This window comes from Triturus cristatus, chromosome 4_2 (assembly GCF_964204655.1).
Source record: "Triturus cristatus chromosome 4_2, aTriCri1.1, whole genome shotgun sequence".
In the NCBI taxonomy this organism is placed as follows: Eukaryota; Metazoa; Chordata; class Amphibia; order Caudata; family Salamandridae; genus Triturus; species Triturus cristatus.
The window spans coordinates 836200310-836344488 of NC_140586.1; the positions used below are offsets into that span (position 1 = coordinate 836200310).

Sequence of the window (144179 nt, forward strand, 5' to 3'; positions counted from 1 at the left end):
GGAGCAGAGGGTCACAGGGCAGATGAGCGGCACCCGCGAAGCGGGTGTCGCGAAAGGTAGCAGAGTTAGCAGAGCTGGAGGCAACGAAAGTCTGTCTCTCTCCTCACACGCGAAGGGAAAATCCAAAGGCACCCACTCAGCAGACACACCCAGGCGTTGATAAGGCTGAAGGCTGGGGGCGTGGCCGCCGGGGGAAGAGGCAGCAGCTGTGAAGAGCTGGGGCTGCTGGTCCTCGCAGTCCCCCGGTAGGCTCCACGCACTGTGCACTTTTAAGTTAACTCGACCTGGGAGCGCGTTGTCCCTCCACCGGCTGTGGAGCCGCTCACACCAGGGAGCAGAGGGTCACAGGGCAGATGAGCGGCACCCGCGAAGCGGGTGTCGTGAAAGGTAGCAGAGTTAGCAGAGCTGGAGGCAACAAAAGTCTGTCTCTCTCCTCACACGCGAAGGGAAAATCCAAAGGCACAGTTTCAGAGGATGGGTCATCTGTAGAGTTTTCACCACAGAATGAAGGCTCCAGGTCATATGACCTTTAGCGTCATGAGACCTTGGGTGTTTTTAGTGAATAGTGCCTCTTTCGAGAGGTTTTGCATAGAGGAAACATGGTTTTTAGCAGATAGTTTATAATACTCTGTGGAGTATATCTCATGAGAGTTTCACTGTCAGCAAACAGTGTGGTAAAGAGTAAACTCTCCTCCACTAAGCGTAAACACTTATTTCAGTACCCACTTTTCTACTCATGTCAGCTTCATACCACACAAGAGATTCGCTAACTGTGAAGGGATTGATATAGGCTAAAAGCTGTCCTTAGTAGGGCAATAGTTATATAACAGGGCTTATGTGCCTGGAGTTGGTTTTCTCTGAACAGTAGTGAACAGATTAAACTTCGTATGCATCAGAGGTTACCTATCTGTGTGTGTTTGAATGTCAACATCTGCTCAGCTGCACATGATGTGTATGATATAGGGACAATGTTGCACATGACAGAAGCTTGCTTCATCTAACGTGATTGTATATGGGATGGCATTAATGATGCTTCATGTTATTTTGAGCTATTTTGTACTTACCTTTTTAATGTAAAGAAATATATTATTTTCAAGGAACATATGGTCGGATGTGGAGAGGAACTATCCTGTCTGCAAACATCCCCTCCAAAGGGAATGACTTTGCATGGTAGTGTATGGGAAGAGACTGTACTGTGCGCGGAAACCTCTCTATTGACTGATAGGGTGTGATAAGACACTACTTTCTCTGCATATACTCTTCTCCAGAATGATAGGAGTATATAATAGGATGCGAGAAAGGGGTGTCCTCTTTTCTGAGATCTGTGTCTAAGAAAATAAGGGGCATAGTTACAACAAAGTGGTGGAGCGTGGCATTAGCCTCCTTAGCTCCGTCACTTCTGAAATGCAGGGCTGCACCATATTTACAAGAACATGGTGCAGCCCTGCGTTTCCCCCTGCACTGGCACTAAATGTAGCCGCCTAGCACCAACACAGGCACCCTTGCACCACAGTGTAAGGGTGCCTGCATTGAGGGGAAGATTGTTTATGTGTAGGAAGGTCTCCCTTCCTGCACATCAATAATCTTTTAATGGCAACTTAATGCAGCACGCATAGAAGTTACAAAATGTTGATTTTTTAAAAAGATTGTTTATCTGCACGAAGGTTCACCTTCCTGCACATAAACAATCAATGGCCTTTTGCTGTTTCTATGTGTGCTGCACAACATAGCACACATGGAAACAGCAAACACTAGTTGAAATAAAGCATTTCTCCTCGTTTCGCCTGTTTAAGAACAGGTTTTCCCTGATCTTAATTTTGGCGCTGTCTCCTATTTACGCCGCCCTTGCAAATAGGAGGCAGTGTCAAAATCAATGGGTGTTGCAGTGGATCGCCCACCGCAACACCCATTGCCCTTCCCTTTCACGACGCTAAGTATAGTGTGAATGGGTGCCTTATTTACAAAGCAGCGTTAAGATAAATTAAATGGCTTAACGCTGCCTTGTAAATAAGGCGAAGCACATATTGCCACAGAAGAGTCACTAAAAGGGACGCCACTGTGGCGATAAGGGCTTGTAAATATGCCCCCAAGTGTGCATATTAAAGTGTTGGAAGAAACTGCCTTTTCTACTCAGTGGTCACTCTAAGAAAACAGATGTGCAGAATAGGGTGTTGGGAGGGACTGGCATCTCCACTGAGACCTTTCTCTTAGATGATGGGTGTGTGTGGTAAGATGTGGGAAGAGACTCATTTATCTGCTCATAGCCTTATAGCCCAGTAGTGAGTGTGCGTAGTAGGGTGTGCAGAGGGACTGACCTCTCCACTCAGACCTCTCTCTGAGATGACTGGTGTGCATAATACAAGGTGGGGAGGGACTGGCCTCTCCCCTGAGATCTCTCTTGGTTGATGGGTGTGCTTACTAGTGTGTGGACACCTGAGGCTGCCCTCTTGCATAAAAAGTATGCCTAATAGGGTGTAGAAAACAACTGCCATCTTTGATAACACCTCTTTCTGGGATCAGAGGTGTGCATAGTAAGGTATGAAAAGGGACTGACCTCTCCATTGACTGCTATGCTCAGGGTGATGGGCGTACAAGGGCATGGAGAGAGACTGCCCTCCACTGAGACCTCTCTCTGTGATTAGGGAAGAGCATAGTAGGGTGGGGTGAGGGATTAACCTCTCTAGGATGGCAGGTGTGCGTAGCGGGGTGTAGGAAGGACTGGCCTCTCTGCTGCGTTCTCTCTCTTGGATAACAAGTGTGCACAGTATGGTGCGGGGAGGGAGGAGCCTCTCCGCTGAGGTCTGTCTCCAGAATGACCGATGTGCATAGTAGGGTGTTCGGAGGGGCTGGCCTCCCCACTGAGACCTCTCTCTTTGATGATTAGTATGTGTAGTGCAGTGTGGGGATGGGCTGGCCTCATAGGTGAGACCTCTCTCTTTGATGATTAGTATGTGTAGTGCAGTGTGAGCAGGGACTGGCCTTTAAGCTGACACTCCTTCCCAGGGAAACTGGTGTGTGTAGTAGGGTGCAGGGAAGAACTGACCTCTCTGCTGAGATTCTTCCCCAGGTTGACAGGTGTGCATAGTAGGGTGTGGTGAAGGACTTGCCTCTACACTGAGACTCTTCCCCAGAATGACGGATGTGCACAGCAGGGTGTGGAGAGGGATTAGCCTCTCGATGAGATGTCTATCTTGGGCGACGGGTGTGCGCAGTAAGATGTGGAGTTGGACTGGCCTCTCTGCAGGGACCCCCCATAGAATACGGATGTTCATAGTAGGGTATAGAGAGATTGGGCTCCCCGTTGAGACCTGTCTTGAGTGATGAGTGTGAGTAGAATGGTATGAGGAGGTAGTGCTCTCTCTGCTGACACAACTCCCTAAGTTGATGGGCATGTATAGTAGGTTATGGTGAGAGACTGGCCTCGCTGCTGAAACCTCTCCCCAGAGTGACATGCGTACGTAGTAGGTTGTTGAAAGATACTAGCCTCTCTGCTGAGACCTCTCCCCAGGATGACGGGCATGCGTAGTAGGGTGTGGGAAGGGACTGACCTCTCCACTGGCAACTTTTCCCCAAGCAACAAGTGTGCATAGGACAATGTGGGGAGGGACTGGGCTCTCACTGAGACCTCTTCAAATGGGGACGAGTGTGCGAAGTAGGGTGGGGGGAGGGACTGGCCTCTATACTGAACCCACTTCCCAAGGTGACAAGCGTGCGAACTAGGGTGTGAGGAGGGCGTGCCCTCTCAGCTGAGACATCTTCCCATGTTCTTCCCACAATGATGGGTGTGTGTAGTAAGGTGTGTGTACTGGCCTCTCCACTGAGACTCCTCCCCTAGGCGACAAATGTACATAGTAGGATGTAGGGAGAGACTGGCCTCTACACTGACGCTCCTTCCCAGGGTAACGGGTGTGTGTAGTAGGGTGCAGGGAAGAACTGGATTTTGCTGAGAATCCTCCCAAGGGTGACATGTGTGCATAGTAGGGTGTAGGGAGAGACTTGCCTTTCCATAAATATGCATAGTAGGGAGAGGGGAGGGACTTGCCTGTCCACCGAGACTCTTCCCCAGAGTGATGGGTGTGTGCAGCAAGGTGTGGAGAGGGATTGACCTCTCCACTGAGATCTCTATTTTGGGTGATGGGTGTGCGCAGTAGGATGTGGAGCTGGACTGGCCTCTCTGCTGAGACCCATCCCCAGAGGGACAGATGTTCATAGTAGGGTATAGAGTCAGACTGAATGTGGGCTCCCCATTGAGCCCTGTCTTGAGCAACGAGTGTGAGTAGTATGGATATCTCTCCCCGGGGTGATGGACATGTGTAGTAGGATGTGGGGTGGTAGTGCCCTCTCTTCTGACACATCTCCCTAAGGTGATGGACATGCATAGTAGGCTATGGGGACCGGCCTCTCTGCTGAGAGCTCATCCCTATGTGATAGGTGTGCATAGGAGAATGTGGGGAGAGACTGGCCTCTTGCTGGGACCACTTCCCATGGGGACATGCATGCGTAGTAGGGTGTGGGGATGGACTGGCCTCTCCAATGAGACCTCTTCCTAAAGTGATGGGCTTGCCTAGTAGGGTGTGGGGACGGAGTGCCCTCTTGCTGAGACATCTTCCCAAGGTGATGGGCATGTGTAGTAGGGTGTGTGTAGGGACTGGCCTTTCCGCTGAGACTTCTCCCCTAGGCAGCAAACATACAAAGTAGGATGTAGAGGGAGACCGACCTCTACGCTGACACTATTCCCCACTGTAACGGATGGGCATAGGAGGGGACAGAGAAGGACTGGCCCCTCTACTGAGACCTCTCCTCAGACTGACAGATGTGTGTAGTAGGGTGTGGCAGACACTAGCTTCACCACTGAGACTCCTCCCCTGGGTGACGGGTGTGCGTGTTAAGGTGTGGAGAGGGACTGGTCTTTCTGCTGAGAACTTTGTCTTGGGTGATGGAGTGCATAGTAGGATGTGCGTATGGACTGCCTCTCTGCTGAGATCCTAGCCGAGGGGTACTGGTGTGCATAGTAGGGTATTGAGAGAGACTGCACCCCCTGGACCTCTTTCTTTGGAAATGAGTGTAAGTAGTATGGTGTGGGGTGGTACTAGCCTGTCCACTGATACCTCTCCTCAGTCTATTGGGCGTGCGTAGTAGGGTGTGGGAGAGAGTGCCCTCTCCACTGAGACATCTCCCCAAGGTGACAGGGGTGCGCAGTGGCGTATGGCGAGGGACTAACCTCTCCACTGAGACCACTTTCATGATTGACGAGTGTGGGGAAGGGCTTGCCTCTACACTGATACCTCTCTCTTGGAGAACAGATGTGTTCTCCAACAGAGAGGTGTCGCTGTGGAGTTGTAAAGTGAACTTTATTAGCCACATAAGGTACTGCACCCTTAATGCAATTCTAAAAAACAAAATTGCATCTGAGCATACGTTTCCATTTTTTTTTCATTTGAAGTGAGATTTTTGTTAGATTGCGTTTAAAAAATACCTCACAACAATGGTGTATTTTTAAATCACACACTAACAAATGTCTCACATCCAATAAAAACAAATACAAATGTATGCTCTGCTGCAATATTTCACTTTAAAATTGCATTATGGGTGCAGTACCTTATGTGGCTAATAGAGGCCCCTTTACAACTCCACAGGGACACCTAGTAACAGCATATGGTAATGCACTCTTTCCTTGCTTCGTGAATTTTCTTTTATTACTTATGCTACTGCTGGGATATTTTCGAACAAAAAAAAACAACATGATTTGCAACGCATATAGCTCAATAATTCACTAATGCAAGACCTACTGCATTGCAAGTGCTTGTTGAATTTGCACTCCTACGGGCCTCTAGGGAGACTCTCGCAAACCCAACCATCCAGAAATACAAATCTTTTTTTACCTTAATTTCTCAAAAACTACTGAATGGATTTACAAAAAATCACAAAAAGCACACTCTGAGAAGCAAGAACTAACATTCTGCCAAATTTTGTGTATTTCTGTTCAGCATTTTTTGCAAACACACTTCTAACAAAGGTTTATGGAAAATGCATGGGAATTTGGGGCCTCATGTAGGTAACATACTATTTACCGATTCATAAATACCGAATTTTACCGATTCGGTATTTATGAATCGGTAAATAGTATGTAGGTAAATAATCGGTAATTATTACCGATTCGGTAAATATCGGTATTTATGAATCGGTATTTACCGAATCGGTAATAATGCATCCCTTCCCATTCATTCCTATGGGCCTGGAGGCCCATAGGAATGAATGGGAAGCCAGTTACTATTACTGATTCGGTAAATACCGAATCGGTAATAGGGGAGGCATTATCATGGGTGGCAGGGTGTCACATTGACACCCTGTTGCACCCCTGATTCGTGCATGTGTGCACATGTGGCGCACATACATGCCCTAAGGGCATGTATGTCTGCCACATGGCACTTTACAAATAGCACAAAAATGCTTTTTGTAAGGTATTCGTAATTTATCATCAACTTGTAGTTGGTGGTAAATAACGAATCCAGACACCAATAATGCACTCACTTGAGTGCCCCCTACATTGCATTTCTGGATTCGGTATTTTACCGATTTCTTAAAATTCTGATTCGGTAAATACCGAATCCAGAAATCAGCCACCTACATCTCAAGTGCCTCAATACCGGTCGGTAACGGGATATTTACCGATTTTCGGCCGTTACCGACCGGTATTGAGGTACCTACATGAGGCCCTTGGTGTATTAGGACCCCCTATTTTCTTGGCCGCAATCGACGTATTACCTTGAAACCTTCTATGCACAAACTAGGTGAAGAAGAGCAACTTTTTCGAACGTTTTGTGAAGATTCGTTAAACGGTGCCAAAGTTATAAGCAAAGCAAAAAAGGTATTTCCTATGGAAACACTGACCTAGCTATAATTACCCACTGTAGTTAGGTTCTGAATTTACTCACACAAAACCATAGAAATTCAGTAGTTATAGTTACATTTATGTTAAGAGACAATGACATGTTGCCATAAGCTACTTAATGGCATGAGTTATAGTTTCTTCAGATAAGTTTAACTATAAGTATAACTAGAACTGCAGAATTTCTATGGTTTTGTGTGAGTAAATTCCAAACCTAACTATAACTTCCCTGTAACCTTTGGTATTTTCTGTGAATTTCTATGGCTTTTTTAGCACGTACGTTAATATAAACAGCGCTGCGCACGGCCTTGGCCCTGCGACCAACCTTGTTGCATGCACCCATGCTTGGCCGCGCGCAGCATGCGGTTGGATGCAGTGGATTTTTTTTTCCGCTGATCTTTTTTCTGGATCTGAGAATTTACATAGGGGGCGGCATTGACTCGCGGGTGGATCCACAGATCAGACAAAAAAAAAAATTGGCTTTTTTTGCATACGTGGGGTCCCTCACTGACCCCTCTATGTGTCCTATGGGGGTCAGGATACCTATATTCTGACCCATTATGTGTTTTTGTGCTCTCGTTCCCCGCCCCCCCAGCCGATAGGACATAAAAAATAGTGGCCACCACGTTTCAGTGAGGTTGCAGCCAGCCAATCACAGTCTTTCTTTGGCACGCGGATCTGCGAGTCTACTGTAAGGATCCCCGTCCCTGTATATCTACATTTTATGCCCTTTAATATCTCTAAAACTACTGAACGAATTTACACCAAATCACAAAAAGCATGCTTTCTAGACCAACTCTAACTTTCTGCCAAATTTGTTGCAATTCCATTTAGCGGTTCGGTCTGTAGTCATATTCAAAATCACTATGGGAAAATGCATGGAGATAACGCATTTTGGGACCCCCCTTTTATCTCGGCCCTCGCTTGACAGATCACTCCGACACTTTCCACACAGCAGCTGAACCAACTAAAGTATATGTTTTGAAAGTTTTGTGAAGATTTGCCAAGTGGCGCCAAAGTTATTGGCAAAACAAAAACGGTCTTCCTATGGAAACTAGTGTCTAACTATAACTTCCTATAATATAGCTAGATAGTTAGGCATATAGACAGAAACAAATATATATATACGTAAATTTGGAGTGAATACTTTACAGTATAACACTCCTTTTAGTCCCACTCCAGTACGAATTAGGGGGCATTACACCTGCCGTACTGAGTTCGCAGTATATGTTTTAACATGCACCTGCGGTCTCAAATATGTAGGCAGCACCAAACTGCAGGTGCATGCGCGCATTTTACAGCACCTTAGGGCCATCGTAAACAATGATACAACTTATCCTGTGGCCCGTCACTTTAGAGCTGTTCATGACAATGACCTAACCTGCCTCTCATATTTTGTAATAGATGCAATCCCTAAACTTAAACATGGGGGAAACAGAGAGCGCATGCTTAGACAACTGGAGACTCGGCTAATTATTGAGCTTGATAGCAAGACACCACTCGGGCTCAACACAACGGAAGACTTGCACAACTTTTTATAAAGTTTCATGACAAACTAATTAATATCGAGTACTTTGGATCTTTTCACATCCATCCATGATGCTTTGTTTGTGCATAAACTGTGCTCCTTGTATTCACATATGCTTTAAATTTGATAATATGCCCATCTAGTTTTAAGCCTGGTGGGTTTTATAGGGAGATGTCTGCAACCTCACCATCTTGGTCATTATTCAGAATAGACAATCAATATGCATTTTAAAGAACACCCATATATCTAGACAATTAGATAACACTATTTTAAGTGACATTAGGATCCTATCGGTATGCATCATTTTAATGTTTGTACTCTATGAGCGTTTTACATTTGCACATTTATTGCGCATTTGCACATATGCTTGAATTGCACTCTTGCACTATTTGCACATTATTGAATTGCACTTATATGCACTTTTCGCACTTTAAATCAAATGAACTTATATAGCATAATATACAAAAATATTTATATAAAAATATACATAACAATCAAAAATATATTAAAAAAATATTATGCATACCGAGAGCAGGTCACATAATATTTCTTGATTGGACAGCTTTAGAATTGCATTAAATACATGAGGTACCTGCATGTTGGATTTTATCCAGGTGATAGTTTTTGTGGAAAACGTAATATGCTGATAGCAATATTTGCACATTCAGTTATAATTATTTTGTATTGGAGGATATGTTTGAGATTGCCTATTTACTCCATATGATCTAACTTATGCACTATTTTGGTCTCATGTGTTCAGAGTTTACAATTATGCACAGTATTCAGACTTGTTATTAAGTGCACAACTCGGGCAGGTTAGATCAGAAATAATGTATTTATTTTATGTACATACACAAACACAATCATGTATTTACATGTTGCAAATATTACGATGTTGCTCTTTGCAGGTTACTGACTTTTCAAATGATAGTATTTCTTCTATTTCTGTCCATCATGTGATATGGGTGTCAGCATTTTTAAAGACCGTCATACGCAAAGTTTGTCTCATGTGATCAAGGCCGTTCGTCGGCCGAAACGCGTCATGACATAAGGGAGACTTCAATACTTTTGAAAATAAACAATAGTATTTACCGACGAAGAGGAGTTCGTGCATTCTTTTTTCTCGGAGAAAACGACGAATGCTCTGTGTCTATATATATATATATATATATATATATATATATATATATATATATATATATATATATATATATATATATATATATATATATATATATATGTCTTCACAAATTTCCCCCAGATACGAGGCCGCACTCCATTACAGGTTGGAAACACTCCTTTATTTTACGAAGGCAGGCAGCTTCTCATCCCTTCTTTAAGTTCCACGGCCTGACGCGTTTCAGGGAATTCCTTTCCCTTTCCTCAGAGGCCAAAATGCAGCAGCTTCAGAAATGCGTGCACTGCACTGTCCCGTGCACGGTATTAAACTTGCCTCCGGTGTGCTGCTTCCGGTGTGCTCGTTATTTATCCCCTTATGAGGTGCATGCTGGGACCTGCAGTGATTTCATTCGTCCAATTGAACCCTCCAGTGGGTTTACCCTTCAATGGGTTAAGTGCTCATTTTTTATTTTCATGGATTAATTTAAAACGCTCTTCAGTGAGCCCACCGAATGAGATTTTGCCTGTCTAATTTGAAACCCTGTTCTGCCGATCACGAGAGAAGCTCATTCCTCTCGCGCAGACCCAAGTTCAATCCAGGGCGGTGCGTTGCCTCCACGGCCTGGAAGCGCCGTGATTTATGTCTTCACAAATTTCCCCCAGATACGAGGCCGCACTCCATTACAGGTTGGAAACACTCCTTTATTTTACGAAGGCAGGCAGCTTCTCATCCCTTCTTTAAGTTCCACGGCCTGACGCGTTTCAGGGAATTCCTTTCCCTTTCCTCAGAGGCCAAAATGCAGCAGCTTCAGAAATGCGTGCACTGCACTGTCCCGTGCACGGTATTAAACTCGCCTGCACTCTGGTCCTGTAAGACTAGGGGCGGACATATTGCGTATAATACTCGTCAGACACAACAGTCCAACCCACAATTACGTTACCGTACAGTGGTCGACACTATCTTGGTCCTAGTATTCTAGACAAATGCGGCTGCTATTATCATATTTATTTTCATTTGAATTTTTTTGTTGGGATTATTTTCCTAGAACATCGTGATTCTTATTTAGAAATGCTGTTGGTATTACACATGAGCAATGTACCATTCCAATATGTCCGCCGCTAGTCTTACAGGACCAGAGTGTTTACTTTCCATGTCCTATGTCTATGTTAACTGCTCAAAGCTTTATCAGTCATGGTTGTGTTGCACTGTTGTATCACGTGAACAAGGCTTCGTTGTAAACTGAAACGCGGTGTGATTAAACACCCTTGGATTTCTGGAGTGTTGTGTGGTCCGTCTTACTGAGAGCGCACGATTATCATTTTCACTGACTGGATATATATATATATATATATATATAGTCAGATTTAAACATTTTAAGGAAACATGCAGGCTCGTGTATCACCTCAAACAGAGACTGCTTTGCAGTTGATGGACAAATACATGTATGTGGCATGGCAGAGTGTGTGCTTCATTTTCCTGTGTTGCCTCTTGGCACATTCAACAGCTGCAGTGGCGGGGCCAAAGGGGAGGCAGGACAAAGACAGCTGGGGAATTGCCCCATCTGCCCCCTAAAGTAATGGCACTGAATAAAAGTGAGGGGTTGGGCAATAATTCAATAAACAAATGATCAAACATTTAACCATGCCCGAGAGCATTTTAACTTATCCCTTCCCTTGGCAGATTCTGGTTGTCTACTCTGCCTGGCCAAACACATGGCTTCTAAAGGCATGTGCACTGGAATTTAACATCAGTACCAGTGCCTTGAGGACACTGGGGTCAGACTCACTATTTTTTGTGCAGTGCACCCACAGTGGCTGTGCTGCATTATGCAAGAGGAAGAAGGCAGTGCAAAAGGCGTATATTTATTTACAAGCATTGCCAAAGCCGATAGCTTGTGCCTATGTGAGAGCTACTTTCTTTGCCTAGGTCTTTTAGCCATGTTGTTCCTGTGATACAGTTAACGACAAGGCTCCTCTGCCTATAGTAGGTAACGTCTGTCTCAGAACTTATACTCAGGTGCTTCAAAATGCTTCAAAAGTGCTTCAAAATGTGGCCACACGTTAACGACAAACAGTACCATGTGGGGAACTGTTCTCCTGTACCAGCCCTATTAAGGTGCCGATTACGATACGGCAAAAACCGGGTACGAACCGTCGGACGGAGGCTTTTTTCCGTCCGACTCGTACCCGGTCGTAAAACTTTACAAACATGCAAGTACGATTCGCACGGAAACACCATTTCTGTACGAGTCGTACAAAACACCGACCGACGAAAAGATACATACAAATGGGATCCGGGGAATGCGCCGACGTGACGTCGGGACGCTCTCAAGCCGCGTTTCACGACCCAGGAATTACGATTCGAACCGACAGCAGTCCGGACGGCAATATTTTTACGGCACCCAAAAAGTGCCGGAAAAGCGAAGTACGGCGCGAAACGACCAGAGTAGGTGGCACCGTAAGTGCCGTACCCCCCCTGCCCCCGCATGTACGTGCCGACCCCCCAGCCCCCACATGTATGCGCCGTCCCCCCCCCAGCCCCCTGCGCCGTCCCCCCCCCAGCCCCCGCATGTACGCGCCGTACCCCCCCCTGCCCCCGCATGTACGCGCCGTCCCCCCCAGCCCCCGCATGTATGCGCCGTCCCCCCCCCAGCCCCCTGCGCCGTCCCCCCCAGCCCCCGCATGTACGCGCCGTACCCCCCCCAGCCCCCGCATGTATGCGCCGTCCCCCCCCCAGCCCCCGGTGCCGTACCCCCCCTGCCCCCGCATGTACGCGCCATACCCCCCCAGCCCCCGCATGTACGCGCCGTCCCCCCCAGCCCCCGCATGTATGCGCCATCCCCCTCCAGCCCCCTGCGCCGTCCCCCCCAGCCCCCGCATGTACGCGCCGTACCTCCCCCAGCCCCCGCATGTACGCGCCGTACCCCCCGTGTATGTACACCCGAGTACGTGTCAAACCCCCCGTGTATGTACACCCGTGTACGTGTCGAACCCCCCGTGTATGTACACCCGTGTACGTATCGAACCCCCCATGTATGTACACCCGAGTACGTGTCGAACCCCCCATGTATGTACACCCGAGTACGTGTCGAACCCCCCCGTGTATGTACACCTGTGTACGTTCGAGTCGTACCCCCACCCGTGTATGTACGGTGCGTACCCCCAGCGCGTAGCTACGGCGCGTACATGCGGGGGCTGGGGAGTGTACGGCGCGTACATGCGGGGGCTGTGGGGGGGATGGCGCGTACATGCGGGGGCTGGAGGGGACGGCGCGTACATGCGGGGGCTGGGGGGGGGTATGGCGCGTACATGCGGGGGCTGGGGGGGGACGGCGCGTACATGCGGGGGCTGGGGGGGGACGGCGCGTACATGTGGGGGCTGGGGGGGGGACGGCGCGTACCGGGCACCTGTTTGGACGTCTCCATGGTTGCTATTGGAGTTCGGTGCGGACGGTCTTTTAACCATACGGTTGTACATTCGGACGCCCGGGACGGATCGTGATTCCCCGGTCGGACTTCGCTTTTCACGTTTGTACGGTAAATCGTCCGAGGACATGTCGGACACATTTTCCGACCCGAGGACGTGTGGGGAATAATTCCCAAGGCGGTTCGTATGGACTTTTACCATGGGAATCGTGATTGCCAGTTTGTACGGCACTTGTACGATTCGTACGGTAAAAAGACCGGATACGAGTCGTACGGGATTTTTTTTTACCGGATCGTAATTGGCACCTAAGTGTGATGTCTCTCAAGGCTCCAGTATAACTCCTCTTTAAAATTTATGTTAAATTCTTCAAGGACCTCCTCAGACCCTACCAACTCCACGTTCACCCCTATGCAGAAGACACACAGATATGCTATAAGTGCCGGGTTGAAACTGTATCTAAAAGCCTCAAAGCAATAGACCTGGACGGGTCAAAACGGCCAATGGGTCCAGTACTAGCCTTGCCTCATCATTCTTGGCCACCCCCCCTTCCCAGCCTGACATTCTTCGGAGAAACATTTTCTATAAAAGATAAGGTAAGGAACCTAGGAGTAATTTGGAATTCAGACCTCAACCTCACTATCCAAATAAGAGCACTAGTTTTATTTAAAACTTCAGTTTGTTTTGAAAATAGTTGTGTTGTACATCGCATACAAAAAAATAAATAAACCTAACTTACTTTAGATGGCTTGAGGAGTGGGTTGTATTATCGAGGGTCAACCTGGCATGAATTAGATCCTTTCTCTCTAACCATAACCAAAACATTTTAATTAAAGGCTTTGAAAAGTCATCTAGCTTGGTTTAGGTCAAAGTTCCTCAGGAATCACCTCATCTGCATACTTCAATATGTATTCATTACACACAACAAGGCCGAAAACATTCCTAATTTCAACGCATGCATTCAACATAACATTGCATCTCATATATTAACACATACAACTGAAGCAACAGCCCTCTCCGAACACTCTTGCAATACCAATCAATAGCCATAATCAATATCAATAGCATATGTATACTGGATCAAATATTTGAGTACACCACATACGCTTACGGACTCTGCTTCAAGAATTGAGTAGCAGTAATATGGCAAAAATGAGTAGGTAGCATACTCCAGCTCTTCAATCCAGTGGCATTACGCAACCGCAGCCAAATATAGTCAATTTCCACAAGGAGATAAGCAACTTAGGACTCTTGGAAGACCTTACAGTTCTATGAGGAGTCTGAATTCAGATACTGGGGTTGATGGATCCAGGCAGTGATTTCAAGATTTTGCAAAGGCCTTTAAACATAATTAGATCAGTAGCAGGGAGCCAATTTAGGGATGTTGTTCACTCTTACATTCACCCTCTGGCTTAGGTCCTACAGCAACATCAGATAAAACTTCAGATGTGTGCTAATGACATACAAACACAGTTCCACTTGTAAAAGTGGTCAGTGAACCCGGCTTGGACGCCAACATGTCTGAGGCATGTGTTCATTGGATAAAGCAGAAGCTTCCTGTGCATGAACAGAGCCAATACTGGGGTCATTGCATGGAAGGAGCAGGTGAGCAGTCTATATATCGACTTTTTAATATCGAGGGACAGAAATATCGAGTCAAAAATATCGAATGTACAAAATATCGAAATAGATAATATCGATGTGAAAAACATCGTTTTTTTTTTACTTATATGTCGATGTAAGTAATATCGTTAGTAATAATATCGACATGTGAAAATATCGTCATTGTGTGTTTAGTAAATATTTTGAAGTTGTTTGTATAAATAGTTAAAATGTATATAATATGATAAATATTTATATTGTTTTAGGGGCGGGATGTTGGGTTATAGGGGATAAGGGTGGGGAGTGTTTTAAAAAAGTTAATTAATTTTTTTAATATATTGTAAAATTTAATTAGTAAATTTTATTTAAAATGTGAAATGTATATTTAATTTTAGTAGCGGGATGTTGGTTTATAGGGGATAAGGGTGGGAAGTGTTTTAAAAATGTTTATATATTGTTTAATTTAAAAAAAAAAATAATTTAGAAATTGTAAATTAAATTTAGAATTTTACAAATAATTTTAGGAGCGGGATGTTGGTTTATAGGGGATAAGGGTGGGAAGTGTTTTAAAAATGTTTATATATTGTAAAAAAATTTTAAACATTTATTTAGAAATTGTAAATGAAATTTAGAATTTTACAAATAATTTTAGGAGCGGGATGTTGGTTTATAGGGGATAAGGGTGGGAAGTGTTTAAAAAATGTTTAGATATTTGTTAATTTTGTATTAAAATTATTTAGAAATTGTAAATTACATTTCGAATTTTACAAATATTTTTAGGAGCGGGATGTTGGTTTATAGGGGATAAGGGTGGGAAGTGTTTTAAAAATGTTTATATATTGTTTAATGTTTTTAAAAATTTATTTAGAAATTGTAAATTAAATTTCGAATTTTACAAATATTTTTAGGAGCGGGATGTTGGTTTATAGGGGATAAGGGTGGGAAGTGTTTTAAAAATGTTTATATATTGTTTAATTTTTGTAAAAATTTATTTAGAAATTGTAAATTAAAAATCGAAATTTACAAATAATTTTAGGAGCGGGATGTTGGTTGATAGGGGATAAGGGTGGGAAGTGTTTTAAAAATGTTTATATATTTGTTAATTTTTTATAAAAATTATTTAGAAATTGTAAATTAAATTTAGAATTTTACAAATAATTTTAGGAGCGGAATGTTGGGTTATAGGTGATAAGGGTGGGAAGTTAATTTAAAATGTTTATATATTTTTTAATTTAAAAAAATAATTATTTAGAAAATTTAAATATAATTTAGAATTTTACAAATCCCATAATTAAATATAGATTTCAGTCAGAATAGTAAATTAATTAAGTTCAGTGTCCAGCACTTATCTTAATTAAATATAGACTGGAGTGGGAATAGTAAATTAATTAAGTTCATTGTCCAGCACCTACTGTAATTTAATATAGTTTGGAGTGAGAATAGTAAATTAATTAAGTTCAGTGTCCAGCACTTATCTTAATTAAATATAGATTGGAGTGGGAATAGTAAATTAATTCAGTTCAGTGTCCAGCACATACTATAATTAAATATAGGTTGGAGTGAGAATAGGAAATTAAGTTCAGTGTCCAGCACTTATTTTAATTTAATATAGACTGGAGTGGGAATAGTAAATTAATTTAGTTCAGTGTCCAGCACCTACCCTAATTTAATATAGGTTGGAGTGAGAATAGTAAATTAATTAAGTTCAGTGTCCAGCAGTTATCTTAATTAAATATAGAGTGGAGTGGGAATAGTAAATTAATTAAGTTCAGTGTCCAGCACCTACTCTAATTTAATATAGGTTGGAGTGAGAATAGTACATTAATTATGTTCAGTGTCCAGCACTTATCTTAATTAAATATAGACTAGAGTGGGAATAGTAAATTAATTAAGTTCAGTGTCCAGCATCTACCCTAATTAAATATAGATTGGAGTGAGAATAGTAAATTAATTAAGTTCAGTCTGTAGTGGGAGTAGTATGTTAATTAAGTTTGGTAAATAGCAAATATTAGAATTAAATATAGAGTTGAATAGGAACAGTTAAATTAATTTGTTTTAATTTACAAAAAATCTGTAGATTTTAGTTTTGGTTGGATAAAAGATAGAAGTTATATCAGAATGCAAATTCCAATTTTTTTAATAAAATAGTAGAAAGGAAAATAAGATTTGTTTTATAGTTGTTGGAATGTATATTCATTAGAGAGAAAATATTGTTTATTATTACGCATATTCTAATAATTAAATCATTGAAATAAACATGTAATAAAATAATTAATATTTAACATTTGTATTATAGTCATAATCTTTTTTATAATGGATATATATTTGTTTAATGTATATTTTGGACATGAATATATGAACACACAAAATAATTAAAAATAAAAAAATCTGATTTTTATAGCTGTTTAATATTTATAAATTTATATTGTGTACTCTCAAAATTTTTAGACTTTATTTGAATTTATAAGAAATTGTATGTTTTGAAATATATGATTAATATATTTTAATTATTAATATTTATATTACATAATTAATATTGAAATTGTTTACATTTTAGAATATGTATTTTTTTATTTTTTTTGGTATGTTGCAGATACAATATATTAATTATATCATGTTCATCTATTTATTTTGGTAATATATACAGTTTTATTGATATATTAATAAAAATATTTTATTTATTATATTTATTTTAATACGTTAAATAATTTTCACATAGATAAAAAAAATAGGTATTCTTTTTGAGTATTTTATTCTAATGGTTTACTAATTTTTAAAGTAATGTGTAATGTTAAATAAATAGTTAGGGCATTTATTGGTATTTTTTTAGTTGTTATGTTTGTTTGGGTCTTTTATTTTGTAACCGCTCGCTGTTGTTTTGGGTTATTTTGGTCGAATCCAGGTCGCGGTCGGGAGCTGTTTCGCGTTTGAGAAGGTAAGAGTTATTTTCTTTATTATTAAATAGTTTTAAGTGTTTTGTGGAAGTAGTAATGTTGTAATAAGTGTGTATGGATTGATGTTTTAGAAGTTAGGGTGTTAGTAATAGTTTGTATACGGTTTTATAATTTACGTTGTGTTCCGTGTTTGTGGCTTTGTTAGTGTTTTGTTATTTTGGTGTGTTAAAGTTTTATAATGTTTGAATAACGTTTGTAGTGATGTTTTTAGGTGCCTTATGTGTGTTTGTATGTGGGTGGGAATGTTTGTTTCTCTTTTGTAGGTTTTACGGAGAAGATATTTTCGTCGGTTTCAAACACCTTATTATTTTTAAAGGAAGTGTGTATTAGTTGTGTTTACTAATCTTTATTTTACACTTCCTTTATTGTTCGGGTTTCCAGGAGCGGTTATTTACCTTTTTAATATTTTTCGGGATTTTTATGGTTAATGGATAGTCGTTTTTTTGCGTAGACGTTGTTTTCGATAAACAGTTGTATTTTTACATTTTATTTGGATTTTTGTTTGATACCTATGGATTTTGAACTACCTGGATTTATTTGGAAGGAATGTTATTATCCCATTGGAGCAACTACACAGGTAAGTTCATTTAAATATTTTAATTGTTGGTGGCCAAACCTTATATATTTAATATTGTTGTTGTGTACTTGGTTTGTTTAATTATGTTGTCTAAATATATGTCGATATAATTGATTTATATATTTTAGACCACATAATTAAATATGTGATATAATAAAGTGGTTTGTTTATGTTGTGATAGTTGTTTTAGTAGAATTGTGGGTTAATATTTAGGAAAGGGTTTAGAAGAGAGTTTGAGCTATTATATTTAAGTACTCAAGTCCTCTTGTGGATGGGTATAGCTGTACCTGTTGTTGTAGGTAATTATACATTTGAGTAGTTTGTCTAGATTGTTTTGGTTTTAATTGTAGGACAGATTGTTGCATTCTTAATTCTTGGAAACTTTGTTCCTTTTGTATGGCAATTAGTAGTTTTTGTAGTGTTGGAGTTGTTCTCCCAGTAGAAGTTAGGAATGCATTATGCCAGTCCTCGACGGCGTTGTTAGTTTTGGCTTGTTGGTTGAGTGTACTTACATATACATTCCACCAAGGTATTTGGAACTTGGGCTGACGTCTATGGCCTGATCTGTGTAGTCTCCCCACCCAGGTATCCTCAAAATAATCTAAGAGGGGAGATAACTTTACTTCATTTTGTTTGTAGAATGGACTTTCTAATAAAAGATTGTAATGTTCTGCAACATCTGTGGTTGGTACATAAGCTAGGGCTGTTAGAAGTTTTATTTGATGTGCAAAACTTATTTTAGTGGCATATTCTACACTTAGGTGCCGATTACGATCCTGTAAAAACCGGGTACGAACCGTCGGACGGAGCATATTCTCCGTCCGAAGCGTACCCGGTCGTACAAAAATACAAACATGGAATTACGATTCGCACGGGAACACCATTTCCGTACGAATCGTAAAAAACCCCGACCGAACAAAATAAACATACAAATGCGAACCGGGAAAGCGCCGACCTGACGTCGGGACTCACGCACCCTGCCATTCACGAACCAGGAATTACGATTCGCACCGACGTCATCCCGCACGGTGAATATTTTCCGGCAGCCAAAAACTGCCGGGAAATCAGGACGACGCGAACAAGGACTACCAGTACGCGACGGACAGACAGGACGACGCGAACAAGGAGGACCAGTACGCGACAGGACGACGCGAACAAGGAGTACCAGTACGCGACGGACAGACAGGACGACGCGAACAAGGAGGACCAGTATGCGACAGGACGACGCGAACAAGGAGGACCAGTACGCGACGGACAGACATGGACCCGAACCTACGAGTCATCCCGGCCCTCATTGCAGTCGACCTCCTCTACAGGTTCCGACGCAGACGCCGCAGAAGGTCAGAACAACTAAGGGAGGGGGGAAAGTGGGGTGGGGTGGGGGTGGCAGGACCAGGGCAGGCCACAAACCCCCCACCAAAGTCACACAGCACACATGCCCTGGACATACCTGACTCCCATGCCCTGGTCACTACGAGGGGGTGGGAGCGTGTCCAGATAAGCCAGCGACCGCCACAACGGAAGTCCGTCACGACGCGAACAGGCAACACAACCAGACAGGTAGGTCCCGTACCCACGCCTGAAGAGCGTGGGTACGAGTCGAACCACGCCCACACCCACGTCACTCCAACAATGGCGGGACGGCTCATACCCACGTGGCAAAGGCCTGGGTACGGCCCGCACAAGCATCACATAGCGTGGGGACGGATATGTACGGACCCTACCCCCACCCGTATGCATGGAGCGTACCCCCACCCCAACAGTGTAAGTACGACCCGTACCCACCCGCGTACGTATGGAGCGTACCCCCACCCCAACAGCGTAAGTACGACCCGTACCCACACCCGCGTACGTATGGAGCGTACCCCCACCCCAACAGCGTAAGTACGACCCGTACCCACACCCGCGTACGTATGGAGCGTACCCCCACCCCAACAGCGTAAGTACGACCCGTACCCACACCCGCGTACGTATGGAGCGTACCCCCACCCCAACAGCGTAAGTACGACCCGTACCCACCCGTGTACGTATGGAGCGTACCCCCACCCCAACAGCGTAAGTACGACCCGTACCCACACCCGCGTACGTATGGAGCGTACCCCCACCCCAACAGTGTAAGTACGACACGTACCCCCACCTCGAATGCATGGAGCGTAGCCCCACCCCAACAGTGTAAGTAAGACACGTACCCTCACCTCAAATGCATGGAGCGTACCCACATCCATGTATGTCATGAGCGTACATATTGTGAAATTGGAGAGGTGGGTGCAGAGTCCTCCCAGCAGTGCCCTGAGACAGGAGGGGTGTGTGCAGAGTCCTCCCAGCAGTGCCCTGAGACAGGAGGGGTGTGTGCAGAGTCCTCCCAGCAGTGCCCTGAGACAGGAGGGGTGTGTGCAGAGTCCTCCCAGCAGTGCCCAGACACAGGAGGGGTGGGGGCCTATCACTCCCAGCAGTGCCCTGAGACAGGAGGGGTGGGTGCCTATCACTCCCAGCAGTGCCCTGAGACAGGAGGGGTGGGTGCAAAGTCCTCCCAGCAGTGCCCTGAGACAGGAGGGGTGTGTGCAGAGTCATCCCAGCAGTGCCCAGACACAGGAGGGGTGGGTGCAGAGTCCTCCCAGCAGTGCCCTGAGACAGGAGGGGTGGGTGCCTATCACTCCCAGCAGTGCCCTGAGACAGGAGGGGTGTGTGCAGAGTCCTCCCAGCAGTGCTCTGAGACAGGAGGGGTGTGTGCAGAGCCCTCCCAGCAGTGCCCTGAGACAGGAGGGGTGTGTGCAGAGTCCTCCCAGCAGTGCCCAGACACAGGAGGGGTGGGTGCAGAGTCCTCCCAGCAGTGCCCTGAGACAGGAGGGGTGGGTGCCTATCACTCCCAGCAGTGCCCTGAGACAGGAGGGGTGGGTGCAGAGTCCTCCCAGCAGTGCCCTGTGACAGGAGGGGTGGGTGCCTATCACTCCCAGCAGTGCCCTGAGACAGGAGGGGTGGGTGCAAAGTCCTCCCAGCAGTGCCCTGAGACAGGAGGGGTGTGTGCAGAGTCCTCCCAGCAGTGCCCAGACACAGGAGGGGTGGGTGCAGAGTCCTCCCAGCAGTGCCCTGAGACAGGAGGGGTGGGTGCCTATCACTCCCAGCAGTGCCCTGAGACAGGAGGGGTGTGTGCAGAGTCCTCCCAGCAGTGCCCTGAGACAGGAGGGGTGTGTGCAGAGTCCTCCCAGCAGTGCCCTGAGACAGGAGGGGTGTGTGCAGAGTCCTCCCAGCAGTGCCCAGACACAGGAGGGGTGGGTGCAGAGTCCTCCCAGCAGTGCCCTGAGACAGGAGGGGTGGGTGCCTATCACTCCCAGCAGTGCCCTGAGACAGGAGGGGTGTGTGCAGAGTCCTCCCAGCAGTGCCCTGAGACAGGAGGGGTGTGTGCAGAGTCCTCCCAGCAGTGCCCTGAGACAGGAGGGGTGTGTGCAGAGTCCTCCCAGCAGTGCCCTGAGACAGGAGGGGTGTGTGCAGAGTCCTCCCAGCAGTGCCCAGACACAGGAGGGGTGGGTGCAGAGTCCTCCCAGCAGTGCCCTGAGACAGGAGGGGTGGGTGCCTATCACTCCCAGCAGTGCCCTGAGACAGGAGGGGTGTGTGCAGAGTCCTCCCAGCAGTGCCCAGACACAGGAGGGGTGGGTGCAGAGTCCTCCCAGCAGTGCCCTGAGACAGGAGGGGTGGGTGCCTATCACTCCCAGCAGTGCCCTGAGACAGGAGGGGTGGGTGCAAAGTCCTCCCAGCAGTGCCCTGAGACAGGAGGGGTGTGTGCAGAGTCCTCCCAGCAGTGCCCAGACACAGGAGGGGTGGGTGCAGAGTCCTCCCAGCAGTGCCCAGACACAGGAGGGGTGGGTGCAGAGTCCTCCCAGCAGTGCCCTGAGACAGGAGGGGTGGGTGCCTATCACTCCCAGCAGTGCCCATGGAACGCAAAGGGTGGAGTAGTCACAGATACCATGCCCACAAATGTCAGTCAGGTGCACAAAGACCCTGCAGTACATGTACCACATGTGTTCGAGGCTGGGAGTATACACATGCATAGCGCAGAAAAGAAAACATGTACACATGAAGTCATGTCAATAGGCCATATACACAAGTACAATGACTACCAAGGATGCCACGAATGACGCAGGTGGAGACATCGCTCAGCATGCATGTGCAAAGGTGAAGGACTACGTCACACACCCAGCTAATGGACACACAGCTCTGTGCCAAAGTCAGGGGACACCCTGCAGGGAAGAAGTCAGGGTACACAGAGGAAGGAATACACCTTGGGACAATTGCAACATGCAGCAACTGCATACATGAATGGAGAAAGGTAGCTAACACCGTGTGATGGCACACAGATCCCAGGGTCCCCCCTATGAGCAGCACACTACTACATTTCCCACACACCCAACACATGACCAACACCCACAACCATGTAGCAGCCCCACCAACAGCAAGGCCAGCAATGCAGGAGTGTTCCAAGGGCAAAAATAAATAGCTTTATTCAGCATGAGAAAAAAACTAGTATGACGTGAGTCCAATTTCAACAAAGGCCATAGGGCAGTCCAGGAGTCCCAACTGGATGGGGGACACAGTGGGATGCGTGTCCCCTAGCTTGCCTGCACAGTTACAATCCGTCGTCTTCCACAGGGGTCAGGGCATCATGTGGGGGGGAAGAAACAGGCACCGCAGGGACAGGAGGGTGAAGGGTAGGTGTCGTGGGTGCAGGGATGGAGGACTCCACCACAGGGGGTGGGGCAGGGCCAAAGGCGGAGGCCAGGATCTCGCTGCACACCTTAGCAAGGTCCTCCAGGGACTCCCCTGCACCCGAAGGAACCACAGGCCCCAAGGAGGGGGGGGGGGGTCAGAGGGATGGGTCGCAGCGCCACTGTGGGAGGGTGTGGACGGGGGGGGGAATCAAGCACCATGACCGGGGACCTCCTTGACCGCTTGCGGGGTGGTGTCACTGTGGGGCTCAGGGACAGAGCGGCCATGAAGGAGTCTTTGGGGGAGATGTGGCCAGGAGAGCTGAGGGGAGGGGATTTGGAGGGAGTGGATTGGGTGGAATGCGGACTCCCACTCTGGCTGCGTGTCACACGTTTGCCCCCCGACCCAGTGGGTGTGCCTACTGCACCCTGTGTGTGCGTGTCAGGAGGTGTGCGGCGGACCTTCCCTGCTGGTGTGGTGCCTGTGTCTGTTGTGGTGGTTGCATGCTTACGTCTGGGTGTATGTTGGACAGGCATGGGAGTGGGAAGTGTGGAAGGAGCAGGGGTAGGGGGTGGGACGTAGCGCTGCAGGAGACCCACTGCTGCAGTCAGTGTGGAGTCTATGGACCTCAGCAAGTTGCGTTGGTCAGCCTGCGATGAATGAATGCCCTCCAAGTATGCCTCCATGTTGTTGAGGACCTGGCTGTGGGCATGGAGGACATTAAGGATCGCAGTCTGACCAATCTGCAACTGCCGCTGGCTGTCCACAGACTCAGCATTGGCGGCAGCAGTGGAGACAGGGGCAGGGGGTGCGGTGCCTGGCAGGAAGGAGACATGTGGTGACCGGGCACGTTGGGAAGGGACACGAGCACGTGGGAGGCGGCTGATGCCAATGGAGGGGGCGGTGCCAGATGTAGGGCTGCTGTCAGATGGTGGTGCAGCCACCGCCCACTCGTGATCATCCTCGGACCCGTCCGCTTCATAGTCTGTTGTGCCAGTCGACAGGTCCCCGGGGTCACTCTCCACCGCCTCTGTCCCACTCGAAATGCCAGCCCCGATGTCACCGCTGGCACTGGTGCTCGGTCCCTCCGCGCCGTCTGTGTCCATGTCTCCCACCATGTCCCCCGACGATGCTGTGGGCAGGGTGAAGAGACAGAAAGTAATCATACACCTGTATACATATGTCACATGAGTACAATCTACGTGCATAGCCTGAAACAAAGGATGAGTTACAACTACAAAACAAGGTACATACGTAGGCCCTGCAAGACACAGTTGTGTGACCCACCATGGCATGGAAACACTATGGAGAGCATGACACAATAGCAAATGAGATGACATGGCATTCTGACTGAGGAGCAAGGCCCTGGGGACAATACAGCACTGCATCTGCACCACACAGCGTGGCAGGAAATTGGGATGAGCAGGGACCAAATCCAGGAACTAGAGGCACATGCAGCATAGGTAATACTGAGAACATGCCCACCCTGACTGGCACGCTGCACCTTGTGTGTATGTCCAGACAAACATCACACACTGGCCAGTCCGAGCAAGGAGATGACAGGTCTTGACATGTAGGCCATGGCCGCCCCACCCACCCCCTACATGAGACACATCTGTGGAGACACAGGAAGCACTTACATCTCTTAGTCTGGGTGAAATACACATGGGATGCAATAATTCAAGATTGCACACCAAATACCCAAGGTGCGGCTGTCCAAAGAATCATGTACAAATGGCCATCATCAGATGATTGCTACAAGACACACAGGCAATGGCCACCGTGAGTATGAACTTGGAAAATCATGTCAGGCTGGACAGTGGACACTTGTAATACATCTCACGTCAATAAACATGGTGCCAGGGGACAATGGCACAGAGCACAAGCGATGCTGTAGACACAGAGATTGTCGACATTCTCGGATTACACACATGATACCTAGGAAAAGATGCCCCTGGGGACAGTAGTGGCCACACAACTCCATGCTCCTGAATGGAAATGACTGCAACACACGCTAACATCCCTGCACTATGCGTAACACACACTCATACACATCATGTCACAGGCCACCACATGGGACATGCCTGCTGGAAGGCCTCCCACTCAAGAGATCAACTCCCATGTCTGAAATCAGCATTAGTGCCAACTGACATGGAACCCACAAGTCCAGAACTGGACAGGGCACAGGCAAGGTCACTAAACCTCTTACACACCACCCCCACACATGACGCTGCAGGCATTGTACACTTGGAGAAGGTGTCAGGCTACATTACTTTGTGATGGAGTGACTACACAGAGACCAGGGAACACATTGCAAGGTTGGGAAGGGAAGCAGGTGAGGCCTGCAACACTGTGGGTAACAGGATCTGCACAGCACCATAAACCCTGGAAGTGTATCCATGGAACAGTGCACTTACAAATGCTGGTGAAACACAACAAACACACACATGTACCTACCCCCTTCCGGCTGCTGCATGGCCTGTAGACGCCTGTCCAAGTCAGGAAAGACCACCGCCAGCACACGTTTCTGGATGTGGGAGAGACGGCGGCACCCGCGGTTCTTGTGGCTCTCAGGTGAGTCCCCCAGCAGGAGCCGTGCGATCCTCCGCGTCCAGCACCGAATATCCTGCCAGCGTTTCCTCACCTGGGACAGGTGCCGCCTCCGACCATCCGCACTCCTCACGGCGCTGACGGTGTCCAGCCATATCTGCTCCTTGGCAGAGGCGTCTACCTGTGAGGATGAACAAGTGACACTACATCAATACACCTTGCACATGTCACGGGGACACAGATTAGAACACATTTGCAGTTTACAACAAGGCATAGTATGCATCCAACGCATTGCAACTTTGTCATAGGGACATGATCCTGTGGGGGAAGGCCGAAAGCAGTACGTGCCATTGGAAGGACACAGGTGGAATGAGGGCAACTACACAATCAATGATCCTGGCTCACACTGTGCATCACACCCACCCCTCCTGTCTCAGGGCACTGCTGGGAGGACTCTGCACACACCCCTCCTGTCTCAGGGCACTGCTGGGAGTGATAGGCACCCACCCCTCCTGTGTCTGGGCACTGCTGGGAGGACTCTGCACCCACCCCTCCTGTCTCAGGGCACTGCTGGGAGTGATAGGCACCCACCCCTCCTGTCTCAGGGCACTGCTGGGAGACATCAGGCATTCCCCCCCCTGGGACACAATGGCAGAAGTCACAGTCACTAAAAAGGGACACAGTCTGTGCCAGTGGACACTGAACTCACCTGATAACCTGGTCGCCCATACAGCATGGGGTACCGTGGGAGGATCACATCCACCAAAGCCATGTTCTCCTCCAGGGTGAATGGCTGTGACCTCTCCACAGCCCTTGACATGGTTCCAGGGAATCAGTAGCAGCAGCTGGGTCGTGGAATACAGAGATGTGCAGGCAAGTGCTCCCTCATGGGACCTGGCTGCCTTATATCTGCCTTGCTGGCCCATCTCATGCACAGGAGTACAGAGTGATTGGTCACTCACATTTGCATCCTATGTTTCCTCCAATCCCTTCAAGCCTAGCAGTCTGTGGGTTCTCTATCGGTTTCATTCTCCTGCATGATGTCAGCCCCACAAACACATTGCAACAAAGTAGAAGAATTCCAAATGACTACTGCTGTGCACCTTCCAGAACACATTCAAATTTTGAACTTGGTCTCCATGACAACCAGCATGCATGTAGGCCTTAATACTTGTCCCTCATGTGTCCCCTATGTAATTTGGAGCTCCACACACAGGTACGGTGCGTTCCGGGGCCCTAGGGCACCCCAAATGCATTGCAACGGACCGTACTCACGTGCCTACGTTCACTATCACTATGGGTGTCCTCGCGTATGCGTAGTCGTAGTGGTACGGGCCGTACACACGCCTGCACGCTCCCTATCACTACGAGTACCCATACGCGAGGCCACCCATAGTGATAGGGAGCGTACAGGCGTGTGTACGGCCCGTACCATTATGTGTACGCATACGCAAGAACACCCATAGTGATAGGGAGCGTACAGGCGTGTGTACGGCCCGTACCACTACGTGTACGCATACGCAAGAACACCCATAGTGATAGGGAGCGTACAGGCGTGTGTACGGCCCGTACCACTACGTGTACGCATACGCAAGAACACCCATAGTGATAGGGAGCGTACAGGCGTGTGTACGGCCCGTACCACTACGTGTACGCATACGCAAGAACACCCATAGTGATAGGGAGCGTACATGTTCTTGCGTATGCGTACACGTAGTGGTACGGGCCGTACACACGCCTGTACGCTCCCTATCACTATGGGTGTTCTTGCGTATGCGTACACGTAGTGGTACGGGCCATACACACGCCTGTACGCTCCCTATCACTATGGGTGTTCTTGCGTATGCGTACACGTAGTGGTACGGGCCGTACACACGCCTGTACGCTGCCTATCACTATGGGTGTTCTTGCGTATGCGTACACGTAGTGGTACGGGCCGTACACACGCTTGTACGCTCCCTATCACTATGGGTGTTCTTGCGTATGCGTACACATAGTGGTACGGGCCGTACACACGCCTGTACGCTCCCTATCACTATGGGTGTTCTTGCGTATGCGTACACGTAGTGGTACGGGCCGTACACATGCCTGTACGCTCGCCATCACGATGGGTACACATACGGCAGCACTCCCATAGTGATATGGGAACGTACACAGGCCCTCTTCGCAGCAGTACAGCGGTTTTCACACATCACAGTGGTGACAGGCGGCACACAGGTAGGGATAGGGACATACTTGTTCATGGATGGACATACTTGTCCATGGATGGACATACTTGTCCATGAATGGACATACTTGTCCATTAATTGACATCAAGGCATCGTCTGTGCATTACTACATGTGTGGGGCACAGGTGTGACGGCCTGTGATGTGGAACATTACTCCTGAGTCGAGAAGGCACCAGATGTATGATGAGATGTGTACAGATGTACTGTGTGATGGTGCAATGTGTGCCAGGCATGCCCTTGACTCCTTTGACATGTGTGCATGTCGTACTGCACACTTGGGGTGAGCGTCACTGGCATGGCACGGACACCAACACACGGAAGTGTCCCCTGATGCCCGGTACAGGGGTTATCACACCTGACTTGTCACTACCCACGGTGCACAATGTGACTATGTCATGTATGTGTGGGGGCTTCCCATCAGGTTGATGTTGGAGCACCCTCAAAAGCTGCAGCCGTTGCAGCAACCAACATGTGTCTGTGTGTAGATTGTCATTGCACACTGTTCCGCACACCATGCCACATGTGGTATCGGATGTGAGCCGCACATGTATGCATGGGGCACGGAGTAGCGTGACAAGGACATGTCAGCATCCTCACAAGGAATGTGTGGTGAGTCATGACATGTGCACCTTCATGGCAAGGTGTGTGGGCTGTCCTAGTGTAATGTCATGTGACTTGTGGCTCCAGTGTTCCGCTACCAGTCTCTGCAATCGGCATCCTACTGCTGCTGATGTGTGGGCGTATGTCACTCCTGTCTTGCGTCTGGCTGTTCACTTGCACTGGGACACAGCTATTCCCATGGCGTGGCATGGGGAGGTTCTCAATCTCCGTGTGTAGCTGGGTCTTGGTAGGAGTGTCACCTTGCATCCATACGTGTCCTGGGCATGTAGCACATACCTGACTCCCTATGTAGCATATGTGTATTGACAGATTAACATGTGCTCAGTACACATGATTTGTTGTCGTAGTGCACTCACTCTTCCTTGTCACTTCCAAATTACTGCAGAGCGCCGCCTCTTGCCCGACCAATTCCGGACTTGGCTGCCATGCAGGAGAATGACAGCATCCGGCTCTACCGCTTCACCCAACCGTTGATTCTGGAGTTGACGGCTAGACTGGCACCACACCTGCAACCGCAGCACAGGTATCCTACGGCACTGACACCCCAGCTGAAGGTAATGGCTGCCCTACATTTTCTTGCCACGGGTACCTTTCAATATACCATAGCTCATGTTGGTGGCATGTCCCAGAGCATGTTCTGCCGTGTGCTGCATGATTTCTTAGAGGCCATGTTGATTTACCTGGATGACTTCATCAAGTTCCCAACCCCTGAACAGATGACTGCGGTCAAGCGTGGATTCTATGCCCTGGGAGGGATGCCCCATGTCATTGGGTCCATAGATGGGACACATGTAGCTTTGGTACCACCACACGCACGGGAGGTGGCGTACCGCAATCGAAAGCACTACCACTCCATCAATGCCCTTGTGGTGTGTCAGTCCAACATGGTGATTTCACATGTCTGTGCTCGTTTTCCAGGATCAGCACACGATGCCTACATCATGAGGCGTAGCGGGATGCCTGAAATGATGATGCAGCTACGCAACGAACGGGCATGTGTTGTTGGTGGGTACAGTCTGTCTGTCCTGTATTTTGCATAGCCTACCAGCACGACCGCTTCGCCACTTCTAACGATGTCCATGTGCTTCCCATGTAGGGGATGCTGGCTATCCCAACATGCCTTGGCTGCTCACACCTCTCCGCAACCCCATCACGCCAGCCCAGCTCCGCTACAACACCGCCCATGGCCGGACAAGGCGAGTGATAGAGAGGACGTTTGGCCTGCTGAAGAGCCGATTCAGGTGTCTACACAAGACCGGCGGCGCACTCCCATATGCCCCGGCGAAGGTCTGCAAGATCTTCATGGTCTGCTGCATGCTGCACAACATGGCAGTTGAAAGAGCTGTGCCACTCATCCTGGATCAACATGACGAGGACCATCCACCCGTGGAGGACGAAGGGCTTGGCAATGGGGCTAGTGATGTGGAGGATGTGGAGCAGCAAGAGGACATCCGGACTCGGCTCATACGCGACTTCTTTGCTTAGTGGTGAGTACCAGTGTCTGAGTGTGCACGCATTGGTCCCCGTGTGGCATGTGTTGTGATGTGTGTCTCCACCTGCATGTATGGCACGTGAGTCAGAGGTGTGTGTGGGTGTGTCACTGGAGTGATGGTGGCAGTGATGGTTGTATTTCCCCAGTCATAATTGTGACCTAGCATGTTGTCATCCATACATGTGTCGAGTAAATGCACATGCAAGTGGCTGTGCTTTTTGTGGCTGACTTCTTGTGTGTCTCTCTTCCCCAGGTACTTGCGCATGCCGTCTGCTGCTTGCATTGTTGTGGCACTGCTATTCCTCATGGACATGACATCGTGGGCTGACTCAGCATTACAGGCACGGACACGTTTGGAAGTCTCCATAGGGTAAGGGATGCATCTGGGGTGTATTGGGTGTGGCAGTTGTTCACGATGTATGCACACTGCCCCTGTCGATGTTTGGTTCCTCTGCAGCCATGTAGCATCACCATGGGACACGACATGCAGCTGTGTACACCTGAATAGATGGTCTGACTGGTTGACAGTCATCAGTGATGGGATAGGGGATTGTGATGATGGCATCAATGTGTGTGACACTGCCCTCGGACACATACGGTTAGCATTGGCTTGACATGGTGTGGGACTTCCACATCAGCGGATCTATGGTGTATGGCAGGCTCTCCGTGAGCAGCTGTGGGTGTTTAGCTGTTAGCCGACGCTTGTGTGCCAGTTCCATGGCGAACACGCATTTGTGCTGCAGAAGGGGGGTGCCAGTGTTGGACCCACATGTTACTCCACATGATGTGTTCATGTGTACTTCAAGTTGCCTCTGCAATCCCGAAAACATGACTAATAAAGGTGTCCCTATGCCTCCAAGGTGCCTCTTCTCAGTCAATGCTGGTGTGTTGCCACGGTGCATCCAGCATGTCTGGCATGGTATTCCCTGATTGTGGCTATGTGTCAATGTGTCGAGTAGCAAGATGCAAGCTGTGTGTGTGGGCTGAGACTGTGTATTGGGCATGATGTCCATGACTGTGTGGGTATTGTGACATGTGCCATCCCCATGCATCCAACGTTGTCCAGGACCCCATTCTCTGCATCCACCGGACTCAAGCTTGCAGGACATGGTTCTGCCACCTGTCTACACATACCTGGGTGCCCCCCAGGACACTGGACTGGATCCCTGACCTCTGCGCATGACTGTTGCTGTACTCAATGTGTCTGTCAGCACGGTTGTTCGGCCACCCCCTCAGCTGGTTGGGCCCATCACGGGTGTGTATGGTGCTCCATGTCTGTCTTGCCTAATACACTGTGACCCATGTGTCCTGTGCCAGACTCAGGCCCCAGGGTTTGAATGGTTGAAGACAAAAGATGACTCAGGCATGTTTAGACTTTACAAGACACATGTTAGGTAATAATGCAACCAGCAGGCATCTACTCTTCATAGTGTGATTTATTATGGGGGGGGGAGGGGACAAAGTGAGGGGCTTTCCGGGATTTTGGAATCCAAAGTTCAGTAGGGGAGTTGGTGTCCTTGCCATTTGAAATCCTCAGAGTCCATGCCACAGTCTTTGTCAACATTGGTCAGCCAGTGACCAGCAGGGCCATGTGGCAGAGAATGTCTCTTGATGCTGTGATGCTGTTGCTCCAGTGGGCCAGGTGCCAGGCCAGGTGTCCTGGGAGATGGTGATGTAGCGCCGACCCTCACGGTCCTTTCCGTGGACGACCCGGCCTCCTGCGGGGACCCTCAGCAGCAGGCCGTGACGACGTCTGGGATGCTCCATCGGATGTTTCCTCCTCCTCCTCCTGATCCCTCACTGTGGCTGGTGATGTTCTCCGCCTTCTGGCACAGGGAGGGTCGGCCATGTTGTCGGCCATCCGACGGAGTGTATCGTGAATCCCCTGGAACGCCGTCACTTGCTAAGCCTGTCTGTCCTCCATCCTCCGTTGGTGTCGCAGTAGACAGGCATGTAGCTCCGCATGTTGCTGGGCCTGCTGGGTCTTGATCCCCTCGAGGACGGACACAACCTGGGCCAGGCCTGTGGTGTCCTGCCGGTATGTGTCCAGGATGTTTCGGACATGGGAATATACCGGTTCCCCAGCCAACTGGTCAGGCTCGCGCCTCCGCCGTCCTCCACTCCCACCACCCCTGCCCACTTGCACCTGGCCTGCCCTTGTGGGTACATCGGGTCTCCGGGACCCCTGAGGGGTGGCATTGGCGTTGTCGCCTGCCTCCTCCTGGGTGCCCGGGACACCGTATCCCTCCTGGGCAGCCTGGCTGCATTGTGGTGTTGGGGCAGGGATCCTGGGTGTCTCCTGGGATGTGGCAGGAGTGGGGGTGGTGGTTGGCACAGTTGTACCTGACGCAGGTGCTCAGGTGGTTGGACACCAGAGGGGCCAGGTCGGTCGGGGTCGTCCACAGAGTGGTGAGAGTGGTCGCTGCCGGTGGGATCGGGCTCCCGCAGATCCGAGTCCTGTGAGTCTTCCCCCCCAGTGTTGGGGGGTGAACCACAACGTTGACCTGTGTGTGAGAGAGACAATGTTAATTTTGGTCCATGCAACATCCATGTTTCATCTGTTTCAAAGTTGGGACATTTCCTCTTGGAATTGGGATCTGTCTTGCATTCCACTCACAGTGCACTTGTGCATGGGTGTGTCCCTTGGGCACCACTTTGGCCCCTTTAACTATGTGTGGCACGGTCTTACTTGCTGCGTCAAGTGTGACTGCAGTCAGCAGTGGAGTGGGCAGGTGTGGCGAGCCATGCATTGGCGCCTTCCGTGTAGCACTGTACATGTGCACATGGAGTGGATCCACACACTTATATGATCCAGGTAGCTGTCGTTGTGCTCGTGAACAGGTTGTGACATGGCCCTGTGTTTTGCCATGGGGAAGAGGGGGGGTTCTGGGACTGGCCACCCTTGTCTACATGCACGCAGTCTACCTGCTGACGAGCAGACATTCGCACACGCCACACGGCTGATTTGCTCTCCCTGTGTCTCGCTCCCTCTCTGTCCCCCTCTCCCTCCCTCCGTGTGTCAGCCTCCTCCCTCTGTCCGTCTCCCTGTGTCTCCCTCCCTCTGTGTCCCCCTCTCCCTCCATCTGTGTGTCAGCCTCCTCCCTCTGTCCGTCTCCCTCCCTCTCTGTCCCCCTTTCCCTCCCTCCGTGTGTCAGCCTCCTCCCTCTGTCCGTCTCCCTGTGTCTCCCTCCCTCTGTGTCCCCCTCTCCCTCCATCTGTGTGTCAGCCTCCTCCCTCTGTCCGTCTCCCTCCCTCTCTGTCCCCCTTTCCCTCCCTCCGTGTGTCAGCCTCCTCCCTCTGTCCGTGTCCCTGTGTCTCCCTCCCTCTGTGTCCCCCTCTCCCTCCATCTGTGTGTCAGCCTCCTCCCTCTGTCCGTCTCCCTCCCTCTCTGTCCCCCTCTCCCTCCCTCCGTGTGTCAGCCTCCTCCCTCTGTCCGTGTCCATGTGTCTCCCTCCCTCTGTGTCCCCCTCTCCCTCCATCTGTGTGTCAGCCTCCTCCCTCTGTCCGTCTCCCTCCCTCTCTGTCCCCCTCTCCCTCCCTCCGTGTGTCAGCCTCCTCCCTCTGTCTGTGTCCCTGTGTCTCCCTCCCTCTGTGTCCCCCTCTCCCTCCATCTGTGTGTCAGCCTCCTCCCTCTGTCCGTGTCCCTGTGTCTCCCTCCCTCTCTGTCCCCCTCTCCCTCCCTTTCTGTCCCCCTCTCCCTCCCTCCGTGTGTCAGCCTCCTCCCTCTGTCCGTCTCCCTCCCTCTCTGTCCCCCTCTCCCTCCCTCTGTGTGTCACCCTCTGTCACCTCAGCCCAGCTTCCTGGGCACACACTGTTAGCAGATCTTTGAGTGGCCCTTGGCTTGTTGATGTGAGTTCGTTTCTGATCTCCAGGCACCCATTGGGTGTGATGTGTGTCTGTGCGCTGCTGCTGTGGTGGTGTGTGCTGCCACTCTTTCACAATGTTGGCTGTTCATTAGCTGCTGTCATGTGCAAAACAGTGCCTTCACCCCCATGTGTTGATGCAAGGCGTCCGCCATTTGCTGGCAAGTCATTCCTGTGTTGGGACACACTGTTTGTCTGGCTGTGACCTAGGCCATATGGGCAGAGGGCATTGTTGTCTGCTTCGGAGTTGCACTATGTGATTTTTGGGGCCCAGCCTCCTGCCATCCGGGTTACCGTGTCATGTGTTGGTGTCTTCTGTGGCCTGTGACTTGACATTGTCCAGCTGGGTGCATGGGGCATGGTGGCAGCAGTGGCATGTGCGTGCTCATGGAGTGTGGTTGAGTCATGCGATGGCTTGGGGTGGTTGCGTGCCTGTTAGTGATTTTGGTTGTAGATGCCGTTCCCCCCATGTGAGGTGCGTTGTTTGTGTACTCACCCGGGTCTCGGAGTCCTTCTAATCCTTCGACTGCCTCCACCGGCAGTATGGCCATCACCCTCTCCTCCCAGGGCTGGTAGTGTACGGGTCTGCGGGAGGGCCCTCCTCCTGTGGCGTTGGCCTGGTTGTGTTCCTCCTGCATCTTGGCTCGGACCCTCCTCCGCAGATCGTACCACCTGTTCTGGCATTCCTGCCTGGTCCTTCTGGTGTCCGCAACAGCATTCACAGCATCGACGATGGTCTGCCACATGGCTGTTTTTGCTGCAATGCTCGTCTGTCTGACCAATGTTCCAAAGAGCTGTGGCTCGACGAGGATTTCATCGACAAGAACCTCCAACTCTCGGTTACTGAACTTTGGATTCTTGGTAGTGGGCATGGTGAGGGGTGTGGGTGTGGATGGGGGGGGGTGTGGATGGTGGGGGGGGTGTGGATGGTTGTGGTGTGTGTGGGTGTGGTTGTGCAGGTGTGTGTGTGAATGTGATGAGGGTGTGTTTGTGAAGGTGGTTGTGTGGAGATGTGCAAGTGTAAGGTGTGGTGAAGCTTGTAGTAAGGTGCTGTGAGTTGTCTGTGGTGTCTGGCAGCAGTGAGTCTGTTGCAAAGGCTCATGGTTTGTGTGTGTGGGCCCTTTTTATTGGTCCATTGGTGGGTGTGGCTGTGTTTGAACTTTGGGTGGGTGTGTTATAAGGAGTGGTGGTGTTTAGGGCCTCTGTTTGTTTTTGGCAGTTGCAGGTCAGTGAATGTGTGTTTTTTGAGTGTTTGTTGGCCATGTTTAGTGGCTTTGTGCCATTCGAATAGTGTATTCTTGTGTTGTTTTGTTTTGTCCTGGTTGTGTACGTGCGTTTTGAGCGTGTGTACGGTGTGTAGATGGGCCATTTGGTTGTACGGTGCTGTCCTTGTGTGTGGCTTGGCACGACTCGTACATGCGGTTGTGATGTTGGGGCATGGGGTGTGCTCCGTACTTAGGAGGTTGTGGTGGGGGTGCGACTGGAACGTACTGGGGTGTGGGTACATGGGGGTACGACATGTACAGGGGTGGGGGTACGACTCGAACGTACTGGGGTGTGTGTACTTAGACGGTGGTACGACACGTACAGGGGTGGGGGTACGACTCGAACGTACTGGGGTGTACTTAGACGGTGGTACGACACGTACAGGGGTGCGGGTATGACTCGAACGTACTGGGGTGTACTTAGATGGTGGTACGACACGTACAGAGGTGGGGGTACGACTCGAACGTACTGGGGTGTAGGTACACGGGGGTGTGACACGTACAGGGGTGGGGGTACGACTCGAACGTACTGGGGTGTACTTAGACGTGGTACGACACGTACAGAGGTGGGGTTACGACTCGAACGTACTGGGGTGTACTTAGACGGTGGTACGACACATACAGGGGTGGGGGTACGACTCGAACATACTGGGGTGTGGGTACACGGTGGTACGACACGTACAGGGGTGGGGGTGCGACTCGAACGTACTGGGGTGTACTTAGACGGTGGTACGACACGTACAGAGGTGGGGGTACGACTCGAACGTACTGGGGTGTACTTAGACGGTGGTACGACACGTACAGAGGTGGGGGTACGACTCGAACGTACTGGGGTGTAGGTACACGGGGGTATGACACGTACAGGGGTGGGGGTACGACTCGAACGTACTGGGGTGTAGGTACACGGGGGTATGACACGTACAGGGGTGGGGGTACGACTCGAACGTACTGGGGTGTGGGTACACGGTGGTACGACACGTACAGGGGTGGGGGTGCGACTCGAACGTACTGGGGTGTACTTAGACGGTGGTACGACACGTACAGAGGTGGGGGTACGACTCAAACGTACTGGGGTGTACTTAGACGGTGGTACAACACGTACAGAGGTGGGGGTACGACTCGAACGTACTGGGGTGTAGGTACACGGGGGTATGACACGTACAGGGGTGGGGGTACGACTCGAACGTACTGGGGTGTAGGTACACGGGGGTATGACACGTACAGGGGTGGGGGTACAACTCGAATGTACTGGGGTGTGGGTACACGGTGGTACGACACGTACAGGGGTGGGGGTACGACTCGAACGTACTGGGGTGTGGGTACACGGTGGTACGACACGTACAGGGGTGGGGGTACGACTCAAACGTACTGGGGTGTAGGTACACGGGGGTATGACACGTACAGGGGTGGGGGTACGACTCGAACGTACTGGGGTGTAGGTACACGGGGGTATGACACGTACAGGGGTGGGGGTACGACTCGAACGTACTGGGTGTACATACACGGGTGGGGGTTCAACACGTACACGGGTGTACATACAGGGGGGTGTACATTAACGGGGAGTACGACTCGAACGTATGGGTGCTGGGGGGAGTGTTTGGCGCGTATGCGGGCACATATCTCCATGGTTGCAATGGGAGTTCGGTGCGGACGGTGTTTTTACCATACGGTTGTGAGTTCGGACGCACGGGTGGGATCGTGATTCCTCGGTCGGACTTGACTTTTTTCACGTTTGTACGGTAAATCGTCCGAGGACGTGTCGGACACATTTTCCGACCCGAGGACGTGTGGGGAATGATTCCAAATGCGGTTCGTATGGACTTTTTACCATGCGAATCGTGATTGCCAGTTCGTACGGAACTTGTACGATTCGTACGGTAAAAAGACCGGATACGAGTCGCACGGGGATTTTTTCTACCGGATCGTAATCGGCACCCTAGTGAAGATTTTTGTAAATGTCTCCATATACATTGGTTTAGATGGAAGTAACATCCTTGGATAGCTGTATGGGGGTACAGTTTTAGAATGCAATTTATCATGGCTTGCTCAAAGTCTATGATAATTCTTTGAGGGTAAAAATCATTTGATTCTTGTTTTAGTTTTCCTAGCATTTCATTATATGTTGTGTTTTGTTTGTTAGATAATAGTGCATAAATTAAAGGTATGGAAGTGTTGTGATATTGACCGTGTATTGTGTAAAGCTGGTAGAATGGTTTTGGGCATATTGTAAAGGTGCCATCCATCATCCATGTTTGGCATTGTTGCAGTTTAGTTATATTGTTTGCAGTAGCAAACATTATGATTCTTTTTTCTGTGCTTTTGTTATCAAAAAAAATAAAAGGTTCATTATTGTGGGTGATAGTTAATTCTGGTGGAATGATGATCTCTTGAAAAGTTTTAGGGGATGGTATAGTTGTCGTGGTTGCTTTTTTGGTCCTAGCAATAGTTCTTTTTATAGAAGCAGTTGATGGTAATTGGCCTCTTGCTTCTTTGGGCACTCTAGGTAATAGTTCTTTTAGGATTACACTTGTAGCAGTTTGTGAACCAGTGCTTAATTCTTTGATATTTTCAAGGGTTGATCTGACTTCTATTTCAGAGAGATTGGGTGGATGGTTATGCTCTCTTGTATATAGTACAGTTGTTTCTCTTGTTGTTGCTCGTCCGTAGCATTTGTTAGAATAATATTTAGAACACTTCCAGTTCACTTTTCGGTCCGTCTGCTTTTCTTGGGTGTATGTGTAACCCATGTAACACAATAGGAGTTTTCCTTTCTGCGAAGTTATAAATTGGGCTTCTTCTGTCATCGTGATGTGTTAGAAATCTGGAAAAAATGTATATGAAAATATATGTAATAGTACTTTATATATTTAAATGAAAATAGCAAAAAAGCATTTTTTTATATAAACTTACCAAGTGTTTTTGGTTGTATTTGAATGAAGATGTTGTTTGTAGATAAAATGCTGTTTAGTTGATGTAGTCTCTGAAAGTTAAAGAACATATATTGTTTTGGTTGGTTTAGTTTTTTAAGTGGGGTGGTATTGCTGTTTGGTATAGACTATATTTTTTTTGTTGAAACGTATTTTATTGTTTTACAAATCAACAACTCAAAAAACATTCCCCCGCCTTCACCTGTCCCGGAAGTACCACACATTTATCATCAAGACCAATTATTCAGGAGAAGGAACAACCTTCCCACCCAGTTCTCTACCCCCCCCCCCTCCCCCACCACATGTCAATGTACCCCCGTCCCCTACCCCTCTTACTATGTGCCCCTCCTCCGTAATAAATAAGATGGAGTAGCCCAACCTCTCCCTAAGCAAACAGAGCCTTCCCACATGCCCAGTGGTATAGACTATAGGTGTTAATTTATACTGGTTTTTTAAAACTTAAAAAAGAGAACATGGATTTGTTTAGGGGTTTAGGATGTTTTGGGGTTTGAGTAGAATTTAATTAATATTTTATAAAGTATTTTGATAGTATACTTACTTTTTAGTGAGTCTTTTCTGGCAATCTTCAATATTTTCTTTAGCTGTTTGGAGTAATATCTGTAGTGGAAACATAAAGAGATGGAATATATAAGTTAGTTATTTATTTGAGTAAAGATAAATTAGTGTTTTAGTTTAATTTGGCAGTTTAGTTAGAAAAGAATATTTACTTACGTTTTTAGAATAGTAGTAGGATGTAGGTTTCTTCTGTTTAGCAGAGTTTCTTCTTCGTTCAATGCTTTGGTTTAAGGCACAGTAGAAGACTTGTTTTAATTGGTTTATATAGTGGTTTTAAATTGTTTCTTGAATGTTATTGGTTGTTTTCTGTATGTGGCCTTTCTATTGGATGGTTTGAATTTTTTTTAGTTAATTGGTTTCCTTTTATGGAAAATGCTCAGTAAGAGTATATTTAGTTTTAAAGGAGGAGAGTTGTAAATCATTATATATAAAAAGATTGTTTATAATGTGTAGTAATTTTTTTTAAATGTGTTCGAAATGCCAATGTGATAATTATTTTAGTGTTTTTTTATTATGTTGTTAAATATTGAGATCGCTATAAATGTTATGTTTATGTTTAAGTAGAATCTCATTTGAAAATGTATGTTTTGGGAAAATATTGTCTTTATGTTGTTTAAAGTATTGGTTTTATTAGTATTAGAATTGTCGATATATTTTAAAAAACCGATATTATTGATGTCTATATTTTGGTTATCGATATTTGTGACATGTGTCATATTTATTTACTCATGTCGATATTTAGTATTGCGATATTTATGTGTCCGATTTTTGTGTGATCGATATAATTGTATTACGATATTGTAGTGTCGATATTAGTGTCGTTTTTTAAATAAGTATACAATGTCGATATTTTTGATGTCGATATATTTGTTGCGATATTTGTGTAGTTCGATAATGTGTCTGTCGATAATATGTCAGAGATCCGGAGGAGCAAACTCTGACCCATTCCCCTTCGATGAGCCTTCCAGTCAGTGGACGCCTTTTTCTTCCAGGCAGAAAATGAGGAATTTACAAGTTCTATCTGCCAAAAATCGATGTTCTTCTTCATGTTTATATGGTCGTCAGAGCTCCAGAAATTCTCTCACCAGCATGCAAACCATTACAAGCTGCAACACCCAGCTCCTAGAATGTTCTTGAATCTGGGAGAAAAAACACATGAAACCTGCGATGACAATGCCCCACAGGCTCCACCCGGATGCAGGGACCGAGTTCAAGCCAACTATGGCAGTGAACTGAGATGAATTCACACACTAGCACCCTTATATGAAGCAAACAGGACCTCCCCTTACTGATTGCACACCTCCGACACTAGCACCCCACTATGAAGCAAAGAGACCTTCTCTCACTTCACTGCACCAAACCTCAGACACCAGCATCTTGTACTGGGTCAAAGTTGTTACAAGGCCCCAACAGCGAATACCACAAAAACAACCCACACATCAGATGGTCGCTGTGGATGCTGCATTGAGTGGTCAGCCGTCCCTTTATTCATTCTGAGGACCACGCTTAAGCCCTAGGTGTGTGCCATGTGAGACGCCTCTGAGGTTTACAGAGAACACTAGGCCTGCACATCCCTTCCCACCTTAGATGTCTTCTTCCTCTGCCTACTGCTACAGGACCCCATTTGCTTATGCAGCTGTAGCACACAATATAAGGTCTTTTAGCCTCTTTCCCAGGTGTGGATGTGGTCGCAGGAGATGACTTTGGCTCTGTCTATGCTGGTCCTCTATGCAGTTTGTTGTAGCTCCTCATTCCATGTGGGTACATTCTCAATGTCTTCATGGCTGTTCAGAGGCACAACCATTACTTCGGCTGTGGGAGCTGTTGGAGGGGCCACTCCAACATCCTCAGGACTTTCCTCCTGGGTTTCCGAGGAGCTCTTCTCTCCTTCCCTTTCTGGTGTTGTCACGATATGTATTTTCTTGAACCAGGATGTATTCCTTATGATCATTTTGGCACCTTTCACAGTTGTGATCATTGTTCCCTCTCGGGTGACCATGGTCTAGACTCCGCATTCGTATGGCTTCCAACAGAGGTGCCGATCTTTGAGGAAAGTGAGTCACCTTCCTTTATCCCACTGTCTATGGCTCGTCAGGCGAGCTTCCACCAGGCTGTTGTGGGAATGAGGTCTCTCAGCTCTCTGCCAAACATTAGGGATGCACGGTTGCACAGTGTGACTCAATGTGGGGTGTTGCAGTGAACTATTAGGAAAAAGTGTGGAGCCTATTCTGGCTCGTCATGCTGGCTTACGCTGATCCTATTATATGTGTAATTTCATGCCGTTTCTCCTCTGTTTTATGTTGATATGCTATGCTGTTGATATATTGTTTTTGCCTTGTTACTGTAATATTGCGTTTTAACCGTTATTATCTTCTCACCAATGTAAAGCGCTCTGATACCCCTGGGTCTAGCCAGCGCTATATAAAACCTATAAAATAAATAAATGAATAAAATCCTGGGCGTTTTATTCAGTGTGTGCATGAATCTCTCAACATCCCCGTTGGCTTGGGGTCATTGAGATGTGGTGTGCCTGTGTTTGTTGTTGAGGCTCTCCAGGTATTCCCAAAATTCATGTCCATGAAAAGGGGCTTGTTATCTGATCATATGGTTGTTGGTAGGCCAAAGATTGTGAATATCTTCTCTAGTTTGGGCTTGACATGTTCAAATCCTTTGTACTAAACTAACTCTATTACTGGGAACTTTGAGTATGCACCGATGTACACCAGGGCGAGGCGGTCATCTGGAAAGCACCCAAAGGCGATAGTAACCAGTGTCCAAGGTGCAGTTTTTGGCTCTTCAGTGATGTCGGGGCCTGTTCTGTCCTCTTCACTATTTAGTTTGTAGAGGAACACACTAAGCTTTCAGCACATCTACTTTTTATCCCTGCCGGGAACCCACAGCTTTTCCCAGAGCCAGGCTTGCTTCTTTGCTTGTGGTGACCTTGTCACTACAAGTTCTTGCATTGCTCTTGGCACCAGTATTCTCTAACCTAGAAGGACCAGGCCTTCCCTGGTAGTGATAAGTTCTACCATTACCTTCCAAATCTGTTCAATAGTGATCTTCGATGTGTGGTTGAGAGCGTGGAAGTTTGCTAGGAATGCGACCCACTTGTTTTTGTTGTATAGCCTCCCGGTTCCGTGCCAGGCAACTGTTGAGTCGCAAGATGTGGCTGAGTTCGTGCCAGGCAACTGTTGAGTCGCAAGACATGGCTGAGTTCGTCAAGCCCCGGGGCTTGCTGCTTGAGAAATCAGATTGACATACTGCTCTGTTGAGTGTGTCTGGGAGGCAGCATTGTTTGCCCTGCATTTAGGGTGTCTAGATTGGAAGTCTGCAGGGTTATCCGCACCCGGTCTGTAGTGGATGCTAAATTAATTTTGTTGTAACTGAACATCCCACTTTTCGATGAGGGGTTAAGGGTGGCTTGACGTGCCCTAAAAGATGCCGACTAGTAGTTTGTGGTCTGTGATGACCTTCAACTGGTTCCCTATGAGGTACAGATGGAAGCAAGTATAGGCTCGCTTGATGGCCAGGGCCTCATGCTTAATGTAGGTGTATTGTGTCTCGACGTCTGATAATGCTCGGCTGGCAAAGGCCATTTTTTGTTGCTGTTGACTAGGACTGCTCCTCGTCCCACTCCTAATCAACAATTAGTTCTGTGTCCGAAGTGGGGTTGTAATATGTCATTGTTACATCACAAAGTCGTGCATCTTTGATGTCTGGGAATGTTGTTTGCTGGGCTTTCCCTCATTCACACCAGGTGTGGGACTTTGTCAGTGCTCACAGTAGGTTAGTGAAGGTGGCTAGGTTGGGTATGAATCTGTCGCAATAGTTCACCATGCCCAAAAAACTCCTCACTTCATTGACTGTTGTCGGTGCCGAGGCATTCTATATGTCGTCAGACTTCCCTGGGTCTACAATTATGCCAGCCACAGAGAGGATGTATCCAAAAAATGTTGACTCGCTGCTCAAAATATGAGCATTTGGCTTTGCTTAATGTTCGGCCTCTGAAGGACAGCTCAGATGTGGAGGCAGTGTTTGTGAGAAGCTGGCCTGGTATATGATGTCCACTATTGTAAGTGGGCACCTCGCACCAGTTCAGACAACCCTTATGGTGATTTAAGAGGTCTCAGACAACCTTAGAAAGCTATCCAAGTGGTAGCTGTGGAGAGCAGCCTCCAGGCTTAGTCTTGAAGGAGTGTAAATCAGCTTACTTTACCAAAATGCAATCTTATAGTATAGATGTAATGAAAAGAAACCACACAAAGTATATATAAAAATGTATTATATAACACTATCTAGTATGTTACAGTACCTCCTACACGGAGATAGACACAAAGCACACAATACTTAAGCAAAAAAATCACAGTAAATAGCACTAATACACAGTGGGTCCATATACTGTCAAGAATTCCTGTCATACAAGGGAAACACGCCCTTATGTAAACAGGAGAGCTGTTACATAACTCAAGGGAAACACGCCCTTATGTAAACAGGAGAGCTGTTACATAACTCAAGGGAAACACGCCCTTATGTAAACAGGAGAGCTGTTACATAACTCAAGGGAAACACGCCCTTATGTAAACAGGAGAGCTGTTACATAACTCAAGGAAAACACGCCCTATAAAGGGAGGAACCGGGAGGTACAAGGCTGTCGGATATTGTGTTTACACCGACGTACCTGCTTCGTGAAGAGCAGTGTTCCGGAGTGGTGCTCCAGTAAGGCAAGAACGGAGGTAGGTCGAGTCGTTACTCCCTGGGCCGTGTCTTGCCCCATCGTCACCTGTGAAGGACCCGGAAGCTCTACCGGTCAACCATTGAGCTTCGCTTTTTGACTCGGCTGAGTCCAAGCGCAGTGGCGCTTTTGCTGGTTGGAGTCGTAACTCCCAGCCCGACCAGAGACACAGGGACTGCCAGCTGTAACGCACACCAGGAGGTGTTTGCCGCGTTACAGACTCGGAAGTCCACAGGATCGATCGAGCGGCTGCTCTCGGTTCAGTCTTCTTGCTTGTGATTGGGGTATCGGTGACGCATCACCAGGAGGTGACTCCGCGTCCCGGTGCAGTCTGAGGAAGAGGTTGAGCGGCTGCTCCCTTCAGGTAGAGACCCCGGCTGGGTGTTTCCCTGACTCCTCGATTCTCCCCAACACTCTTCGTGCCCCTCACAGCCTACCGATTGGCATTGTCGGCCATTTCATTTCTGCCCTCTGTTGGCATACGCCGGGATCGGCGTATATGCAGAGGACGGTTAGGACCATCCGTGCTGTGGGCTGGTAACGTACTTAGCCTGGAGGATTCCAGTGACTATAACTTTTGTTTGTTCTTTGTATTTTATTTGCCTTCATTAAAAGAACTAACCCTTCACAAGTGGTTGCGTCCTCATTGTCGTGTCTGTTAAACGATCCTGAGACGTTCAGGGCGTTACAAAATATCCGACCTTAATAACACTAACTGTCTCCCGGTCGATAACAGACATGGCAACACTTGATGATGTGCTGGCTGCTTTAGCGGCCATGCAAGTTGAAGTGGCTGCCTCTAGGCAAGAAACAGCCGATGTAAAAGCCAGACTGGATGCTATCCAATTGGACCCGCTCACGCCCAGCACCTCCCTCACGAACCAGACCCCTGCGGTAGTAGTGGAAATGCCGGTAGCCATCCCCTTGGCAACACCAGAGAGGTACAGTGGGGATCCTAACACAGTGCAGGTATTCCTCACACAAGTGGCGCTACATTTATCGTGCAAACCAAAGGCGTTCCCCATGAGTCAGGCTCGTGTGGCTTTCCTTATATCCTATTTGGCTGGAAACGCGGCACAATGGGCCGTACCTCTGGTGAGCAGGGACGACCCCCTCTTATGTGATTGGGGTGCTTTTCGCGAGGAATTCCTGAAGGTATTCGACAGAAGGGCTGACTCGTACACGGCAGACCGTGAAATGCTTGAGTTGAGACAGGGATCCAACGACCTGGTGCAGTATCTCAACGCGTTCCGAAGGCTGGTTGCGGAAACCAAGTGGCCTGTTGCTAAACAGACGGCGCTCTTCCATCAAGGGCTGTGCGATGAGCTCAAGGACGCCGTGGCTCATATTGACCCTCAACCCAAGACATGTGAGGGCCTTATCAACCTGGTATTACGGCTGGAACATAGGCTAAGTGAAAGAAAGGGGGATCATGGGAGAAAAGGAAAATCCCTTCCATCCTATGTGACGGTGGGAAGTCCTGAAACTTCCACCGCATCCAAGGGAGAACCCATGGACATCAGCGCAATACGAGCGAGCCTCACAGCCACGGAGAAAGAGTCACGCCGTAAACAAGGATTGTGCCTATATTGTGGCAAAAAAGGCCACTACGTACGTGAATGCCCTGCCAAACCGAAGACGTCACGTTATCGGGCCAACCGGTCGGTAACAGCCGTGGTGGACATACCGGCGGAAAACTAGAGGACTCCAAGACCAGAGAAGGGGCATCTCGGAGTCACTCATCCATCCCTTCACTTTCCAACTCGGTCACTAAGGGACAACGACACCTGTTTATCACGGTGCACGTGGGAGTGCATGACCAGTGGATACCCGTTGTGGCCATGGTGGATTCAGGGGCCACTGGCATGTTTATGGACCACAACGAGGCATGCAGGCTAGGGCTAGTGCTTCTTCCCAAAGCAGTACCCGAAGACGTCTATGCGGTAGACGGAAGGCGATTGGTGACGGGGCCCATCGGACAGCACACGGGGGTCCTTCCGATGAGATATGGGAGGAACCATTTGGAACAAATCGATTTTAACATCATCCGAGCGCCCCAATATGGCGTCATATTGGGATTGCCGTGGCTACAGAAACACAACCCCTTTGTGGATTGGCCAACACATCGCATCGAAATGACGTCACCGTATTGCATCCTGCATTGTGGAATAAGAACGGAATCCCTTGACGCAGATGAGAGCGGGAGTCAGACGGTGGCTACAGCGGCTGAAAAAGATGTGGCTCTCCCCCAGGCTTATCACAGTTTTGAGGATGTATTTGATGAGGTGAAGGCGGAAGTGCTACCACCACATAGACAGTTTGACTGCCAGATCGACCTGGTGCCAGGGGCCAGCGTTCCCAGCGGCAGGCTGTATGCCCTGACGGAGCCTGAAAACGTGCATCTCCGGGGGTACCTGGATAAACTCCTCAAGCTAGGATTCATCCGCCCGTCCAAGTCTCCGGCCGCCTCGCCACTCTTCTTCATCCCGAAGGCTAATGGGGAGCTGAGAGCCTGTGTGGACTTTAGGGCATTGAATGCGATAACCATAAAAAATCGGTACCCCTTGCCTCTCATCAGTGTACTTCTGGAACAGGTCAAGAAAGCTCGTATCTACACCAAGTTGGATTTGAAAGGGGCATACCATCTGGTGCGCATGAGGGACGGAGACGAGTGGAAGACCGCCTTTAAGACCAGGTTCGGCCTTTTTGAGTACCTCGTCATGCCGTTCGGTCTGTGCAACGCCCCGGCAGCCTTTCAGTACTTTTTGAATGAGGTATTCAGAGAGGAGTTGGATATCTACGTGGTCGTATATATCGACGACATCCTCATCTATTCGTCCAGTGTGGAGGAGCATGTACACCACGTCAAAGCTGTGCTCCAAAAGCTGAGGGAAAACATGCTGTTTTGTAAACTCAGCAAGTGTGACTTCCACGTCACATCCGTGGAATTCCTCGGAGTGATGCTGAGTCCAGAGGGACAGGAGATGGCAGAACGAAAGATCAAGGCGGTGAAAGAATGGCCGGTGCCCCAAAGCGTGAAGGACGTCCAAAGTTTCATTGGCTTCGCCAACTTTTACAGGCGGTTTATAGATGGATTTTCAGGAGTGGTGGCCCCAATCACACAGCTACTGAGGAAGTCCAAGGAGTTTGTCTGGTCCCCTGAAGCGAACAAAGCCTTTGAGGCCCTGAAAAGCGCCTTTGGTAAGGCGCCGGTGTTGGCTCACCCCGATCCGGATCTCCCCTACGTGGTGGAAGCGGACGCGTCGGATGTGGCGCTGGGGGCTATCTTGTCCCAACGCAACCACGACACAGGGGTGCTTCATCCCGTTGCGTACATGTCCCGCAAACTCAACGACGCCGAACGCAACTACCATATTGCGGAGAAGGAGCTTCTCGCAATCAAGGACGCCTTCACCGAATGGAGGCATTGGTTGATGGGGGCAAGACATGTGGTATCGGTGTACACGGACCATCGGAACCTACAGTTCATGACGGCCACTAGACACCTTTCTCCCAGGCAGCTGCGGTGGATGATCTTCTTTGCGGGGTTCAACTTCCGCATCACATATCGGCCGGGGACGGAAAACCGGAAGGCGGACGCCCTGTCCCGTCAATCTGCAGTTAAGGAACCATTGCCTGCAACCGAGCATTCCATCATTTCCCCGAGGATGGTATTGGGGGTTATCCAACCGGATACTTTCCTGAGGGGAATAAAGAGAGGGATCAGGTCATTCGCATGGCGGAGGTGGCTCCTCAGTCACAGAGAATGGCAGCTGAAGGACGGGATACCCCTGAAGGGCAGGTGCCTATTGATACCCACGCCTAGGCTAAGGAAACAAGCATTCATCTGGTGCCATGACTCTCCATGCGCAGGTCATTTGGGCTTTGAAAAAACGGTGGCTAGCATGGGACGGCATTTCTGGTGGCCAACCATGAGAGTGGATGTCAGGAGGTGGGGACAGGAGTGTCCTACGTGTGCTACCATGAAGGCCGACCATGGCCGAACCCAAGGGCTCTTACATCCACTTCCGACCCCGGATAGACCATGGGATAGCATATCACTGGACTTCGTGGTGGGCCTACCGGTAGACCAGGGGATGACGGCAATACTGGTGGTGGTGGATTACTTGACGAAAATGGGGCACTTCATCCCCTGCAAGAGAGTCCCTACGGCCGGGGAATTGGCGTCACTACTCCTAAAGAATGTGGTACGACTGCATGGATTACCTGGGGTGATCGTGTCGGACCGGGGGTCGCAGTTTACTGCGCAATTCTGGAAGACTTGGTGCACTGCGCTGCATGTTAAGACCGCCCTGTCCACCAGCTACCACCCTCAAACGGACGGCCAAACCGAGCGCCTGAACCAAACGCTCAAACAGTATCTGCGATGTTTTGTGGACCAGGGCAGGGAAGAATGGGTCGACTTGCTATGGGTTGCAGAGATAGCCTATAACAACGCCACTCACAGCTCCACACAGTCATCTCCGTTCTATAGCAACTATGGCCAACATCCCAGGTTCTTGCCATTTCTACATCCGTTCAGAGAGGACAGGATTCCCGCCACAGCGGACAGGGTGGCACACATAAAAGACACGTTGATGCGCTCAAGGGCTGTCCTAATAGAGGCCAAGAGAAGATACAAGGCTGCGGCAGATAGGAAGAGAAGGCCCGGGCCACTGTACCGCACTGGAGACTACGTCTGGATATCCACAAGAAACATGAGGTTTCGAAAGAACAGTGTGTTCCATCCCAAGTACATGGGCCCCTATCGAATTACCAAGTGTATGGGTCCCGTGAACGTGAAGGTGTGCTTGCCCCAGTCATTGCGGATACACCCTGTCTTTCATGTATCATTGCTCAAACCAGCACCCTCCAAGCCGTCTGGGACACCTAGGCCGGTATGCGTGGAGTCGGAGGTGGAGTATGAAGTGTCGGGCATACGGGCGTCCAAATGGCGCAGGGGGAAGCTGTGGTACCTGGTTGCGTGGAAAGGCTATGGCCCGGAGGAGCATTCATGGGAACCGGCTGAGGGGGTTCATGCTCCGCGCTTGGTCTCCTTGTTCCATCGGCGTTTTCCTGCCAGCGCTGGACCCGTGGGGAGCCGCTGAGAGGGAGGATGTACTGTCAAGAATTCCTGTCATACAAGGGAAACACGCCCTTATGTAAACAGGAGAGCTGTTACATAACTCAAGGGAAACACGCCCTTATGTAAACAGGAGAGCTGTTACATAACTCAAGGGAAACACGCCCTTATGTAAACAAGAGAGCTGTTACATAACTCAAGGGAAACACGCCCTTATGTAAACAGGAGAGCTGTTACATAACTCAAGGAAAACACGCCCTATAAAGGGAGGAACCGGGAGGTACAAGGCTGTCGGATATTGTGTTTACACCGACGTACCTGCTTCGTGAAGAGCAGTGTTCCGGAGTGGTGCTCCAGTAAGGCAAGAACGGAGGTAGGTCGAGTCGTTACTCCCTGGGCCGTGTCTTGCCCCATCGTCACCTGTGAAGGACCCGGAAGCTCTACCGGTCAACCATTGAGCTTCGCTTTTTGACTCGGCTGAGTCCAAGCGCAGTGGCGCTTTTGCTGGTTGGAGTCGTAACTCCCAGCCCGACCAGAGACACAGGGACTGCCAGCTGTAACGCACACCAGGAGGTGTTTGCCGCGTTACAGACTCGGAAGTCCACAGGATCGATCGAGCGGCTGCTCTCGGTTCAGTCTTCTTGCTTGTGATTGGGGTATCGGTGACGCATCACCAGGAGGTGACTCCGCGTCCCGGTGCAGTCTGAGGAAGAGGTTGAGCGGCTGCTCCCTTCAGGTAGAGACCCCGGCTGGGTGTTTCCCTGACTCCTCGATTCTCCCCAACACTCTTCGTGCCCCTCACAGCCTACCGATTGGCATTGTCGGCCATTTCATTTCTGCCCTCTGTTGGCATACGCCGGGATCGGCGTATATGCAGAGGACGGTTAGGACCATCCGTGCTGTGGGCTGGTAACGTACTTAGCCTGGAGGATTCCAGTGACTATAACTTTTGTTTGTTCTTTGTATTTTATTTGCCTTCATTAAAAGAACTAACCCTTCACAAGTGGTTGCGTCCTCATTGTCGTGTCTGTTAAACGATCCTGAGACGTTCAGGGCGTTACATATACTAAGAAAGTGGTATAAGAATCATGACTTGAGTCAGGACAATGTCAAGAGGACGCAGAATTGCTGGGGACCCACAGAACCACCCAAGGTAAGTAGATAGGGACCCCACGAAGAGCGCGTGCAGTGTATGAACACGACGGTGTACTCCGTACAAGTCTATCTGCAAGTCGCAGTTGTAATTTTAATGATTAGGGACCCTTCCCAGTGGACCCTGAGGAAACCCAGTGGAATACAGAAGATTGGAGAGCCACAACACCAGTGGATACCGTGGTACCCAAGTTACCTATCCCTGGGAAGCCGGGTGCATAGGTGTTAAGTGGCATCAGAAACCGCAGTCGAACTCAATGGAGGACTTCAGGAAAGTGTCGCTGCTGAAAGGGAAGAAAGTGTCCAGAGGAATCCAAACGTGGATTCTTGATGAGGAGTACCTGAAAGCCGAGGGGACAGAGTCTGTGTCACTCAGAGGTGACCAGGAAACTTGAAAGACGAATGCCCTCCGATGTCAGGTGCTTCAGGAAGGATGATGGTGACCTTGACTCTGCAGCTGCGAGGACCAAGCGACGCTGAGGACAACCAGGACCCGAATACAAGCTGTCCCACGAAGGATGTCGAGTGCTGAGGGGTCGGTGTCTGACGGAAGCACCAACAAGCCTTGGCAAATGCAACCCACTTAGGAAAGTAAGAAGGTGCACGGTTGGGACCAGCAAGGTCCAGGAGACTCACCACAAGCAGGGGAGTCAGGGCAGGCCCTGAGCACTCAGGGGAGCCCAAGGAAAACAAAGATGATCCTCAATTGGACCCACAGGCCGGAGGCACAGGGATCGCGGGAAAACCTTGAGCAGCTCACCAAAAGGAGCAGGGCACGGTGCCCACGAGGCAGTGTGGCTGAAGATCTTGGTAGAAGAAGTTGCTGGATGTTGGGGCTTCTTAGAGCCCAATGCACTTGTTGCAGAGTAGCCAACAAGCATATGCACTTGCAAAAGTACCCTGTGCACAGGAGTTCAGTTAATGCAGCCCCCACGAGGGATTCTGACCTCAGACTTGGTGAGACGGCAGCTCGGGCCTCCGGAGATGTAGCTAACCACCACCTGTGTTGTTGAACCCTTTGGTGTCCGCAGGAGCTCGAGATCAACAGACCGGTCAGAAATGTTGAGGTGCCTACGAATGTAGGGGAGTGACTCCTTCACTCCAAAGGAGATTACTTTGGTTGTCCTTACTGCTTCACAGGCCTTGGAAGGTTCCTGTATGATGCACAGGCACAGACGATGCAGCCGACTGGAAGGGAAATGAAGTCAGGCCCAAACGAAGTCCAGAGTGCCCAGACGGTAGAAGTGCAGTGGTTTCATTTCAGAATCTTATCCCACGTCGAATCTAGGGACCTACACCCAGGTAAGCCCTTAAGTGCCCTAGGGAAAGGGTTGGGAAGATTCAGGGGACCTTCCCAGGGGAGGGTCTGGACAGGGGGGAGGTTACTCCCATGTACTTTGTCCAGTTTCACGCCAGAGCAGGAGCCAATGGCTTCCAGGACTGGTTTGAACTAGACTATGCACAGGGACACCAAATGTGCCCCTCATGCAGACTTTCAGGCGCTGGCAAGCACACCCACCCAGCTCTAATACACTAAATCCTGTCTGGGAGGTGATCACACCTCCCTGTGACAGGATGCCTATTGTTATGCCTTCCCCTCATCGAGCTTGGCTCAGCAGCAGGAGGGCAGAAATGTGTCTCTGGTCGGCAGCAACCATTTTGAGCGGGCCGGGAAGGCTTGTACCGGGAACACTGAGGGCTCTCCCGGTGCTTGGAATCATACCTCCCACAATGTTTACGGTGTGGGGATAGGATTCCAACATGCTTGATACCAAACATGGTAGCATTCGTGGCAGCCGTTTTCGAGATGGTCATTGTGCAGTTACACGATGCCCCTCTATATAGTATATGGCTGCTTCACTGACAACCCAGGAGAATGTACTCTGTAGGCTGCAGGGCTGTCCTGCTCATGCAGGGGCTACCTCTCACTTAGAACCAAGCACCCTGCCCTCAGGATTGTGTAGGCCTGCTAGAGGGGTGACATAGGTTTTAAGTGCAGTGGCCCTTAGATATAGTAAACCTACATCCTTAGTAAGTGGTGCATGCACCAACTTACACAGCCTGCAATGCAGGCCTGTAGTTCCATTTTGAATGGTCTCTCATGGGTGGCATAATGCATGCTTCAGCCCATGGGAAACCTCTTGGGTACCTATCCATGGGTACCATATACTAGGGACTGAAAAGGGTACACCAGTATCCAATCTGGGATGTACCTAGGTACTGAACACAACCGTTTAGGGAGAAAGCAGATAGACTGGGGTCCTGATTAGCAGGATCCCAGTCAGACTAGTCAAAAACAGCATCACATCAAGCATAAAGTGGGGGTAACCATAAGAAGCAAATCCTACTTTCCTACAGTGTTCTTTATTTGTTTTGGAATATGTGAGTACATCATCACTGCTACTGATCACTCCTTGTAGCCCAGATAGAGTTTCATGTATTCCACTTTGGAAGACTTCTGTGGTAGATGAGACCCCAAAGTTTAGCCTCTTGTACTCTTGAAGCCCCGGATGAATAAACATGTTGTGATGTATCTGCCTTCTGGGTCTAGGAGTGGTTGGTGGTATCCTGAATTGAGGTTGCTTGCTGTGCACACTGCCTTGAGTGGTCAGCTATCCCTTTATCAATCCTGAGGGCCGAGCCTGACCACCAGGTGCATGCCACATCAGATGCCTTAGACGTTTACAGAGAACACTAGACCAGTACACACCCCATTGTGAAGCAAACTGGGCCTTCACTCACTTATGGCATACCTCAGAACAATAATACCCAACTATGAAGCAAACAGGACCTTCCCTCGCTGACTGTACACTGGATCACCCAAAGAATCTGTAGATGGATATAACAGAGATTTAGGCGCTTCATGGTGTGGAACGCCCTGAATCCCAGCATACAGGCAGAACATTAAACTGTCCAAACTCGTCTACAAGAGCAAGGGGTTTCCAACCCTACAGGTTGAGATTGAAGAATATAACTCTAAGTAACCTCCACAAAGTTAACTTTTTTAGGTCCAGTCTTAGTTCTCTGAAATAAAAAAAAGGTAATACACATCACCGTATACAAATCCTTAATACACAAAAAATGGGCTACGTTCTAGCCTGCCGTATTCAAAATGCATACAGTGCACATTTCCCACAGCTGTAGCATCTTTGTGCTGTTGTTTTTGTCAAACACTTTTGGGTAGCAGAATGTGTGTTGTCACACTGCTCTGGCTGTCTTAAATGTGATGTGGTGTTGCTCTGTGCAGTTGGTTGACAAGTTTTGGAGAACTGACAATAGCTGGCATTCAGTTGGTTGAGCGGTGTGCATTGTCGTGCTGTTTGCTTATATATTTTAGCCCTGGAATTCACTACGCATGTGTTTAGTCACGATGGGGCAAATTTACAAGCCCCTTGAGCCACTCTTGCATCATTTTTAACATGGGAAAAATGATGCAAAAGTGGGCAAGGGGCTCGTATATCTGCCCCTGTATTTTTAAGACTTGTCCCTTCAGAAGCCCGCAGACAGATAGCCGGTTGTGCATGCAGGGTTGATCGCCTAGCTCATAATGGTTATTAGTGTTGTATGTTTGGTTTTCTCATTACTGAATTTAGTGGTGGATGTTATTTGTTGTTCTGTGGAGACGTATGTGATGAGGTGTCATAGGAGGTGACCGGCACACAAGAGTAGCAGACTTAGAGTGGTGTGCGGTTTAAGTATTATGCTGAGAGTGACATATTACCATGCAACTAGCCTGTGAGATTCTGTTTTTTGTGGAATTTGTGCAGGATCAGTCAGGATGGCTGGAGGACCAGGACCGCATGTTTGATTTTACCATATTCAGTATGAGCAGTTTGAGTGTTGTGTTGAAAGAGGCACATTGACAGTGTGTTGGCTTTTGGTGGTGTATGTGGAAAAGGAGACGGGGCGTCCAGTTGATAGAAGGTAGCACATTGCACTACTTTCCTGAGTAGGTGCTTGTGTATGAGGTTAAGCTCTTTTTCTTTTTCACAGCATCAGGAGTAGAGGCGGGGTTATTGGTTGAGAGGTCTGTTAGAAAGGGACGGTAGCAGGTTTTAAACAGTGTGAGTAGAGTTATATGGAGATGGAAAGCAAGACTATAGTCATTTGCCTTTGGTGCTTTAGTAGTTCTGGTTGGTGGTGAGAGCATGCTGGGTGGCAGTAGGCATTATGGTGTTTACCATATGAAGTGTAGACTAACACTGGTGTTGCCCTGGACGCAACACATTTTTTGTGACTAGGCTTCTGGCATTACAGTGGTTGCGAATCTGCAGGTAGCATACTCTGTTCGTGAAAAGGTGAGCACTCAGAAGAGGCAAGGAGTATATATGTAGTTGTTGGTGTCGGCAGTGGGGCATGGGTGTTTGATCTGATATACACAAGATGTTAAGAGTGATACATTGCTGGTGGTTGGCATTTGCAACTCTTATACCTGAAATTTAGGTAGGGCTATGTAGTTTTTTGATGATGAATTGAATTGGGGAAGATGTAGGTGCTAGTCACATGCATGGATGCATGCTGTGAGATTTTGCAGAAACTGGCATGTTAGAAAAGGACTGATCATGTGTGCTGTGGCCATTATTGAGAAGGGGACATATGGCTCAGGGCTGGACCTTCTGAGTCCACAAGGGCTGCTTCCCAGATCATTCTGAATTGTAACAACAGTCACTCACAGACCAGAGTCTGCATCTAGCTCATGCTGTCCACCAAGGAGTAGTGAAGACCAACACAAGAAACAGATACTTTGGAGTTTGGCGGTGGGTACCATGGTGGAAGTCCTGATCACCTGGTGTCTTGCCTTCCTGGCACTAGCTCAAGTACACAATCCAGTACCTATTACCACAGAGGAGCATAGCTTGAAACCAAGTAAGAAAGTTAGTGGAGAATGTTGTAACACACAGGGTGGAAGACATCTACTGGTCAGGAGGGCAGAGTACTCCAGGTACTTTAGGTGAAGGTAGCTCAGTCAACTTTGGCTGCTTAAAACCTTCAGAGGATGGACACAAACAGGGTCCCTAACAAGATTAGGAGAGACAATGAACCATCCTTCAGGGGAAGGGAATTCCCGGGTCATCTAAAGACTGTGAGGTCTGTGGAAGTGATCCCACCATCGACCCATATTTATTTGTGTTTCCCGGGACAGTTTCTTGCACTATACACTGCTTTTTCAAAGTGACAACAATGTTCCATGCCACACAGCTATTTGTCCATCTGCGGGGCACTCTCTGACCGTCAATGGAGACCGATGTCCCTTTCAGCTAGAAGAAATCCCATCTCAACCAGTGTGCTAGTCCCTCACAAACCCCCAATGCTTCTGTTACCCTCCAAATTGCAGCCTTCAGGATGTGATGAAGGGGGCATCCTAGGTAACCCATTTGTGCATGTTGTTTGCCCTGCCAATATGTCTGTATCTAAGGCAATTCCCAGACTTCCTGTAAAAGTACCTGGCCACCACCAAGCACCTCAGGCAATTTTCCATAATTCCTCTAGGGTTTAATAGATTTTAATAGACCCTTGCAAATAATAAAACTTCATGATAAGCAGGGGCATATAAATTGCTAACTCTCATGACACCATAAGCACTTCCCTCTAGCAATTGCCCAGACATTAGGGGATCAAGGATGTTCACCACCAGAGATCAATACAGTCTAGAAACTCCCTTACTTCCCAGCCACTCCACTGTTAACTTGGCTTTAAAGTCGGACGCCCAGCAAGTTATGTTCTCTATGGTTCCAATGTATGTCACAATTGTAAGTAAAAATAAAAGTGAGAGTTTTGAAGACCAAATATTTCCTTCACTTCTTCAAGGGATTTCACACCATTGCTTCCCCAAACATTCCCAAGTTTGTAAATGCTGCTCATATGTGTGGGCCTGCCACATGTCCCTCCATAAAGAGTTTTCCCTTCTGAGCCTGCACTCCCATGCATCCACCGCAGGGTTCAGTGTGACCAGTGACAAGGACTGGAAAATAGCTAACTCATAAAGGAGTCTCAGGAGGTCAGAGCCTTATGTACTAGTCTGAAATAGCCAATCTGTGGCAGGAAAGAAGTGGCAGCCCAGGATATAAATATGTATGTATAAAGTGTTTATTTCAGATGCAAAGATCCATAAAACAAGTAACTAGATAAAAACAAATAAATAACATCAATATATTCAACATCTCATAAAACACCTATCTCGAAAAACCTCATCCCACAGTAAAATTAGATGAAAGAAGAAAGGGATGAAAAGGGTAAGAGAATATAAGAGGAGATTTCAAAGGAGAAAGAGCTGCATCTAGAGTGTAAATAATGTGGGAAGGTTTGCTTTTAGGCATCGTTGCTTGGGGACTTGACAATGCACATGTGAGTTATCCAGGCAGCGTGCAGATATTTTGTCACCCCAACAACGATTACCTCTCTCGTGTCTCATCGTAAAGTGTGTAGTGCGTGGGCATAGTGGCGAAAGCCCAAAAGGTTACACAGCAGCCTCGGCAATTGTTTTTGTGGTCTATCGTAGGCTGGGCAAAAAAAGGCAAAGTGATGCAGAGTTTCTTTCGCTGACTACCATACGGGGCACACACTAGAGCACACAATAAGTGTGCCCCAGTTTATGCAGAAGCTGTTGAGTGGCAAGACCCCGCACCTTCATTTTAAATAGAGTTACAGAGTAATGGAACCTGGGAGAATATCCCAAAAAGATTCATATGCAGGGGACAGCTTGATGTCTAGAAAACAGTCAGTGAGGCTACCCACTTTAACACCTTTCAGATTCCTAAACCACAAAAATCTTTCAGTCGTTCTTTGACTAGGTAGCGAGGGACTTGTTTTGCTGTGACAGGGGTTTCCCAGAGCAGAGGCAAGCCTATCTCGTACAATGTGGCTTTAATATAAGCGAACCAAGAAATCCTCTCACAACCAGGATATTTAAAGAGAGCCCTAATCACAGTTCTGCAGGAGTCTAGTTTGTCTATGGACCACTGTCTATGCCAGTACATAATAATATATAATTATAGTAACAGGTACCCCCCCAGCCGTCCTTTATAAACCGATTGGGCTGAGTGTTGAAAGGCATCCTAAAATGCATGCCTGCCCAGAGGTTAGTTACGAATGGATAGGCTTGAAGAAGGATCTTGTGATATCATATGGTTAGTTCTGTATATAAAGCACATTGGGGAGTGCTTTCATCTTGAATCATGATGTCCTCCGAGAATTAGGAGGATAAGTGATCCCCATGCCTGCTCATCTCCACGCAGATTGTTCATCACAGAGACCATGTTGAGTTCCCAGCTTGTTTGGGCATTCATCAAGATATGCACCCTGGGGTATCTGAAGTGATCGGTCTGGATCCGCAAATTAGATTTTCATCTCATAGCCAGGGTAACCCATTGGATCGGGACAATAATGGATTTTTCAACTTAACTATAAGGCCACACACCATCCTATATAGATCTAAAATCACTACTAAGCTCTGTCCGGAACACTAAGGGTATCAGAGGAGCATATCTTCCTCATAGAGCAAGACATGATCCTCCCACCTCATCTCAATCCATTCTGCTAGAGACTCCATGACCAGGGCAAATAGTAGGGACAGCAAGGGATGCCTTCTCCATATGGAACTGAGTGAGCTATGCACCCCATACTTGGGACCAGGTGGGCCCTGTGCATGGGCAAAGAAGAGAAAGAGTAGCCTGAAGTTCATTTTCTGGATACCTGATCTAAGAACCAACTGACCAAGTCAAAGGCCTTCTTGAAGCCCACCAGTATAAAGGTGCTGGGAACTGAGGACTCCTAGCTGCACACCAGAGCCAGCTGCAAACAGCTTAGATGATGGTGAGTGCTTCAACTTGGCATGATGCCACCTGGCTCGGATGTATCAAGGATGTGATAACATTGCCCAACCTAATGGCCAAAGTTTTGACCAGGACTTTAACCTCTACATAAATCAGAGAAATTGGGTGGTAAGAAGAACATTGATCCGGGTCCTTTCCAGATTTTAAAAGGACCGATATAGTTGCTCCCCGCAATTCCTGTCGGAGTGTACCGGTCTCTTCACATCCTCATTGAACAAATTCAGGAGATGGGCATCAGTGTGAATGTGTACTTCTTAAATAATTCAACTAATAACCCATTTGTGCCTGGAGTTTAACCAGATTTCATCCCAGATATTGCATTTGATATTTCTTCAGCGGCTAAGGCGCTATCAAGAATCCTGCTCTCTGGATCTGATAGGGACTGGACGGGGAGCTCCTCAAGCATGTAGTGTGGAGTGGGGTTCACTCAGCAGAGGTACTGCAAAGAAGTTCACAAATACTGCTGTTATGTGCATAATATAGCAACTCACTGACCTACCATATCATAAATCACTGGGATTGACGAGGCTCATAGAAATGCCATTGGAAGGTTATGTACGTGGAGCCTACCGTGGGCTGGAGTTCAACAGATTTGAGCTTCCTAATGGTTACAACCTCCTGCCTGGCCACAAATTCCTGCTCGAGGGCCAGAACATCCACTCTTAAGGCAGCAATGCTGAACTCCCTCTTTTGTGCCTTCTTTCTGAGGAATGCCATAGCCTTCACCCTGATCACTGCCTTAAGGGCTTCCCATACGGTAAAGGCAGATGAGACCAATCCCTGGTTAATTAGAAGTATGCTATCTCCACACATACAAAGTCCAAGAACTCACTGCCATGCTCCACGTGCTTAAGCGCCCTACCTCAAGACCAACCCCTAGAGTGGCAGAGGTGCACCTCCTCAGATTAGTGGTTCATGAATCCTTGCAGCAAGATCTGTGCCCCTGTCACCTCAGTCACAGGCAGGAAAAAGACAGTCTGTTCAGGAGAAGTATTTGTGAGCGGCCTAATAGTATATGTGATAATAATATTAACCCTTTTCCTAGTGTTCCAGATGCATCAAGCATTGCATAACCCAATAGATGTTGCCCAGGTTGATAGATGATCCACTCTATGAGTCTCAAGTGATCAGGGGCCACCTGTACCTATTCGTTAATTCAATTTGGTGTAAAATCTTCCACAAAGATCATTCTTCCCTGTGGTGACTCCATTAATAGAACAGTATGAACATGCAGGGTGAAACCTAAGAGAGCGAGAGGGATACACACTGAGAAATGTTCAGTGATATCCTTTCATGGAGCCAGTCACTCTGATTTATTGCCTCAAGCTGTTGGTCACCACTTGAGACATATCCAACGGGAAGGATCTGTGAAGGAGAATCGCCCACACAAAGAGACACATTGAGATGCTTGAATGAAGCCCCAGTTGAACGCATATCTACTCAAAAAGTCAGTTTGCCCGCATTGGTTGAGTCTCCTGCAACAACAGCTCCTTGGACATTTAGCGTTTGGTAGACTGGAGGATCATGCACCTCTTAATCCAATCACTGAGACCATTCACATTCCATGACATGGCCTTGTACTCCGTCAGGTTGATGCTTTGCACCTTTGTAACCATTATCAGGTGTCCTATCGAAGTAGATAAATGGACTTAATCTGCAGCGCTAAAACAAAAAACCTAACAAACTGTGAGTAACATGACCCGGCACCCCAGCTACCTGCCACTCTACACTTCCATCACAGACATATCTATTGACCAAATGTATAGTCATTTAAACTCAAAACAATTCTCAAGTAACTTGTATTATGGAGTCGCTCAGCCAACTGCACTCCAAACCATATCCCACTAGTTCAGGTAATTCAAAGGGCCCACCCACAGGACTTGGCCTATATACCAAGCCCCCATCACAATTGATGCCTCTGGTTTTTACGGATCAGCAAGTACACCGCCCATGTCCCACAGTCCCTGCTAAGGGTTAGGGTCTCTGTCAATTCCTGGGTCTATCCTCTAATCAAAAGACTCTAAATTGTAAATATAGAGGAAAACAAAAATGTTATAGGTAGATTGCTTGAATTATTCTCAGCCACTGGTAATTACTGTGGGCCACAATCCAGTCCATCATTTTTTGGGCCACAATGCCACCTCAGACGGGGAACAGCCATATGCAAATTAGCCTTGGTGCTGCTCCAACAGTCGAGCCTGAACTGCCAAACCAGGTCCCCTCCAAGCAGGTACACAAGCAACCTCAGACCTCTTTTAGCCTACTTGGGTTTCCTCAGTAGGGTGCAGTTGGAGCCCAATGGCACAGTGAACACGGGACCCAAGTCTAGGTATACCGATCGCTGTTAGGGTTTTGCACTGAGGAAAACAAAAACGTGGTTGGTGGCTTGGCTGAGTTAATCTCAGCTACTGGTAGTTACACCGGGCTGCAATCCAGCCCTTTGTGTGTTTTACCCACTCTAGCACCTCAGACAAGAGCCAGCCGTATGCAAATCAGCCCTGGTCCTGATCCAGTCGAACAGTCCAGCCTGAACTGCCAGACCAGGTCTCCTTGGTCCCACTCCAATAGTAACAGTCCAGTTCGAACTGCCAGATAAGGTCCCCTCCGAGTGGGAACGTAAGCAATTTTAGACCAGTTTGTCTATTTGGGCCTCTTTAGTAAGTTGTAATCTGAGTCTTATGACACAGTGAGCATGGGACCTACATCAAGAAATGATCATCACACTTGGGGAATCGCACTTAGGAAAACAAAACAATGATGAGTCAATTGCAAACATTCATCTGAGCCACTGGTTATTACTCTGGGCCACAATTTGTCAGTTTTCGAGATAAGACATCACAAAAGAGGCAGGAAATGTACCACATGGAGGAGATGGAAGACATGGCGTGGAGCCTACAGCCATGGAGGGCATTAGCTTCCCTCGTCAGGTCTCACACACATTGCCCCAGACACCAGAGGACTGACAGTTGACTTCCAGGTCAGAGAAGGTAGAGCTATATAACATGTTATTGGACACAAAGGCAGTGTGTGGCAACATCGGTTGTTTCACCTCTTCATCTTGACGCTCTAGTTCAAAGCCATTTCCCTCACTTTTGTTTTTCCCTATATTTGTTCTCTCCGTTTCCGTCCTGTCTATTCCTTGTGCTGTCCCTTGTTTTCTCTTGGAATTCCTTTGGTATTTGACTTGGCTGTAGTTATTGCACCAACCCTTGATTTCTCCTATGGGTTTGGCCACTATGAACCTACTTTTTGGACTTGGCTTCGGATTTCTCTTTTTTTGGTTGGTTTTGCGACTTCAATTATACCTGCTGGAAGAGAGGTGCGCAACTCATCTTCAGTTCTTTTGTGATCTTACTTATTACCAATTAGAGAACTTCTCTTACTTATCCATTAGAGAACTCCACTTTCGTAACACAATGCTCAGTGTCTTTTGTTTCCTCTCTAGGCAGTGAATCATAGTGTGCCTCTGCAATGCCATTTTGTACTTCAGAGTCTCCAGTCCAGGTCTTCTAATAAAATTCCTGCTGGAAACGGGTATCATGCGAATACCCTAAAAGCAGGAATCATGCCTCAAATGGGGTTCAGTCTCACTGTAATCAATGCAGGCGTGGCTGGTGGAAATTCCATACCAGGGTTTTCTTATTCTTCTTTGTTACAACCATGATTGCTGCACCTGTATGATTTTCAGTAGACACCAGCAATTTCAGTCCTTTTGAACCGAAAGCGATCTCTATTTTCAAACAAACCGCAATAATTCACTTCAGATGATACCAAAGTTATGCTTGTTCTTTCGTACTCGAGTAAAGATGCATCATTGTGGGCAACAGCCTTAATTTTGAACCAAAGTCCCTGGCCTTCAAATTGTACATTGTACAATAATTTACAGCAATTTTTGTCCAGAAGCATACCAGCCTAGCCGCTCATACTCGACTACTGACATGGTAAGGGACAAGAGATATCATTGTAAATATTAGTCAGTACCAAGAGTTAGTGGCCATGGCAGGCTGTACAGATTAATCTGTTGCTGCTTTTTACAAGGGCCTATGAGAAGAAATAAAGGAGGCTCTAGCTATCATGGTGAACCTGCCTGCCACGTCAGCGGCACTTTTAGACGCTACAGATTGACGCGCAGAAAAAATAAGGACACCCGGAAAGACTCTTTTATGCTAGAAGGGTATTCGTAAAGAACACTGTGGCGAAGATAAAAGATTCAGTGAAGTCCCTGAAGAGCCAGTACTAGTTGGAAATGCAAAATAGCCTCTCACTTCAGAAGAGAAAGAACAAAGACCTTTGTGTGGATTATGTCTATTTTGGGAGATATTGTGAAATCTCTGGATACTTTGTCGAACACCGTCCTCACTTGGCGGGAATCTTCAGAGCCCTACCGTAAGCGACGAGCCTTGTTCAGGGTCCCCTCATGAAAAGTGGCTCACCCTAAAGACAGAAGAAAAGGAGCCCATTTCAGGTCCCACTAAAGCTATTAGCATCCACAGGAGCCTAGAACCTGCTGCCATACATCAGCTGTGGGGCTGTGTTTCATGGACCAGTCGTTTCATATGCTGCACACAGATTCTCCAGACAAGAAAAGGATCAACCCGAACCTATTGTTGGGATTGAATGAAAGGTTTGCTAGAGGAAGTTGTCTGTTTGGAAACAACAGATTTGGTTATGACTTTAGAGAAGGAGCTCATCAAAAAGATATGTTTTGATCTCATAAATGCCCCTGCATTCACGTGATATTAAAAACTAACTGGCTTCACAAACGTAACCCTCAGATCAGCTGGAAAGAACAAGATAATGTTTTTTCTTTCTAGTGCCAAGAACTAAGGGCCTCATTTATGAGTTTTTGCCATAGGGAAGCGCTGCAGGCCTTCCTGCTGTGCTGCCCTACAGCAAAAGAAAAGGGCAGGAATGCGCTGTATCAATCGTGTTGGACCCGGCCTCGTAGAATGGCCCTCCGTGCCCCCGCACCACCGAAACCTGGTACCTGCAGCCCAAGCACACGGCCCAGCCGACCCTTCCCACCAGGACACCCGCACCAACCCCGGACATCCCCGTCCATGCCCTCTCTCCTTTCGGCCACCCCGGGCCCGCGTGCCCACTCCATGCAACAAGATGGCCGCCCGGCCCCAGCGCGACCCGGGCCTCGAGGCGCCACTCCGGCTGGAGGACATCACGCTTCCAGGGGATGAGAGAGGGAGGAGCAGTTTCTATCGCACCTCTAACTCTAAGGTCGACCTATAACAAGGGGTGCCCTGAGACTGTCCGGTAGATTCGACGCTGGAACAACGAGAGCCTGCCGACGCGGTCGCGGCTCCTGGAACTTGAACCTACCTGAGCCCTGCTGAGTGACTCGCGGCTCCCTGAAGATCGTAAGACCTCCGAACTTGTACCTGAGCCCTGCTGAGTGACTCGCGGCTCCCTGAAGATCGTAAGACCTCCGATTGTACCTGAGCCCTGCTGAGTGACTCGCGGCTCCTTGAAGATCGTAAGACCTCCGAACCTGTACCTGAGCCCGCTGAGTGACTCGCGGCTCCCCCAGACTCTCACGGTCCCGCCGGACCCCGACTCCGACCACGTATCCCCCAGCTCGAGGATTGTGAGCTGTGCGCCAGATACGTCCCTGCTTTGAACCGTTACCAGAGACAGTCCCGCTACCCCCTACCTTTCCGAGACTCTTGAGCCCGTGCTCACCTTGTACATATTTGCAGTGATACCTATTTGATAAAGCTTGTTTTCTGAGAATACCCAGTGTGGTCTCTCTGTGTCGTGTGGTGCCAGAAGTACGATCCTAGTTGCGAGATTCCTCCCCCTGGGGAATCTCCCGCCAGTGCCCGGCTACGATACTACACGGGTGGGACTCAGGGTAGTCAGGACCCCCCTTCCGGGCTCCTCTGAGGTCGCCGTCTAACAAATCAGATGTGTTAAAAGACGAACAAGGGGACCCAATTAAGTAGTCAAGGACCTTGGGTAACAGTTTTTAAAGAGGACAATGGTCCTAGTTGCAAGAAAGTTCGAGCAAAGCAATGAATATAGGACAGAATCAGCTCTATATGGTTTCTATCCAGCCGGATAGTACGATTTAATAAAGCTTAATAATAGGTGTCAAAACAAAACAAACAATGTACACCGGGTTAATCATTGAGCCACTGAGCTTATTGAAGAAGGTATTCCTCCGCCTCAGGACCCCTTGACACCCGGCACCGCAACCACAACGGACAATTAGGTAATATTCATTGCCGTTATCACCCCTTGCCACCCAGCACCGCAACCACAACGGACAACTAGGTAATATTCATTGCCGTTATCGCCCATCTCGTGAGCCACTGTGCTCAATTGTATAATTTCCCAACAAAGACCCCCACGCCACTGGCACCTTCTACTAACCATTCATTCGTTCAAGGTCCAGATCCTCGTGTTTCCGGTTCCTCCATGTACCCGGTTTTATCCCTGTACCTCGCGCACGCAACCATTAGTTGTTAAAATTTTCATGATGCTCAGGCAAACAGCATTTTTTGTCCCGATTATGATACCGGTAATCATGTAAATGGGATTGAAACTTCGTCGACCGCTCAAACACCGTGCACACAAACTATTTATATACCATGTGTAACGGTTGTGTCAGTTATCACGCTTGTTTCATTGCTCTTATCATACAACATGCGCTCTTATCATACAACAAGCACTCCTTTGTTTTTCCTGAATTTGTCTTTTGCTTTTTTGTACTCTGACACCTTGTCACTACTTGTTTTACTTTTATGTCATTGGATACAGGACTGTATCCCACTGTACATTGTTTGTTTTGTTTTGACACCTATTATTAAGCTTGATTAAATCATACTATCCGGCTGGGTAGAAACCATATAGAGCTGATTCTGTTCTATATTCATTGCTTTGCTCGAACTTTCTTGCAACAAGGACCATTGTCCTCTTTAAAAAAAAGTATTAAAAGTATTAATCAGATGTGGCACATTCCTGTCCCCTTTCATCTGCGCCGGTGCACAATGGGTTGTCGTGCGCAAACGTATGCACCTTTGCACCATGGTGCAATGGTGCCTGCATTGCGGGTATTAATATTTTTGTGTAGTAAGGTAAATCTTCCTGCACAAAACAATCACAAGAGGCCTTTTCCTCTTTCTAGGTGTGCTGCAGAATGCAGCACACATAGAAAAATGAAGAATTAGGAGAAATAAAGATATTTCTACTCATTATGCCTCCGAAGCTGAGAAGGGGAGAGACCCGACGAGGGGTGCTGTGGACGCAAGCATCGGCCGGCGGGGACTGCCGCCACTGTCGACCAACGCAGCTGGGAGGCGATCGGAGGGAGACCGGGACGTGGCCGGGCAGAAAGACACTGGAGGCTGTGGTGCAGGTGGGCCCGCGCAGTGGTGCACAGATCTGAAAGCGGCGCCGGGGGGGGGGTGACTCCCGCATGGGGAGGCCTCCGGTGGTGACTACGGAGACGTCTGCCTGACCTTAAGATGGCGGCCGAAGGCATCCCGGCATAGTGACTTGGGAGGTGGAGCGGCGAGACCGGGGAGTGTTGCACGCCAGTTCTTGAGACCCGAGGGTGCTGCCCGGATCCCGCACTAGCAGCAGCGACCCCCTGGGGGTCTGTCCGGAGTACAGGGGAGACGGCGGGAGATCCACGAGGTGCTGAAATCGACTCAGTCTCCCAGACAGAGCACTGCTGACCCGGCGGCGAAGTCTGGCCCGGGGACACGCGGAGGAGGGCTCTGGCCGCAGGTGAGCGGGGACAGGCGCCGGCACCGTGGGAGACCTCTACCGCTCGAGCGGCTGCCTTGCCCTCCACGGCCCTACCTACCCCACAAGCGATACGGCCCGGCAGCAACACCAGTTGAAGACGAGTAGCGGCGGAGCGCCAGAGGGCCCAGGGCCGGCCACGACCACACCTAGCCCGGATACTGCGCCCGTTTCGCGCCTGCGATAGCCCTCCTGGTGGACATCATGGGCAAGTCCAGGGCGGTGCTGTCGACCCCGGGGGCAGCGTCAGAGGTCCCGGCCGGCACGCGTGGAGGGGCCCCGGTGGCCGCAGGATCGAATGGGGAGCCCTCCTTGTCGACCAAGCTGGATCAGGTCCTGGAGGCGATTGAATAGTCGCGACTCTCCTTGGAGCAGCAGTTGGGCACCCTAACTACGGACGTCAGTCTCCTCCGTGATGACCACCGTAAACTAGTGGCTAGAGTCACGGACAACGCCAAAGCGGTCGCCGACATCCAACCTATGGTGGACACACACCGGGAATCGATGCACGCTTTGATGAGTCGCATGTCCACCATGGAAGAACGCGTTGATGACCTGGAGGGCCGGTCTCGACGCTGCAACATTCGCGTCCTCGGACTGCCGGAGGGAATTGAACGGGCAGATGCGGTGGAGTACGTTGAAACCTGGACTAAATCGTTCACCCCTGGTGGAGACCGCACGGCCTACTTCTCTGTTGAGCGGGCGGACTGTGTGCCGGCTCGCCGGCTGCAGCCGGGAGCCCCACCTCGCCCGATGCTGGCCAAATTCCTCCACTTCAGAGACCGGGACGCGGTACTACGGGCGGCCCGGCAGGCAGGCCCGCTACGCATCGAGAATAAGACTGTCATGATCTTTCCCGACTACTCACGTGCAGTCCAACGTCAACGGGCGTACTTCCTGGAGGTGAAACGGCACCTTCGAGCAGAAAACATACAGTACTCTCTCCTATTCCCGGCCCGTCTGAAGATCATCCACGGCGGTGTCACCCACTTCTTCGCGGCGCCGGAGGAGGCGCACGACTGGGCGGACCAGAATTGTACTGTGAGCCGGCGGACCGGGTGTCCTCAAGAACAACGAGCGAATGTGGGGGGACGCAGGAGGCAGCGCTCGCGGAGACGACACCGCCCAGATACCCCCGGGGGGCCGTCACACACTTTGGGGTCACCGGACTTAGAGCAGATCGTCCAGGAACGGCGCCAGGCCCTCAAAGCGGCGGCGGGCCTTTGCCCGGCCTCCCCGGCAACGGACTTGGAGCGTGCCCCCCATGTCTTCACGTCAGAGGAGGAAGAGGACAGTGAGGCGACACAGTCCGGAGTGGACTCGGGGGCTCTGCCTTCAGTCACCCCGCGAACAGCAGATGACCTGATATGACTGGCTCTGTATAGAGGGCCACACATCCGCAGCATAGGGTGATACTCCCCACCCCGTGCATTTGCCGGCCCGGCGCTCCTGGCGTTTCCCCCGTTGCCTCGGGCACTTTCATCCCCTGCAGCGCTCAAATTGCCCAAGTGGCTAGCCATAGATACTGCACACAGCCCGCTTGTAGAGCCTTCAGCAGATGCCAGCTGACCCCCTTCACTAATAGGTTCATGCTGTCATGCAATTCGGGAGTCAGTTTGGACGTATCGTGCTTGGCGATATGTCCCCCGTGTTGGGGCAAGTTACGTTCATCTCACCCTAGTTTCCCCTTTCCTTCCCACGCACACCTTCTGCACTATGGGGCAGATTTATGAGGCCCTTGCGCCTCATTTACGCCGCCGTTGCGTCACTTTTGTGACGCAGCGACGGCGCAAATCCTGCGCCATGCTGCGGGGTATTTCCAACGTGACGCATCTGGGAGATGCGTCACATTGTAAAGCCCTGCGCCAGCAGTAGGCGTACCTGTGCAGGGGGGGGCATTCTGTCGCAGGAACGCCTCCTAAAAGTGGCTGAGTGAAATCTACAAGATTTCACTCAGTCACTTTTGAGCCCATGCTGCGTCAAAACCCTGCGCCTGCTTGAAGCAGGCGTAAGGATTGAGGTAGCATTGTGAAGATAGGTTCCCCCAAAGCATTGCTGGAGCTGCGTCGCGCTTGCGACGCAACTCCAGCAATGCGCCACTTTTACGGCACAGATGCGTCACGCATCTGTGCCGTTTTTGCCCCATGGTGCGCTGCATTGTAAATGCGGCGCATCCATGGTGGCGGAGCTGTGGCGCATAATAACTGGCGCATCCCTGCTGATATGCAGGGATGCGCCAGTTATTATATATCTGCCCCTATGTCCCTACCCACGCGCCGCTGAGCTGCTGCATTGATGCGCTGGACCCACGGGGGTGGGACGCAGGGATTTGCGCCGGGGGCCCCTTGGGGCCCCGACTGACCCGTCCTGAGACGTGCACTAGACACATGTACTGATGGCACAAGCCGGTAAAACCACAATTCTTACACTGAATGTGCGAGGCATGCATACGGCGTGCAAGCGATACTCCATTTACGCATACATCAAGCGTCACCAGGCACAAATTGCATTCCTGCAGGAGACACACCTAACGGCGGGGGAGGTGACGAAACTGCGTAGACGCTGGCGGGGGGCCCTATATGCCACAACTTACTCCGCATTCGCCCGCGGTGCCCTCATATGGGTGCGCCCGGGAGTACCTTTTCAGGAATTGTCACACGTAATAGATCCGGAGGGTCGCTATGTACTATTACTCGGTCGGTTAGACGGCCAGACGGTATTACTAGGCAGCATCTATGGGCCGAACGTCGATCAATCCAAATTCTGGGACACGCTGTCCAACCCCTTAAGTACATACACGCAGGTGCCGTGGATCTTAGGGGGCGATTACAATTGCGTACAAGACATAATCTTAGACAGATCTCACCCGCCCCTCCCCACCTCCCCCATTGTCACGCAGGCAAGACGGATCACAACCTGGATGCGTCATTGGTCTCTGACGGATGCTTGGCGGACTCGGAACCCCACCACTAAACTTTACTCGTTCCACTCCAGACCGCATAACCTTAGAGTGCGCCTGGACTGTTTCCTTTGCTTCCCAGCCATCCTCTCTACCGTTCTGGACGCTGACTACCTGGGTAGAACTATATCAGACCATGACGCCCACACGATAACTCTGCAATGGCGCCCGCCGCATCCCCCCGTCCCCGCATGGCGCCTTCCACGGGACAGTCTTGAAGACCCGGTCTTCCGACAAACCTTGGCGGACCACATCAGTCAATATTTCAGGGAGAACGCCGGCACAACCAGTACGCGAGCGTCGGAATGGAATGCTTTTAAGGTTGTAATGCGTGGCAATTGCATTCGTCATATTGCGGGGGTCCGACGGGTTCTGGAGGGGGACATTCAGCGGACGGAAGGGGCACTGGCCGTGCTCACTAAGGAGACAGACCCCGCTAAAGCCACACCGGCAGCGTTAGCTAGTGCTGAGACTGCGTACGCCGCAGCATTGGCAAGCATGCGTCGGTTCAATTTCGCGGCATACGCTGCTAGGGCCCACACAGAAGGCGATCGCGCGGGCACCCTATTGGCGTGGCTCCTAAAGCAGGATTCGAGCCTTCCGACCATCACGGCCATCCGTGACGTCCAGGGTACCTTGGTGTATTCGCAGGGGCAGATACTCAAGGCCTTTCAAGAGCATTACATGCGCTTGTACACTAGGCCCCATCCCCCGGTATCGGATGACGCCCTGGCTGAGTTCCTGGACCGTATAGACCGTGATACGCGTCTGGACCTAGATCGCCCTCTCAAGGCGGCCGAGATTCGGCACGCCATGAAGGCGCTAGCCACTCACAAGGCCCCTGGCCTGGATGGCTTCCCCCTTGAATTTTACCAGACTTTTGCGTCCCAGTTGGTCCCTCAACTAGAATTGCAGCTCCAGGCAGCTCTAGACGCGGGAGTCCTACCTCACTCCATGCGCGAATCCGTTATAGTATCCCTCCTTAAACCAGATAGAGACCTGCATCAGCTAGGCTCCTACCGACCCATAACTCTATTGTCGGCGGATTACAAAATCTATGGGAAGGCCCTGGCGGACAGGTACACCGTGATCCTCCCACGACTCGTCCACCCAGATCAGAGTGGATTCGTGCCTGGCACACCTCTTCTAACATCCGGCGGTTGTTCCACGTGCAGGACCAGGTGCGAGAACGGTTCCCTCGGGCAGCGTGTCTGGTGCTGGATCTCGAAAAAGCGTTTGACACGCTCTCCTGGGCCTACCTGTTTCAGGTCCTGCTACGCATGGGCTTCGGACCCAAACTGCTGGCCTACACCCGGCTCAGCAACTCCTCGCCCAGTTCCAGAGTGCGCATAGGCCCTCTCATTTCGGACTCCTGCCCGATCCAGCGTGGTACCAGGCAGGGGTGTCCTCTCTCCCCCCTACTATTTGCATTGGCAATGGAGCTGCTGGCGACCCTGTTGCGCGGGGCGAGTGAGGAATGGGGCATCCCGATAGGCGATTCTACCCACGCAGTGTCACTGTACGCTGATGACGTACTCATATATGTCCGGGACATCACGATCGACTTGACTCCTATATCACGCATCCTGCATGATTTTGCGGAGGTGACAGGCCTTAGGGTGAATTGGGCCAAGTCCACAGTCTATCCCTTAACGCAAGTTGTGCCCCAGGGTCCGATACGAATAGGAGATGTTGACATCTCGTGGAGCCCCCAAGTGGTTCGATATCTCGGCGTTAAGCTATTTCATACGCCGCAAGATATCTATGAGGGGAATTACCGCACACTGATGGGTAACATCCGATCCCTGGTCCATTTCTGGAAGGGTCTCCACTTGGCTGTCCCGGGAAAGATAGCCGTCGCGAAGATGATCCTGGTCCCGCGCCTGCTTTACCTCTTCTCCAATCTTCCGGTGGTTCCCCCGAGATCCCTGTTCCGGGAGTTGGATACCCTGCTCGGGACCCTCATTTGGGGCAACGGTCACCGGCGTATTGCCCTGGCAAAACTGCAATTGCCCCTTGATCAGGGTGGGTTGGCGGCTCCCTCATTCGAGGCGTATTTCCTTGCCGCCCAATTACAGTGGGTGTCGCGTTGGACGGCAGGCCGGGCACAAGAGGAGCTGCTCACGGAGACGGGGCGGATTCCAATCCCCGCTGTCCACCGCATGCTGCTGCCGGGTGCAGCACCGCCGTTATCCCGGCCCCTCCAGGTCATGACGGCGCGCGCCTGCTTGGCGCGTATTCACCGACTTAGTCGGGGTACTCCCCTGTACTCTCCGCTGCTACCACTGGCGGGGCTCCCTAGGGGTCGGGCGTATTACACAGAGCAAATGATGCAGGTGTGGACGGATCATGCGGTGACGGAGGTGGGGATGCTGTTCTCCGGGGAGAGCCTGCAGACCTTCGATGCACTGATCGGGGACTTCGAGCTTCCCGGGGGGCAATATCTTCGGCACAGGCAGCTTCTCACGGACTGCCGCAGGCAGTGGGGGGGGGGGATCGATATGGAGCCCCCCACGCACCCGGTCATCCATGCGATACTGCAGATGGGGTCAGGTCGCCATCTTGTCACTTGGATCTACAAAGCGGTAAAGACCCTGCGGAGTCCTACGTTAGCGATCCTTAGAGAACACTGGGAGGATGACTTCCAACGGCCTCTACATGACAGGGAGTGGACCAGGGCTCTGGAATACACAAAAAAAGTGTCCCGCAACTATCGGTTTAAGAACATATTTATTTTATTTATTTATTTATTTGACGTGTATGGCGCGACAGCTACCCAAAAAGGGTTTCCCGGCGCCTGGACGAAGCTACTGAAAGGGAAAAGTTTATTGGTTGAAGAGCCAAGTTTTAAGGGCACAGCGAAAATAGGAATAAGACGGCTCTCTGCGCAAGGCGAGAGGAATCGAGTTCCAGAGAGAGGGACCCAAGACAGAGAAGGATTTACCACCCATTCTTGAGAGTTTGAACCGAGGCACGTCGAATTTTTCAAGTGAGGAGGAGCGGAGAGAGCGAGTTGGAACATACTGACTTACAAGAGTCTGGAGGTAGTCAGGTGCAAGGCCCCACTTGATTTGTGCATAAAAGAAAGAGCTTTAAATTCAACACGCTTGTCAATGCGGAGTCAGTGAAGAGCATGACGATGAGGGGAGATAGAGGTGCGTCTAGGAACACCGCATAAGAGTCGAGCAGCGGAGTTTTGCACAAGTTGCAGCCTGCGGGATACTGCCTTATTTGCACCTAGAAACAGAACGTTGCCATAGTCCAAGCGGGACGTAATAAGGGCATGGACTACGGTTTTTTGGGTATCTTTAGGCAGCATCCAGATGATTTTACGCAACCACTTCAGAATAGTCAAGCAGGTGGCCGACACTTTAATGGCGTGATGGTGCATTTTCAAGGAATCATCGATGAAAAATCCTAAATTACGGACATGGTCAACATATATTGCACAGTTGCACAAAATATTTCCCTAACGGTGTGTTTGGTTGCCCTAGATGCCCGGAGCCTGCTGCCTCGTTTAAGCACATGTTTTGGGATTGTCCGACGCTTTACAGTTACTGGCACACAATTCACACTGCCCTCAAAACGGTTACAGGGTTCCAGGACTTGGACACTTGGGAGGCGTGTGCGCTGGGTATTCATGGGCGACATAAACCTCAGAAAGTGGAGAGGAGATTTGCTTTCCTGGTGTTGCTTCTCGCCAAACGATGCATTGCTATGCATTGGAAGGCGCCGGGAGGGCCCCCTCTAGCGGCATGGGTGGGAGCAGTCAAGAAGTGGGGCAAGGCGGAGGAAGCCACACTCAGAACGGAGGAGGCCCGGGGGATGCGCAAACACCCGATCTCCATGCCCTGGGCCATGTTAATGCACGCTTTCGCGCAGGAAACAGCGGCTGTGGCGAGCTCAAGACCGATTGACCCCCCGGGGGCGCCCGCAACTCCGGAGCCCACCCTGGGAAATGCGCAGGCAGTCCAAGCACCCGGTGCCTCGCAGAGGCAGACACCACAGGTCCCACCGCCAGATTCCTCATAGGCAATGATCGATGCTCCCACCCCCCCTGCCCCCTCCCCTCCTCCGCGTCCGCGACCACCCCGACCTTCTCACACACGATGGTCCAGCTCTCGAGCGCATAGATACAAGTATTTCTGATAGGAGACATAGTGCACCCCCATTCCCTAGTTATCTGCCCCCAGTTAGTTCACGGTTATTCAATGGCTGCACTTCTATAACCTCTGCGACACCCCTCACAGGGGTTCACTCACATTGCACGGCATCCCTGCGGCGAGGCGATCACTGCGCGCTCCAGTAGGGCATACCCAGAGGCTGGTCCCGGACACACACCTGCAGCCCCACTCAGGGTAGAGGCGAACGGCCTGAGGGCCCACGAGACTGCGAGACCGAAAGGGCTGTGACCGGGCGCTCCTGATATGCAAGTCTCTGTGACAATGGCGATACCGCCTGTGCCTGCGTGTATTATTGTTTCTAAATGCCAATAAAAATGTTTTACAAAAAAAAAAAAATCTGGGGCAGTGTCAAAAAGCTATGGATGTTGCTGGGAACACCCCCAGCGACACCCATTGCACGCCCCTTTAACCCAGAACACTGTGTCAAAGGGAACAAAATTTACAAGGCAGCTTTAAGACAAAAAAGTGGCTTAGTGCTGACTGGTAAAGATTGAGAAGGCTCCTGCGCCACCGGAGCGTCACAAAAAGTGACGCACCGGCAGCGCAAGGTCTCGCCTCTGGCCTCTGAAATGTTTTCCATGACAAGGACTGAGACAAATACTGCACTTAAGGTGTGGTGCATTAAAGACAACCTCCTTCACTACTGATCCCAGAACCTTACCAAGTGGGCTAGTCCCAGTCAAAAATATCACCTTCTGATTCAATCTTTTTATAGAGCTCAAAATCCTCCAGCAGGGCAAGCCAGAAGCTATAGCCAAGGAAGGTGTATTTAAATGTATTTTTGGAAGAAGTCATTACATTAAATGTACATATCAAAGAAGTTCGTTTATGTTACTGTCAAGGAATTACCATGACTAATCAAAGCTAATTAAATAAAAAGATTTGTTAAAGTAACAGTGGGTTAGTTATGATTTAAAATTGATTCTTTGTAAATGAATAGGCCAATGAGCTCTTGAGTGTATATTTTGATGTGCTGTCCCCCGTACCCCAGCCTTAAAGAAATATTGGGGGCACCCTTCACAAAATAGTGATTGTTGTATCCCTGTAGCCATACAGGAGGTCAGCCAACTGACTCTTGCAGTCCATTTCTTTGTCCTTGGTACAAGAGGGAGCTGGTCTAGTGCTTCAGGGCTCCTCTCATGTCACCAACAGCTGGCACAGTCCTTTTCTGATCTTCCACAGGTCCGGTCCAAGAGGTGTTCTGAAGAGGGTTCCTTTGGGATGCCACATTTACGGTTGGCACTAGCCAGTAGATGGGGGTGTCTTCTGGCCACTCTCTAACCAATGGGAAAAAGTTCTGGGGGAACCTCACTTTGCCTGAAGTTTCAGTTTGCCCTACTGAAACCAATCCCACAGTGCCTTTCACTCCTAAAATACAAGATAGGGCAATCATTCATCCCTTGTGCTGAGCTCTTGTGTCCCTCAGGGAAATGAGCTGTCCCTTCTCCTCTGTTCACTCCAAACCACTTGTGGGATAGCTTTCACCCGACTGGATTCAGGGCCAGCCTGTCTAGTGTAGGCCTTGGGGACAAAGGTTTTCCCTTCTTCAGAGCATTTCTTACACTAGACTAAGAACCCCCACACCCAGTCCACCCTGCCAACAGGCCAAAGCCATTGTTCTGGTATGGGTGTAGTTCCCAAACCTCATTAAGGTCTAGAACCTGATGGGCAGTGGATGGATAGCTAATGCAAATTAGCCTCCAGGATCTCAGATAGGGAAAATGTAACTTCCTAATACTTCCTTTTCCTAAATATTCATTCACTATCTTACTTTTCCAATGAATTGGACTTTTAATAAATATGTATACTAGTCTTTGAATGACGTTAGAGATTAAAGTTTATAATTTACACTTAGAAATGTTTCTAGGATTCAGCTACAGCCCTGCCTTTCAAAAGATCTTTTGAAGGTCAGACACTGGAGGAACATGTGAACTTTCATTTGGCACATGTTGCACTTTTACATATTATTCATTCACCCTACCTTGTGGGCAACAAGGTATACTTAGGAGTGACTTATCAATTTTTAAAAGCAGGGCTTTTGCACCTGTTTAAAAGGGTTATTTTGACACATTTGACTGTAGGTTTGTAGGCTGCTACAGTCAAGCTACTCATGGTAGTCCTGAAGCCATATTTGACAGGTCAACCATGTGTATGGTGCGGTAGGAGCTACAGTACACAGGTGTTAACTTCCAGGGCCATGGGTATATTTCCTGTAGGGACTGTAGGGTGTAGGGACTTGTAGGCAAGTTAAATATGTCAATTAGAAGTAAGCCAATTCAACCATCTTTAAAGGGGAGGCACAGGCCCTTTCCTCCTGTTTAACAGGGATAACAATATACATAGTTTTATGTTCTGCAAAAATAGGATCCAGAAAAAGGTAAATAAAATCTCTGGCGACCATGCAGTAAAGGTGGATTTGCTACACCCTCATTGGTAATTCAATCCCTTAACCATATGAAAAGATGACGCATTGACTTTAGAGAAATTAATGCACTAACAATACACAATAGATATCTATTACCCTTCATAGCCATTCTCATAGGCTATATCAGATTGACAAAGATATTTTCAATTTGGATTTGAGAGGTGAATAACATTTGGTGAGACTCAGACTAGGAGACTAGTGGAAGTTGATCTTTAATACACAATACAGGCATTTAAAATATTTAGTCTTGCATTTGGTCTGTGTAACATCGGAGACATTTCAACACTTAATCAATTACATATTTAGAGATGTGTTGGATATAAATGTGGTCATTTACCTCAGTGACATCATAGTATTTTCAGAGTCCATTGAAGAGCATCAAAACATGTCAAAGAAGTATTAAAAAGGTTGCTGAACACTCATTGTTTGCAAAGAGTGAAAAGTTTCTCCTTGAAGTGACGAAGCTGGGTCTAGTTTTACCATATAGTGCCCGAGGAGAATTCTGTCCACATCTGAAGCATGAAAGTAATAAATGTCCCTGCCAGCCCACAGACAGGGTTGTGTTAAAGTTGTCCACACTGCCTTGAGCATCTACAGAGGGAGTAGGCCTCACAGCCCCCTGTAACCTAAGATGTATCTTGCCTATGAAGGCCAATAACCTCAGGTCACTGTGTTTCTGATGAACAAGTCTCCAAGCCCCTGTCTTCTGCGTGTACATCTTTCTGAACATCAAGAAGATGTAGCAATAACAGGATGCATCAGTCATCTAGAAGCACAAGATGGGCTAAGAGTAGGAGTGGGGGCCAACTGGGACGTCCTGCAGCTTTTGAAACTAAGATAGCGACAGGGCTTAAAATAAACAATAGCGTAATAAGGAGCTTCTGCCTTAAAGCTTCCGAGAAGTGACGCAAATTGTTTTTGATAAAATATTCAACTTTTTGTTATGTTCTGCAGTCAAACATCTGCTAAAGTTAGGTTCTTGCGGTCAATGGTTCCTCATGAAAAGTGTATGAAAGGGCCACTTACTGGCCCATACGTTGATCACTTCACACAGTGGTTTTCACGGTGAAGTGCTCCCGATTAACCGTTTTATTTAGCATCTTGATTGGGGTTCTAATGCTTCCTTGTACTTTGATATTCATTTTCTCTCTCTATCTCTCTTTTTCTTTGCATTGCTGTGATTTTAAACTTACAAGAGTGCATGTTTTTGCTCATGATCTGAGATGTGTCTTTGACACTTGTAACTTACTAGATTGCATAGTGTTATTTTTGATTAATAATGTGTTTAAATTGTGTGGATAAATACTCAATTCAGACGTGTGTCTTGTTATATCAGATAGCACATTTCCGTGCTCAATTATGTGGCAAAAACCACATTCCAACAGACTGAAGTGTTTTTTCTTTGATGTTAAGACTCTGATAAAGGAATCTATGTGGACCACATCAAAATGGAGGTGGTGCAAGATTGGCCATCTCCTAAATCAGTGAAAGAGATCAATGCTTTTTGGGATTTGGTCATTTCTAAGAGTCATTTTTTGCAAGAGTTCTCAGAGATTGGGAGGTCTTTATACTGATTAACTCAGAAAGGAGTCCTGTTTGATTTGTGGAACAAACAGGAACATGTGTTTTAAAGACTTGAATAGGCCTTCACTACTGCAACCATTTTGAAATATCTAAATAGTGAGTTACTCTTTATACTGAGAAAGATGCTTACTAGTATGCAGTTGGAGCCATTCTATCACAAAACGTTTCTGTGACTGGAAATGTACAGCCTTTAGCCTATTTTTTCGAACTCTCAATGTTGCAGTATTTAATTAGACAATCTATGACAGAGAACTTTTGCCTATCAATGATGTCCCATTTGCAACAATTTTAGGAGGGGGTCAACAACATAATACAATCAAATCGAAGCATAAGAATTTATGACATCTCAAATCAATGAGGTGCATGAACCCAAGAAATGTTAAGTGTTTGATGTTCTTTTCTCTCTTTAAATATGAGATCGCTTGTAGGCCAGGTACCTGGTATGGAAAAGCAGATGCTTTGCAAAGGCAAGAAGAGAAGAGACCATCCATCAGTCCTACATTGGTTCTGTCATTAACAGGAAGAACCGGTGCAGATGCTGAGACTTTGCTTCTTTCCCTAAAGTAAAGATATCAGACCCTCGATGTACCAGAGTCGATTGCATGAAGTCGCGTACACCTAAGGATGGAAAAAGTGCTTCTGCTGCACATGGGAAAGATCTTCTTCCCAGGTCCTAAACTACAAGGGATAATTAGCAGAAGGGGGCATGCCTCCACTATAGTAGGGCATTCAGGGATTCATAAGACACAGGACTTGATAATGAATCGATTTTGGTGGCCTCAAATAAGGGGAGAGATTGAGATCGAGATTTCTGTCAAACTATGCAGCATTAGTGGCCAAGTTAAGGTCCCCCAAACAGAACCAGTTGCATTGTTCCAACCCTTGGCAACCCCTCAACAACCATGGATTTTTTTTAAGAGATGTACTCTGGGAGGAGCCAAGATGGCGACCGGGATGGCAGCGTAGATTCCCGGCTCCGTGAACCTCCGCATCCCGCACGGATATCCTGCATGAGATCCTTATTCTGCGCTACGAGATCGTGTTCGTAAATGAAAGTGGCAACCGATCGTGTGACCCTGAGGTTTCTGACTGCCGTACCGCCGGAGAAATCAGCGGTTGAACTTTGCGGCCCGTGCGGTCCCGAAGCCGGGACCTCGAGTGGACGCCTTGGCCGGGCGGCAGTTTAACAACAGCGGCCTGTGGTGACTGGGTGGAGTCGGTCCGCCGGAGTGGTGCTCCCCTCGGCCTGCATTTTGCTGTGGTCGCTCCCCCCTGCTGAGCGCTGCGGACCGAGGACATGCCCGGGTGTGCAATTCTCGGATTCTGTGGTGTTTGCCCCTGCCTTTGACGGTGAGCTGCCCGGACGCCGTCCCTGGCTCGCCCTGATCCTTGCGGGCTGCTCCCGGCTTTTCGCGGGAGCTGGTCCGTGGCGGAGACGACTGTTGCCCGTGACCGCGCAACGGCTGAATCTGTGCCTGCCCCAGGATCCCTGTCTTCAGCGACGTGGACCTTGAGGCGTTGGTCCCGGGGTCCTGGCCCCTATACGAGTCGGGCCTTCCCAGCGGCCATTTTGTCACTATGCAGCCTACCATCCTGTCCGCTGGGACGCAGCGGGACTGGGGTGTGTGACGGTCGGGAGTGTGGCAGAGCGATCGGAGAGAGCTGCTCTGGGGTACGGCGACCTCCTGGAGGCCCTTGGTGCCCTTCACTACTCCTTGGCTCATGGCGCCGGGGTCCTGGGGAGGAAGCTAGATGGTGTGGTATCAGCGTTGGGACAGTGGCGGCAGGCTGGTCTACAAGTACACAGTGGCTTTCCACACTGCACACGGGAGGAAGATGTTGCGGCCCCCCCCGCGATTAGTGTACAGCCGGACACTCCGGACAGTATGCTACCGTGTGGTCGGCTAACTGTGGGCTTGATCTGCTCCGGAGGCATTGGAACTGCGCGGAAGATGGTGGCCTTGTCCCGTGCGCGGTCTCCGGCGGTCCGGGGACGATTCCAGCAACGTGTGTCTCATTTGACTGCTTCGGCCTGTCTGGACCTTGTGTGCAGTGCAGATCCTGGGGCAGCACTGGAAAAGACGCCCCCCCATGAAGCGGTCCGTACTGATGCTCAGAGACTTCCACCCCACCTGTGTGCGTCGCTTCCCGACTGTTTTTGGACACTCCTGTACCATGGGACATTGGACATGGTGCTGGGTCGAGGGGCAGGCATGGGCAGAATCGCAAAGAGCGGTCAAGGCTGAGGCTGATCCTTCGGGAGTGGTCACCTAGTAGACAGGCGGACTCATGGTTGCGTGCTCTCATGGTTATTCGCATAGTTGGTGCATAATGCTCCCCACTCCCCCCCCTCCTTTTTTTTTTTTTTTTTTTTTTTGATATGATCAACTTGGTGCTGCTAATTGTTTGCTGTGGGGAGACTTCACCGTGCGGGAGGGAGAAGCCGGGGGTATGTTTTGAAGGCCCTCCTCCAGTTTATTACATTCTCTCCGCCCCCCCGTCTGGGGGGGCTCTTTCTTACTCCTTTTTTCCCTGTCTCTTCTATATTTCGGGTCTAGTTCCAGGGCGACAGGCACACTGCTGGGGGGTGGGGCCATACTCATTCGCAGAGGTGCAGGGTGGGGGGATGGGGGAGGGGACTCTTTAGTCTTTATCTCTTTTTCCATGGCCTCCTTTTTCTTCTCTGTTTCTTTTTGTCCTTTTTTCTGGGATCAGCGCGGTACACCTCTCTTATTGTGCATCGTTTGCTCTTAATGTGTGCCACAGTTTCCGGGGGGTTCGCTGGGCTTTAGGTACGGGGACCTGTAGGCGCAACTATCTTTGATATTTCTCCCCATCCGTACTTTCCCGTGTCTGCGCCATTGATTCAATGTATTGCTGCTTGCTGCTTACGTCTCTTATCCTTGCCCCTTATCGCTGTTGGGAAATTGTTTGGCACCTGATCCTACTGTTTTGTTTTATTATAAAATGAAAAACCCTTTCTCTCCTGGTGTCCTACCTGTGCGGCTCATTGGCCGGACTATATTGTATTGTGGACTTTGCTCTCCGAGGTGCCGCCTGTGTTTACATTTGCCTTTATTGTTCTGATTGCTGGGCGGCCGGCCCCGGGGGGTTGTAGGCCCATACGTGTAAATGATGGAAACGTCAATAAAGGTTTTTCAAAAAAAAAAAAAAGAAAAAAAGAAAAAAAAAAAAAAGAGATGTACTCTCTGCAGTAGAAAAAAAGGAAAGACCGGGATATTGATAGTAGTTGATGATGTCACTGATACAGGATATTTCATTCCCTTAGAAAAGATTCCTTCTGCTTACACACTTGACTCAGTTTTTCTCAAAGAAATTGTCATGTTGCATGGACTTTTCCATATCATTATTAAAGCCAGAGGTTTTCAATTCATAGCTCGAATTTGGAGAAACCCGCTGAAACAACTTGGGATAGTACATTTATGTCAACTAATTATCATCCCTAAACAGATGGACACAATTAAACCCTTGAACAATATTTGTGGGATTTTTATGAGCCATTCAGAAACATGGGTGTAATGTATTTCAGTTGCGGAATATTCATATAATAACATTTTGCAAACCTCTTTGGGTATTCTCAGTTTTTCTGCTCCACAAGATTACAGCATCCCATTTGGCCACCTTCCTTTTCGTCCTCTATAGTTCTTCTGTTCAGACCCTACTCCAAGATGTACTTAATGTTCAAGATTCAGCATTAGTTCATATAAAAAGGGCTAAAGCTCAACACAAGAGGTTTGCTGATAGGAAACAAGTGCAGGTCCCAGAATTTAATATAAGTGAAAAGATCTGGTTGTCTAAATATTTCTTGTCCATTCATCTCAAGTTTGCACCGAGATTTGTAGGGCTCTTTCCCAAAGTCAGATTAATATGGAAGTCTGCACTAGAATTAAAGCTTCAGGATTACTGCAAGATACATCCTGTAGTTCATATCTCCTAAGTAAAGAAGGCTACCTCCTCTACTTCCGTGGCTCTTCCTCCTACTTTAGTGGATAGTACAAAGTAGAGGAATTACTCAATTTAAGGTATCATCGAGGGCCACTACAATATTTGGCAGCATGGAAGGGGGTAGGATGTATCTGATAACTCAGGAACCAGCAGCTTTTGTCAATGACCCTAGATTGGTAAGAGTATTTCATATTAAGCTTCCTCACAAGCCAGGGCCCAAGACAAGGGGGTCATTTGGGAGGTGGGGGTGCTGTCACATTTCTGGATAAGACACCACATAAGAGAGTCAGGAAACGTTCCACATTGCGGAGATGTAAGACTGGGCAGTGGAGACTACAGCCATGGAAGAATATAGTTTCCAGGTTCTGGTCTGAAACACACTGCCCCAGATACATTCAAAGAGGACATTAGCTTCTAGGGTAGGATCTGAAACATTCTGCCTCAGACACTTGAGGAATAGTTGACTAGCAGTTGACTGCAAAACCAGTATCCAGAAAAAGTTACAAAAAATCTCCGGTGACCATGCAGATCCCTATAACATGTTTGTGGAGACCAACGACTGTGACTGGCAACATCAGTTGTTTTGAATGTTCTGCTCGACGCTGTACTTCACACCCATAATTCTCTTCCCTCACCTTTGTTGTTTTGCCCTTTTTCTGCTCCCTCGGTTTCCCTTCACCATATTCCTTGGACTCTCCCTTGTTTTGTTTTGAACTGACTTTGGTATTTGACTTGGTTATAGTTTTTGATCCGACTCCCAATTTCATCTTTGACTAAGCGTTGACAAATGCAAACCTGCTTTTTGGACTTGGCTTTGGATTCAATTTTTTTGGTTCAGCGATTGCAATTCTACCTGGCAAGGAGGAGCAATTCAGTTCTCGGACAAGTTTCCAGGTTTGTCTGGTGGCTGGTTACAGCAGTGCCTCCCACGTTTGTCATCACACTTACTTATTAGAGAACTCCTCTTCCATTCCTCAATACTCACTGTATTCTGCTTCTTCTCTTGTCAGTGAATCAAGGTGTGCCTCTGCAACATTGTGACGTCCTTTAATTCAGATATTCTATTCTAGGTTTTCTAAAAACCATACTGTTGGAAGCGAATATCATGTTATCTCTCTCCAATCCCTCACTCCTATCTCTCTCTGGTCGAAACACGTACTATATTCTCACCTGGAGTGTGATACAGGGAGTGTGACTACCTATAAGGAGAGCAGATGGGTTTAACTTGCTTTCCTTGCTTTCCATTGCAAGAGTCATAGCACTATCTAGTCATTCTGTTTTTGTGCTCACCATGCCACCTCAAACAGGAGTGGAAGAGTTGTGTTGATATCAACACAGAAATTGTGAGACCCTCAACAGTGTTGTTCTGCCAAAGGCATGTCTCCCGTTAGTGTACTAAGCCACTGATTGTTACATCATTGGGTATTTTCCTCCACCACGAGGGATTGTCCCTTGGATCTGTGACCATATGGGATCCACCATGTGAGAAAAAAAGGTTTTAAAAACCTCCTACCTTTAGAAAGGACACATTTTATTAGGAAGATCAAAGGTAGTAGTATGATTAATAAAATGCAAGATGTGAAAAGAGAGGTATTAGTTTTCTCACACATTTATCTCTTGAAGAAGCAAGTCAACCTGTTTCAGCCAACTTGGCGCCCGATGGGTTGATGGTTTTCGTCAGGACTGAAAGGTTATTTTTTTTGTATCCCTTCATGAAGTCAAAATAAATCAAATGGGACACTTTCCCTCATAATTTATTCTTCCACTCCTTTTGATTTTACAAATGCAGTTGCATAAACATATGCAGTTGTCTGCTAGCCCGGCATCTCTAAACTTAAAAGAAAAGCAGAGCGAGAAATGCATAGCAGAAGCCCTAATACAATATCAAGCAAGCTTCAGCCTCTAGCTCAACTGTAGAAGGATGCTTCATCTCTGACTCTGTCTCCTCATGTGGACCCGCCACGGTCATGTACTGAATGCATTCATCAAATGGGGTGCCTCACCTGTACACTTCCGTGGTGATCCTATGCAGTGCAGGACATCTTCAGGATCACAAAGGTCTTCACTTTAATCCAATTAGCCCCAAGAGCCTTTGGGAATGTCGAACAAGAATGATTTTCCAAGGTAAAGCAACTCTAGTTCATGGTCAAAGTCACTGAGAAGACCGTCCACGCCCAACTAACAAAATTAATCGAAGAAAACTCCAACCTCGACCCCCCCAATCCGGATTCCACTGCAACCACAGCACCAAAATCACCCTACTCGCCACCACAGACGACATCCGCACCCTCCTCGACCAAGGACATACCACGGCTCTGATCCTACTCGACCTCTCTGCAGCATTCAACACCGTCTCCCACCGCACACTCACCGCCTGACACTGGCATACAAGGAACCGCCCTCAACTGGCGCCACTCCTTCCTCACCGGCTGAACCCAAAGAATCAGACTATCACCCTTCCTCTCCGAACCCACGGAAATCAACTGCAGAGTACCCCAAGGATCGTCACTCAGCCCCAAGCTCTTCAATATCTACATGGTCCCCCTCGCCGCCGTCGTCACACAGCACTGATTCAGATAAGTATCCTACGCCGATGACATCGAGCTCCTTATCTCCCTCACCAAGTACCCCATCACCACCAGACTCAACTTCCAGGAAGGAATGAAGGACGTCGCATCCTGGATGAGCAGCAGCTGCCTGAAGCCCAACTCAGAGAAGACAGAGGACCTCGTCCTCGAACCCTCCCCCTCAGCATGGGACAACACCTGGTGGCCCACCGCCCTCGGCAGTCACCCCACTCCACGGACCACACCCAAAACCTCGGCATCGTACTCAACTCCTCCCTCTCCTTGACCTGACAGGCCAATGTCGTTGCCTCCAGCTGCTTCAACACCCTCCGCATCCTCCAAAGGACCTTCAAATGGATCCCCTGAATCAAGGAAGACCATCACACACGCACTCGTAACCAGCAGACTGGACTACGGTAACGCCCTCTACGCCAGGATCAACAAGTCTCTGCTTCGCAAACTCCAGACCATACAGAACACTGCAGCCAGACTCGTCCTCGGCATCTCTCGACACGAACACATCACCCAACACCTACGGAACCTCCACTGGCTCCTCGTTGAGAAGAGAATAACTTTCAAGATACTCACCCATGCCTACAGATGCCTCCACAACACCACACCCCAATACCTCAATGAGAGAATCTCCTTTCACGTACCCAAGAGAAACCTCTAATTCGCCAACCTCGCCCTCGCCAACACCCCATGCATCCGCAGAGCCAGAACAGGTGGAAGAGCCTTCTCCTACATCCCAGCCAAGACCTGGAACGAGCTCCCGATCGACGTCAGACTCGCCCCCTCTCTTGTAATAACTAAACTTCTAAATGTTGCCATGTATAAACTCCATCCTGCTCACAAAACCCTTTCTTGACCTCGCACAAAATCGTCTTCTACATGACCCCGTGTCGGTGCCCTGGGCCGGTTTCTACTGCACCCACGCATTGGTCTCAGGAACCTGTATGGGCAGCAGAACAGGTCTGTCCCTAACCGGTCTGTCTCTGCCAACGGCCTGACACCTGGTCAGCTCACAAAACCCTTCTTATCCGCAACGCATGATAGCTGCCTCCAAACAGGAATATGTCCAGCGCCCTCCTGAACTTCTGCATACCCCGGACTTTCCGTTGCCTCCAACACCTGAATTTCCGCTTCAAACACCTGAATTCCTGCATACCAACGGACTTTCTGTCGTCCCCCTGCACACGAGGGGAGTGTCCACATTCTATAAAAGATGCGGCATGCCAATGACACATCGAACAGTCTCCTGACACCTACGCAAACAGTGGGTCTCGGACACTCTTCCAACTCTAGAGATTGTCAAACCTATGTATTAAATAAATCTTTTGTTTCCTTGCTTCCAGAACTGTGGTCTCCCATTTTTGGTATTGCAAATTGGCGCATCAACGTGGGACCCATCAGAGATCCGGTGGTCTAGGCTTGAGGACCCGGAGAGGAGGGGAATATCGGTCACTAAGGAGTGCACCTACGGAAAAGCAGATTCAAGTCCCCGTAGCCGACGTCGCCAATATCTCCTTCCCTCAACGGTGTCCTCTACAACAGTAGCCCGGTCCTGACTGGGATCCTTTTTTGGTCCACCTGATTTGTTTTGGAAAAAGAGGAGAACCCGCTGGGAGCAGGACACATCAGTATTCTGGTAGGGTCGCCTTGAGCGACATGTTTTTTCTGTTCTAAAAGTCATATTGAGCATGCCTTTGACTATTCTGATTTCGGATTAATTATTCGGTCTTTGCAAACACCGAAGGACAGGTAATGTGTTCTCAATTTTGAACAAACTGCAGTCATAAAATAATATCCTTGTCGATACCTATATCATAGACATGCCTGTCTCTAACAGATTAAGGAAATTATGTTGCTGTGGCCAGGATACACTCAAAGACAGTCTGTCAAGACTGCGGCACCAATATCTTCACGGAGGCAGAATGATGCTAGCTCCCCTTGCCCCTTCTCCGGAACACACTGCGTATGAGCAGCTGCTCCAGATGGGGGGAAAGGGGAATGGGACAGAGAAGAGACACTCGTGCTGGCCTGGACTCCCTCCTCAGTCAGGTGACGATTTCCGGAGGATTCCTAATGCACAGATGGGAACATCATTTCAACTTAATGCCTCAACTTACCCCCTAATCACTACGGTTCCAGTTTATTTCCTTCCCCCCCCTTTGCCTACCAGGTCTCTGCAGGAGTTTTGCTTCTCTTCTTATGATCAGAGGTCCACTTCTGATTAGGCTAAGTGGATGACCTAATGCACAGAGGGATAAATACAGGTTAAGTGATCCTATCCTAAATCTCTATGCTTTCTGCTTACAGTATCCTTCCTTCTCTTCCCTCTCTCTTACCTATTCTCTGATCTTCCTATTGTTACCTCCTTCTGATAATGCTTGGTGTAGTCCAAGAGATGAAAGTTTAGTTCAGGAGAACTTTAGCTTTTGAAAGTTTATGCCTGCTCCACTGTAGCTCTGCTTCACGGCTTGAAATCGCGCAAAAAGGGACAGGGAAGGAAAACAGTAAGGAAAGAATAGGGAAAGCGCAAGGGAGGCAAGGAATTCCGTGCTGCAGGCGTAAGTACTTTCAGTCAAGAACGAGGCATGCGCTGCAACAACAGTCTAGTGCTTACTTGCTTCTAGTGACAACTGGTTGGCTGACAAACTTCAGTCTCCTTCTCTCGACGGTAAGCCTACCGGAGTAAAGGAGACACGAGATATCTTGTTCTCAGTAGCTCAACGATAATCTGTGTATCTGGATTCTGCTACCCTTTCTGACTCAAGAAGGGCTAACGGATTTCTCTGACTGAAAACGCTCTTCTTTTGACGTGCTCATTCACGACCTCCCACTTCATGAGTGTAGGTCTGGGACTAGAGTTCCTTCCGCGTGGTTACACACGAAGGTAGAAGACAGACGCTCAGACTGAAAATTACTGAGAGCCTTCCGCAAACACAACCTCTCTCAGACTTAGGCGAATTGAAGTGCGCAGTGGAACGTTCTTCCACGGCGCGCGAAATCTCACTTCCCGCGAGACTTCCAACTCCCTTCAATACTGGGGTAAACTAGGTGGCCATCTTGTAACGGTCGACCTACAAGAAACTGCTGACCAACAGTTGCAAAGAGAAGGCTTAACGATGACTCGATGTCTTTTCAGAGAGTGATTACTTAGAGTCATGGCGTTCACAAAGTTCCTGACAGTACCCCCTCTCAAGGACCGATCCATCGGTCTCGGTTTTAGAGGATGCTGCATATGGAATCGTCTTATCAGTTTGGGAGCATGAACATTCTCAACTAGTTCCCAAGACCTTTCTTCGGGTCCATAACCTTTCCAGTCAATCAAGTACCATAACTTTCCCCTACTCCTCTTTGAATCCAGAACCCCTTTTACTTCATACTCTACATGTTCGCCCAACATCAGAGGGGGTGGAGGTTTCTGTAATCGGAGATTAGGAACTGTTTTCTTCAAAAGGGACACATGGAACACGGGATGGATCTTTAACTGATTAGGTAATTTCAGTTTGACAGTGACTGGACCCAGTATTTGTTCAATTGGAAATGGGCCTATGAAACGAGGCTGAAATTTTCTATTTCCCTTCAGTCTAAGATGTTGTGAGGACAACCATACGGAATCTCCTACTTGATACTGGGGTGCCTTTCGCCTGTGCTTATCTGCCTGTCTCTTGTATCCCTCCTTAGCCTTCAATAAATTGGACTCTGCTGACTTACGAGCTGAATTTAAATCTGACAATAAATTGTTGACTGCTGGAACCCCAAAATCTCCTTGACTACAGAAAGGATTTGGATGCTGCCCATAGTTTAGGAAGAAGGGAGAATATCCTGTGGAAACATTTTTTGCATTATTATGTGCAAACTCCGCCATCCATAACATTTCTGACCACTGGCCACCCCGATCCAGAAGGAACAGACGTAAATACTGTTCCAACTCTTGATTCACCCTCTCCGTCTGGCCATCTGTTTCGGGGTGATAACTGGTAGAATGTCTGACTTCCACTCCCAACCCTTTCAAAAATGCCTTCCAAAAGTGGGACACAAATTGGGGACCTCTGTCGGAAATAACAATCTTTGGGACACCATGAATCCTCACTATGTTTTCCCGAATGAGTCTGGCTAACTCGGCAGCTGAAGGAACCCCTTTTACAGGTATGAAATGACTCATCTTGGTAAAGGTGTCGACCACCACCAATACTGTGTTATACCCCTTACTCAAAGGAAGGTCGGTAATCAAATCCATTGTAATAGTATGCCAAGGTTTTTTTTTTTTTTTTTTTTTTTTTTTTTAAACCGTTTATTGCAATCTCAAATATATACAGGTATGGGCCTACAACCTTCCGGCCGGCCGCTAAAGTGACGATAACAAATGACATACGTACAATGAGGCACTTGGCTTTGCATAGACACTAAGGCAGGAGGTATCAACAACGCGGGCCATATGGCTCTGAGCCCACAATACGGTTTCATTTTATACAACACAACAACATAAATAAACACACACCCGCAAGGCAACCCACGATCGAAAGTGACAGCACGTGCTCCTCTAATGGGGGACCCCAAACCATCCACTGAAAACCCCCGAGAGGGGAAGGGAAACAGGTCCGGGACTGGGAGAACACTGTGCTCGGAGCTGAGGGAGGGAGTAAACTAGGGGGATGGAGCTGGTGAAGCGGGAGGCAACAACGGCGGCTCGCAGATATCCCCGCGGTAGGCGTTCCAGGGGCCCCATATCTTCACCCATGCCCCAGGCTTACCCCGCGCCACATACACCACCTTTTCTCGGAACATGCACCAATCCATGTGTTCTTTCCAGGCCGACACCGCCGGGGACCTCTGGGATCCCCACAGCTGTGCAACGTCCCGCTTAGCCACCATATAGCCCAGAGTCACCCATCGCGTCTGCGGAACCGAGTAATCGGTCGGTTCCCACACATTCAGCAGACATCTCCTCGCTTCAGGCACCAGCGCGACATGCGTAACCGCTCGCAGGACCTCATGCACACCACGCCAGAATCGCTCCACCCTCGGGCATTCCCACAAAATGTGCAAAAAGGTCGCTGAAGCACCACACCCACGCTTACACAATCCGTCCTCGGCATAGCCCATACGCAGAAGCCTTGGCCCCGTCATGTACACCCGGTGGAGTATCTTAAGCTGGACGAAACGAAGGCGAGCCGGGATGGCCACCTCCTTCGGAGAGGCCACCGCGGAAATCCAGTCCTCGTCGTCCAACTCCAGCCCATCGGCAACCCAGGCCTCGCGGAGGCCAGTCAATAAGCCCGAGCGATCATTTATCAATTTCTTGTAAATGAGGGAGATCGTGCTGTCCGGAACATGGCCATCTAGCACTCGATCCTCCAGGGGGGAGGACTCCGGGATGGAGGCCACGTCTGGGAAGACGGAGCCCAGTGCGTGACGGACCTGCAGGTACCGAAAGTATTCACTGCCCCGCAGCTGAAACTCCGCCTGCAACGTCTCGAATGTTTTAAATCCTCCCCTCGTCCAGAGATCCCCAACTGTACTGATGCCTATAGTGTCCCACTGTTCAAAGCCCTTCGAGGTCCACAGAGAGCCCAACCTCTCAGACGCATACAGCGGTGACGCCCGGGTCAAACGGTCCTTCCAGCCCATAGCTGCATTAGCCGCGTGCCATACTCGCACCATGACCCGCGTGGGTCCCGTCAAGCGGGAATCGGGCACACTAGCGTAGAGCGCTCGATTGTAGTCGCCACCGGGCAGGAGCATCTTGTCCATTTCAAATGCCGGGTTTAGGGCGGGCCCATAGAGGCCGTGATTAATTGCAGCTAACTGGGAGGCCCAGTAATACCGTTTAATATCCGGGAGGGCAATCCCTCCGTCGTACCACGGGAGCGTCAACTTTGCCAAGGCTATACGCGGCCTCCCGTCCCAGAACAGGCGGCGCTGTAAACCTTCCACTTCACGGAAGTAGCGCGCTGGGACCAAGTCCATAGTGTTCTGGAGAGCGTACAGGAAGCGCGGCAGGGACATCATCTTGAACAACGCCGCCCGGCCGAGCGGCGAAAGTGGCAAGCGCCTCCAGCGCGCGACATCCTCCTTCAAGCGCTGGAGGGGGGGAAGCAAATTTCGCTCGTAGCGGGCCACCGGGTCCAGCGTAATGTAGACACCCAAGTATCGAAATCCCTCCGAGGCAATCTGGATCGGACAGCCCCGCGGGAGGACAGGAGCCTCCCCGGACAGCACATAGACACAGGATTTGGCCCAGTTGATGACAAGGCCTGAATTGCGGCCGAAAGAGTGCAGAACATCGACCAGGACAATCAGTGATTTGCGCGGGGAGGCTAAGTACAAAAGGATGTCGTCTGCATAGAGAGACACGCGGTCCTCATACTCGGGGGTCCAACGGAGACCTCGGATAGAAGGGTGCCACCGCAGCCACTCTGCCAGGGGTTCCAAGGCCAGTGCGAACAGGAGCGGCGACAGGGGGCAACCCTGTCGCGTGCCCCGTCCCAGCACGAATGGGGCCGAGACTCGACCATTCACCACCACCTGCGCAAGTGGGTCCGAGTACAACAATTTGACCCAGCTGATGAAACCCGGCCCAAAGCCAAACTTCGCCAGCATCGCCCAGATGTACGGCCACTCGAGTGTGTCGAACGCCATAGTGGCGTCCAAAGACGCCAAGATGGCCGGCTCCCGCACGAACGGAACACGCGCTAGCACGCCGTGCAGGCGTCGCAGATTAAGAGCCGTATTGCGATGGGGAATAAAGCCGGACTGGTCTTGGTGGACCAGGTCGCCCACCACGCCGACCAGCCGGTTGGCGAGCACCTTGGCGAGGATTTTAGGCTCCGCATTCAAGAGCGAGATAGGCCGATAGGATGTGACCCGGTCTCGAGGTCTCCCCTCCTTGTGGATGACCACGATGGTAGCCAGACGCTGGTCCGGCGGGAGGGAGCCCCGCGAGTGGGCCGCAAGGAACATTGCGCGGAGGTGGGGTGCCAGTACATCCGGTCGCAGCTTGTATAACTCGATAGGAATGCCGTTCGGGCCCATGGCCTTGCCAGAAGCGACCGAGCGGATGGCGAGGGCGATTTCGTCCGAGGTGGGGGCGGCATCCAGCAACTCCCTGTCCTCCACAGAAAGGGAGGGGAGCGCGATGTCACGCAGCAGGGCATGGGAATCCTCCGCCGAGCAGGGAGAAACCGGGGAATATACCTCGCGGAAATAATCCGCGAAGCAAGAAACAATGCCTTCCGGCTCAATGACACGCACGCCATCCGTCCTCTCAATCAGCGGGACCACACGACTCGCTCTCTCCTTCTTATCCAACCACGCAATCAACTTGCCCGCCTTATCACCCACATCATACAATCGCCCCTGTTGCTCTCTGCTGAGGCCCCTGGCCGCCTCCGTGACGAGGGCCCTATAGGCCGCCTGCTTGAGGTGCAGAGCGTGGAGCGCAGCGTCAGTCACCCCACTCCCCAAATCACCCTCCAATTCAGTAATTTCGGCCTCCACCCGGGTCACCTCCTCCTGTGCGCGCCTCCGGGCATGGGAAATAAAGGAGAGGGCCTCCCCTCTCAGCACTGTCTTGAAAGCCTCCCACAGGGAGATAGCCGACAGGACTGACCCCACATTCTCCTCGAAATACCGTTGCAAGGATTTAATCAAGTCAGCGCGAATAGTGGGGTCGCGCAGGTACCAAGCGTTGATCGGAGCTACCCTGCCCTCCCCCCTCGGGAAGACATCAAAGTGCAACAGGAGCGGGGAGTGATCTGAAATGCCCCTCGCCAAATGGCGCACCTCCCCCACCCTCCCGGCATAGGCCGCAGGGACAAGGATATGATCAAGCCGCGAAAGGCTACCATGGGCACCCGAATGGAAGGTGTACTGCAGCTGAGTAGGATGCTTTAAACGCCAGCAGTCCACCAATCCCAGTGTGTCCAAAAGGCCCGACAGCCACGCCTGTGCCCGGGGGAGGTCCCTAGGGGGATAACGATCCATAGTCCCAGAAACCACCGCGTTGAAGTCCCCCCCAACCACCAGAAGCCCCCCCGGAAGGTCAAGAAGGAGGCGCCCCAGGTCCGCAAAGGTGGTGGACTGCAACCCCGGTGGGACGTACACTGAGACAAAGACGACTACTTTGCCCTCCATTCTCCCCACCAAAACAGTGTAGCGTCCCCTCTCATCATGGCGCACCTCGTCTATTTCTAGCGGGAGCGAGGTCTTGACCATAATGCCCACCCCTCGTGAGCCTGACGTAAAGCCCGAGTGGGCCACCAAACGATAACCACGTCGATTCATGGCACAAAAGGAGTTACCAATAAGGTGTGTCTCCTGCAGAAAGACCACATCAGGCGAAATCCGTTTCAGATACTGCAGGACCACACCCCGCTTAATCCTATCCCCCAGCCCGTTAACGTTCCAGGACAACAAAGTCAGGTCCCTACCCCCCATCACATACAGAAGCCATCATTTGTCCCCCCGAGAGCAACTCAAGAACACCAGTACAATAAAGGGTTTGCCTTGCGGTAGAAACGAACCACACCCCACCCCAACCCACCCATCCCAACAGAACTCCCCCCACCCTGCACCCCTGCATGAGCCCAAACAGCCCCCCCAAAGTGCAGTGTGCCTGTCGCCCCATAGAAGAAAACTAACTAGTCCCCCAAAGGAGGAGGGAGATCCCCCAAGAGACCCCGCACGACCTCCTCAGGAGGGGAACTTACCCTAACAGTCAATGGTGACAATAACACAGTCCGGAGCAAGGCCTACCATTAGTCCCTTAGTCCTGATCCGGCGGGCCCTCCCCACCAACCGCTCCCCCACCGCCCCCCCGGCCCCGATCTCCGGGCAAAGTGTCCAGCCAGTCCCCGGCCGCCTCGGGACGATCAAAAAAGTGCGTGCAGCCATCTACCTCCACCCTCAGCTTAGCTGGAAAAAGCATAGAATATTTGAGATTCAGGTCTCGTAGGCGACGTTTGACACCCAGAAAGCTCAGTCTCTGCTTTTGGACCGCCGGGGTAAAGTCAGGATAGAAATTAATATCCATGTTGTCAAGTCTGACTGGCCCTTGGAGCCTAGAAGTCTGCAGGATAGCGTCTCTGTCCCTAAAATTGAAGATCCGGGCGATGAGAGGCCTCGGAGGGGCGCCGATCTTAGGCCTACCCCCGGGGACCCTATGGGCCCGTTCCACTGCAAAGAATTTGCTCAGCCCCCGGGGCTGTAGGTGGGTGAGGACCAGGTCCTCCACGAACAGATCCGCTGCCTCCGCCTCTCGTCCCTCCGGCACCCCGATAATGCGGACGTTGTTTCTCCGGGCCCGACCCTCGGAATCCTCCAGTCGACGATTCATCAGGGCGCTCGCCTGGCCAAGCCTGCGCACCTCCTGTTGGAGGGCCGCCACGTCAGTGGTGAGGCCCGAGGTAGAGTGGGCCAAAGAATCGACCCGGTCATTTGTTTTCGACAGATCGGCTCTCACGAGGCCCACGTCCACGAGGACCGAGTCGATCTTCTGCGCCAGAGAGTCAAAGCGCTGGTCCACCGAGGCCTTCATCTCGGCGATGGCGCCCATGACGTCCCGGAGGGTCAGGTCCGTGGGCAGAGCAGGAGCATCAGTCGGGCCCGTGGGGGACCTACGCAGCACCTCTGGAGATCCCTTCTGGAGGGTGTAGCGGTCCATGTTATTGGATTGTTGGGCCGTGCCACGACGGGTCGACTTCACTTTGGCCCGGTCGCCATCTTGTTTTGTGGCCATGGTCGCAATCCCCAGATCGAGCCAATCTCCTCAGAAAGGGGGCAGACAATCCCGTTCAAGGGCTCCGGGGGGGGGGGCAACCACCGCTCCTCAGGACGGATCGCAGCCGGCGGGCCGGCAGGGCAGCCCAACGAGGCCACAGCACCGCACACCGCCCCGCAACCCAACCTCGCCTGGCAGCAAGGAGGGCGCAAAAGCGAAAGTGAAAGTGCGGGGTACGCGAGCCACCCAGCCTTGCCCGCCGCTGTTGTTCACTTTGTGTCCGGATCGCCCCACAACTCCAGTACGGGGGGCCGGTGTGGAGAAGGCCGCAAACCTCAATCGATGCTCCTGCCGGTGTCCGAGGTCCGATTTAAAAACGGAAAACGGGTGTCACCTCTGCTCGGGCTCACAAATACAGTCCCCTCATCTGGGACAGGATTCTGTCAGGATTTATGCAGGAGGTCGCGGGGGTCCTCGGGAGCCTCGCACCTACGCGGCCATCTTGGTTGCGCGCTAGGCTCCTCCTCTAGTATGCCAAGGTTGATTGGGTGTGGGTAGGGGTTGCAAATACCCTTGAGGAGCCTGCCTATTTGACTTTCCCCTGGCACAGAGTTCACAAGCTGCCACATACTCTTTGATCTGAGAATTCATGTTGGGCCACCAAAAATATCTCTGAATTAGGTCAATAGTCTTCGAGATTCCCTTATGGCCTGCTAGAGGATGGTCATGGCAGTCTTTCAACACTAGTTCTTGAATTTTCGTAGTTGGTAGATACAGCGCTCCCTTTCGATACGGTAACGAATCCTTGATGATTCTGCCTTCTTCTTGGCTAGCCCACTCTGCCATTTCTGCTGCAGACATCTGTTTCCCGACTTCTTCCTTGAACTCAGCCAGAGATATGGTGCACACAAATTTAGATGCTGGAATAATAGGCTGCGGAGTAACGGAATGTTCAGAACTTTCTGTTTGAATCCTGGACAAGGCATCTGCCTTACCATTCTTGTTTCCAGGTCGATAAGTAATCACAAAGTCAAAGTCTGCGAAGTACAAGGACCAACGCAGCTGACGCGGAGTTAAGGTTCTTGCAGATTTGAGGAATTGGAGATTTTTATGATCTGTATACACGGTTATAGTGTGTTTCGCCCCTAGTAGATGATGCCTCCATTCCCCAAACGCACCCTTTACTGCTAACAGTTCTTTTTCGGCAATGGTATAGTTAATCTCAGCAGGATTTAATTTTCGAGAGTGATATGCCACTGGATGTAACTGTCCAGTTGATTTGTGGCGTTGGAACAAGACCCCCCCCAACTGCTTGATCTGAAGCATCGGCTTCCACAAAGAAGGGTTCGGTGGGATCCGCATGGAGTAAAATAGGCGCAGTAGTAAAGCTGTTTTTGAGGAAACGAAAAGCTTGTTCAGCCTCTTCTGACCACTGGAACTTCACTCCTTTCTTGAGTAGTCTGGTAATTGGAATGATTTTCTGAGAAAATCCCTGGATAAATCGTCGATAGAAATTAGCGAATCCCAGAAATCGTTGAATCTCCTTGATATCTTTGGGGGAAGGCCAATCAGCAACCGCTTGCACCTTTTTCTTCTCCATAGTAAGGCCTCCAGGGGACAGCACAAATCCCAAGAATTCCACAGTCTGCACGCTGAAAGCACACTTTTCCAGTTTTACATATAGTTTGTGCTTATGTAGTCTTTCAAGAACTGTTTTGACATGCTGAGGATGTTCCTGAGGATCCTTAGAATAAATCAAGATGTCATCCAAATACACTACAGCAATTCGATCCACCAAATCATTCATGATGTCATTTATAAAGTGCTGAAAGGCCGCCGGGGCATTACATAACCCAAATGGCATCACTTGGTACTCAAAGAGCCCATACTTGGTCCTGAAAGCAGTCTTCCATTCGTGACCTTCCTTCATGCGAATAAGATGGTAAGCACCACGAAGGTCCAATTTAGTGAAGATCTTGGCGTCTTTCAGCTGATCTAAAAGGTCCGAAATTAAGGGCAGAGGATAACGGTTCTTAACCGTGACCCGATTAATTGCTCGATAGTCAATACATGTCCTCAGTGATCCCTCCTTCTTAGGAATGAAAAAAAGTGGGGATGACACTGGGGACTGGGAAGGTCTGATAAATCCATTAGCCAGGTAACGGTCCAGGTATTCTTTTAGATAGCTGTTCTCGGCTTCAGTCAAGGCATAAATCCGACTACATGGTAGCATGGCCCCTGGTTCCAGGTCAATGGTGCAGTCATAGGGACGGTGTGGTGGGAGCCTCTCTGCCTCTTGCTCACTGAAAATTTCTTGGAATTCTTGGTATTCTGTTGGAATCTTCGAGGTGTTGACAACTCCGATAGCTCCTCCACCAAACGATAACAAAGTGGATAAAGAAGGCTCCAAGGCAGAAGTAGGATCAGCGAAACAGTGTTCCGTACAGAATGACGAGTCCATCTCCACAATGCGATCCTCCCAATTGATTGTAGGATTATGCAAGGAGAGCCAGGGAAGCCCCAAAATGATCTGAAATTGTGGAGCATCAATCAAGTTGAAATGAATGGTCTCACGGTGACCATTGGATTGAATTAATTCCAATTCTTCGGTGTGATGGGTAATTGGGCCAGAAGAGAGATTAGTTCCATCGACTGCTCGAACTGATTCTTTACATTCCTTGCGAATTGCTTGAATCCCCATCGCATTTGCATACTTGATATCACAGAAGTTGCCCGTGGCTCCAGAATCAATCATAATGGCCACACCAGTAATCTCCTTTTCTCGAAACTTAAGAACCATTGATAAAATCAAATGCGGGGTCTGAGTCTGCAAGGTGTTCATGATATGATGAATCTTTGGAGCCGAATCTACCTCTTTCACCATCTGAGCGACTCCGCCTACAGATGGTTTTACAAGTTTCCCGAATTGGACAGCTTAGGCCTTTTTGGGCACTCTCTCACAAAATGCCCCGCTCCTCCACAGTACATACACAGTTTCTTTAACCAATCAATCAATCAATCATGGAATTTATAGCGCGCACTACTCACCCGGAAGGGTCTCAAGGCGCTTGGGGGAGGGGGTCTGCTACTGCTCGAACAGCCAGGTCTTGAGCTGTTTCCTGAAGGCGAAGTGGTCCTGGGTCAGCCGCAGGTGGACGGGCAGGGAGTTCCATGTCTTGGCCGCTAGGTAGGAGAAGGATCTTCCTCCGGCGGTGGCTCTCTGGATGCGAGGGACGGCGGCGAGGGCGAGGTTTGCGGATCGTAGCTGTCGGGTGGGCGTGTAGAAAGTCAGGCGGTCGTTGAGGTACCTTGGGCCCAGGTCGTGGAGGGATTTGTGTGCGTGGGTGAGGAGTCTGAACGTGATCCTCTTGTTGACAGGGAGCCAGTGCAGGTCTCTCAGGTGGCTCGAGATGTGGCTGCGTCGGGGGGCGTCCAGGATGAGACGGGCGGAGGCGTTCTGGATACGCTGAAGTCTTTTCAGAAGCTTGGCTGTAGTGCCGGCGTAGAGGGTGTTTCCGTAGTCTAGTCTGCTGGTGACGAGGGCCTGGGTGACAGTCTTCCTGGTCTCGGTCGGGATCCATCTGAAGATCTTGCGGAGCATGCGGAGGTTGTGGAAGCAAGATGAGGAGACAGCGTTGACTTGTCTGGTCATTGATAGGGAGGAGTCCAGGATGACGCCCAGGTTGCGTGCGTGGTCCGTTGGCTTGGGTGCGGTGCCCAGGGCCGGGGGCCACCAGGAGTCGTCCCATGCGGAGGGCGACGGTCCCAGGATGAGGACTTCTGTCTTGTCCGTGTTCAACTTCAGGCGGCTGATGTTCATCCATTCGGCGACATCTTTCATCCCTTCGTGTAGGTCGGCTTTGGCGGTGTCGGGGTCTCTGGTGAGGGAGAGAATCAGCTGGGTGTCATCGGCGTAGGAAATGATGTTGAGGTTGTGTTGGCGTGCGATGGCAGCGAGGGGTTTCATGTAGATGTTGAAGAGAGTGGGGCTGAGCGACGATCCTTGCGGGACGCCGCAGATGACTTCGGTGGCCTCAGAGCGGAACGGAGGGAGGCGTACTCTCTGTGTTCTGCCGGAGAGGAATGAGATGATCCATTCCAGAGCAGTCCCCTGGATGCCGGTGTCATTGAGGCGTTGGACTAGGGTGCGGTGGCAGACCGTGTCAAATGCTGCGGAGAGGTCAAGGAGGATGAGTGCCGCTGTTTCACCTTTGTCGAGCAGGGCTCGGATGTCATCGGTGGCTGCGATGAGGGCGGTCTCGGTACTGTGGTTGGCTCTGAATCCGGATTGCGATGGGTCGAGGGATCCGTTCGTCTCGAGGAAGGCGGCCAGCTGCTTGTTGACGACCTTCTCGATGACTTTGGCAGGGAATGGAAGGAGCGAGATTGGGCGGAAGTTCTTGAGGTCGGTCGGGTCCGCTGTTGGTTTTTTCAGTAGTGCGCTGAGCTCGGCGTGCTTCCAGCTCTCCGGGAAGGTGGCTGTGTCGAAGGAGGCGTTGAGGATGTCTCGGAGGTGAGGTGCGATGGTAGAGGCGGCCTTGTTGAAGACATGGTGGGGGCATGGGTCGGTCGGAGATCCGGAGTGGATGGTGTTCATCATGCGTGTCGTGTCTTCGGTGGCCACTTTGGTCCATGTCTGGAGGATAGCGGCGGGGTGTGTAGGTTCGGTCGATGGGTGCGGGGGTGGAGCGCCGAAACTGTTGTGGATGTCGGCGATCTTGCGGTGGAAGTACGAGGCGAGGGAGTCGCAGAGGTCCTGCGAGGGGGTGATGTCGTTGTTGCCGGCGCTGGGGTTGGAGAACTCCTTGACGATGTTGAAGAGCTCCTTGCTGTCATGGGCGTTCTTGTCCAGTCGTTCCTTCAAAGATTTCTTCTTGGTGGTGCGGATGAGCTGATGATGTCTGCGGGTGGCGAGTTTGAGGGCGGTTCTGTTGTCGGTGGTCTTGTCGAGGCGCCAGGCCTTCTCGAGGGTGCGGCAGGCCTTCTTGGAGTCCTTGAGTTCGTCGGTGAACCAGGGGGCCTTCTTGCTTCTGGGCCTGGTGAGAGGGTTCTTCAGTGGGGCGAGGTCGTTGGCACAGGAGGTCAGCCATTGCGTGAGGTCGAGGGCTGCTGTGTTAGGGTCCGTTGTCCTGACCGGTGGGTTCTGGCTGAGGGAGGTGGTGAGCTGGTCGACGGTGATCTTGCTCCAGTTTCTGTGGGGAACCTGCTTCGGGTGGTGCTGGACCGTGTTCTTCTTGAAGCTGAAGTGGACGCAGCTGTGGTCAGTCCAGTGGAGTCCGGTGCAGTGGCTGAAGGTGACGTGCTTGCTGGATGAGAAGAGGGGGTCGAGCGTGTGGCCGGCGTGGTGGGTGGGGGTGTTGACCAGTTGCTGGAGTCCGAGGTTGGCGAGGTTGTCCAGCAGGGTGGTCGTGTTGCGGTCGTTGTTGTTCTCCAGGTGGAAGTTGAGGTCCCCGAGGAGGATGTAGTCGGCGGAGGGGAGGGCGTGAGGGCTGATGAAGTCCGTGATGTCTTCGCAGAACTGTGCGCGTGGTCCCGGGGGTCTGTAGATGAGGGTGCCTCTGAGGGTAGTCTTGGGGTCGGTGTGGATCTGGAAGTGCAGGTATTCGGCGGTGTTGAATGCGTCGGTGGAGTCAGTCGAGATGCGAATGGTGTCTTTGTGTACGATGGCGATCCCTCCTCCGGTCTGGTTGACGCGATCCCTCCTGATGATCTTGTAGCCGTCCGGGATGGCTATGGCGATGTCGGGGGCTGAGGAGGTGTTCATCCAGGTTTCCGTGAGGAAGGCGACATCTGGAGATGCGGTGTCGAGGAGGTTCCAGAGTTCCACGGCGTGTCTGTGGACGGAGCGTGTGTTGATCAGGATGCACTTGAGGTGGTTGCTGTTGTCCGTCTTGGTGGGCGTGGTGCTTGTTTGGAGGCAGGAGAAGTTGCAGGATCGGCAGGCGAAGGGTCCATGGGTGTGTCGCGGGGACGCTCGGGCTCGGGCGGTTTTGAGTGCGATGAGCGTAGTGAAGTCGTAGGTCCTGCGGGGAGGCTGGCGGGCGCGGGGGCCAGGGGGTCTGGCGCTGGGCGCGGTCCAGGCACGGACGGGCACAGACGGGCTTACCTTTGGCGCACCTTCGGCGCTCAGTCGGCGCTCCCGCTGCGCGCGTCCGCTGCGCGGTCGCTCAGGGGGCGTCATAAATAAGGAGCCGGGAGGGAGGGTCAGCTGGGAGGCGGGAGCGGGTTGTCCAATGGGCAGTGGGGGGAGGCGGGGACTGCAGGCGGGAGCAGGAAGGAGGAGAGCGGGTCAGCGGTGGCGAAAACGGCGGGAAAAAACGGAGCGGAAGTCACCGGGGCAGCGTCGGAGGTCAGCGGGCGAGGAGGGGCAGCAGCGGCAGGAAGCGACAGGCAGGAAGCAGGAGGCAGGAGGCGGCAGCGGCGTGAACCAGGTGAGTGGCGTCAGGCGGAGGTAACAGGGTGGGCAGGTGCCAGGCAGCGACAGGTAGGCAGAGCAGTGAGGGGGAGCGACCGGCTGTGGGGGCACAGGGGTCACACTGACCAGCCCGCTACTGTCCCTTTAAATAAGGAGCCGGGAGGGAGGGTCAGCTGGGAGGCGGGAGCGGGTTGTCCAATGGGCAGTGGGGGGAGGCGGGGACTGCAGGCGGGAGCAGGAAGGAGGAGAGCGGGTCAGCGGTGGCGAAAACGGCGGGAAAAAACGGAGCGGAAGTCACCGGGGCAGCGTCGGAGGTCAGCGGGCGAGGAGGGGCAGCAGCGGCAGGAAGCGACAGGCAGGAAGCAGGAGGCAGGAGGCGGCAGCGGCGTGAACCAGGTGAGTGGCGTCAGGCGGAGGTAACAGGGTGGGCAGGTGCCAGGCAGCGACAGGTAGGCAGAGCAGTGAGGGGGAGCGACCGGCTGTGGGGGCACAGGGGTCACACTGACCAGCCCGCTACTGTCCCTTTAAATAAGGAGCCGGGAGGGAGGGTCAGCTGGGAGGCGGGAGCGGGTTGTCCAATGGGCAGTGGGGGGAGGCGGGGACTGCAGGCGGGAGCAGGAAGGAGGAGAGCGGGTCAGCGGTGGCGAAAACGGCGGGAAAAAACGGAGCGGAAGTCACCGGGGCAGCGTCGGAGGTCAGCGGGCGAGGAGGGGCAGCAGCGGCAGGAAGCGACAGGCAGGAAGCAGGAGGCAGGAGGCGGCAGCGGCGTGAACCAGGTGAGTGGCGTCAGGCAGAGGTAACAGGGTGGGCAGGTGCCAGGCAGCGACAGGTAGGCAGAGCAGTGAGGGGGAGCGACCGGCTGTGGGGGCACAGGGGTCACACTGACCAGCCCGCTACTGTCCCTTTAAATAAGGAGCCGGGAGGGAGGGTCAGCTGGGAGGCGGGAGCGGGTTGTCCAATGGGCAGTGGGGGGAGGCGAGACTGCAGGCGGGAGCAGGAAGGAGGAGAGCGGGTCAGCGGTGGCGAAAACGGCGGGAAAAAACGGAGCGGAAGTCACCGGGGCAGCGTCGGAGGTCAGCGGGCGAGGAGGGGCAGCAGCGGCAGGAAGCGACAGGCAGGAAGCAGGAGGCAGGAGGCGGCAGCGGCGTGAACCAGGTGAGTGGCGTCAGGCGGAGGTAACAGGGTGGGCAGGTGCCAGGCAGCGACAGGTAGGCAGAGCAGTGAGGGGGAGCGACCGGCTGTGGGGGCACAGGGGTCACACTGACCAGCCCGCTACTGTCCCTTTAAATAAGGAGCCGGGAGGGAGGGTCAGCTGGGAGGCGGGAGCGGGTTGTCCAATGGGCAGTGGGGGGAGGCGGGGACTGCAGGCGGGAGCAGGAAGGAGGAGAGCGGGTCAGCGGTGGCGAAAACGGCGGGAAAAAACGGAGCGGAAGTCACCGGGGCAGCGTCGGAGGTCAGCGGGCGAGGAGGGGCAGCAGCGGCAGGAAGCGACAGGCAGGAAGCAGGAGGCAGGAGGCGGCAGCGGCGTGAACCAGGTGAGTGGCGTCAGGCGGAGGTAACAGGGTGGGCAGGTGCCAGGCAGCGACAGGTAGGCAGAGCAGTGAGGGGGAGCGACCGGCTGTGGGGGCACAGGGGTCACCTCCTCTGTTCTTTCTCTTCTTTGCTGAGGGGCCCACGAATTGACCCAATCTGCATTGGTTCACTTTCTGCACCTCCACCCGGAGATTTGCCAACTTCTGCTCTTGTTCGCTCGAATCGTGGGAAACTCCAACGAAAATCCTTGGTCTTCTTTTCTCCTCTTCTCTCAGAACTTCTAAAGTCGATCTCTAAAACCAAATCCACCAATTCAGAGTAGTTGGTGGGTCGATTGGGAACCTGTGCCAAGGTGTCTTTGATATCATCCCTCAACCCCCGATAAAATAAGGCTGCTCTTTTCTCCTCAGGCCAATTAGTCTCTACTAATAATTTATTGAATTGTGTTAGATAGGTGATTAAATCCCTATTCCCTTGGCGCAATTCTAATAATTCATTGTCTGTAGCCTGGGACACTCTTCGTCTGTCAAAAATCCTAAGGAATTCTGCTTTAAAATCGTCCAAATTATACAAAAAGGGGTCATCTAGGGCAACTAAGGGCATGGCCCAATTTGCTGCATCCCCTCCCAGGTAGGATAAGATAAACGCAACCCGTGACTGAGCATCAGGAAAGAGATTTGCTCGACACATGAAGTGTAAAGAAAACTGAGTGAGGAAAAGTTGGGCCTTTTGGGGATCTCCACTGTATCTTTCTGGGGGAGCTAAAGGAATAATGGGAGAAACCGAATGGACCACCTGAGCTACTGTGTGAGGGTCTTGATGTGGGAGTGAACTACTTGAAAGTTTTTGAGCAGGTGACGCCCCGGCAGAAATTTCACTAACTCTCTGAGCTAATTGAATTGTTTCCTGTCTAGACATTACTACATCTTGTCTTAAGGTCTTATTCTCATCCTTCAGGACCCCTAGATCTCTCTGAATTCCCTCCAACATTTCTCCCAAAGCTTTTAAACTAAACCCCTCCGCCATTCTACCCGGGTGAAGAACACTCTTTTAGGGCACTTCAATCTGTCAAGACTGCGGCACCAATATCTTCACGGAGGCAGAATGATGCTAGCTCCCCTTGCCCCTTCTCCGGAACACACTGCGTATGAGCAGCTGCTCCAGATGGGGGGAAAGGGGAATGGGACAGAGAAGAGACACTCGTGCTGGCCTGGACTCCCTCCTCAGTCAGGTGACGATTTCCAGAGGATTCCTAATGCACAGATGGGAACATCATTTCAACTTAATGCCTCAACTTACCCCCTAATCACTACGGTTCCAGTTTATTTCCTTCCCCCCCCTTTGCCTACCAGGTCTCTGCAGGAGTTTTGCTTCTCTTCTTATGATCAGAGGTCCACTTCTGATTAGGCTAAGTGGATGATCTAATGCACAGAGGGATAAATACAGGTTAAGTGATCCTATCCTAAATCTCTATGCTTTTTGCTTACAGTATCCTTCCTTCTCTTCCCTCTCTCTTACCTATTCTCTGATCTTCCTATCGTTACCTCCTTCTGATAATGCTTGGTGTAGTCCAAGAGATGAAAGTTTAGTTCAGGAGAACTTTAGCTTTTGAAGGTTTATGCCTGCTCCACTGTAGCTCTGCTTCACGGCTTGAAATCGCGCAAAAAGGGACAGGGAAGGAAAACAGTAAGGAAAGAATAGGGAAAGCGCAAGGGAGGCAAGGAATTCCGTGCTGGAGGCGTAAGTACTTTCAGTCAAGAACGAGGCATGCGCTGCAACAACAGTCTAGTGCTTACTTGCTTCTAGTGACAACTGGTTGGCTGACAAACTTCAGTCTCCTTCTCTCGACGGTAAGCCTACCGGAGTAAAGGAGACACGAGATATCTTGTTCTCAGTAGCTCGACGATAATCTGTGTATCTGGATTCTGCTACCCTTTCTGACTCAAGAAGGGCTAACGGATTTCTCTGACTGAAAACGCTCTTCTTTTGTCGTGCTCATTCACGACCTCCCACTTCATGAGTGTAGGTCTGGGACTAGAGTTCCTTCCGCGTGGTTACACACGAAGGTAGAAGACAGACGCTCAGACTGAAAATTACTGAGAGCCTTCCGCAAACACAACCTCTCTCAGACTTAGGCGAATTGAAGTGCGCAGTGGAACGTTCTTCCACGGCGCGCGAAATCTCACTTCCCGCGAGACTTCCAACTCCCTTCAATACTGGGGTAAACTAGGCGGCCATCTTGTAACGGTCGACCTACAAGAAACTGCTGACCAACAGTTGCAAAGAGAAGGCTTAACGATGACTCGATGTCTTTCCAGAGAGTGATTACTTAGAGTCATGGCGTTCACAAAGTTCCTGACAGTGTCAGCCGGCTCCTCCGGAAGGAACCCCTAATAAGGAAATGTACATAAAGTATGGTAATTCCGGCATTATTTACACAAAATCGTGGTGGAAATACACAAAATCAAATGTAGATTTACAATGGCCAGAGTTTGGGTCATTTGAAATTCCGCAAATACAGTACCTAGAAGAACAACTTCACCGGCAGAAGGTTAGAGCAAGTATGTTTGATTCTTTTGGGCTTTGGAGGAAAGAAATACACGAGAGAATTAGGAAAGCCCAGGCTAAAGAGAATAACCAGAAAAAGAGAACACCCCAATCAGACATAGCAGCCCTTAGGAGGAAGGAAATAGAGTGTAATAAAGAGAGACATGACAGAGAATATAGGTTAAATATAACAGGTCAATATCCGGTACTACCCACTAAACAAGACGAAGAGGATGCACTATTGTATTCTAGAGCCCCCCGCTTATTAACCACAATCGTTAATGCAACCGCTACAGCCTCCACCCGTCATTTCTAATGTACTCCCAAACGCACAAAATCAACCTGTTCAGCCATTTGAACCAACTGCCCCGATTCCTCCGGTTAGCGAACCAGATCCCGTGCCTCTCACTGTTGCTGAACCAGTGGTAAAATTAAAAGTAAAAAAACAAAAGAAGCGACCCCCGTCTGCTAAAGATTCAGACTCCGAGTCAGAATCTCTGGTACTAGGTCATGATTCCGATACTAGTGAATATAGACAAAACCATCCCCCACGATTAAGAAGCCACGACAGGAAAAGAATAAATCACAGAGCCCAGCAGCTGATATACAAAGGTGCCACCCAAACAGACATACACAGTGCAACCGATGAACAGATCCAAGTGGTAGGGAAAAGCTACCTACTAGAGAGGATGGCTTATCAACTAATGGCTAAACATGAGGATTCAGATATAGATACACCTACGGCGTTTCGCAAACTCTATCGTGCGCTAGAAAGTGGTGGGTCAACAAAAGATGAAAGAGATACTTTATTGACAATGATCAAAACCGCTTTACATAGAGAAAGCCATTCCAACGAGGTAGAACCTATTGAAAAGATACAACAAATGCCTGTTAAAGAAGCAGCACCCGTTTTTGTCCCACCTCGGGCGATGGGTCTAATGTTACTAACCCTAATGATCCCAATGTGTGTTCTAGATGGTTGTTCAATTTTGTATACACCCCCTGGACCAAAGCAGAAATGTTGCAGCTGCGGAAGGACATCCCTGATATCCGAAAGAATCCCACAGGATTCTATGAAAGCGTCCAACAGAGTCTAAATTCATATACACTGACTTTAACAGACATAATACAGTTTTTTGGACTTATACTTCCAGCCGAACTGTGGAAACACCTACGGTTTACAGATGATCAGGTAGCCCTTGGGGATACATGGGAGAGTTGGCACTCAAAGATACAAATAGGAAACCAGGCGAAAAGCCACACGATAATATTTTAAAATTGCCCCAAAGATTGTTGACAAAATTGAAAACAATGGCACCTGAGAGGAAAATAGACTGGACATTACTTGCTGCCTGTAAACAGAACCAGGATGAGTCAGTCTCTGACTATTTCACAAGGCTGGGAAAAGCACGCTGACTTCAGTGGTCAGGATGTGACCACTGAAACTGGCAGACATCTCTTAGTTCAAACTTTTGTAAAGGGTCTGTTACCTTCAGTGGGGAACAGACTAACATCTAGTGAAAGTAGTTGGCCAGCGGCCACTCCGGCCACTATTCTGACTATGGCTTAATATTACGAGACACAGAATAAGACAGCGGAAGATGAGAAAGAGAACAAAAAGAAGAAATTAAAAGAACAAGTGTTATTTAGTCAATTAGATACGCGTCGCACCAACAGCAACATGTCCAGACCAACGGTCTCATACCCCCAACCTAAACAACATACCTCAGGTACCCCACGTCAACTACCCAGACTAGGCCCTCAACCTACTGACATCTGCGCTTATTGTAAAAGACCAGGGCACTGGAAAGGTGATTGTAGGATTCTAGCAGCCAACATCGCTTCGGGGAAAACTCAACCCAGAACACATAATACCCCGACACAAACTACACCACATTACAGGGAGAATTGATTCGATAAGGCCCCAAGACAGCAGGAACTTCAAGCTACCGTCCAGGACTATACTGAGGATAATATTGAAATGTCATCCCTGTATTGGGCAGCATAAGACAGTCTAGGATGGGGGAAGGAACCAGTGGAAGTACCTGTAGATCAACAGGGACCATACATTACAGCGTCAGTTGCAGGGTCAGCGAGACCTTTTCTAATAGACACAGGAGCATCCCGTAGCACTCTAACCACACCACTGATCCCGAGGGCTCCTCCATCCGACTTACATCGACTTACATCGACTGGATTCGATTGTCAGCCCTCTGTCAATTCATTGTCCTACCCCACACCATTCTCAATGCAGGGTGAAAAAACTTCAGCTACCTTTTTACTATCTTCCCAATGCCCAAAGAACCTGTTAGGCTTGGATCTGTTGAAACACTATAGAGCTACCATTCGGTGTTCACCGAACAATGTTTGGCTAATACTGTACAATAACATTGCACCTTCTGCTTCTGCCCAGCTTTTACAGTTATCACACATGCAAGATGATTTGGCGACTATTTCCCCCTGTCTATGGGCAACCTCCGACACGGACGTTGGGTCCATCCAAATGCCTCCAGTACATATCACAGTAAAACCAGGGGTAACTCTACCAAGGATTCCACAGTATAAAATATCTAAAGAGGGAGAGGTCGCCCTCCAAACCATTGTTCAGGACCTCATACTCGCTGGTGTAGTGGAACAGGTACCAGGAAATGTCTGTAACAGTCCTATTCTCCCAGTTCTTAAACGTTCCTCTACAGGACAAAAGATATATAGAATTGTGATTGATTTACGAGCTATTAACAAAATAGTGCAGCCTCAATTCCCTGTAGTTTCTGACATTACCACCATTTTCACCATGATCCCACCAACAGCTAGAGTATTCACAGTTATAGACCTTAAAAACGCATTCTTCTCTATTCCTATACACAAGGATTCCCGTTTTCTTTTTTGGATTTACATTATTAAATGTCTCATATAGATTTTGTAGAGCTCCTCAAGGCTACACTGAAAGTCCCAGCAACTATGGCCAGGCTTTAAAAACACAACTGGATCAGATTCAGCTTCCGCAGGGAGTGGCGTTAATTCAATACGTAGATGACATTCTTTTAGCATCAGACACAACACAACTTGCCCGCAAAGCATCCATGCTCACCCTCCAGTTTCTAGCTACTAAGGGACACAAGGTTTCTAAAGACAAACTACAGTATTGTAAACAACAAGTGACCTATTTGGGCCACTTAATGTCTGAGGAGGGACGCACTCTTACACCAGATAGGATTCAAACTATTCTAAATTTTCCAACTCCTGTCACCCAACGAGATCATGGATGTCCAAGCACTCATAGGACTGACCTCCTTTTGTAGACAATGGGTCCCTAATTTCTCCCTTATCATTAAACCACTTCTTTCTCTAGTCACCAGAGATGTATCTGACCCCGTCCCCTGGACAACCCAACACACAGAAGCATTCATGACACTACGCCAGGCCCTGTGCTCTGCTCCTGTGCTAGGTACTCCTGACTATCAAAAACAATTTTTTCTTTTTGCACACAAACGATCTGGATGCAGCCTTTCACTCCTCTGTCAGACACATGGAACCCACAAGCGACCGTGTGCTTACTTTTCTGCAGTCTTAGATCCTGTTGCTTCTGCTTTGCCCACCTGTCTACGCGCTGTAGCGGCCACGGCAGTGGCGGTGCGACAGACGGAGGGCATTGTTTTGGGATCCCCCTTGACGGTTCTTGTCCCCCACTCGGTGGACATATTGCTCAACAAAACCAAGCCACAACATCTCACCAGTGCCCGATTACATGGATATGAACTCACCCTTCTTAACCCCCATATCACAATACAACGTTGTACCACCCTTAACCCAGCCACACTCTTACCCCTACCAACTACTGATCCACTCACACAGCCACCCCACCATGACTGCGTATTCCATACTGAAGCTGAAACAAAAAGTCGGGTGGATCTGAAAGATACAGCTTTCCCAGAGGCAGAAGGCCACTTATGGGTGGATGGGTGTTGTCTAAAAATACCGGACGGTACTACTTCCGCTGCCTATGCAGTCACTACAGCCCTTACAGTAATAGAAACAGCTAGAATTCTTCAGAAATCAGCCCAGGCAGCGGAAATAACAGCCCTTACACGAGCATGCATCCTTAGTACCAATATGACAGTAAATATATATACCGACAGCCAATATGCTTTTGGCGTGGTACATAATTTTGCCCTGCTATGGAAAGAACGAGGTTTTCTTACTTCCCATGGCACCCCTATTCAGCATGGCGACCTTATCAATGCCCTTTTGGAAGCGATCACTTTACCAACCAAATTGGCAGTAATCAAATGTGCAGCTCACAAAAGGGTGACAGATGAAGTAGGGCAAGGAAATGCCTTAGCAGATAAGATAGCGAGACAAACAGCATTGGGGGAAGTACCAGCTCGAGTATACGTCCTTAAGTCACACACTGAGAAATGGCATGACGCTAGACAGCAGATAATTGACATACAGCGTTCAGCTACTCCTGAAGAAAAGGCCCAATGGGAAACAGATGGAAAGATGGATGAAGAGGGGTGCTGGAGGTCCCAAGATATGCTCAAATGGAAATTACCACAGGCTTACGTAATTCCATTACTCACTATGACTCACTTACCCGCACATATTGGTTCCCAGGCCATGTGTACCATGCTCAAGGAAGTATGGGACTACCACCGGCTCCGCCCGTCAGCAGAGCGGTTTGTCAAGCAGTGCCTCACATGTCTCCGACACAACATAGGTCAGGGAACTAAAGTTCCAATGGCAGGGTTCGCTCTGCCTACTGCACCGTTTGAAGTCCTTCAGATGGACTATATACAGTTAAACAGAGTCAATAGCTACAAATATGCATTAGTGGTAGTCTGTGCCTTTAGCAAATGGGTGGAGGCATACCCCACAAAGGATAACACGGCCATCACTACAGCTAAGGTGTTATTGAAAGAATTTTTCCCTAGATATGGCCTTTGTAGATTAATGCAAAGTGACAGATGGTCCCATTTTATTGGACAAACAGTTAAGAACATCTTGGGAGGGCTTGTGGTGAAGCAAAAGTTTCATGCAGCTTTTCACCCCGAGGCAGCAGGGCTGGTGGAGAGGTACAATGGGATCCTTAAAGAAAAACTGGCTAAGATAGCAACCGAAACAGGACTGAATTGGGTCAATGCTCTTCCATTGGCACTACTATCTATTAGATCAGTCCCACATTCTAAATCCCACCTCACCCCATACGAGGTAGTCTTTGGCCGACCCATGAACATTTGGAATGCACCCTCTCCAAAGTCCATTTCTCACCTACCGCAGGAAGTTTTGACTGACTATTTGTATGAACTCACTGAAACCATGTCTTTAATCCATGAACAGGTGCGGGCCACTACTGAGGACAGATCCCAGGGTCCAGGCCATCACATCCTACCTGGCGACTTTGTCCTGGTGAAAAACTTCACCCGCACCCAATCCCTGCAACCACGCTGGAAGGGCCTTCTGCAGGTGCTCCTGGCCACAAGGACAGCCGTCAGAGTGGAAGGGAGAAAATCGTGGGTGCATGCTTCCCACTGCAGGAAAGTGGACCCTGTCACCAAAGAACAGCTACAAGCCCAAAAGGAAGCCCTAGGGCATGAAAAACCTGCATCGCCACACCTTGAGTCAGACACTGAGTTGGAACTCTGTGACGAGGGAACAGACGGATACTACCTCCGATCCAAGGCTAAGCTGAAGAACAAGCCCAGTTCCAAGGGCCGTTAGTACTCCATTGTCCGTTGCTGCAGGGCGGTAGTAAAATCTGGCCGAGGGTCCTAGGTACCCCTAATAGTGGTTTACCGGGGCAGATATTGGCCAGTGAAGCAACCAACAACTATCGGCAGCTATTAGGGACATTGCAGTACTCTCTGGACACTTGTAGAGCTGTTATGGCTGGAGGTCACGATAATGTGGGACCAATCTCCCCAAATCCCGGATATGTCGCGATCCGACCTATTCATGAGTATCAAAGACTAAGCACCCCCTTGAACAATGATTACCAACAAGGGCCATCATCCAGGTCTGCCAATGTTCCCCCCGATGAAGAAAACCATCAACGACACGGGAACAGTATGAATCCAGAGGTCACATGCACCTGTGATACTACCCCAACGCTGAAGAAAGCTAGAATGAGAGTTTGTGGTACCCGTACCATAATACTGTTCATTCTGACCATACTTGCAATAATTGCTGGTATATCATTTTGGATCCTTGAAGAAATAGCCCCCGCCAAACATACTGTATTACCTCAAGCAACAGTTCCACCAACGCCACCTGAACATTCTCACGTACCTTGGCCAGACACACACCTCGACAGACACCTGGAGTTTCATAATAATACTTTTATTCAAATGTTGCACCAGTTCAATCAGGTTTCCAATGCAACAGACTGTTATGTTTGTGGACTCCTACCTCACGCAGTTCAGCACACCATCTCATTCTTAGTGTTTCCCACCACTCCAGCCTACACTTGTGCTCTGATGTACAACATGACGAACGTTTTTCCATCACGTTATGACAAAGGCAACCTTACCACATTCCAACCGTTTCTTTGGACTCTCCATGAAAAAAATAATACTATCTGTAATGCCTCTGACCCGCCACAAATGCGTGCTATTAACTTCACCCCTATGCAGGACACCTGGGGTTACACTTTCTTTCCTACCCAAGAGAAAGAAGTCGCCATTTCAATTACACCACGTCCTGGTATACTGTGCCTGCAAGGTCAAGGGAAAATACCTATAGGAACCAGTCTATGGAATACTACCATAACTTACAATAACTTCACCCCATACCTCAGCCTTCCGTCAGGACTGCACTTTGTATGTGGAAACAAAGCTTACACCTGGCTGCCCTCTGATTGGAGTGGCACATGCTATATTGCATTCCTGCTGCCCCCTACATTTAACAGAAACAACTTGTACCACAGACAGAGGAGACGAGTACCAGATATAGACCAGACCGACACCAGCAACCAGCAATTCAGCGATGCTCTGAAGGGCCTTCTACCGTTTTGGGGTCCCATGTCCAACAGTCTCAACACCAGACGACTCACCAGGGTCCTGGAAGCTACTGCCAACATCACTGCAGGAATACTGACCCAACACACAGCCGAGATCGATGCTACACGAATGGTTTCCCTTCAGAATTGCCTGGTGCTCGACGTCATCCTGGCAGATCGGGGTGGAGCCTGTCGCATCATCGGGGCCACTTGCTGTGTGTATATTCCTGATTCATCACCCTCTGTCTATGAAGCAATTTCTAAACTACACCGGATTGCCACTGAAATACGCCCAGACAATGGGACCCCTTGGACCTGGACAACTGGTTTTTGGAACATTCTGATCACTTGGGGATGGAAGATACTGGTGTTCCTCACGATCCCCTTGGGTACCGTCTTCTTTTGCTGCCTGTGCATTCATTGTGGCCCAGCACTCTGTTCTCTGTGTGCTTCCATTTGCAGATCCACCCCTATGACACATCAGGCTGAAAACAGCAAAGTACTATATCAGGCGGCATTTGAAGACCTCTGTAAAACTGACATTCACTAATGATGTTGCACATGGCAAGAGGAGGGACTGTAATAACTAAACTTCTAAATGTTGCCATTTGTAAACTCCATCCTGCTCACAAGACCCTTTCTTGACCTCGCACAAAATCGTCTTCTACATGACCCCGTGTCAGTGCCCTGGGCCGGTTTCTACTGCACCCACGCATTGGTCTCAGGAACCTGTATGGGCAGCAGAACAGGTCTGTCCCTAACCGGTCTGTCTCTGCCAACGGCCTGACACCTGGTCAGCTCACGAAACCCTTCTTACCCGCAAGGCATGAAAGCTGCCTCCAAACAGGAATATGTCCAGCGCCCTCCTGAACTTCTGCATACCCCGGACTTTCCGTTGCCTCCAACACCTGAATTTCTGCTTCAAACACCTGAATTCCTGCATACCAACGGACTTTCTGTCGTCCCCCTGCACACAAGGGGAGTGTCCACATTCTATAAAAGATGCGGCATGCCAATGACAAATCGAACAGTCTCCTGACACCTACGCAAACAGTGGGTCTCGGACACTCTTCCATCTCTAGAGATTGTCAAACCTATGTATTAAATAAATCTTTTGTTTCCTTGCATCCAGAACTGTGGTCTCCCATTTTTGGTATTGCACTCTCAACATCTTCAGGAAGACACTCAAGACCTGGCTCTTCCACTGAATGGAGCGGCTCGACTCGCCTTGAGACCCTCATGGTTGAGTAGCGCACTTTACAATCCCCTGATTGATTATTTGATTGATAGTTTGGCTTGGAAGAGTAGCATGTAGCCCAGCTGCATTGTCCTGAGCTTTTGCTTTACTCCTGGGAAGGATTTGTGTTGCTGTTACACCACCTTAGTCTGATATGGGAAGGTCATGATTTTTGAAGAGTTTAGCATGAGTTTACTATTCCGTCGTGGCACCCACAGTATTCTATCTCAGTCCATGTAATCGATCAAACTTGCAGTGATGGGTGTGGGTGGGCTTAGGGATTGTAGCAAAGCATCAGGGTTTAGCCAGTTTTGCACAAACTGTACTAGATGAGGGATCTGTCGCGGTTTCCATCTGCACACCCAACAACCATGGCCGCACTGTCTCAGAAATGCAGTCACATGCCTGGGGCCTGAGCCGCCAACAGCGCAAATGCCAGGCCTGGTTTTCCACAATAGGATCCATTGGGGTGCCACTCTGTGAAAGGGATCCCTCTCAAGTCAGGTAACTTGCAGGATGTTGGCAGATTTGTCAGCTTTGAGTTCTAACTCATTACACCCAATATCTTGGATGGTTAGGCGACGCCGGTATTACCATATACCATTGTAATAGACTCCAGAGTTTCAGAAGATGGATCTTGCCCAATTGACCGTAAGAAAATGGAAGGTTAAAAGATTCATGTGCACCTTAAAGAAAATGGTCCTTATGGTACAAAAGCAAATGACACAGAAAGAACTTTGCTTCATTTTGTGGGAAAACACAGGAAGAACAATCCTCGACTAGATATACCCTCTACTCAGACTCTATTACTCAGTCAACCCCTGACAAACCCCACAGCCTGTCACTGAACATGAACTTCTAAGATTCCTGAGCCACCGAAAGACCTACAGTCGGCAAGAGGAGAGGAGCAGAGACATCTGTGGGCATATTTATCATGCAGTTGTGTCACCCTTGCACCATGCAATTGGGTGCAAGGGTGACGCAATGACTAAGTAAGATTTATCAAGCCATGCAAGGCCACCTTGCGTGGCTGTGTGTGGCTTGATAAACCTAGAGTGCAACGCAGTGCAACCCACTGTGTTGCGTTACTTTGCCCCAGGGAAGTGTTCCATGGGTCGAGCGTGGGTGTTCCCATGCATCCTCCCATTGATTTTGGGGCATTCTAGATTTACTATTATTCCCAATATTATTATGGGAATTGGGCAAAATGCTACGCCGCCCCATGTGAGACGTAATGAGGAGAAATACCTTTATTTCTCCTCATTTATTCCGATGTATATGCATGCTGCATTCTGCAGCACAAATAGAAAGAGGAAAATGCCTCAGAGTATTGTTTTGTGCAGGAAGGTGTCCTTTCCTGCACAGAGCAATCCTGCTTACAACTTAGCGATCCCTTGCACCACAGTGCAAGAGTGCCTGTGTTGGCGCTAGGTACCACATTATGCTCCAGCGCAAGGAAAAGACAGGAATGTGCCGTATAATGTTAAAGATGGCACGTTCCGGCCCATTCCTTATCACGCAAAAAGAACAGAGGATGGAAAGAATGCTGAACAAATAAAACATTCATCCACAGTCACAGATCCGGGTTATATTCATTGGTTTTTTGCTCGTCACCCCATTGCAGTTTAGACCCAGCTATATGCAAATCAGTCTTAACCCTGCTTCCCATGGGTACAGTCCAGCTCGAATTGCCACGCCAGGTCCTCCCCGGACTAGAAACGAGCATCCTGAGACCGGTTTCGGGGTGTCACCCCTCATCAGCTACGCTAGCTTGAATCGGGTGGCATAGCGAGCATGGGACCCATGTCTGGGCACACCCTTTAAGGAAAAAGGGCTGCATATCAAAAATTTAAATAAAATGTTTAAATTTCATATTCAACAACAGGCAGTGGTCCTAAACAATATTTTTTTCAACATTCAGAAAGGAAAAGGAGTCCACAACCCTTGAGGTGTCGCTAAACAATGAATGTTTTGAAACCATAATTTGATCTTAAAACATTCATTCATAGCACTGCAGTTTGGTATTTGGAAGGGACACCTTAAACAAGCCACTTCCAAATACTGTAATCCTAAACACAAATAGCGATTCGGAAACATCTAACCGAATTGCAATTTTATATTTTCTTTGAAAAGATATTTTGGTTTTGCAAAGACCCCAAACTATGACTAATGCATTGTTCCTTGGCTAAAGTTTGCACAGTGAATGGATTGTCTTTAATGGACAACACGATAATTTGTTTATTCTTTATTTATGCACGAGTCCGGAAGCAATGTTGTTGAATTATATTCATAGCTGTTTTTCCTTCTGGCATGCTGGGTTGCCCTTTCTAAAAAAAAAAAAAAATCTTTAATGTATATGTATGAGGCAATCAGGCTTAGTGACGTTTTTTTCAACAAATTGTGTAGGTTAGCTCCATAATTCTGCCGCACCCCACTGTTAGATTTTCCGCCACTTACTCTGCATTGTTCTCACTGTTGACTGATGGAAGGAAACCCCCTGGGAAACACAGGAAATAGACGTGAGGCCAAGGGTCAAAGTTCCAGGTTACTATAGAAGGGAGTGTGGTTAGGATAAGGCAAGGATCAACCAGCAAGAGTTCTGGAGGTCTGGGGTAGGAGATGAAAAGACGGGGGACTGGGAGCCCTGCCATGTCTTTGCAAGTTACTAGCCACTGCCAGGCAGACTTCATGCAGGAATAAACTCTGAAATCAATTTAATCCAAAAACAAAAAGCAAGGACAGTGAACAAGGGTGCCAAGGTGCAAGCCACGGGGAGCTGCTGCCACCCCCAATTGCCACCCATGCTTCTCATGCCGCTGCCTTCTTGACTGGAAAGCACAAGGTGCATCACAGAGGAGGGAACACCACAAGGCTATGGGCAGAGCCGGCCTTTGTTAAGATGGCGCCCTGGGCGGACAGAAGTTTGGCGCCCCTGCTGATTTTAGGGAATTAAATGAGGCAGCAGGGAGCCATTTTGAGTTCACTGGTCAGTCCCTGGCAGGGCAGTGACTGGCGTCTGAATACAAAGGGCTCCGGGCCTCCCCCAGCTCTCCTAAGTCACTGATAGCTTAGCTGCCTCACGCAGAGGATGGTTTTGGATCTGTGTTGTGCATGTGTCTTCTGCCATTTCTGTGTTGTTCTGGTCCTCGTGGAATGTTATGTTGAGATGTCATGGTCTGAGCACGGATGGGACCATGTGTGTCTTCATATGTTCTGTATTGCTCTTGTGGTATGCTCCATCTGTGTGTGTTGTTCTGGTCCTACAGGAATGTTATAATGCACAGATGAGATCATGTGTGTCTTCAAGATCTGTGTTGTGCCTGTGTCTTCTGCCATTTCTGTGTGTTGTTCTAGTCCTGGTGGAATATTAGGTTGTGATGTCATGGTCTGTGCACGGATCAGATCATGGGTGTCGTCATATGTTCTGTTCCACCTCTGTGTGCTGTTTTAGTCCTGGTGGAATGTTATGTTGTGATGTCATGGTTTGTGCACGGATATGATCATGGGTGTCTTCATATGGTTTGTATTGTGCTTGTGTACTGTTCGGTCTGTGTGCTGCTCTAGTCCTGGTGGAAGGTTATGTTGTGCTGTCATGGTTTGTGCATGTATCAAATAAAGTGTGTCTTCACATGTTATATATTGTTCCTATGTTCTGCTTTCCTCGGTGTGTGCTGCCACAGTCATGTTGTGGTACCCATGCAGGATCATCTAATGCGCACCTGTTGTACTTTGTGATTGTGCGTTCTGCTCCCTCAGTTCTCTCTTCTTCACATGCTGTGCTAGACCCGGTTTAGTGCTAGGTTAGGATGCCACTTTTTGAGCATGGGTCATATAAGGTGGGTCGTCACCTGTTGTATCTTCTGCTTTTGTAGTCTAATCCAGTCCAGGTCGAATGCTAGGCAATAGGTGCTGTCTGATCTAAACTTCCCACGACTTGGCATTGTCACAGGTTCGGACCACCTGCTACACCATCTCATCAAGCTGGGGAAACTGTACCTTATTTTGGATCCGGCTCTTGGACTTCAACATGCCTTGATAGACCCGTGTGCAAGGTGAACCAACTGCATGGCCAGGCTCCACAGTATCACCATTCTGTGACCTCTCAGCAGCCAACCCTCTTCTAAGACCGCTAGTTCGTGCTGGATAATACATCAGGATCACAGAGTCTGTTGAGCCTCCAGGGAAGTTCGAGATGCGTGTAACTTTACGCTACTCCGGTATCGCTCTACTGTGAGGCGCATGTGCTCTTTGGTCTCACGGGCATTCGCTTCTTCTTCCTCAGTGGCAGATTGGTAATGCAGAGACAGATAGCCTGCAGGGTTCTGAAACCCCAGATGGTATGCTACAGAGAAGAAGTATTCTTGCAGTTGTAAGATCCACTTCTCAGTCCAGGGTGAGCGCTTGGAAGCGGACCCATAAAATATGGGAACGAGTGGCTTGTAGTTAGTGTGTACAATAAAAGGGTGGCCATACAGGTACAAATGAAAATACCAACACCCCCAGTTGATAGTAACGGCCTCTCTCTTGGTCTGAGAGTTCTATTGTCCGGATGATATGGGGGCTCGACGGGCATATGCTACGGGGACCCATTCTACACAGGTCTGACTTTGAGAAAGTACAGCTCCCAGGCTAGTGGAGTAGATGTCGACAGACAGTTTTGTGATCCTCTTGGAATTGAAATACACCAAGGTAGTTTCCACTGACAAAGCATCTTTAGTGGTCTGAAATTATGCCCTGTGCTCATCTTCCCATGCCCAACTAGCCGAAGCCTTCGGCAGCTCTACAGGAAGGCGGAAGGGGCTGTCAGATTCCTAATGATCCGCCCGCAGTAGTTGACCACACCCAAAAAACTTCTTGCTCCTATTATAGAGGACTGGGCTAGAGCCGATTTTATGTTCCTCACCTTGGTAGGTTCCGGTCCCACCCCTTATGTGGAGAAGTGGTACCCAAAGAAACAAATGCCAGCTTCAGGAACTCACATTTTTCCTTGTGGAGTGTGGGGCTGCAGACCTTGAGTCTCTGAAGGACCTTCCTGAGGTGAGCGTTATGTTTCTTAAGGGTTGAGGCATATATTTGTATTTTGTCACTCACATTGAGAATTCCAGTCAACCACGACAAGACTTCCCTAGATTGTGCTCTGGAAGACCTCCGCCATGCTAGATATTGCAAAGTTCAGTCTTTTGTAACAGAAGAGGTCCAAGTGAATGGAAAATGGGGTTTTATACCGGAACCCTGGGTTTCTGGTCGTACCCTGACCAGAGGTCCATCTTAGACAACTAGCTGGTCCAAGTTATCTCACTCACCAAATCATCTGCTCGTGAGGTGACATGTATTTCTAGTTTAATGGCCAGATCTGCGAGACACAAAGCTATACAGATTTTTCCTTCTCCAGGTTTCTTAGGCTAACGAGTTACCTCAATTGGTGATACCCAGGGACTAGGCCCCTCCACTTGTTCAATGACGTCTGCCTCTTACAGCTTGCAGAGTTCCTCTTTCACGGCTGGTTGTAGGTGGAACGCCACGCAGTGAAGGCGCAACACCAAAGTTCACACAGACTGGTCAATGTGGAGCTCCACCTTCTTTCAGACATCCCTTGAATTCCCCCTGTGCTATGTACAGTCACTGCAATTTGGATCAGCTGCAGGTTTTCCATTGTTTGACAACTTAGCAGCATGCTGGAGCCTCCTTTGGTAATGCATATTAGGACAGGTGTGGTCCTGTTATTGTGCATAAGGTCTGTCACAAAAACACCAGCCAGGGGGAGGGGGATTTGATGCCCTTAAACATACATGTTCATATTTGTGAGTCTGAGGATTGGTCTTTGAGTTATGGTGTCATAAGTCTCTTTGGCAATGACATTGATTTAGTTTCCTGTATCAATGATGGCAATCGATGGCCAACCTCCTAACAGAATTTGACATTGGGTCAGGGATCGTGCTCGAGTTTTGAACTGGTCCACAGCATGCACCACATGTATCATTCGTTCCCCCGCACCATCGTCCATGTCTTCAGCTGGGTCGACAACTGTGGGCGCCACTGCATTCATTGACTTCTTCTGGGGGGTTTACTGGGGCCAGAATGATCTACACACTTTCATGAAGTGGCTTTTTTCCCCCACACGCTGCTGGCTGTGGAAACAGTCCTTCCTCGGTAACATCCACAGGGTCGATGCTGCTTCTGGTTCCCCTCACCCTTTGGTGTGATGACAGTTCTGGTGATTTGATTTACTGGTTCACTCTTAATGGGCTTGTGAAGGGTTACCTTTATATGCATAGCCCTTGCTTGGAGCAGTTCTTTGGAGTTCACTAGGTTTATGATGTCTTGCACTGGCTTGCCTTGTTCTAGTTGCATTTACTCTTTCAGCTTGGTAGATGCACACTTTAATATGAATTGTGCTCTCATTTCCTCAGTTTCATCATGAAGATTGCTGGTGAGCTCTTTCAGCCATGAGTAAAAGGCATCCACTGATTCATCAGGACACTTCAGAGCTTGGTGCAGAAGAAACCGTTCATAGTCTGGGTTGGCAGTGGGCTTAAAGGGTCGTTGAGGGTTGTCACAATGGTATTATACATAAGCAGGAGCAGTGTTACTGGCAGGTTATGAGATAATAAGTAGATGCCCCCCATTGCCAGGTGTAGTAGAGGGCATGTTCTGTAATCTCATACAGCAGTTCTCCGTAAAATGCATTTGGAGCCTCTCAACCACCAGTTTCTGCTTCAGCACTTGTGCAAGCGTCGTCCCTCGAGTGATGAAGGGTTTGATGGTTTGCTTGTAGCAGTCACCCTGCTCACCTGGTGATTCAGCGTGGGGCTAGACCCACTCTGCTCCCCATTGTGCACGGGCGCCCTGCGGTGTACGGTCTCTGCTTTACCCCTCCCCTTTAGCAACTTGTCGAAAGGCTGTGTCACCCCAGTGTCAGTGTGTCTTGTATGTGGTGTTTTATGCCAGGGCAGCAAGCGAGTTGCCTCCAGAATCACCATATGAGGAAGGCGGCTTGGACTCCGGTGTGGGCAGCACTGAGTAACGTACTGGTGCAAACTGATCCATTCCGGTTCCTGGACACTATGTGCAGCTAATAATTACAGTACTTGTTCGAGACAGCCTCCCCTTTGGTAGTCTTTCTACCAGGCTGGTGGTGTGGAAAGCAGCCCTTGCTGTGGCTAGGAAGGATATGCACTTTTCACAGGGCTGTCGGTACAGCACCCTCTGCCGAGCCTACCACCTCACTGGCGGCCCTGACGTGCTGCTGCCGCAAATGGCCTGTGCTCATGCTGCCGCCGTGCTTTAAGCAGGGTGTGAGTATTAGGAAAACTCCTGGAGGCGGGCAGGATGGAGGCCCACTACGTGGCTGGCCACCGAGGCGTCAGGTGTTGTGGGCTCAGCCCGTCACAGCTGCATAGTCACCAGTGGCGGCTGGCATGTACCAGGGGTGGTTGGGGGGACACAAAAATAAAGAAAAAAGACTTACCTTCCACGTGCGTGACGTCCTTCTCCCACGGGTGTCTTCTGGAAGCTCCAGATGCAGGAAACGACACTACCCAATCCTGGCGCTGCTCTCGCAGCATGAGAGTAGCACCAGGATTGGATAGAGCAGGCTCTCTCAGCGCTCCTAAGAGCACTGGAGTCCTGCGCTTGCTCTAACCCAGCTGTCTAAGACACCTCGGTTACAGAAGTTTAAAATGTGAATGTCTGGCCAGGACGGCTGGCCAAAGAGAAATGTGCATTTTAAAGCGCACAGCTCCCTGCTGCTGCTGTCACTGGCAGAATTGGTCCCACCCCGAGCTGACACTTAGTTTGGGACGGGCTGCTGAAAAATAAAATGGTAATAAATACCCTTTATTATCGTTTTATTTTTCAGCTCTGGGGCTTGTTGGGGAGATGCTCTCCCACTCAGATGGAGGAGCCACCCCTGGCAGTCATACTGCTACAGGAGTGTAGTGCAGGAATCAGGCACAGGCACAGGATGGTCTCCTGGTCCTCAACATCATCATACTGTGGTGTCGGGCAGCTGATGGGCAATAATCACATGGTTACAGTAAATGAGTTACAAAAGGACAACCCCATAACCCCAGCAGTCCCATTTATTTATTTTGGTTACTGGACCTCGAGCTGTTATATAAGGGAGAATGCCTATTTATATGAAGCCTCCCAGTATTCTGCATGTTCAGTACTACAGCTGGCTCTATTTATCAATGACGCAACATCTAGAATGGCTCAAACCAGGAGATGATGTCAGATGCTGTGAGTTTGTTGACCCAGCCTCTCAAAAAGTCTGACATGCTTGTATAGACTTTTCAAACTGAGCAACACAATGTTTACATACACAAAGGCTTTCATAAACATGACTGTGCCTGGCATCCTTACAAAACAAAATTCCTTTAAGTGGGAATGTGTCTTCGGCCTATGCCACATTGGGAGTCAATTGGGAGCACCAGGAAGCGTTGCAGTCTAAGGACACATATTGCTTTCAACAGCCTTGTGTAACTTCCATAACCCATCTACAGAAAACAATGTTCATGGACTATATTAAATGTGCAGGAAATGAGAGGATATAGCCAGATCAGGCAGCTATTATGGAGCTGAATCCGTAATCCATGCTGGCCTTAGTGAAATATGCCGAATTTCTCATACTGCGACACATTCTGCAGCAGCCGCACGTTGTCTGCTTTTCGTTCTGACCAGCAACCTGAAGGGAGTGAAGGGACTTTCTTATTTTCATTTCCTGCTGGGCCCAAAACAAAGGCCTGATTTGGAGGGCCATCAGACCTGCTTTTGTCCATGTATTATCCAGGAGCTATCTGGAGCCTAACACCTGAATGCTAATGTAATAAAGGGACACAAAGAAATACAGCTTGGTATCACTACACAAGTACTTAAGAGACACTTTGGTTTGGGGGAACAGGTTTTTAACTTTGTTCAACCCATGTATATAAGAGATATGAATATACTGTATGAATGTCAGATTTATGTATCTGGCTGTGATCACCCAATTTATGATTAAAATAGCACTTAATAATTGTTTTATTTAATTGTTTATAACGCTACTCATCCGACTGTAGGCTGTCGGAGCACTTTACATCGCATGCACAAGTGTGTAAATTAATATACAGGAAATGTTACAGAAAACAATGAGGGTTACAGGGTGTAGGAGTCACAAATCACCAATTACTGGTAGGTTTTATATCTTAAGAGTTCATGGTCTGGAAAGACACGAAGTCAGGATTTAAAATATAATGCAGTTGTTGGAGATGCCTGTACTAATAAGACTTTATTACTACCCAAATAAACCCTTTTTAGCAACTGTAGAATAATGACAATTGGAAAAAAAATAAGATTCTAACCCCCTGCCTTGCAGTTTGCCTGCAGCTCCTTGAAGTATACCCCATTGTCCTACATTAGAAGGATTGCAATGTATTAGGTAAAAGGATCTCTGTGTCAAATGCAGTAACCCACTTAAATATGTACATAAAATAAAAGCTGTCATCTGCATGTTACACCTGATATCACATGGAGTTTCACCTACTATAGGAATCCCCCCTTGTTTTGTATAGAAAATGTTGCTCTCCATTGGTCCTGAGGAAGGTGACTATAATAACTATTTCACCGAAACGTACGTAGACCAGCTACTTCACAACTGGACAACAAATCCCATTAGGATCAACTCAAACAGCATAAAAGAAGAAATACAAACTGATGTTCTACCCATTATAATAGACTCTGGGATACCAATTAGAAACTACAAAAAGTACACTATAGTTGATCCATCCAGTTGTATATTTCTATGTCATACAATTAAGATTGTTTTTCTTAATCCTGTTATGTTGCGTGGTATGCTTGTTGGGATGTAAGAATGGTATGCGAGGTGAGAATGTAGATATCCTTGGTATCTTTTCTGGGGGATTCTTATTTTGCTCAATAATAGTGATCTGAGAACAATGTATTTTATGCTTACACCATTTATTGTATGTATATGAATGTTCCAAAACCAATTGTAAAACACAGAAATTTATATATTTTTGATAAAAACCTTTGACAAATAATAAAAAATTCAAAATGAAATAGAAAAAAAATCTATTTGTAGACATTAAATATATCATTTATGGGGAATTATTGATGTATTGAGATTTAGATTTTTCGGGAGTACTTACCAGAGAAAAAAGTGATAGGTCGGTTAAGAGGCAGAAACCTTGTACATAATACTACAATGTACTACCTCACCTGCCCCTGATCTAAACCGACTTTTCTGGAACACAGTTGGCATTTTTAACAAAATGAATGATGAAAACTGGGCTAAAATGATTTCTGATGATCAAATGTTCTGTCTACAAAAGATGTGCCAATAATGATGTACCCCAATTCTGGCGCACAGTGAAGTCCCCCCTTCTTCATGAATAATTCTGGTTCTAGCACTGATGTGACTATTTTGCCACATACTTGGGTCACCCATTTTACCAAGATCTATGATTCTAATCCCTGGCAGATATGATTAACACAGGGAGCGTTTCAGCTAGCCCTGGAGCTGATGGTCACTTACTGATCATGTTGAAAGACGTAATATCAGCAGTGGATCGATGAACAAGCAACAAAGGTCCAGGGTCAGATGGGGTTCCTGATGATAATTTTAAGAGCACTCCTGATCTCTGGGTCCCATTATAAGTAAATGTCCTGCGCAGTTAGTGTGGGCACTCAAAATCGTGGTTGAATGCAGTCATCGTCCCGATAAAGAAGAAGGGGGGCCGTGGGGATCCGCAGTGCTATCGCCTGATCTCCCTTATCGACTCAACAGCCAAAGTGCTGGGCAGGATATTGCTAGATCAACTGGAGAACTGTGCCACTGATAAGGGCATCTTAACGGCAGGGCAGTTTGGGTTTAGGCAGGGTCTGGGAAAAATAGACCAGTGTCTAAATCTTCATCCCATAATAAGCAAATATGTGTCAGCTAAGGAGGGGTGCCTCCATCTTGCCTTTATAGACCTCGGTGCAGCATTTGACAACGTCAATAGAAGCAAGCTCTGGAGTGTGATGTTGGAAAAGGGAGTTGATCCAAAGATTGTTCATCTGCTCTCACAACTCCCAAGAAGATATAGAGAGTTGTGTCAGCTTTGGCCCAAATAGTGAGTGTACACCCCGAATTAAGATCAGGAGTGGTGTCCGACAAGGCTACGTTTTGGCCCCCTTCTTATTCAGTCTGTACATAAATGACCTTGATACATACCTCCAGGGAGTAAAGACCGACTCACCAAGGGTGGGAACAAGGAGCCTCCAAGTCTTGATGTATGTGGATGATTGTGTCCTCATGTCAAGAACAGGGGTGGGCCTTCAAAGACTGCTGAATAGTTTTATTATGTTTATGGGTGGTCTGGGACTATCCACCAACAGGATAAAATCTTTCTCTATGGTCCGTGGCCGTCGGTTTAGTAAGCCTAGTCTCCTTTTTGTCTTTGGTATCAAACTACAGTGCGTGGGGATCCCATTTGACAATATGAGCACCTGGAAAATCTGTTGCGGGTGAGAGGTGTGAAGCTAGAGCAGACTATTGCATCACTGTTCAAGTTTGCCACCACATTGGGGTCATCTCCCTTGGATGCAATAACAAAAGTTTACAAGGGTAGATGTATTTTTGTCACTTATGGGGTGGGCATTTGGTGACTTTGTGATTCTGTACAGCTACAAATTGGTGAAAACAATTTCTTACGTAGAGTGCTTGTATTACCTAGGAGCATTCCAGCATCAATATGTCACAAAGAACTAGGCCTCCAATAGAAGGGAGATATTTTAAATATTGCTCCGATCCTGCTATGGCTTTCGACCTGGGCGAGACCAGAAGCCTCGTTTAGTCAATAGGTGATAACCGATTGTATGAATCTAGAAAAAGCCTATAATATCAGATGGTTGTCTTATGTGGAATCCCAATTGTACTCAATTGGAAGGCAGGATCTCTTTGGCAACCCACAGAACTGTAACTCATCCACTAGAGCTTTAATTTAGTTCAAATTATTGGACACTTTGGTAAGGGAAAAAGCAGCAATTGAGATAGGCAAGATGATGGTAAGAGCTTATATGCCATTAATTGCAACCGACTGTATGGAACCATACCTGTACAATATACCGATACCAGCGATACTATCTTATAAGATTTCGACTTAATATGGCATACTTTTTGGTATCTTACTCCTCTAAGACATAATAGTTATCTTATTTTATGTCCCTGTAATTCCAGATCACACCAATTGCAACTGTCCTTTTTTTTTCTTTTGTGATTTATATAAAGATTTGAGGAAGAATATTTGTATTGCCTTTATTAAGAAACCTCAAATTCAGATTGTATAAAGTGGCCTTACATCATCTCCAACTTTTCGATTCTGGCATGGTCTGCCATACAATGTACAGATATATTGCAGCTGCACTAAGACTATGTGAGTTGCTGGGCAAGTAATTGCGGATGGTAAATGATATCAGTCGTTTATAATAATTAAGTCTGCTTTTCATTCTTTGTATTACTCAGTGGAGGCTCGCTGAGGGAGTGCTGCGGGGTGGTAGGGCAGGGTAGTGGAGTCCGACATACGACGGACAGGAGTAAGGTAAGTAATTAAATAAATAAAACAATTTACCTTCCGCGTGCTGCACCCTGCCCCTCCCCAGCCCCGCCCACCACCCCGCAGCACTCCCTCGGCGAGCCGCCACTGGTATTACCTACATATTACATGCCTCATTTTCAAATGAAAATATCGCTATTGCTAGCGCTGTCACTCTGCAATTTGCACAAGTTTTAAATAATACGTTCCGTCTGTTCTGACTGTTGTAAACTGCTAACTGCAACGGTCGGCCGTACAACCGCACATGGCCTACAATTATTACACAAAAGACCCAGGCAGGGCTGCCAAATTGCGAACGCACATCTACACACTTAGCCCGTCGGAAAGTAGCTTGCAATTTGTGGTAAACCGTGGTGCTCTCCAAGCATTGAGTCTCTCTCCACCTCCAGGAGATCAAACAAACTCTCTGGAAGATAGAATCGCCATCGAGTTTCACAGACACATTGCACAAATTCCGAGGCACATCAAAACAATTAGTGCAAATCTGTAAGGTAGCCATTAACAGTTATGGTAAATAGTGGAAGTCCAGAAGTCGGTCTTTTTTTTCTGTATATCCTTTATTTCATTTCAAAATCCCATTACATATGAAACACTGGCAGCTGACATGTGTTTCGTCTGAAAGGACTTTTTCAAGGCTAATTGAAATTGTAGAGCAAGTTGTAACTCCAAAGAAAATGTATTGGAGGTGATCGTACCTGCGTGGCAGTTTTAGAACGTTGTTAAAACCTGAAACAAAGCTGTAGTCTCAATCCAGAGAGATTCATCAGTACAATGAGAAATCAGAGCAAGATGCACGATACTTTTCCATTAGTGCGGTGGATGTACCTTACATTCCTGTTTAAACCGGTTAAATATACCTGTAGCGTAGGGAACCGGCAAGTATCCTGTCCCGCTACCTCAGTTTCACCAAAATGGCCCTGATAAGCCTGTACCGGCGGCGACTCGGCTCGCGTCCTGACCCGATGCCAACCGCACATGGCATAATAGTGATCTGATGTTTACAAGAATGTTGTAGCTTATGATGTTGTGGTGTCATGTTTTTAACATATAGTGATTTTATGTTGTGATGATTTTATACCATGATTTTATGAATTTGTTTTTAATGAACTTGTTTTATTCTTTTATGCTGTAACAGAATTAAATATTCTTTTAACTGTGTTATTAAAACAAAGCCTATCACTTAGTAACAAGCTGTTCCGCTCTAAATACTTTAGAAATCTCTTCCCTACCTGTCCCAGGCATGTCCATTGATGCGGTTGCATTTCAAACACACACGTCACTCACCACATCACTGATCCAGTAGCCATAAGCCTGGGTACCATTACAGTCAAACATACTTTTTTCTAAAGCTCCATCTCTGGTGTAAACTGAACTATGTCTAGTATTGTCCTGGCAATGCCGACTATTTGAATATATCGAAAGGCAATGAAAATGAAATTTTAGCTGTTCTACATGATACTGAAGCATGAGCAGATGATGTTGATTGTAAACATGTAATGCCCAAATCTACTTCTGATGTACTTGATCAAGGGCTCTCAATGTTATGGTCCGAACATGTGCATAATGTATGTTGCGTCTTAAATGTTGAACCGTGAATATGAAGATAAATCCAATAAAGAAACTCCCTCGGAACCAGCTACACCCTGAGGAGGAAGCAGAAATCCGACCTGGTATTTGTGCTCTGATAAAACAAGGGGTTTAAGAGCTCTCTGAGGCTGCATGTAACACTGCCATTTTACCGATCAAAAGGTCTGGTGAAGATACCTATAGGTTTGTGCAAGACCAGTGTGCTGTTAAGATCGTCATATTGTCTTGTATTGCATCCTCTTCCTCTGCCAAAGAGTTCTTGGTGGTGGACCTTTGTTCTGCTTTCTTCTTGATCTCTAAATGTTCGGATACTCAGTACTGCTTCTCTTTTTCTGGGGTCAACTTGACCATAGGCTTTACTTAATCACCATCCATCTTCGCCCAACAACTCAAGAAAGATCTGGACACCACCATTATCTTTCCTGGAGTATCCACTTTATTTCAATATGGACATAACTTGGGGGCGTGGCCTAGCAGGCGAACATGGCGGACGCTTTGTAGGCGAGCTCCCGGTAGCCGCTCCCTTTATTCGCCATCATCTTGTCTGCATTTTCATTAAATTCTACAATCACTGCCACATGTTCGGCAGGGACAGCGGGGAATGCCCTGGGGCCGGGAAGTTGCTGACAGCCCCTGGAGAAGCAAGGGCAGACTGAGGGCTACTTGCGGCGTCGGCCTTGCAGTTGCTGCTGGGCCTGGTGCGGCGTCCGCCAGAGAGGCAGCTGTGTCTGGTGAGCAGGCGAGACGGCCTGGTCACTCGACCCCGTCGCTGCGGCCCTGCTGGGTCGGGCACTGCGCAGAGGACCCCGGCCTGGAGTCAACATGGCCTGGCAGCAGGCGGGGTGCGACGCAGAAACAGCTGGGGGCTGCTGTGGCACTGCTGCAATCACCCGTGGCAGCGTCGGCGGCGGCTGAGTCACGTGCAGGGAAGTGTGCTGGCCTGGCTGCTGGCGAGGCTAGGGCCAGCCTGGGGCCTCAATATTCGACTGCCTGACTGAGATTACCCTTCATTTATTGGCGCCCAGAGTTGGGGCCTGGCCAGGTACGCAGCGTCAGCCTGGGGCTGCAGTATGGCATTTGGCTACGGCCAAAGTGATTGGGGCCCAGCCTGAGGACGGGGAGTGCCGCGGGTGCTATAGCCCCCCCTGCTAAGCGATATACTTGGGCGCGGTGATTGAGACACAATACCTAGATGCGAGTGCTTGCAGGAATATAAACTAAGCCCCACAGTGTCTCCTACACTGTAAGCTATTCTTTGCCTGGACTCCCAATACTTACTAGGGGCCAAGAGGGTCGCTAATCGTTGGACCTCTTGGACATTGGGACCATATTTGTTTGCCATTGTACGGGCTGGCTCTGTGATTGACTTGTGGCCTAGGGATTGAGCCGGTTCCTATACTCCTTGGCAGAGGACTCCGTTAGGGGCCTCGGCTGCAGTCGGCCTCCGGGTTGTGGAAGCAGTCAGGCCAGGCCCTGGTGCGGCTTGCAGCCAGGAACTGGCTAAGGTTGGTATGGATGTTGCAGGGGTGAGGGTCTTGTGCTGGGGTCTGTGGCTGCTCCTGCCTGCTGTGGGTGACGCTGTAGTGAGGCCTTTCATCGCCGACTGCTCGGGTCGCCCCTGTGAGACATATAAGGGGGCCTCGTAGGTTCCAAAAGGTCCACTGTTAAGCGTCGTAATCGATCCCCATCATACTGGAGGAATAAGCACCAAGACGATGAACATTAGCAGCTGAATGATAGTATGATAGACTCCATGTGTACTTTGGGGAATCTCAACTGGGCCAATACTATTCTGCTGTGCCAGAGTGACAGATCCATTGCATATCCATGTAATGTGGGCAACGGTTATTAGACTGCACCCCCAGAGTAACATGGTTTAAGTTTCTCTAGCACAGACATTTATTTGGAAAAGGGACATGGGGAGCCATTGGCGGCGCCCTCTCTCGGGCCCCCATTGGGGTTTGTGGATGGTTTCTTTGGCGACAGATACTTCTCGTTCTTTGAAGTATGGGGACGGAGAAGGGGGGAAGAAGGTTTGTTTAAATGGTTTTTCATTATTGTCTTCATGCACAGCCCTATCACCCACACCCTACAAGGTCCATATGCAGGAACCCCAGGGTATAAACACCGTAGATATCAATGATAGATACAGACCCTGATGGCCCTACAGGGCATTTCTGTGTTCTTGCATGGAATGTACGAGGAGTTCTTGATAAGCTTAAGCGTAGCACTGTATTGAAGCAGGCCAAAAAGCTAGGGGCAGACATTCTCTGTCTACAGGTAACACTTTTTGGGATCCAAAGTCCCCTGCTTGGTTCGATATGGGTATACACAAATATTTAATTCGGGATTCACAAGAGGATCCTGGGATACAGGCATTCTAATCCATTGTAGGGTTCCCTACATGTATGGCAGATACACAACAGTGACCAGTAGATTATATGGGGAACCACTCACACTGGGTAGTATATATGCCCACCACTGGGACAGAATTTGGTGGACTCTGTTTTCGGCCTATGAGGGGTGTTGCCAGGAGGTCTCCATGTGGTACGTGGGGACTAAAATGATGTACTCCATCCAGAGATTGATATATGGTGTAGTAGAGGAGAAGCAATAGAGACAACGGGGCCCAGGTTGTTTTTCCTGGTGTCTGCGCTGGGTTGGATTGAAACCTGGGGGGGCATATCATTCGGATGAAGCTGGACATACATACTATTAAAAGGTCCATGGTTCCTTTTCTAGGTTGGACTATCTGTTGATTCCTACCGGATACATACACAGAGGAGCAGGCTTAGATATACTGCAGAGAGGTTTGTCTGATCATTTCCTAGTGGCACTTAGGCTCGGTGTGGGCCTGGAGCACCCTCCGTTCCGCTAGTGTATGTGGCCCTGGCACTTGCAGAACCCGTTGCATAAGGTGCTCCTCTATCATTGAATACTTTTTATTGATAAAGACACGGCATCCTCCAAGATAGTACTATGGGAGGCCATTAAACCGACACCTTGAAGGCGTTGGTATTGGTATTTGCGCTGGTGAACAGAAGCATAGAATGCATGAGCTGGTAGATCTTCAGGCTCAGGAAGAGAACAGCCGCAGGAGAGGAGGGGAGGTGGCACAGCATACAACTGAGCCTGACACAACAGCTGTATCAGCAGCTGCTCCTTGATGAGGCTAAACAAGCATGGCAGGCCGCGCAGAGCCACATTTATCAGTGTGGAGATAAATCCAGCCGAATGCTGCACAGGCTCTGCCAGGCCACTTGGGTGGGTTTATGCCAGGCCCCAGGGAGGTCGCTCAGAGCTTTGCTGCGTACTATGGGGAGCTATACGCTCATAGAGATGTTGACATTGACCAACTATTTGAATTTGTTAAGGCTCTGCCCCCCTGGTCTCTGTCGAATGCCATCCGTGCGCAGCTGTATGAGTTGATTGCGCAGAAGAATCTTCAGCGGCCCTGACGGAGCTACTCACTTGACGGGCCCTGGGGCCTAGAAGCTTTCCTAGGAATTTCTTAAAGCTTATATGCTGCAGCTAGGGAATCATCTATTAGTGGTGATTTATGCAGCACTAGAGGAATAACAGTTCCCACCAGACTGGCAGCACACAGAAATAGTCATTTTTGTTAAACTTGGGCACCCGTCTGAAGACCACTCATCTCATTGCCCAATTTCTCTCCTCAATGCTGAGGTGAAACGTCTCGCTAAAACCTTGGCCAACAGATTAATGAGATATATGTCTGATTTGGTTCATCCTGACCAGGCAGGATTTGTGCCACATAGGGCCAAACATCATAATATTCAACAAGTCCATCAATTGTTCTTTTTGCAATTGTCACCCCGAGTGGGACAGGTATGCCCAGACGTGGGTCCCGTGCTCTCCATGCCACTGGAGTCAGGCTATCCTGACTGATGACGGCTGAAAGCCCGAAAGCGGTCCTAGGATGCTTGTTTCCAGTCCAGGGAGGACCTGGCCTGGCAGTTCGGGCTCGACTGTTCCCATGGGGCACAGTGTCAAGACTGATTTGCATATGGCTGGGTCCAAACTGGAATGGCATGGTGAGCAAAAAACGATGGATTTAGGCCCAGATCTCTGTACTGGGGTGAATGCATGACATTGTTCTGCATTCTGTTCATCAATTGTTCTTTTTGCACACAGAAATAGTGATCTTTCTTTAACGTGGGCACCCGTCTCAAGACCACTCATCTCATTGCCCAATTTCTCTCCTCCATGTTGAGGTGAAACTTCTCACTAAAACTCTGGCCAACAGATTAATGAGATATAGGTCAGATTTGGTTCATCCTGACCAGGCAGGATTTGTGCCATATAGGGCCACACATCATAATATTAGACGAGTTTATAATGCTCTTGCTATGGCTGACCATTTGAGGAGACCAACTGCTGTTCTTCTCACTGACATAGATAAAGCCTTTGATTCGGTTAGTTAGGAGTACATGTTTTCTTTTCTTCAGAGTATCAATCTGGGCTCGCGGTTTCTTTCTTAAGTACGTCTTCTCTACACTGATTTAACAGCCTCTGTCCGGGTCGCTGGTGCAGTTTCTGATCCTTACAGGATCCATAGGGGTACTAGACAGGGGTGTCCATTGTCCACCCTGCTATTTGCCCTGGCCATGGAGCCGCTGACTGCCTGGGTGAGGGTTGATTACCATGTGTGGGGGTTTGAGCGCTCCGCGGCGCTGTCTGACAGGATAGCTTCATATGTAGATGATGTTCTGTTCTTCATTATGGACCAGAGGACTTCTGGCCCTTGAATCATACAAATCATGCAGGTTTTTGGAGAAACCTTAGGACTATGTTTTAATGTTGGAAAATCAGTGTTGTTTCTGGTAGGTGGGCCACCAGCGACATGGAATGGGCATTGGGGATAACGTTGGCTGCAAATAGATTCAAGTACTTAGGGGTGTGTATCTCTCCAGATACCACTGTATCATTGACCCGCAATATGGCTCCAAAATTATTGTGTGTTAAAGAGGAAGTGAAGGCCTGGTCCCCGGGAAGTCAAATGCCTTCAGAACTATTAATAGATGGTCTGCTACTCTTGATCAGACAAGTTAACACCAATGGGATTGTGGCAAGCTAAATTTTCCATTTATGGCAGAGACTGTGTCGCTAGGATTCCCTTCTGTCTAAAGATGTTCAGCAGAACGGCATGTTTTTTTTTCTCAGTCTTGGCTAGAAGGCTACTGAGCAAATGCTGTTGATGCCTAGGAGCATCTCAGACTCTTCTTCCAGGGCCATCAACAACAGTCTCTCCATGGGTTGGTGGGCCTGGCCATCAACCTGCCCTTTCATGAGACTAACCATGACAATCCCTCAAAGAAAATGTTCAGTACTCATACAACACCTGTACAGTTACAGTAATGTAATGCAATGTAAAAGTAACTTCTAAAGTGCAACTGTTATTCCATAGAATGTCCTGGCGCTCTGCACTAAAAGTGTAGGAACTGAGAAACGAGCGACAGGAGAACAGAATAAGTTATTCAAGAAGAGCCATGTTGTCAGCTTCTTCCGGAATAGAGTGGTGGAAGTGAGGCATCTTAGATCCAGTCGCAGGTTATTCCATAAGGTAGGACCCAAAAAAGAAAAGGAACTACCCCAAGTCTAGATTTGCTGATTTGAGGAATTTTGGCCAGAAAAAGATTTGCTGATCGCAGAATTCTAGGAGGAATGTAGAATCTGATTATCACTTTCAGTGGGACCTGTTCCATGCAAAGCTCTATGTATGAGTAGTAGAGTTTTGAACGTAATCCTCTTCCTTACAGGGAACTAATGCAGGTCTCTGAGGAAAGGGGACACATGGGTTTTTAGGGGTTGGATGAGTGTTGTGCGTGCAGCTGCGTCCTGGACCACCTGCAGTCCCTGGGAAAGTTTGGCCCATGCCCCACGAGAAAAGCATCTAGGTGTCGTCTGCATAAGTGGCAATGTTAACACCCAGAGTCTATGCAAGGCATGCAGGGGCGCAAGATATATATTAAAAAGGGTGTGGCTGAAAGCAGAGCCCTTTGGCACTCCCACCTTAAGGCCCCGTTGTGCAGATGAAAAAGGAAGACAGCACACCTCTTGACCCCTATCATCAAGAAAAGAGGCCTGCCATTTCCACACTTCTCCACCAATCCCAACGGACTGGAGGTGGGACAGAAGAGTTGAGTGGGGGATCGTGTCAAACGCAGACGAAAAATCCAGCATAATCAGTACAGCTTTACCACCCGCATTAAGAGTACACCTGACAGAATCGACTACCTCCACAAGTACCATTTCTCTGCTACAGCTGGGGCGAACGCCAGATTGACTACGGTGTAGCAAGTCATTGTTTTCTAGGTACCGAGAGAGCTGCTGGTTAACATGTTTTTCCAGTACTTTGGAAAGGGCCGGGAGAAGCGAGATCGGTCTAAAATTAGACAGATCTGTAATTACTGCCTGTGGGTGTTTTTTTAGCAGGGGCACAATTTTGGCCTGTTTCCATTTTTTAGGGACAATAGCTGACGAAAGTGAGGTATTTAGGAGATGATTGACAAGAGGATCAATAGCCTCTACTCCCATGACCATAAGACTGGTGGAGCATGTGTCAGAAAGAGAGCCAGATTTAAGACTCCTGATGGCAAGAGCCGAGTCTTCGAAGGAGATTGGATCAAAACGATCCAAGGAAGGGGTTAAGTTGGAAGTTTGCTTAGCATGCTGGTTGATATTCAGATTCTCTTCTCTCTGTCCTGGGAGGGGAAGACCAGCTTGAATATTAGAGATCTTATCCTGGAAGTAATCGGCCAGTTGATCACACCATTCCCTAGAAGGCACCTGTTGGGTTATGCAAGCTACTGGGGAAATAAAGGACTTCACTATATGAAAGACTTTTAATTTCTTTCTGATAATTTTTTAGGGATAGGTTGTACCTCGTTTTGGCGATAGGGCAATAAGACTCCCTCCATTTCCTCTCTAAGTGCTTACATGCTAATTTGGCTCCTCGCAGAGAGTAAGTGCACCATGTATTAGAAAGTTTATCTATACGTGAATGTAGTATCCGTTCCGGGCTAGAGCACAGGTAGTGGCTCCAAGCCAACTATCTAAAATTCAACATCCTGGGCCACATTATTTGTAAGAGAGGGCATTTTCTCTTTTAGGGCCCTACAAAAGACTTCAGGTTAAATTTTATGAAAGGTTCTAACCGCCTGAGACATAATGTCAGTATGGAATGTAGATTTCTCTTTTTTTGGCTACCTAAACCTGATCATGTAATGATCCGACTAAACTAAAGGGATAGCAATATGCACTTCTATGGGTAGATTAGTACAAATCTGATCTAGAGTATGTCCAACTTGGCGTATAGGCAGGAATACAGTTTGGGTCATAGTCATAGCTGAGATGCTTTTGTGCAGTGTTATTCTTTTTCGTGCAGTGTTATCTTTTTCTTCACCCAACTCCATGTGAAGATTGAAATCCCCTAGAAGAATAAAATGGGAGTATCTAAGGGCTAAGGGGGAGAAAGCATTACATAGGGAAGAGAGGAAGGAACCAGCTGGGCCTGCGGCGTTACAGACAAAAGCTTCTGCTATAGATTGCTTGGAAGATAAGGTAATGCAGAAACCTAGAACCTCCGCTTCGTCCAAACCTACTACAGCAATGGGAGTTTAAATAAGAGTATCCCTATAGATCAAGGCAACCCCCTCCACCCCCCTTCCAGTATTGCAGTGCTCTCTGTAAATTTTTTAACACTTAGAGATTGCAGAACAGATATCAGGGCCAGAGGAGTCAGTTAACCAAGTTTCTGTTACAAAGAAAACATCTAAGGTCTCATCACATAGCATATCAGAAATATAGTCAGCATGTTTAGGGAGTGACTGGGCAATAAGAGCTGCCAAAAAGACTAGGACCTTACTGCTTTTTCATTTGGAGAACAGACTAGAATCTCTGTCGAGGTCCCTCGTAGTCATATGAAAACTGCAATAAAGCATCTTGTTTCTGTGTGGGCAGAGGAGACCAAGACTAAGGGTAAGCAGGGTTGTATTAGCGCTAGTCTGCGTAGTTGATCTGAGTTGTAGGAATAGTTCCTTTTACCATTCAGGCATAGTAGTTGGCGCTGGGCGCTTCCAGGAAGCTGATGTGCGCAGACGGACTTGCCAGCGGTGCACCCGCTCTGCACATCCGTGCTGCGTCTTTCTTTATATGCAACTGAGGCCTGGGATACAGTCAAATTGATATGCTCCAACCAGGTGGCACTGGGCAAACCCCATAGCTCCTTTCAAACAGGAAGAGTTTTTAGTCTTTAGAGCTAAAAATGTTTCAATAAAGCTCCCAGCCAGCTCAGCCTTCTTTTCCCACAATTACATTCAAGGCGAGAAAGTTCAAGAGGTAAAAGAATACCAGTCCATCTCTCAGGCAAGTCCCAATGAATTCATATCTGCTCAAGTGGATCCCCGTTGAGGATTAATGTTACCCATTTGGAGAAAGCTTTCACTCCACTATCACCACAGGACACACACGTGGCTGTCAGTGGTCAGGAACAAGCATGCTCTGTAACTTCTGTAGCCACCTACATCGAGATCATAGCTGCCACAGGTGCTGTCCAGAGAACTTATAGAGGGAGTGGAAAATATCCTGTTCAGCGCTATATAACCAATCTGTTCTCCAAGTGGAGCAGGTTTACAATTACCAGCATCTTACTAAGGAAATGAGGTGATGGGCTCTGCCATTTACCTGATCTTCATGCCTGTAATCAGTACCCCAAACCAGAAGTTCAAGATAGTGCTTCTGGCCCAGGTGCCAGCAGCAGAAAGACTGGTTGCAATCTGCAGGTCTGCATGAGACATATTTCAATGTGCCTATTCTGTAGGATTACAGAAGGGGTTTTCACAGAATTCTCAAAACATTGCTGATATGTGGCTGCAGAAAATCTGTTGCTAACCCTATGTGCATGACTGCCTGGCAATAGCTACCGCCAAGCAGATGCCCCTCGTTCCATGTACCATCATTAATACTCTGTGCAAAATGATCTTCTCAAAATCGTCTATAATTCCATAAAGAATGATCCATTTCGTAAAGAACTACTCTAGTTCTGGAAAATGCTTCCCTCCTCCAGAAACAATGCGATTTTCCTCGGAAATTAAATATCCAGGGAGGGTGAAGGATTGGCACCGGATGTCTGCAGAGGCATGCTACTGTACAGCTCCAAACACAAATGAGAAAGTTGCAAGCCCAGATGAGACTTTTGGAAGAACTTACTTGCAACATTATGCCAAGCAGATTAAGCCCTTACATGAATTAATAGCCCAAACATTTTAAAGAGAATAAGATGAAAAAACATACTGCTATCATACATGTTTTGTTTCTTTAAGCAATTTTATTGGCACGTTAAGACTTCATGTACATCATGACATGGGCACAAGAACCATGTTACACTCATTTCTCATATTAATAGCACTGGGGTCTACAAAGCCCACCACTACAGGCCTGCTATCATACATGTTATGTGATGAAATAAAGATGCAGTGCAATAAGACAAACCTTGTAATTAGGATTGTTCCCAACACTTCAGGCTATACATATCTAGTTTTCAATGAGGCACAGACAGCCCCCTTAGCATGCAGACCACACATATACTATATAACATAGGAACAATTTACTCCTGTTGGGAAAATTCTCAGAACTTTACTGATACCTATTTTGAAGGGGAATCCTCTGGTACATGAAAAGAAAATAGTCATAGGTTCTCCTCAGTAGTCGAAGTGGGTGGGATTTGAGGGACATGATGAGCCCATACTTTTTTTAATTTGAGTAAAACAGTTCCCCAACTTTTTGGGAAACGACAACCTTACCAGAACTGTCAATTCTGGCAATTGAAATGCTTCAGCTGAAGTGTAAGGCAGGGAGTCTCCAGTGCTGTGTAACGGAGGTAGGGTCAGCCAGCTAAACAAGCCTCCTTGCCAGGGTGCGTGCTCCTGAAAGAAATGTAAATGTGTGCAACTGGTCAATCTGCAAATGTAAAGGTGCTTGGAAGCTGGTACTGGGTTTAATAGACGGGAGTCACTTTAAGCTTCCTGATGACACAGATTTATTCTTTTTGGGCGGTACAGCCATGGGAGTTGCCAGCTGAGCTGTGAAGTGTGTGTTTTTAAAGAACAGCTATAAAAAAATGCACTACATATAGTTTGGGTATTACTAAAATCTATATTTTGAAAGTCCTTTTTTATCTTAAAACATTTTGGCGCATTTTGTAGCAAGATATCTTATACTGTGTGTAATGCAAGTTTAAAATAACGACTTACATATTCATAGTGCTTTCTGTCACAGACTGGGACCTGGTAGCACAATTCTCCACTGCACCAACCAGGATTTAATTCTATGACTCTATGGTTACAGACACAGACCTCTGCAGTGCATTAACTAATAGAGGTTTCATGCTGTACAATAGTGCATTTCCCACTGATTAACTTGTTTTTCATTTAAGCCGTGTGCTATTTTATATGTAGTGAGCTTAAGGTGAAAGACTGAAAATAGTTACTTTGTTTTGAGCCACGCCTTTGACCCCGTGCCCACGCTCACTCACCCCACCTTCATTGCACGCAGCATTACAGTTCCAGTACCAGATGAAGGGCAAGCCCAATATACCCTTGAGGGCTTAGGCGGATAAATTGATACAGTAAGGTTGCCGACAAGGGATTTTGTTTGTGATAACTTGGTTCTATTTCTTAGTGATTCATTTCGGGGGTGTATTTAAACAAATTATACACCAACAATAAATGTTATCAACAGAAACAGTCTTTAGATAAAAAGTACACACACGGGAATTCTTTTTTTGTGAATGAAACACAAATCTTTTTATATATAAATCAGAGTAAAAAAGGAGTACAAAAGAACCATTGGTTTCAAGCAATAGATCATGAAAGGCGGGTTAAATCAGATCCACATTTCATCAAACGACATCTATTTCCATATAATTTTAACAGAGACTAATCTAATTGATGAGAAAAAATCAACTGCATTTATCTAATGTTGTGGAATTAGATGATGGAGTCGACGTTTCGGTCTTGGGTGGCAGAAGTCCGTCAGACCATCTTCAGGACAGTTAGTTATTGCATAATTAGACCCTTCGTGAGTTCTAGGAATCCCACGTGACTTGTATTTTGTTTGTTTTATTGTTGTCAGTGCGTTCTGGTTGATATTATAGCCTGCGATACCAAAGGGGATGATGGACGGAGCATTTGAGCAAATCAAACACTCACCCCCAGTCAACTGATCTGGGTTTAATCCATCATCATTGTTTAGCACACTCCACCACCCCAGTTCAGACATGGCCATATGCAAATCAGTCTGACCCTGTGCCTCTTGGGAACAGTCCAGCCCGAACTGCCAAGCCATGTCTTCCCTGGACCGGAAACAAGCATCCTGGGATGTCTGAACTGGGGTGGCAGAGTGTGCTAAAGAACAGTGATGGATTAAACCCAGATCAGTTGACTGGGGGTGAGTGTTTGCAATGTTCAACACTCCGTCCATCATTTCCTTTGGTTTTTGCTTTGTTCGCCATAAGTTGGCAGGGTATGCTCAGACGTAAGTCCCTTGCTCACTTTGCCACTGGATTCAAGCAAGCCTGGCTGAAGACGGCTGAAATGCCAGAAACCGGTCCTAGGAAGCTTGTTTCCGGTCCAGGGAAGACATGGCTTGGCAGTTCGGGCTGGACTGTTCCCATGAGGCACAGGGTCAGACTGATTTGCATATAGCCATGTCTGAACTGGGGTGGCAGAGTGTGCTAAAGAACAGTGATGGATTAAACCCAGATCAGTTGACTGGGGGTGAGTGTTTGCAATGTTCAACACTCCGTCCATCATTTCCTTTGGTTTTTGCTTTGTTCGCCATAAGTTGGCAGGGTATGCTCAGACGTGAGTCCCTTGCTCACTTTGCCACTGGATTCAAGCAAGCCTGGCTGAAGACGGCTGAAATGCCAGAAACCGGTCCTAGGAAGCTTGTTTCCGGTCCAGGGAAGACATGGCTTAGCAGTTCGGGCTGGACTGTTCCCATGAGGCACAGGGTCAGACTGATTTGCATATAGCCATGTCTGAACTGGGGTGGCAGAGTGTGCTAAAGAACAGTGATGGATTAAACCCAGATCAGTTGACTGGGGGTGAGTGTTTGCAATGTTCAACACTCCGTCCATCATTTCCTTTGGTTTTTGCTTTGATATTATAGCCTATCAATTTTCGAACTTTATCATGACAGGAGATTGAACGGGAGAAGTCCTTACTCGTTCTTTTTTCAAGAGCTGTGTTATTTCTGATTATCGTTCAAACGCGCAAAAGTCTGCCGAGGTCAAGGACGCCTGAGCAGTTCGGGGTGTAGAAGGACAGTGGTTGGTTGAGGTATGCTGGTCGGGCATTGTGGAGTGCTTTGTGAGCGTGGGTGAGGAGTTTGAAGGTGATCCTCTTGTTGACCGGGAGCCAATGCAGATCTCGTAGGTGGGTGGTGATGTGGCTGTGGCGGGGGGAGTCCGAGGATGAGGAGTGCGGAGGCGTTCTGTATGCGTTGGAGTCTCTTCTGGAGAGTGGTCGAGGTTCCTGCATAGAGGGCGTTGCCGTAGTCCAGCCTGCTGCTGACGAGTGCTTGGGTGACCGTTCTCTTGGTTTCAGTGGGGATCCATCTGTAGATCTTGCGGAGCATTCGGAGGGTGTTGAAGCAGGAGGAGGAGACAGTGTTGACTTGCTGGGTCATAGAGAGCGTTGAGTCCAGAATGAACCCCAGATTGCGTGCGTGGTTTGTGGGTGTCGGGGCAGCTCTCAGCGAGGTTGGCCAACAAGAGTTGTCCCATGCGGAGGGGGTGGAGTCAGGGATGGGGACCTCCATTTTGTCTGAGTTCAATTTCAGTCAGCTGGTCTTCATCCAATCTGCAACGGCCTTCATTCCCTCGTGGAGGTTGCATTTGGCGATGGCCGGGTCTTTGGTGAGGGAGAGGATCAGCTGTGTGTCGTCGGCGTGAGGAAATTAAAATATCATAAGGCCTATGTGTCCCCGTGTGTTCCCCGTCACTCATGTGCACATACATGTAACCTATGTATTTCCCCTCCATGGCCTGTCTATCATGATGCTTATGCTATAACGTGGCTTGTCGTCATCCAGTCTCCCATGAGAGAAACGACAAATCTGCACTGAGGCCTACACGTTTTGCATCATGTTTTCCCGCATTTTCATGAAAGCCCATTATTGTGGCTCAGCCAGAACCGAAAAGAGGTTTCAGGCCTCAGAACGCTCTGAAAGCTGCAGCTGCGTATCCTTGGCCTTGCACACTTGGGCCTCAGCCAAAGGGGCCCGAGGTGCCGAGACAGTATTGAGCACGGTTATCTGCTTACTCCTACCGAAACCGCATTCCTGCCTGTAGAAGGAGGAATAAACACGACCCGTCTGCAAAGGAGAAAGCCTAGCCTTTCTGTCTCTTTTCATGTGATTGCAAAGCTCACGTCAGTGAAAAGCCCATAGCCCCCCCCATAGCCCCCATGTAAGGCCCATGCAGTAAATGAAGAAATAGATGCCACATTGGCTCTTGGTGATGGGCAACCTATGTCACAAATCAGTCCCTGCTCCAGACTTTAGATATCAGATAATACAAGATGTGCTGGTCGTCCTGACACTGAAGGCCTCACTTCCAGACTCCAGACTCCCCGGTTGCATAGCAACCCTTTCACACGTCAGTTACACGTCATGCTCGAGTTGAGCACAAGTAAGGCAAAGTTCCAGTAAAGTTCCAGCTGATCACGCAACCCCCTCCAGGCATCCACCCACCTATGACACTCACCTATTATCAGCAAGTGGACGCCCACCTTCACGCCTACTTACACACCCACATGCTCTTATCTCATTCTCTCTTGCTCCGCCTGAAGCACTCCTGCTTACGTATATCATTACAATGTATATATACTGTACTCTGTGAATAAAGTTTGAGAATATTCTGAGAATTAGACCCTTCCTGATCCCTTGTGGTGATGGAACTATTCTCCCTATAACTCGAGTTATTTGAATAAAGCCCTTTTGAACCTGATACCACGGACTCGGCCTCTTGCTTCATGCATGATCATATTGATATATAGAAATTCTGAGCGCGTAATATTTTATTTACGACATTAATGGCGCCCGAACAGGGACAAATCTCTTTCCCCATGCGCCGGAGATGAAGGTCCAGTTTTGCCCCCTTCCACAGCCGTGACGGACTTCGAGTGTACACGTCGCGGGTTTTCCCGCCAACTCCCTCAGGCCAACGAAGGAGACGGACTGCGACCAGGCATCCATACGAGGCGGTGAGGATTGCGGATCGTCCCGACCCAGAGCCCACCCTGCGAGAGAGCTGTGTCCGAGGTTTCTAGAGATCCACCTAAGATACGCCATTCCCTGCGCAGCGTCAAGTGTCCGAGGCCTTCAAGTTCAAGTTCTGCTTCCCGGTGAGTTTCTCATGGGGGTTGCAATAATGACGGGTTCATTTAATGAACACGGTAAAGACGTGTCTCACTTGTGAGACCGGTATGTTCAAGAGCATGCATTCAAGAATTAATGTATTCAAGAATTAAAGTCCAAGTTTTCAGGTGCACCGATTTAACTGTATGAATGTTATTGTCTTAGCAGGTTCAGTTAGGTTTGAATGTGTCAGGTTTTTATGTAAGTTTGTTTCATTGTGATTTTTGGGTTTTTGTTCATTGTGATTTTTGTTTTCGGTTACATTCCAACATGCCGTTGTTTTCAAACCTGCGTAAGATATGTACCAGAAAAGGTGTACTAGAGGAACCAGTTAACATTCCGCCTAGAGACACACCTGGACATTTTATGTACTGTAAGCATGGTTTAGATGCCGTGTTGTTTTTAGAATTATGGGTGGATTACACGAAGGATTTAGAGACAAAGTATAAATGGCCCATTACGGGAACGTGGGATGCGGAATGCATTATGAAGGTAGAGGAAGAGATATGGAAGAGAAAATCTAGACCTGCTCAGAAGGATGCCATTGAGTTATGGCGCAAGGAGTCACATAGAAGAACAGAGAAAGAGTTCCACAAAGCAGAGAGAAGTAGACAGGAGTCCGAAAAAGCCAAAGAAGAGAAATTACAGAAGGAAGGGGAACGGGTAAAAAGAGAGCAGACTGAAAGAAAAAGAAATACTGTCGTTGCTGGTATTTACCCCGTCCTTTCAGAGGAACTGGCAAAAGTGGCCCCAGTAGAAAGACCAGTTAGAGTGCCACCGCAAGTACCCCGAAAAATAAAACATACAGCATCCGAAACGTTCATTAACACCTACCTAGAGGAATCCCCACCAGCATACGTGGACGGATTTTTCCCTGCACCCCCAACGCAAGAACAGCTCCAGGAGCTCGAGGACGGCGGGGAGGGAGGATCCGGGGCAACATCAGGAGGGGGGCCGACAGTAAAAGTAGACATCTCCGAATGTATATATGACCCAGATCCAGGAAAGGGCAGAATGCTCGTGTTTTCACTACGGCTTAGACGAGCAGTCGCAGATTTGGAAAAACTACCAGATATGGATAAACATCGAAAGAAAATGTACACATTCATAAGAACAGGGGAAGGTTCTGAGTGCATAGCAGAAGCTGTACAAAATAGAAAGGTAATTATTAAGAACTATATCCTTCGCTTCCTAATTAATTGTCTGATCAGGGAAAAAGACGAAGGCGACGGGGACGTAGACCGTTGTTATATTGGTTGGAGTGATCGCATAGATGCCGGTCAGCATGATAAATCAGGCCAGACAGACAACATGTTGACCAAAATCCGAAAGGCAATAATAGCGTCACACGAAGGAGGCCCGAACGAAAAGGCTGAGTTATCATCTGATGACGAAGCAGGGGACAAAGACAGAATACATTATGTGGGCCATGCCCGGCGTTTTGAAAGGCCCAAGGGCCTCAATCACCGTAAACAGGGAACTGCCATAAAAGAAAGATATTCCCTTGAAAGTTTGTTCCAGATCACCGAAAAAGGGGTGAATAAATGGCTAGGTAACGATCAGCCCCTCACCCCGACCGAAAATGAATTAGCACGGTCAGCCACCCTGTGGATATCCCAATATGATATATATAATAATGATATCGTAGCACAAACGTTCTTGAGCCTCCCACCAAACGAACAGCGCATAGCTGGTGTTTACATGGTCCAACATTTGATCACGTTATATGAGAGTCAATATTCTGGTCCTGGTCTATTGTATAAGTTGCTGGACGACATAATACTAGACAGGTGGATGAACATGGGTACTGAACTGATTAATGTCATCCTGGATCAGCGACACAAGTATATAGTATACGTGACTAGGTCCCTGCTTCCCGCTCCACCACAGGTTAAGGGACAGTTATACGACAAGCTGAACCCCCTACGAGAGGTTCATCCTGTAAAGGATGCAAACAATGAACTCCAACGGGTGTATGTCTACACCCCCTTGTCAAAATTAGAGATACTGGAAATGAAAAAAATGTTACCATCCCATGATAAAGACCCGGGGGGTTTTCACCGAGAACTAAAAGACATTCTTCGCTTAGGAGAATATACATATGCTGACATTCTAAAGTTATTAAAAGTACTATTGCCTGCTGGTATTTACGAGAAGCTGAAAGGACAGGACTGGGAGGTGGGAGAGAAAAGGCTCAGCTGGGATCTGTTGGAAAGAGAGGAAGAGGGAAGAGGCCCGGGGGTTGGTCTGGGTCCCCGAGCTAAAGACCTACCTGAACTCCTTGTACAAGTTTTGCCCAGATTATTAATTACCAAGAAAGAAGACTGGGATGCTATTTCAGCCTGTAAACAGAAACCAGACGAGGACACTAGCGATTTTTACTCTAGGTTTGAGAAATGTTTCACTATCAATAGTGGTCTTAAGCCCGGTAGCGATTCATATCCCCATCTTTTCGTGAGCAAACTAGTAGAAAATTCCCTACCAGAGGTGAAGTATAGGGTACTGAAGGTTGAGAGTACTTGGCAAGCAAACAGCCCTTCCCAAATGTTACAGATGTTACAATACCACCAGAACAGAATTAGAGAAGAACACGACCAGGAAAAGAGACGCATGAAAGACACAAAGATGAAGATGTTGGTGGCCCAATCGACACCGGCAAACACAAACACGAACAAGAATAGCACGAAACAAAGTAATGGGACTTGTAATTATTGCAAGAAGCCAGGCCACTTCGTAAATGAATGTGCAGTCCTGAAACACAATATAGCTATAGGTAAAACAAAGCCACGTCCTTATCCTCCCAAAGAAAATAACACACATCAGACATCAGATACGTTTCCACCGCCGCCGCCGCCTGTCCATGCACCTGCACCAGCCCACGCCACAACACAAATGTATGAGCACGCTCAGACTAACTATCCAGAATACCAAGCATATTCATGAAGCAGCCCAGAGAGGGAATTCGACTTGCCCCTTATTCCAGTTCCTGTGGACCAAGCGGGTCCCTATGTGCATGCACGTTTACTAGGACAAAATAAAAAGTTTTTGATTGACACTGGGGCGAGTAGAACTACCATCAGTCATTCCGAGGTTCCAGGGGCACCCCTCTCGGGCTCAAAGAGTATATCCCTGGGCTTTTCAGGAAAGCCTATTATTAATGAGGTTTCAGAACCAGTCTCTTTAGGAGTTGGTCCACTAATACATACAACAGACTTACTGCTTACTAAATCATGTCCAGAAAACTTACTTGAAAAACAGAACAAACAGTTCAAGCTGAGAAAAACTCAACATAATACTTTAGTAGCTCCTAAAAAGAAATGAAACTTGAGAGGAGGGTTTTATAAATTTCCTTATTATTTGACGAATTGATTTTAATTTATTTCACATTTCAAAAATAATTTAGCGCAGAAACATTTCTTTTTTTGCGCTAAGGTCTTATATACAAAATTTTAGAAAACATATATTACAATGACACATAACTAATGATCCCCTGGAAAAAAAGAAAAAAATGCAAACATTCATCAAACACTCATGGCCATTATACTCATGCATACACAAAAACATACATACACTGTAAAGAACTGGGTCCTTGTGGCGACCTTTCTTCCCTTGTACAATTAATTACATCTCAATTTAAACATCGAAAAACATTTCATTTTTGCATTGCCAAAATGAATATAACAGATTGTTTTGAACTTCACAAGAAAAAATGTCTTGAAAGCGGTACGACACAAGGAATAAGAACTGGTCGACGCGTTTCGAACCACAGAATTATGGGTTCTCCTCAGGACCAACCAATTTCTTAAAATGTAGAAATCTATCTGCCTGAAATGGATGTAAATCGTTTCCAATGCAAAGGGACTGGAGCAGGGGAACGTGTCCTCTTTTCCGGCTGCCAATGATTGAATGCTTGTTTATTTAAATGAGTTTATCAGTCAACTTCAAGATGCTTTTCCCGCGCCGGAATCGGGAGTGCATTTTCCGTCCGTCCACAACCTTGTCAAACCATTAGTGAGGATACACTAATGGTTTGACAAGGTTGTGGACGGACGGAAAATGCGTTCCCCTGCTCCAGTCCCTTTGCATTGGAAACGATTTACATCCATTTCAGGCAGATAGATTTCTACATTTTAAGAAATTGGTTGGTCCTGAGGAGAACCCATAATTCTGTGGTTCGAAACGCGTCGACCAGTTCTTATTCCTTGTGTCGTACCGCTTTCAAGACATTTTTTCTTGTGAAGTTCAAAACAATCTGTTATATTCATTTTGGCAATGCAAAAATGAAATGTTTTTCGATGTTTAAATTGAGATGTAATTAATTGTACAAGGGAAGAAAGGTCGCCACAAGGACCCAGTTCTTTACAGTGTATGTATGTTTTTGTGTATGCATGAGTATAATGGCCATGAGTGTTTGATGAATGTTTGCATTTTTTTCTTTTTTTCCAGGGGATCATTAGTTATGTGTCATTGTAATATATGTTTTCTAAAATTTTGTATATAAGACCTTAGCGCAAAAAAAGAAATGTTTCTGCGCT

General features: G+C 48.6%; 1 protein-coding gene across 1 annotated transcript; it reads left to right on the forward strand.

Moving 5' to 3' along the window:
* Positions 1 to 109270: 109270 nt before the first annotated feature.
* On the forward strand, positions 109271 to 110332 carry LOC146835217 (syncytin-1-like). Its single transcript, XM_085599961.1, has one exon. It carries the CDS (start codon positions 109271 to 109273, stop codon positions 110330 to 110332), a length of 1062 nt encoding a protein of 353 aa, XP_085456087.1.
* The last annotated feature ends 33847 nt before the right edge of the window (positions 110333 to 144179 follow it).

Bases quoted from the DNA above. Each gene is read 5' to 3' on its own strand.
- LOC146835217 (XM_085599961.1), top strand. From the start codon at position 109,271: ATGACGAACGTTTTTCCATCACGTTATGACAAAGGCAACCTTACCACA.